At 43.6% G+C, this 144,179-nt stretch overlaps 1 protein-coding gene across 1 annotated transcript; it reads right to left on the bottom strand.

The window, feature by feature from the left end:
• Positions 1-49,169: 49,169 nt before the first annotated feature.
• Positions 49,170-114,807, bottom strand: TRPC6 (transient receptor potential cation channel subfamily C member 6). Its single transcript, XM_081197632.1, has 12 exons — positions 114,022-114,807; positions 72,236-73,010; positions 71,018-71,197; positions 69,660-69,824; positions 63,484-63,697; positions 60,809-61,042; positions 57,773-58,037; positions 55,891-56,086; positions 55,059-55,262; positions 51,692-51,775; positions 51,052-51,127; positions 49,170-50,632 (listed from the first exon to the last, which is right to left on the bottom strand). The coding sequence occupies exons 1-12, from the start codon at positions 114,165-114,167 to the stop codon at positions 50,478-50,480; spliced, it is 2,694 nt and encodes an 897-aa protein (XP_081053758.1). The 5' UTR covers positions 114,168-114,807; the 3' UTR covers positions 49,170-50,477.
• Between the last annotated feature and the right edge of the window lie 29,372 nt (positions 114,808-144,179).

Raw genomic sequence — 144,179 nt, 5'->3', positions numbered from 1 at the left:
ACCCTCCTCAACCCAGGAGTGTCAACGCCTAGAGGCTGAGCTCTTTTGCTCCCCCCCCCCCCAATGTTGAGAACAAGGGGGGAAAGGAGATTGAGCACAAAGCCAGGCATGGCGTGGCTTCAATGGCTGGCTCCTCCTGCTGCTGCATCCTTTGCTCACATGCACCTACCTGAACCTTAAGATCCTCATCAAAGGTCCTCTTCTAAGAGCTCCTGCCAAATGAAGCAAAGCAGGTAACCACAAGAGACTGGACTTTTCCCTAGTGACATCACATTATGGAATAGTCTTGCCAGAGAGGTTCAATTGGTATCACCCAAATGGTGTGGGGGTTTTATTTTGTTTTTGGCCTGTCTTGACCTTTTAAACCTTTGCGCATCGCATTCGGGGGCCCTCAGTTTTAAACAGGGTTTGTTTGTTTGTTTGTTTGTTTGTTTTAAAAAAACACTGTATTTTAATTGTGTTTGTTTAAAAATGTAATAAATCCTATTGTTTTATGCTGCACAGCCAATGCACGTTCAATTTGTGCGCAACTGTGAACCTGGAAGTGACCAAGGGCAGAAAAAGCCCTAAAAGAGCACAGAGGGGCAATCCCACAAGCCTTTGCAAGTGCAATCCCAGAAGCCCTTGCAACCAACCATTGTGGAAAGTTGGAGTTTGAGCAAGGAGATTTGGAGGGAGTGATTGTGGTGTTTGCAGGCTTTTTTGCTGGGGTTCCCAATATACATGATTTAACTTAAATGCATGGTGCCTCAGAACGTAAATGAGGAATATATCTTGTTATTATGAATCACTGTTGTTATTTAGCTTTGTGAGCACACCAGAACTGTCGAAGAGGCTTATGTCTGGGCAGGGCTCATATATCTCTCCAGTCTTGCAGTTTCATTCCTTGATGCAGCTAATCCATTTGCTTAGCTTGGTGCAAGCTGAGGAGTTATCTTTGTTTAACCGCCAGAGAGATAAGCACCACAACAATGTCAAAAGTACTTGAAACGCAGAACACTGGCATTCATACTATAGAGACTGTAGCAACTAGCCAAATCCTACATCATCCACAAGAGAGATAGTTTATCAATAGATCAGGGTAATAATAATAATAATAATAATAATAATAATAATAATAATAATAATTTATTATTTATACCCCGCCCATCTGGCTGAGTTTCCCCAGCCACTCTGGGCAGCTCCCAATCAGTGTTAAAAACAGTACAGCGTTACATATTAAAAACTTCCCTGAACAGGGCTGCCTTAAGATGTCTTCTGAATGTCAGGTAATTATTTATCTCTTTGACATCTGATGGGAGGGCGTTCCACAGGGCGGGCGCCACTACCGAGAAGGCCCTCTGTCTGGTTCCCTGTAGCCTCACTTCTTGCAATGAGGGAACCGCCAGAAGGCCCTTGGCGCTGGATCTCAGTGTCCAGGCTGAACGATGGGGGTGGAGACGCTCCTTCAGGTATACAGGACCGAGGCCGTTTAGGGCTTTAAAGGTCAGCACCAACACTTTGAATCGTACTCGGAAACGTACTGGGAGCCAATGCAGATCTCTCAGAACCGGTGTTATGTGGTCCCGGCCACTCCCAGTCACCAGTCTAGCTGCCGCATTCTGAATTAATTGCAGCTTCCGGGTCACCTTCAAAGGTAGCCCCACGCAGAGCGCGTTGCAGTAGTCCAAGCATGAGATAACTAGAGCATGCACCACTCTGGCAAGACAGTCCGCGGGCAGGTAGGGTCTTAGCCTGCGTACCAGGTGGAGCTGGTAGACAGCTGCCCTGGACACAGAGTTAACCTGCGCCTCCATGGACAGCTGTGAGTCCAAAATGACTCCCAGGCTGCGCACCTGGTCCTTCAGGGGCACAGTTACCCCATTCAAGACCAGGGAATCCCCCACACCAACCCGCTCCCTGTCCCCCAAAAACAGTACTTCTGTCTTGTCAGGATTCAACCTCAATCTGTAAGCACCAATCACCATTATGCAATATCATCATGCATGAGCAACACTCTTCCTTACCTATCCCTTCTAGACCATTGTCTCAGACTTCCTGTCTCAGCAGGAAGTAAACATATGATTGTTTTTTGAAAAGTAAATAGCAGCTATGGAAGGGGTGAGTTTGATCTGCAACAGGGAGTGATTTAATCCTTTTGCTCCTGCTTCACTCCTGATCCAAATCACTTCACCTTGCAGCTGCTGTCTACTTTATTTGAAAGAACAGCACAACTGCTAACTGGGTGATGACCACCATCTACTTTTGCCTCCACCCTTGCTTATATGCGTGTTCTAAAACTACAGTGGTTTTAGTTCATACCTTCTTATAATAGTTTTTTTTATTTGCTTTTTTCCAGGGTATAAATACAACATCAGTAGCACAACAAAAGCGGTTTTACAGAAAAGAAAAGAAATTATAGAGAAAAAGAAGAAATTCACTTTTTCAGATCAATTTTCATAATCAACCAGACTTCCCCACGTCCTCCATCCCCTGCTTTCTTTACAATAAAAAATAAACAGCAAATTAATACCTTATTTCAGTTGTTTTTGTGTTTTCTTTTAGTTATATAATCCATAATTTATACGTTTCAAAATCTTAAAGCTTAGTTTCAATCATTTACCAATTTCAATACTGAAGCGTGTTTTTCCAAAGCACTTAGCAAACTCTCAACATTCATATAACTTATAGTGTTTTTGTAAATAGTCCTTAAATTTTTTCCAGTCCTCTTCCACTGCATCTTCTCCCAGGTCTCGGATTCTGCCTGTCATTTCGGCTAATTCCATATAGTCAATCAGCTGCGAATGCCATTCTTCCAGCGTGGGTAGTTCCTGTGCTTTCCAGTATTTAGCTATAAGAATCCTTGCTGCTGTGGTCGCATATAAGAAGAAAGTTCTATCTTTTTTTAACACTCTCTGGCCCACAATGCCCAGGAGGAAGGCCTCTGGTTTCTTGCAAAAGGTGTATTTAAACACCTTTTTCAACTCGTTATAAATCATTTCCCAAAAAGCCTTCACCCTCGGGCATGTCCACCAGAGGTGAAAAAAAGTTCCTTCAGCCTCCTTGCATTTCCAACATTTATTATCAGACAAATGATAAATCTTTGCAAGTTTGACTGGGGTCATGTACCACCTGTATACCATTTTCATAATGTTTTCCTTTAAGGCACTACATGCCGTAAATTTCATACCGGTGGTCCACAACCTTTCCCAGTCTTCAGACATAATGTTGTACCCAATGTCTTGTGCCCATTTTATCATTGCTGATTTAACTATCTCGTCTTGGGTATTCCATTCAAGCAACAAGTTATACATTCTTGAAAGCACTTTCGTCTTAGGTTCAAGTAGTTCTGTCTCTAATTTTGATTTCTCCACCTGGAAACCAATTTTTTTGTCCTTTTTAAAAATCTCTAGAATTTGGGCATAATGAAACCAGTCTCGCACCTTTCCTTTCAATTTTTCAAAACTCTGCAACCTCCAAGTATCACCATCTCTCTCAATTATATCACAATATCTCAACCAGCCACTCCCCATATTACGTAGTTTTATGGCCTTGGCCTCCGTCGGTGATAACCACCTCGGGGTCTTGCTTTCAAGTAAGTCCTTGTATTTAGTCCAGACAATAAGTAAGGCTTTCCTGACAATATGGCTTTTAAACAATTTGTGAGACTTTGCCTTGTCGTACCACAGATATGCATGCCACCCATACACATTACTGTGCCCTTCTAGATCTAGGACATCAGTGTTTTCCAACAGAAACCAGTCTTTCATCCAGCAGAGAGATGCAGCTTCATAATACAGTCTTAAGTCCGGCAGGGCAAACCCCCCTCTTTCCTTTGCGTCTGTTAATATCTTAAATTTTATTCGGGGCTTTTTGCCCTGCCAGACAAATTTCGTAATATCTCTCTGCCACTTTCCAAAACATTCCACTCTGTCCACGATCTGAAGGGTTTGAAACAAGAACAACATTCTTGGCAATACATTCATCTTTACCGCAGCAATTCTTCCCGACAAGGTAAGTTTCAATCTTGACCAAGTTTCCAAGTCCTTTTTAATTTCTGACCAGCATTTTTCATAGTTATCCTTAAATAAATTCAAATTTCTCCCAGTCAAATTAACCCCCAGGTATTTCACTTTTGTAACCACATTTAATTCTGTTTCCTTCTGAAACCCATCTATTTCTGCAGATGTCAAGTTTTTTGCCAGAACCTTAGTTTTTTGTTTGTTCAACTTGAATCCCGCCACCCGACCAAACTCAGAAATTAGTTCAAGAGCTCTTTTTGTACTGGTTTCTGGCTCCTGTAGTGTCAAAACCAAATCGTCTGCAAAGGCCTTAAGTTTGTATTGCTTTTCTCCGACCTGTATTCCCTCCACCAGCTGATCCCTCCTAATCCAGTTCAGTAAAACCTCCAGGACAGAAATAAATAACAAGGGTGATAGGGGGCACCCCTGTCGTGTCCCTTTTTCAATTTTAAACTCCTCCGTCACCACACTGTTTACTATCAATTTAGCCTTTTGTTCTGAATAGATTGCTTCAATACTATTTTGAAACGCCCTTCCCACTCCCATCCCTTCCAAATTTTTCTTCATAAATTTCCAAGATATGTTGTCGAAGGCCTTCTCCGCATCTATAAAAATCAAGACTGCTTTTGTGTTCATATTTGTCTGAAGTAACTCCAAAACATCAATAATATTCCTAGTATTATCAGACAAATGCCTACCAGGGAGAAAGCCTGCTTGGTCCTTATGAATTACTTCATTCAAAACTTTTTTCAGTCTGTTTGCTAAAATATCAGCAAAGATTTTGTAATCCACGTTTAGGAGTGAGATGGGACGATAATTCCTGAGTTGAGTCTTTTCAGATTCCAATTTTGGTATCAGAGTGATGAATGCTTCTTTCCACGATTCTGGTGCCCCCTTCCCTTCCATGATCTGGTTGCATACCTCCATTAATGGTTGTGTCAAATATTCCATCAGAGTCTTGTAGTATTTGGAGGTAAGCCCATCTGGGCCCGGGGATTTGCCTATTTGCAGATTCTGAATGGCTCTTTCAATTTCCTGTTGTGTTATTCTACAGTTCAGGGTTGTTTGTTTGTCTTGTGCTAGCTTTTGCAGGCCATGACCTTTTAAGAAATTATTTATTTCAATCTCTGCTTGTGGTCCTTGGGTGTACAGCTTTTTAAAGTATCTCTGGAAACACTTTCTAATTTCTTCTGGTTTCTGAATACATTCTCCTTCAACCTCCAGATTGGTGACAAAGTTCAATTTTTGTCTCTTCTTCAGCTGCCATGCCAGCAGCTTCCCACATTTATTCGCCGACTCAAAAGATCTTTGTTTCATCTGTTTAATTTTCCATTCGATTTCTTGGTTTATAAATTTTATATATTGTACTTGATAAAATTTTATTTCTCTTAAGACCTCTTTTGATTTTGGATTTAATCTCAATTTTCTTTCTCCCTCTCTTATTCTTTCCAAAATCTTGTCCTTTTTACCATTCCAGAGCTTCTTTTTGATAGTGTTCTGTTGTATCAGGAACCCTCTCATAACGGCTTTACTCGCGTCCCAGATTGTCTTCTTTTCCACCGAAGTATTCAAGTTTATTTCAAAATAATCTTTCAGCGTTTTTTGGGCCTTCTTCACAATCTCCTGGTCTCTAAACAAGTAGTCATTCATTCTCCATCTGAAGGATCCAGCTGGTGTAAGTCTCAAGTCCATTTTCAAAGCATTATGGTCGGAGCAGGTTTTAGGACAGGTCTCTATTTTTTTTGTCTTAGGTGCCAGTCCTCTTGATATCCAGATTTGGTCGATTCTTGTCCATGATAGATGGGCCTCAGAGAAGAAAGTTCCCTCCATGCCTAGAGGGTTCTTTGTCCTCCAAATGTCAATCAGATCCATATTGTCTGTAAGTTCAAAGAAGGTCTTTGGAAGTCTGCCATCCTTGTTCAGGTTTTGGTTTTGTGACTTATCCATGTAGGTAGAGACTACCCCATTCATATCTCCCATCAAAATGATGTTGGTGTAGTCAATATGATCCAGCATTGTCTCATGCAGTCTCTTGTAGAATTCCGATTTCCCATCATTTGGTGCATATATTCCAACTATCAAAAATTTTTCTCCTTGTGATTGTATTTCAATCGCCAAAATTCTTCCTTGTTCATCTTTAAATACCAATTTTGGTGCCAGGTTCTCCTTTGCATAAATCACTATTCCTCTTTTTTTAACCTTGTCTGATGAAATAAACTCTTGGCCTAGTTTCTTGTTAATTAACACTCTCCTGTGGAGCCTGGTCACATGCGTTTCTTGAAGACAGATGACGTCCAATTGCTCTTTTCTTAAAATGTGAAAAATCTTCTTCCTTTTTTCGGGAGAATTCGCGCCATTTATGTTCCAACTAAGTAACTGCAGAGACATCCTGGATCAATTTATTTGTCAGTAGGGGTGTCTCCTTTGTCTTCTTCACCTGAAGGTGGAACCGGGTTGAAACCAAACGGAGGAGGTGGCCAGGCTCCTGCTACTCCTTTCCGAAGGTCCTCCCCGTGATCGTTTAGGAACTTTTCCCGCTCCTCCGCTGTTCTAATTCTTACCTTCCTCTCTTTCAAGGTAAAAGATAGTCCTTGAGGGAATTCCCACCTATAAGGGATTTTATTGTTTCTCAGTAGGCTTGCTAGGTCTTTATACGTGGTTCTTAAATCCAAAAGCTGTTTAGTTCATACCTTCTTGACCTTGCCATCCATTACTTCTCAAGGCCACATCACATGTTACACATTTCCTATGCAAGAAAGCACTCCCATGTAGAAAACAAAGTGTAATTATGTGTGGGTTGCAAGATATGAGAATAGCACATCCATGTACGTTGCACATCTGTGTGCACTGTGAAACATTACAAAGCACCACATTTTAAGAATGGCATAGAGTGAGTACAGAGGCAACTTACCAGGATGGTGGAGCATCTGAGAACCTAGACCTATGAAGGATAGTTGAAAGAGCTGGCCTGAAGTTTGTCCCAGAGAAGAGGAAACTAAGGGGAGCATGACAGCTGACTTAAAATATCTAAAGGATTCCCCATGCAGAAAGTGCAGCAGGCTCGTTCTCAGTTGCTCCCAGAGAGCAGGAAATTGCAGGAAGCAGATTTTGGCTAAAGATTACAGGGAACTGCCTGGTGGGAAGAGATGTCTGGCAGCAGAACAGATTGCCTTCGGAAGTGATGGACTGTTTTCATGGGAGATATTTAAGCAGAGTATGGAAGCCCAGCTGCCAGCAATGCTACATGGTTGCATCTTGCATTGAAGAATGGTTGAGATTGATGACCACCAGGGTGGCTCCCTGCCAACTTTACAATTCTATGAAATACAGGCAGTTACAAGAGTCACAAGAGCAGGAAATGTGTAACTTGTGAAATCAGCCATGGGTCCCTTATTGTACACCATGGAGTAGGCTGGTGCTCTACAGAAATTGCTGGAATGTGGGGCTGCCATACGTCCGGATTTCCCTGGACATTACCAGGACTTCAAAGGTGGAATTGATGTCAAGCGGGGAATTTCCGAAAGCTAGCGCTTCATCCTGGAGCAACTTTTGAGGTGCCCTGGTTTTTACTTTTTGAAATATGGCAACCCTCTGAATGTGGCTACCATCATCCCTGACTATTGACCACCCTGGAGGGGGCTGATGGGAGTTGGTCCCAATAACATCTGGAGAACATAAGAATATAAGACAAGCCTGCTGGGTCAGGACCATCTAATCCAGAATCCTCGTCCAACCAACCAGATTCCTGCAGGAAACCTGCAAGGTGTACATAAGGACAACAGCACTCTGTTTACCCATGATTCCCAGCAGCTGGAATTCGGAGGCATAATGCCTCTCACCATGGAGACAGAGCCTAACCATCATGGCTAGTAACCTTCAATAGCCCTCTCCTCCAAGAACTTGCCTAATTCTCTTTTAAGGCCATCCAAGTTGGTGGCCATCAATGCCTCCTTGGGGAGCAAGTTCCATAGTTTAAGTATGAAGAGGTGCAACCTTCATTGCCCCTGGGCTAGTGCCTGCTAAGGCCACAGCATGACAGTGAATTTCTAAGATACCTCTACATATTGTTACAGAAGTTGGGTGTTGACCCACACTTTCTGCCAAGTGGTAGCAAAATTCCAGGGGATTCCAGGCGCTCACCCGGGGTTTCTGCTCCTTGGGAGAATGGAAGATGCAGTTGTTATGGCTTGGCTTTCTAAATATGGCCAAATGTGGCCTCCCATTCCAAACTAGGCTTGAGTTGCAAGCAGGCTCCAATACTGCCTCACATCATGTATCAGAGGAGGTGGCCGTCCATGGAAGAATAGGGCAGGAGACCCAGCAGCTGGACCTGCATTTCCAGAAGGCAGTGCGACGTTTTTATACTGCAGCATATTGACCCCACGTACTCATATTTGCAAGTCAGTTTAATAAGTGTTTCTCAATAGCTCGTGTTTGTGCTGCAAGGCAAATGGGTTAACAAGACTATAACATTTAAAGTGGGACAGCTATAAAAATGATGAGGTATTCTTTGGATGGTTCTTAAGAACAATGAAAAGAAAGAAGCACAAGGAGAGCCCTCCCGGATCATCAGACTAAGGCTACACCCATCCCAGAATCCTGCTTCCTGCGTTGGCCAATCAGAGGCCTCTGGCAAGCAGGTTGTGAAGGCAATAACCATCCCCTGCCGTCCACAGCAGCTGGTATTCAGCGGTATTATTCAGCCTCTGAAACGGGAAGCTCCATACAGTCTTCATGACTACTAGCCTTTTGTCTGATCACCACTGTTAAGGCATCAGAGGAGTCCATGGCTCGTGCCATCTCCTCCAGTGAATTACCATCAGTGGTGCAGAAATCAAGCTAACGGTTTACATGGTAACACTTCTTGAACATATAGTTTGCATTTCCTATTAGAGGCCAAAGGTGTTGGCTTTTTGCAGTATGGTAGCGCTGCAGAGAGCTTGCTGGGGAGACCATGCATTAAAAAGGGACTCAAAAATAACTTAAACAAGGTTTTAATAAGAAAAACAAAACCTCCATTTACACTAAATACATCAACAAACCAGACCCAACCACCAACCCATCCCCCAGGGAAATGGGAGAGCTAGATGCTGCTCCTTATATACTACACCCAATTGCTGACACAGTTTAATCAGTACAACTCAGCAGCACCTGCTATGTTTCACAGCTGTAAAGCTGGGTCTCGTTAGTTTGCTCTGGCCCTTGCTCCGGCCCCTTAAAGACATACACATCAGGTGGAACAATGATGAACCTTTACATGTAAAGAAACCATTCAACAAAAGGCTGCATTTCAGATCAGTGTGTTTTACAACTCAAATGTTTGCAGCCAGAAGTAAGAACCACTGGCTTAAATGAAACTTACTCCCAGCAAACCATGCCTAGGTTTGCAGTTACAGTGGAATCTCGGTTTTCGAACGTAATTCGTTCCAGACGTCTGTCCGACTTCTGAAATGTTCGAAAACCAGAAATCAAAGGGCTGTTGTCAAAGTGAATGGTAAAAATGGAAAAACGTGCAGTGGAAGCCGTTCAACTTCCGAGGCACATTCGAAAACGGAAGCATTCACTTCCCAGTTTTTGGCATTCAGCTTCCGAATCGTTCGGCAGCCAAGGCATTCAAAAACTGAGGTTCCACTGTATGCTGATCCTAATGAATGAGGCATTGTGCTATGTGCTATTTCCAGGGCTTTTTTCAGCCGGAACTCAGTTCCAGCACCTCTCAGGTGGGCGCCATTGCCATTATAAGAGAACAAGGTAGTTCTTGGTGAATTCTGACTCTTCTTTTTCTAGAAAAATAACATTGGCTTTCTCTCTCCCCCCCTCTCTCTCTTGGTACATAACTGGGGGTGGGGTGTCCCCCTAAACACAAAAATTTATAAATTCTAGGATTTGGGGTTATTTGTGATATGAAGGGAGAATATAAGCTGCAAAGGAATTCCTGGGTAGTTTGGCCAAACTAAGGCCATTAAGAGAGCCATTGTGGGTCGTTAACAAGACAATGGAAATTCTTGTCCCAGGCATGACCAAAGCCTGGAGAATTGAAAGGTTGACAGGATAACTGCTCTGGGCGAGAGCATGGGGCTTCTGGGAAGAAGAAAGGGGAAGAAAGGCCGAGAAGGCAAGGGAGAAGGAAAGACTGCCTTGCAATGTTTTGGGCCATGCTGCAAGATCTAGACCCCCTCCGTGGTGTAAATAGGCAAGTAAACCCTATTTCTTAAAGCACGACAGCCTCCGCCATGACTTCTATTCTCAAAAGGGACACAGATCCTGTGTGGGCTCCTGAGATCCTATGTGCTCTTGCCATGGCTTGGCAGAGAGAGGGACAGGTGTCGGGCTTTTGTAACAGTATTATAATTTCTCAACACATCTGTCTGTATCTTTCGACTTGCCTTAATGGGGGCTGCCATGATTAGTCCCCACACTTCCAAAGTGAATGTTTATGCACACCACTTTGTGAATATTTTCCCCCGCCCCTTGAGTAGCAGTGTAGAAATGTGTGGATAAATAAATAAAATAAAAATTTGCCACGACACCCCTGCACTCATATTTAATTTAATTAAGCATAGAGCTGCATACGTCAGCAACCCTGACGGCAGTCACCTTTGCGTTATTTGTACAAGATGTGCTGTTCTTATCGTGGAAAACAAGGTGTTTGGATGACGATGATCTGCTTTTCTTTCTCATAGGCCTTGAGAATTAATCCCCATTTGCTGACCTTGCTTCCGCGGGGAGCTGAGATCATCCCAAATGCATTGACTTTTATATTCCACTCATTTGGCAACTGGATTGTATTGCTTGGAAACTGTTATCTCCAGGGTTAGACTACTCAACACCCACACAGAAGGGTTGAGGAAGGGGCACCCCTTGGCTGTTCACTGCCAGCCAATTTTTGCTCTTTTCTGCAGCACTTAAGAGAGGAAATTCCTTCAATTGCAAGGAAGTCTTTTTATAACTCCGGCTCAAATTATTTAATGCTGGAAACTCTGGCCGAATTGCTATTGTCCTCTGGTCTTCCACCAATATAAATTCCAGAAGGGCTGCGATTTTTAACTACTGGAGCCAAAATATAGATATCTACTCAGAAGGAGATTTAGGTAGGTAGCCGTGTTGGTCTGACGCAGTCGAACCAAGTGTAAAGAAGCATGCATTTCGTGCATGCACACGAAAGCTTATACCAAGAACAAACTTAGTTGGTCTCTAAGGATGCGGGTGGCTCTGTGGGTTAAACCACAGAGCCTAGGACTTGCCGATCAGAAGGTCGACGGTTCGAATCCCCACGACGGGGTGAGCTCCCGCTGCTCGGTCCCTGATCCTGCCAACCTAGCAGTTCAAAAGCACGTCAAAGTGCAAGTAGATAAATAGGTACCACTCCGGCGGGAAGGTAAATGGCGTTTCCATGCGCTGCTCTGGTTCGCCAGAAGCGGCTTAGTCATTCTGGCCACATGACCCGGAAGCTGTATGCCGGCTCCCTCGGCCAATAAAGCGAGATGAGCGCTGCAACCCCAGAGTCGGCCACAACTGGACCTAATGGTCAGGGGTCCCTTTACCTAAGGTCTACTGGACAATATTTTTTATTTTTATATATATTTCTACTCAGAAATAATTATGTTGAGAAGTAATTCTATTGAATTCAATGAGACTTACTCCTAGATAAATGTGCCTTAAAGGCTAACCTAGACAGGGGCATTACTCAGAAGGGTGGTGGGAATGGGTGATTGGCGACTGTTAACAACTGCAATTGTTCATACAGGAAAAAGCAAGGGGTGAGATGGCTAAAATATTTTTTCCTGTAAGACCAATTGCAGTTGTTAACAGTCGTCAACAGGTTTACCACCCTCTCACTATATATAAGGGTCTGGTGACTTCTGTTTCAGTGTATCTGAAGAAGTGTGCATGCACACGAAAGCTCATACCAAGAACTAACTCAGTTGGTCTCTAAGGTGCTACTTGAAGGATTTTTTTTTAAATTTTGTTTTGCCTTCTGGAGGGTCACTCTTGTCCTATAGCAGAATAAAATCAGGACCCCCCACACACACAAAAAAGAAAAAGAAAGACCCAGTACGTTTGGATATAAAAAGGTACAGGATTTCAGCAGGAAACTATAGGACATGGGGCAAATGGAAACAAATCACCCCAAAACTCTTGCAGGCATAAAAAGCATCGAAAGCGAAATGGAAACAAGAGGAAATACCGACAATAGAAGAATGGAGACTGAAGCTGATTGACTATGCAGAATTGGACAGATTAACCGGGAAAATTAGATATCTTCAAGACCAAAAGTTCATCGAGGACTGGGGGAAATTTGTTGAGTATCTGAAAAGAACATGTGATGTGCAAACATCACTGGTGGGATTTCAAGAAGCACTGTGAAAGTTGAGATATATTGTTAAAAAGAAATAGGAGTGGGAGGGAAGTTTAATGGCAATATAAACAGAGGAATGCGTAAACTGAGAGGTAAATATGGATGATTGTCAGAGAAGCCGAAGGAAGTCTAAAAAGAAACAATTTTGTGAAAACCTGATAGAATTGTATATTTGTGTTGGAAAATAATAAAAATTATTTATAAAAAAAATAAAAAGCATCGAAAGCTTCCCCGATACCATCATGAGCACAAATTGTCACGAATGCACGATAAAAAAAAACATTGTAGGGGGCCCTTTGACTATGTATTATTTCAATACATTAATGCATATTTTATTATTGCATTTGTGGAATGCTCTCGGGGGGTCGGGGGGTCGGATGGCGCCTCCGTTGTGCATCTTTATGTGCCATGCAAAAACATTCCTCTTTAACCAGGCCTTTGGCCGATTGACGTCTAATGCCCTTTTAAATTGTGTTACGGAAGGAGGGATTATCGGCTTGTCTTCGTTTTTGTTTTTATTGTGCATTTTGTATGTGTGTGTGGGGGGGGTTTTCTATTGTAATTTTATATTGTGAACCGCCCTGAGATCAATAGATATAGGGCAGTATACAAATGTAATTAATTAATTAGTTAATTAATATAGTACTGTAATCTGCCTATTGAAGGGCATTTTAAACAAAATAAGCATGTTTTTGCTCCAAAGATATAATAATAATAATAATAATAATAATAATAATAATAATAATAATAATAATTTATTTATACCCTACCTGGGTTTCCACTCTGGGCGGCTTCCAACAAAATATTAAAATACAATAGTCCGTCAAACATGAAAAGCTTCCCTAAACAGTGTTTCTGATGAAGGATTTCGAAAGCCCCGAAGACTCGCAGATTGCTTTACATTTGCATTTTCCCAATGAAAAGATACCGTGTTTGCTAGTTCTATTTTCTGCACCCTGAGAAAGTGGCATGTCAAACGTGTGTGTGTCCGCACACATACACACACGTCTGAGAACGGAAGAGACGCGGGAAGAGTTCCCTGCAAAACGCTCATAAAAGTTGCAGGAATAGGATCCGATCCAGATTGTTTATCTATAAGCAGCAGCCAATGTTTTATTGCTGGGAGGGGAAAGTTATAGTGGCAGTGGCAGTCTATTTACAATACAGGGAATTTGTACCTGATTTTATTGCTAACTGAATTATGGCTATAAACTTCTAAGGTCATGTTGTTCCATGGGTTTCCTCTGGGAATCACATGCTTGTCATTTGTAGCCAGCTCTTCATATAGCTTCCTAAAAACACATGCTCATTTTTAGGAACCAACAGAGAACCTCCTTAAAACTCCAGTCTTTTGCATTTTGAAACTTGCTCTGTTCAATCCATTCCACAGAATTTAAAACGAACAGTGGAAGGACAGACAATACATGCATTTTTTTTTTAAAAAAATAAAGGATAATTTTTATGTTGTGAACTGCCCTAAGATCTATGGATTTAAATCCATAGAAGTTTAAATTCATAGAATCACAGAACTGTAGAGTTGAAAGGGGACCCCAAAGGTTCTCTAGTCCAACCCCCTGCAATGCAGGAATTTCAGCAGGCAAACTCCCATCCTATTTTAAACCATATCGGACCCTGTTTCGCTTTGCAAATTACATTAGTTATTTCCGATTTTGCATCTATACATATAAACTACCGGATGAAAGTTCTGTGTGTGTTCTGATTTTGCTTTACTGACACAATTCCTTCTTTCTTTTTGGGTTGGGTGGGTGAGGTATAAACTGTCATCCTCAGGCTAGCTTAGGAGACACTGGCCAGGCCACAAGGCAAACAAACACTTCTTGCTCCCAAAACCTTCACAGCCAGGCTTGTTGTTCCCACAAGTTCTACTCATGCAGCTGCCGGGAGTCCAGAGGTCTGCTAGGGCTCATCGCAGATATCTTCCCAGGTAAGAATGGACAGAGCTGTCAATCTCAGCTCCTTGCAGTTTCTCATTTTTCCAATCTTATGTTAAGTGCCCTGAATTTCTACAGCCGTTTGCAATTTAGTGGTCTGTTCCACCATGCCCTATTTTCCCAGTACAGTGGTACATTGGGTTACAGACACTTCAGGTTACAGACTCCGCTAACCCAGAAATAGTACCTTGGGTTAAGAACTTTGTTTCAGGATAAGAACAGAAACCGCGTGGCAACAGCGGGAGGCCCCATTAGCTAAAGTGGTACCTCATGTTAAGAGGTTTCAGGTTAAGAATGGACCTCCATAACGAATTAAGTTCTTAACCTGAGGTACCACTGTACAGCTTCTGATTTGATCCTGGAATGTCCGGGGGGGGGGAGCCACCTGCCCAGATGTTTGCAGTGGTGCAGCAGGGAGCTGACTCGTGTGGCACCAAAAGATGCACGTCTTGCCTTTCATCAGGGGAATGTTGGAGGGCATGGTTCCAGGTCGGATGGACTGCAGGGGGAGGGGCAGCACTGACATGATTGAACATTCCTACCTGGAATGATCTCTGGCAGGCAAGCAAGCCCTGATAAGAAGTAATGACTCTCCGGGAATTTATGTAGGTTTATAAAAAGACACATCCAGAGCCCGGCTTCTCACTTGCTCGCATTTACGTTTGTTGGTCAGTCTGAAGTTTCACCCTTCTCACAGCAGGAAGGACACCAGACTCCCGCCTTTCCCCTCCTGCCCTTCCGTTGGCCCCTGATTTTACCCAGATGCCTAGAATGGGGACTGAGAGGCTGACCTCCCCCCTCCTCCTCATTCTCACTCGACCCAGACTCAGACCTCTGCTTATCTGCTGATTGCCTAGCAACGCTCTGGCTGCCTTCCAGCTCTTCCTCTCTTGAAAGCTAATAGAGTCTTCCCTGGGGAGGGGGGGTTGAACTGCCGTTTCCTGATTCTGTCAGCCAATTCTCATCTGCAGAGTCGGTTCAATCTCTGAGTCTAACTCATCGCCTGAGCTCTGGGGAGCCACATTCCTGACACTACCTTTAAAAGAGATGCAAGTCCCTGGACTGTATATAGTCCAGTGCTCAAATCACAGGGCAGGTCAGACAGTTGGATTTGATGGCCTGTAAGTCTCCCTAAAATTGCATTATTCTGCATGCCCAGCATTATTAACTGATTGATTGATTTGACTGATTGAAAGGATTTATCAAATTTGCATTCTGCCCTCCTTCCAAAGTAGTCCAGGTCAGCAAACACATGCACATTTTAAAAAAAACCAACACCATTCTTTTTCAAATGAATAATGCTTATTCATTTTAGTATAGCTATGTAATACTAAAATGGAGAGGGGGAAATGAGTAGCAAAGTCGTATTAGGAAGAGAGGGGAAAGACCAGATAGAAATACATTGCAATAGAAAATTAAATGCATGTAAATATGTTATATGAAGCTATATAGAATAGATATTTATTACGGCCATAGGCCCATACAGATAAAAACAAGACATAAATAACAGCTTGTGCACGTGGGAAAAAACAGCCGCTAAAACATCACTATAACAATAAAATACTGTAAGATGGAATGACATACTGCGCCTTAATTAGCTTGTAGTGCTCCTTGGCAGCGCTTTTGGGTAAGGACAGCGACCAGAAACCTAGCCACTTTCAGGGTCGTATGGATATCCTTATCCTGCAGGATTTGGGCAAGGTGGAATTTTGGTGGGGTACCCTCTAGCTTCTGTATGATTGATCCCAACAAATTTGCCCGTGGCACATTGAACAAGGGGCAAGTGAACATAATGTGCTGAAGCGACTCCGGCGTCTCCCTATCACATTCGCACATGGCGGAGGCTTGTCCCTTTGAGAATCTATGTCTCAGGACATTGGAGGGAAAAACGTTAAACCTCGCTTTGGTGAAGGCCAGCCTATGGGCAACAGACGAAAGGGAGGAGAGGTATGATGGAACGCAGTAAGTTAAAGTGATACCAATGTTCTGGGGCGAGCAAACACCTCCCCCCAGCGTATAGTTTCGCTATATCATCTGCCACTTTGTTGTTCCAGAATTGTCTGGGCACAGACCTTCTGGTAAATTTGTTTTGATTTTTTTAATATATATATATTCCTGTTTTATGTTTGCTTTATCTGCAAGACCGTTACCCTGATTTTCTTCAGCCGTTCTGTAATTGTTGAGGGATTTGTACATTTTGAAGAATAGGCAATACAGAATGTTGCTGTCGTCATTAGAGTTTGCATTTGTCATAATACAAAAAGGCATGCTAAAACAGTTAAAATATTATACAAAGTGTTGCATATAAAATACATTATTTCAGCCAGTTGACACCACTGTTCATTCATAGACATCAGCGCCCCGTGGTCTCAGAGCAATGGTGTTTTGCTCCATTAATAACCAGCCCTTGTGGATGAGGAAAATTGTGCAAAGTGCAAAATACAGGCAGGTAAGCCAGAAAATGATCTTAGACACAATGCTTCTGAGGGTCAGGTTTAAATACGAGACTGTTGTGTTCCATTTCTGACATTAAAGCCTGTTTTAATGACATCGTTAATGTTATAGGGTTCATTTGTTTTCACAGTGGCGTCCCATTTATCTGGTTTATCAGGGACATAAAAAGCAGGAAAAGAGTGTCTAGTAAACAGGTTCCTCTGTATGTAGTGAGGATGCCATCTGCAATCAACAATTTCCCATTGCAGCAACAATCTGATAATGATTCATCTTGCAGGAAAGGATGTCCTTGATATTGCCAATCTCTCTCTCTCTAAGCCAGAGGTGGGGGTGGGGGTTTCAGCCTGAGGGCCACATTCTATCATGGCCAACCTTCCAGGGGCCACATGTCAATGGTGGATGTGATCAGAGGTACAATTGGTGCCATGGACTGGTTGGACGCAGCGGAATAGTGGGAGGAACCAGCTGGGGAACTACCAAGGGAAGAAGAAGCCCAGGGAGTGGTGGTGGAACAGTGAGTGGTCAGAGGGAGAAGAGGGAGAAGGCAGAGAAGAGGAGGTGTCGGAAGCTGAGGGGGTAATAGGGCCTAGTGTGCTGGGAGAGTCTGTGGTAGAGAGAAGTCCAGAATCGGAGGCAGAAGCTGAAGCACGAAGGTGGAAGAAGGGAAGCCAAGAGGCAGAGATGAGTCAGGCTGGTGGAGACTCACCTGAGTCTCCCCCTCCTACTGCGACAAGTTCTGCTCCCCATTTGTCTCCCAGAACCAGGAGAGCCATGAAAAGGATGGAGGGGAGATGGGTGACGTGCAGATGCAGCCTCCAATTGCTGGGGGACGACGACCCTGGAGAAGCTGAGACATAGACAGCTGTGGGAAGGCAGGGACCATCAGATTCAGCAACTCCTTCATGGGGGCAAGACGTACCAGGGATGAGTTGCTGCGCTCATTAGCTCCTGTGCAGCTTGTGTTTTTGCTAGTAACGAGTTAACTCCAGCTTGCATGTTGTGATTTACTGCTGCTCGTTTCTGCCAAATGGTGAGAGGAACAGGTGTGGCTTTTCTCTTTGTACTTTAGGCTACATTCCAGCCATTCAAAAGTCAGAGGATTCTACACACTCACACCCAAATCTCCATCAGCCTTCAGCCAAGCAAGCAACACACAATGTAACACTTCAAACACACATTCCAACAGGGCAGAAGCACTTAAGGTTGTGGAGCAAGATCAGTGAGGAGTGTGACCTAAGGAAGGAGGTGTGGCCTGGGGAGGGCCCTGGGGGCCAGAGAGAAGGCTTGGGGGCCACATTTTAGCCCCAAGCCTGAGGATCTCCACTCCTGGTCGAAAAAGAGATTCTGCAGAAGGAGGGAGAGAAACAAAACATAGAAACCAGTAGGAGAACACTTCAATCTCCCAGGACATTCTATACAAGATCTCAAAGTAGCTGTTTTACTACAAAGGAATTTCAGAAATAGACTGGAAAGAGAAGCTGCTGAATTGCAACTCATTACCAAACTTAAAACCATGGAGAGACCTGGTTTGAACAAAGACATTGGATTCTTATCTCATTATACATGACTAAGCCATTTTTCACCTTCTCACCCCTTGCCTTTTCCTGTAAGACCTATTGCAGTCGTTAAGAGTCGTCAACAGGCTCATCTCAGCTATCTGCCAATCTCCCATTCCCACCACCCTTCTGAGTAATACCCCTCCCCACCTTCTCACTATATAGAAGGATCTGGCAACTTCTGTTTCAGTGTATCTGAAGAAGTGTGCATGCACACGAAAGCTCATACCAAGAACTAACTTAGTTGGTCTTTAAGGTGCTACTGGAAGGAATTTTTTTATTTTGACTATGGCAGACCAACACGGGTACCTATCTGTAACTGTGTAAGAAGGAGGGAGAGTTATAGAATCACACCAAATCATTCTAAGCTTATCCCTTTGCTCATCAGCCAATAACTTTGATCTAGTAATACTTGACTCTCATTCCCTAATTCCCTGGCAATCCCCAGCATGACATTGCATTGGCATGATAACCAGACTTTCAATGGCCTGTGTGCTGGGCACTTGGCCTGATCAACTGGCAATTCAAAGGCTGGGTACATATAAACTATTATCCCAAGAGCAGGTTGGTGCATAGCCTGGACCTCTCTTTCCTGCAGCAATAAATGTGCACAAGATGACATTGGCATCACCCTCTTTGGCTGAGTGATGGCTATAAACTTCTCTTGCACGAGACTTCCAATCCAGTCATTCGTCAGCTTGTGAGCATTACATAACACAAAGAGTCTTACTAGTCTTCACGGAAGAAACACTTCGTTTCTGCAAAGCCCAAGAAAGCATTTCCAAGAAACCGAAGGCACATTGCTATCATTCTTCTTAAGGCTGAACAATACAGTCTCCTGGAACAAGTAGCATCCTCCCCCCACCAACCAGCAGAGGTTTTCAAATCACTAGAGCAAGGCTACCTAAAAAGCAGTAGGGAAAATAAAGCCAAACTCAAGACAATAGAGTAGACCAGCTGCTAACATACCCTGTCTGGAGATTGCTTCAGGAGGCAAAACAAGACACGAGAAAAACTTAGTATGCTCAGATGCTGTTAATCTTTAGAATTTACACACAGGTCCTGCTTTACAGAAGTTCGCCATGCGAAAATTCACTTACCCAAACATGAGCCAATTCATCTAATTCACAACTTCTGCGGATTGAAACAAAGCCGTCTTTTGAAAATCACACTCCACCAGATTTTGGAATACAGTTCCCCAGCCAAGCAGAAAAATGCATGTTATTGGGTAAGTGTGCCTAAGAATGAATATATGAAAATAACATGCAAAAGTGCATTATACCAAGTGGAAATTGCTTTGCCAAAATGTGTGCATTAGGCAAAATTGCGTATTGAATTATGTATATTATGAGAAAACTGCACTAACATGCTGATAAATTTTTATGAGGAATTTTTTTAAAAAGGCAAAGTGAGATGGAAATGTGGAGACCTGCATTTAAGACTGGGGAATTGAGAAACTTAGAGAAACTGAAACGGACAGATTTGCCCATCCGTTCCTGGTGATTAATTTCCCTTCCCCCTTTTCTCTGTAGCAACACATAAGTGGCCACTCAAGCCCCTGACCCCTCGTTTCCTATGTGTTGGCAAGGCATTGCTCTGTTGCCCTGCCAATGAAGTATTTTGAAGAGGTCAAAACTGAAAGAGGGCAAAAGCTATAACATTCCAACAGATTTCTGCAGGGTGATTCATGCAGGCAAGGAGTGTGGAAAGTGGAAGAGAGTGGAAAGGAAGAGCAGGGTGGGAAATCTTAATGTTCGCCACTAGACACCACCTCTCTTGCAGACGAGGGTGCAGTCGAGAGACCTTGTTTAATGAGGGCAGAAGAGTGTTGGACTTCTGTTTCTTAAAAAGCAGGGTCTTCCCTTCCCCACATGCCCAACTGCTTTTGAAATGGTGGGGAACTTCAAGAGCAGTTTGTGATGCTGTGAGAGAGAGGAGGAAGCTAGACAGAGCGTAAGAAAAATGTGACTTCCTGCAGGATGCTCGGAAAATCATTTGGGAGCACAGGGAATAATCATTCCATAGCCCACCCAAATGGAAGGAGTCAATAAGCAGTGGGAAAGAATAAGCATGAATGGGAGACAGAGTTTCATAAAGGGTGTGCGCAATCAATACCAATCCTTTCCACAAGGAAAGCAGGACTGCAGGGCAGGGAGAGTTGCTTCAATTGCTACAACATGTGACAAGATAATATTAGATGACTTTGCCATGTGAGAGCCAGGACATGTGTGTGTGTATCTGAAGAGGAGGAGGGTGGAATAGCTTTAACATAAAGTAGGGGGAGGAGGGGACACCAACCCTATCCCAGAAAGCCCAACAAGTGCAGACATTTTTTGCAGGGTGTGTCCATTTTCCTACCTGTAGCCAATTTCCAATGATTTTGGGGAAATAAAATGTCCCGTGTCGTGTCCAGAAGCAGGGCACTTAAGTCTGCTTCCCTGGTTTAGCATTTAATTTTAAGAACCCCTGGGACAAATCTTTATCCCAATACTTTACACTGACTGGGAATAAAAAGGATATCTAGGATATTTTATGTCAGAGACATTTGTTTGCTTTTTTTACAGACAGAAAACTGTAGTTGGAGCCAAACTACATGTGACCTTAGCCACGGAGTTCTTTCCTTGAGTGCAAGAAATTTTTCTGCCGTCTACTCCCCACAAATTGTCAATGTGGGGCCCTCTATTCCAAATTCGGACCCTAGTGTTTCGGGGGAGGGGTGTATCTTTACAGCTGTATCAGCCCCCACTGAGCTTGCCATCTGAATTTAAAAAAATAAAAGTATGCCATTAATTTCAGGCTCTAAACTTGACTTCAGTTCCCACATTTCCACATCCGTATGTGAGCTGTTTATTTATTCCTCTATTTATTAAAATGCCTCCTGGAAATTCATTTGCATTTTGGTGTGAATTTCTCCTAACACAGACGTAGCGCTCGAGTTCTGAATCCTCTTTAGAATCTCTAACGGCTAATAAAAAGCGAACTGATAAAACTGCAGAAATGTAAACACTCTCCTTTGCCTTAGTAGCTGATGACGACTTGGAAGACAGCTTGATGCAAGCCAAGTATTTCATCACCCTGGTTACAAGCCACTGTTGAGACAGGGAGAGGGGAGAAGCAGCGATAAGTGCTGAAAGTCTCGTTCGTAAATCTGAACCCTTGGCAAAGAAGGTAATCCCAGATGTTTTTCTTTAAGATAAGATTCCCTTCACTTAACTTGGAGCAGGGGCGGGGAGCGGATATACTGCAATGCAAATTCTTACGATTGAATTGCATCACGCAAATCTGACATCTGAAATGACAGTATCTGTACACCAGACAGCGGACATTTCTAGCTACCAGACTGCTTTGTCAGTGATCTTAAGATCTCCATATTTGAACAGAGGAATTTAAATGTGCAGCTCCGGTGTGCAAGTCACAATTAGTCAAGACGTTCAACGCAATTTATAGAGATAATGTAGTCCTTTCCCACTACAAATGTTACTTGTTTGTGCTGGCTAACCGAGAGGCGAGGTCCGAGTCCAGTCTGAGGTCGAGGGTGCAGTATGGAGGCAGTCCATAAAAGTTGAAGCTGGATGCAGGGCAGGGAGTCGGGTGAGGTCAGGAGCTCCGGCAGGAAAGCAGGATAGGATTCAGGCAGGAACTGTCAACCAACAATGTTGCTCCCGCAACTTGGGACTGGGGCTGGCTGGCTTTTATCAGCTCCGAGGCACAGGGCAGCCCCGATCCTCAGGTGACTCGCCTCTCCTGGCCAGGAGGTGAGCACTCCTCCTGCAGGAACTTAGTTCCCTCCATCTCTCTCTGCCCTGAGCCTCTGCAGCTCAGGAGAGGCTGGAGGGTTACCAGACCCAGAGGCAACCTCAGCTTCCCCTGACGGGGCTGAGAGTGGAGCACCTGCAGGCAATGGGTCCTCCATCACCTCAGGGGCCAGAGCAGACTCAGCTGGTGCCTGCACCTGAGGATCCAGCACAGGTGAGGACGCTTCAGGCTCAAGCCCCAGCCCCAGCTCAGCTGGTTCTGGAGGCGGGGAATCCTCTGCAGGCTGGGATTCCTCAGGTTCAGCATCGGAATCTGAATCCCAGGCCATCACATTGTTTACAAAAGATGCACAGTACCTGGGGCTGTGTCCTGCTCCCATTGCTCACTGACCCCCCCCCACCCTCTTAGATCTCACCATTTCTCCCTTGACAAAAAACCCCCACCCCTTACAACTCACCCCAACCCCCTCCCACTGCATTTCACAAACTCCTACTCTTACAACTTGCAAGAAACCTTGCCCTTAGGTTTCTGCTCTGCCCCCTGCTTAAACTGCCAACCTCACACCAACAACACCATTTTGGCCTCAGCAGTGAGGAGGAGAGAAGCAGCAGGTGGAGGCAGAGCAGGCCAGTTGCTAAGGAGATGCCACAGCCTATTGTGGCTATTTGTTTACAGCTCACCTGGGCTGCCTGGCCATGTGCCTACCTGCCTGCATCTCTGCCTTCCTCTCCCTCTTCCTTTCTGCATGCCAAGCAGATGAGCTATCTTTTTTTGGTACTGGTTCCCACATTTCTGCTTTAATGCTATTGCTCCAAACCAGAAGTTTGTGGAATTCCTTGCAGGGGTATGTCCTGGTCAATGGAATCCTATGAGTGTACAGCTTGAGAGAAGGTCCGTAGCTCAGTGATAGAGTATCTGCTTTGTGTGCAGAAGGTCCCAGGTCAATGCCAAGCATCCCCAGGCAGGGCTGGGAATGCCCCTTGTCTTGAACTCCAAAGAGCCTCTGCCAGTCAGTGTAGATCAGGCATGTCCAAAGTCCATTTTGGGGGCCTCAACAACTTTGGTCGGCCCTCAAGCATGTTCACTTCATCAAATCCAGTCCTCTTTGAAAATTGTTTGAGCTAGGTGGACCAAGGGTCATCTACCAAAGTTCAAGATGATGTATTCAAGAAAAGAATTAATTTCACACCACGGGGACTACCATAGTAGTATCTCTTTATCTCATGCTGAACACAAGGAGAACTATGGTACGTAGACTTCATCAAAGTGCCAGGTAAGTAAAGTGATTGATGTTCCTCCTGGATTGATTCTGCTAGAACAGGGGTAGCCACTGTGGTCTCCTTCAGATACAGCTCCCATCATCCCTGACCTTTGGCTATGTTGGCTGGGTCTGTTGGGGGTTGTAGTCCAAAACCAGCTTAGTTAATGAATACTTGTGTTGAATTCTATTTGATTTTCTTCCCCTTCATAAATATTTACAGCGTTTCCCAGATGTTGGCTTTCCACATAGATTACAGCGATCTGGTGTGCATCTGGCACATTGATTCAGGATGCTGGATGCTGCAAATCAGAGAGATACTGTGGCAATATCCATGTTGATCATTGCTCAACTAAATTTTCTGGCACTGTGGAAAGTCTCCCATCCAAGTACTAGCCAGGCCTGATCCTGCTTAGCTTCCAAGATCAGATGAGATCAGGTATGTTCTGGGTAGTAATGCCATACACTGGCACAGTGGTAGGTAATGTTCTTAGTCAAGAAGCCCTCTGTAGTTATTGCACAAGTGGTTTCTTTGCAAATCGATCTCATTAGGCCTAATGGAAAATTACTTGTCCACCAACCAAAGTTCAGCTCACCACCTTTGAAGAAGACATTCCCAGTCCAGAACAGTGGTGCTGGCAACATTTCCTTTGTATTTATTCACTCAGCCTGTGGGAAAAGTTTGTAGTTGGCAGCTCCCAGCTGATTGCAAGCAGGCGTGAACTATATCCCCATCTCTCATGAGATGCTATCTTGGCTGATATAGCACCTTGTCACAGTGGAATGGCCAGCTGGATGAAAGCAGTTGTGAATGTAAGACTGAATGGAGGAGGGATCATGGCCACCTTTGTGAAGGCAGTTATTAGACCACTCCTAAAGAAACTCCTTGGACCACATTTGGCTGCAATGACAGCTAACTAGTTACTGATCTCCATTTTCTGGCCAAGGTGCTCAAGTGGGAGGTGGTGGCCTGACGCCAAACATTCCAGGTTGACGCAGAAAATCTGGATTCATTTCAATCCAGCTTCTGAGCTGGTTTCGACTAGAGCTCTACGTAAATATAGCAAACCGAACTTCTCTTACTGGAAGATTTCCTCTTGACATGAAGAGATGCTGGCCAAACTGAGAACTGAGTTTGGTGGCCATAGCATGTTGATTGATGGTTGTCGTTTAAATTTTTATTATTTTCCATGAAAGAGAAAAAAGACAAAGAAGAAAAAGGCAAATGAAGAATAAACAAAATTAAATAAAAAAGATATAAACGTAAAATTACACCTGTGTGTCTTCCCTCCACCTCAGTTTGACATTCTTTATATTATAAAACCTTGTTATCACTGCGTCCTATATATGATGGTTCATCCCAACCTAAGATTAATTTCCCCAGTTATACCTTAGAGTCAACTTTACATATTTAGTTGACTGTTGTTGCTGTTGGAGAAGTAATGGAATGGAAAGGAATATCCTGGGAAGGGTTATGACTGGCTGGCTTGAAATCTGAACACGAAATCACTCCATATGGCAATATTCTTTTGCAGGGCTTTTGCATTCTGTTCCATACGTACAGCTGTTTTATGATTAAACTGTTGCAAGTGGTTTTTGGGGAGGGAACATACTTTTAGGATAAATATCTCTATAAATAAAGGCTTGACATTTAATCCACATTTATGTATATTGTTTGCAATTTTACTTTTTTTATTTATGGAAGCCAAAGAGAGAGAGAAGGACAGAAAATCTATTCGGTTTGATTCATTAATCCGAAAGGGTGTGTTGCTTTTCATTTTCATAATTCAACAGGAATTTTAGTCCAATATCTTTATACATCATAAATACATATCTCTCAGGAAAATAGCTGCAGCCATCACTTTTAGACTTTATAGCTCCAGAGGGCAAAATGTAATTCCATTTGTGATAGACTTGCATCTCACACAGATACATCCTAATGAACCTTGCTGGATTTGATGGTGAGCCATTCAAAGTTAGTTCTATCACTCACAAAGTTTTATTCTAAACACAAATGAAAGCCACCTTTAAACAAAACATCTTAAACTCACATTTAATTGTCATTTTATTAACAGTTTCAAAGTACAGTGGTACCTCGGGTTACATACGCTTCAGGTTACATACGCTTCAGGTTAGACTCCACTAACCCAGAAATGGTGCTTCAGGTTAAGAACTTTGCTTCAGAATGAGAACAGAAATTGTGCTCTGGCGGCGCGACAGCAGCAGGAGGCCCCATTAGCTAAAGTGCTGCTTCAGGCTAAGAACAGTTTCAGGTTAAGAACAGACCTCTGGAACAAATTAAGTACTTAACCCGAGGTACCACTGTAGTTCTATAGCAACAACAGTAACAATAAATACAAACAGTGCTATTTTTCTAGAGAAAGGGGTTCTGGAACTCATTCTCTTACCACAGCAATGTTGCCCACCTGAGAGGTGCCGGAACTGAGTTCTGGTGAGTTCCAGCTGGGGGGGGGGGAAGCCCTAGATACAAACATATTAACAACATTCTTCAACCTCAACCAGCATGGTCAATGGTCAGGGATGATAGGACCTGCAGTCTGGCAACATCTGGAGGGCTAAAGTAGTAGAAGAAATGTGGAAATATATTGTGTTGAACACAGATGTAGAAAGCCTTTGAAGCAAATAAGTGTTAGTTACTTAGTAACATTTTGTTCCTTCTGGAATGACTGCCATGTGCAAATTGAAATTCTAGCAGCCATGTACAGTGGAGCTTTCTCTCAGGCTTTGTATCCTAAAATGCTCCGTATATGTTACCTTGATGCTGCTTCAGTGAGGCCCTCTAAAATTAAACTAGCTCTGAATGGTTACCTGTATTCAGATGGAAAAGCAAAGTCTAGGAACTAAGAGGAACTCATGAAGGCAGAGATGTGATCATGGTTCCACCTGCTGATGTGCTAAATACAACCCAGCACCTCGCAGGACAGAGTGAATCTCGAAGAAGATGGAGGGTCAGATGTAGAGAGTCCACATTTTTCACCTTGGGAAATCAAGCCACGAGCTTTGCGGAAGGAAAGGGAGATAAGAATTTTAAGCATTCCGTAGTAACTCACCTCGTTTCCTCGAAAAGGTTGACATTGAGAGAAGCCCAGCAGGGTTAGAAGGAGGAGGTAGAAACAGAGGTAATCAACATGGTTGTTCAGATGCTGCTGGGCCCCATCTCCCATCAGCCCCAGTTGGCCCAGCCAATGGTGAAAGTTGATGGCAGTTGCAATCCAACAACATATGGATGACACCATGCTGGGTACCTAAGCTGGAAGGAGACGGCACAGGTATCTTGGTTGGGAGTTCGGTAGGGCGGCTAGCCATTTTGGCTCACCCTCAGGGGGGGGGGGGTTCACATGTTGGTGGGGTCTTGGGAAGACCAGAAAAAAATGCTTGTGGGGAGCCAGGGTGTGTAGCCGCCCCTGATGAAAAGTGAGAAGGGAGGGGTGGAATTAATGACCTAAAAGGAGGAGAATTCTGGACCAGAAATGGAAGCAAGAAGAAATTCCGACGAAAGAAGAATGGCAGACAAAATTAATGGACTACGCAGAACTGGATAAAATGACAGGAAGGATTCGAAACCTGCGGGACCAGAGATTTACAGAAGATTGGAAGAAATATACGAGCTATTTGAAGAGCAAGTGTAACCAACAAATTACGCTAGTAGGACTGCAAGAAGTTTTGTAAGGAGAAATATATGAAATATTGCAAAGAAGAGAAAGAAGAGAGACATTAGTTATGATATTTAAATGTACAGTGGTACCTCGGGTTAAGTACTTACTGTAATCCGTTCCGGAGGTCCGTACTTAACCTGAAACTGTTCTTAACCTGAAGCACCACTTTAGCTAATGGGGCCTGCTGCTGCCGCCGCACTGCCGGAGCACCATTTCTGTTCTCATCCTGAGGTAAAGTTCTTAACCTGAAGCACTATTTCTGGGTTAGCGGAGTCTGTAACCTGAAGCATATGTAACCTGAGGTACCACTTTAATAGTGAAAGTAAGAAATGTAAATTAAGTGAAAAGATTGGAAAATTTTCAGATGTGATTGATGGAAGTAAAAAAAAATTGTATAAGATATTAAAGTATGTTTAATAATTGTTGAAAATATGTTAAAAAACTAATAAAAATATATATTTAAAAAATAAATAAAAGGAGGAGAATTCAGATATTAACTATTTCAACCCAGTCCTGTGGACTGAATTCAGAAAGGGCTGCCTAAAGTCAAGGGGCATGCTTAAAATGGCAGTGAAGCTAAACTCCTGGCTAAGCAGTGTAAGTATCCATTTCCTTATAGTACATCCCATGCCAATAAGGTATGTGTGTATAAATATATCAACCACATGAGCCAGGGAAATCGCACAAGCCTGGCTCAGTTGTTGCCCAACCAAGAGGAAGTACTACAATTGGGCTGGAAAAACAGACATAAACACACACACACACACACACACACACACACACACACTGCCTGTGTAGGTACTTTACTCATAGATTTGACCAGGGGAGAGTTGCTCCCATACCAATGAATGTGAAAGGCACCACAATCCCTCTGGGTCCAGATTCTTCTCTTGTCCTATAATTGTACCACAGTAGGTAAATCAGTCAGGTGCTCATTGGTTCTGTGCAATCTCCCTGCTTTCTGTGGTGTGAGCTTAGCTCATCAGGACATCATCTAATTGCTACAATGGCACATTGGGGAGGGGGGGTTGCCGTCTGCCTCCGCCCCAACTATGCAGTATGACTTGCCTGGTGGGGATGGCAGAGAAACTTGATTCAGTTCACCTTTAAAGGTGAACCTAACCCAATTCACACTTTCTGAAACAAGTTGCAAACCAAAACACAGCAGTCTTGCAAAATTCGCACTTCTCTGAATTTTTGCAGTGCCATTCTCCGGCTGAGTAATGTGTACAAAAATGCATTTGCAAGGGAAATGTGTGCATGTGAATGCATATACAAGTGCAAAAATGCATCTCACCAGGAAAAGCTTTTAAGTCCCATTTGAATAAATAACCACCTAGAATAGCTTCAAGAAACTTGTCTTGCTGATTTCAGCAGGACATACATGGCTGTGTGGATTGAAAAGGACAACTCTCTAACTTAGGAGACTTTGCAGCAGCTTGCATTAAGTCTCATCCTCCTGGCCTATTACCCTTCGTTTTCTAAATATATCTCGTGAGGAATTTGTACTCTGGAACCTGTCCTAGCGCCATTCTTGGCAGGGTCAAATTACTAAGATCAGTCATTCTTGTTCTGAGAAGAAGAAGAAAAACCGCAAAGCAACTTGCAGTGGCTAGAACAGCCCTCACCCACTGGGTCCGCCCCTCCTACAGCACAGGAAGTGGTAGCTGGGGCTGATGGGAATTGTAGTCCAAAGCATCTCAAAGGACACCAGGTGAGTGGAAGCTGTGCTAGAGACATGCATCTCTCTTCCCAACTACTGTGCATGAAATACTTGTTGCAGAACAGGCAGCAAGGGAGTAATAATAAATAATAATAATAATAATAAATTTTATTTATACCCCGCCCTCCCCAGCCAAGACCAGGCTCAGGGCGGCTAACACCAGGTATAAAAATAATTGATTAAGATACAACTTAAAAACAAGATTAAAATACAACATTAAAATGCAGCCTCGTTTCAGTCGAAACTCAAATCAAAAACTTTTTGGGGGTGAAAACGCCAAATCTTCACCAAGGCCAGCTATCCAGACTGGTCCTACATGGGCTAGAAAAAAGCCAGGGAAGTCCCCAAATAGGAGTTCCATCACAGAAGGAGAAAGGAAAAAGGAAAGGGGGGGAGGGGATCAAGTTGATTCCAGTAGAAGTTGAGTAGAAGAGAAGAGTTTGGATTTTGATATCCCGCTTTATCACTACCTGAAGGAGTCTCAAAGCGGCTAACATTCTCCTTTCCCTTCCTCCCCCACAACAAACACTCTGTGAGGTGAGTGGGGCTGAGAGACTTCAGAGAAGTGTGACCAGCCCAAGGTCACCCAGCAGCTGCATGTGGAGGAGCGAGGACGCGAACCCGGTTCACCAGATTACGACTCCACCACTCTTAACCACTATACCACGCTGGAGTAATCTGGATATATTGTAATATAATCCCTGCATTACATTAACATCACATTCTCATAGCTCATTTGATGGTTTCTTTGACAAAGCTGCAGAACACCTGGCCAATTTCCCCAGCACAAGTGGGGTAGGCCAGGGACCACAACCTGGTGCCTCCAGATGTTGTTGGACTCTAACTCGCATCAGCCCCAGCTGGGGATGGGAAAGCAGTTTGTTTGCTTCACCTTTTTTATGCAAGCCTACATAATCTGCACTTCCCAAACCAACAGGTTGACTGACACAACCTATTCTTTGAAATTCACACCTCTGAATTTTGCGCTGCAGTTGTCCAACCCAGAAATGGGTTCAAGATGCATCTATAATAAGGAAGGTGTGCCCCCAAATTGTTCATATGGATTTGGGCCATTTAAAACACTGCGAGCCCTTGTGGGGAAAAAACAGAGGCTTTTTCGTTAGGCATTTTAGGTACAGAAATTCAGAAAGAGCAGAAAAGACTTTTTATGTATGTGACAACAGCAGCAAGAATACTATTCGCCCAGAGATGGAAAGAAGACAGTTCCTTCTAGAGAGGAATGGCTGATAAAGATGATGGGCTATGCAAAAATGGCAAAGCTAACTGGGAGACTCAGGGATCAGGATGAGAAGAAGTTTAAGAAAGATTGAGAAAAACTTGTAAGTTGTTTAAAAGAACACTGTAAATAATTAAAATCTTTGGCAGGATTAGAGCACTTTTCCCTTTTCTTGCGAGGAATCCTATTCGGAATAAGGGAATTTCCCTTTTAAAAAGGGAAAGGTTGACAGCTATGGATTAGAGTAATACTTGTAATATAAAAAAATATAAAGGAAAAGGTAACAACATTACTAACAAATTAGAAAAATTGGATAAGCAGAATGAAAATAGGAGTGACAATGGAAACCGAAAGAGGATGGTGGGAAGTCAGTGGATCCAGAGAATCCTGTATGTAATGGTGAATGATATGTTTTAATGGGAATTTTATCAGCAAAACATAATAAAAATATTTATGAAATAAAACACTTCGAGCCCATACAAAACCATATTTAAGATTTTGAAAATGTGACTTTTTTGTTTTTTTATGAACTGACTATGAGTCATGGGAGTGGGTAGAGTGTGTATGTGAATTCAGCAGTGCTTAGTTTGTTTTTTGCTTTGTTAGTTTGTTAATAATGTTTTGTGGTTTATGAGTGCTGGAATGCTTTGTGAACTTTATCATATGACTTTTGTAGTTGTGCTGTTTAATCGATTTTTGTTTAGTTAATAGTGTTTTATAGAAGGTGGTTATTTAATTTGATCAATTATTTTATACAACGTACGTTGCAATTAGGGATGCGGATGGCACTGTGGGTTAAACCATAGAGCCTAGGACTTGCCGATCAGAAGGTCGGCGGTTCGAATCCCCGCGACGGGGTGAGCTCCCGTTGCTCGGTCCCTGCTCCTGCCAACCTAGCAGTTTGAAAGCACGTCAGAGTGCAAGTAGATAAATAGGTACCGCTCTGGCGGGAAGGTAAACGGCGTTTCCGTACGCTGCTCTGGTTCACCAGAAGTGGCTTAGTCACGCTGGCCACATGTACACCGGCTCCCTTGGCCAATAAAGCGAGATGAGCGCAGCAACCCCAGAGTCGGTCACGACTGGACCTAATGGTCAGGGGTCCCTTTACCTTTACCTTATGTTGCAGTTATGATGATTGACCATGTTATTACTTATTTATGTAAGCCGCTTTGGGACTCATGGAGGGAAAAGCAGAATAGAAATATAGTAAATGAAAATGGAGAGAAACCCAAACTGACAGATACCTGACGGATTGACCAGCATGGACAAAAACCAGGTTTGGTGGAAGCTGTAGTGCACAACAGCTGGAGGGCATATTCCTTGGTTCCGCTGAGAGGAAATGGGGGGTGAATCTCAATTGAATTTCCTCCCAGGAAGGTCAGGAAAGAAACCAGACACCAAAAAGACTTCTAATGAGAAACCAAAGAAACCAAAAAGACTTCTAATAAAATCTGCAGCACTGTTCCTTCAGAGTTTACAGTTTCATAGTTCTGACTTCAACGTGGCCAAGAAATGAAGAAGGAAAAAAGCCCAGTACACCAGGTTAATAATATCACATATTTTTAAAAAACCTGGACCTGGTGTTAAGCAGGTAACTGTTTGCTTTTTGCACCTCTCAATGTTAGCTGAATAAATAATCCAAAGGAAGAACACGTTATTGTATATTATGATTTTAGAGCTGTTTCTAGATTCTGCTGCACAAAGACACCCACTGTAATACGCCAGCTGTTCTCTGCCTAGAGCGAGGTCAGCAGGATCCGGTTACCCATGACTTGAAATCTGTCCGCTGGCTGTTTCATATAGATTTAAAGCTCACTTTGGTTTGTTTACAAGTTCTTCATCAACATCGCTCCAAAAGAAGTATGGTTTCAAAGCGAGGAACTTAAGCAATGTTGTAATAAAATTATCCTGCTGGAATATAAGAGGCTTTACAATGCTGACTTGGCAAGATTGCACCATAAGTATATATAACAGCCTTTCTGAACCTGATGCCCTCAAGATGTTTTGGATGACAACTTTCCCCTACCTTTGTGACATGTTGCTTTCCCCTGCTTAAGGAATCGAATTGATACGCTTGTGACATCAGCAACCAAATCTCGAATTGCCACTTGCACCTCAGGCCTATTTGCACACCAAGCAACCAACATCATTTTCACCAGAGGTGGGGAATCTGTAGCTCTCCAGAGGTTGCTGGACTCCAACTCCCATCAGCCCATGGCCAGTGGTCAGAGAAAGTGGGAACTTTAGTTCAGAACATCTGGAAGGCACTGGGAGACTGATGTATAACCGTCTGGATGGTGGCTAACAGATTGAGGTTGGATCCTGACAAGACAGAAGTAGTATTTTTGGAGGACAGGAGGTGGGCAGATGTGAAGGACCAGGTGCACAGCCTGGGAGTCATTCTGGACTCACAGCTGTCCATGGAGGTGCAGGTAAATTCTGTGTCCAGAGCAGCTGTTTACCAGCTCCATCTGGTACGCAGGCTGAGACCCTACCTGTCCGTGGACTGTCTTGCCAGAGTGGTGCATGCTCTAGTTATCTCCCACTTAGACTACTGCAATGTGACCCGGAAACTACAACTAATCCAGATGCAGCAGCTAGACTGGTGACTGGGAGCGGCTGCCGAGACCACATAACACCAGTCTTGAAAGACCTACATTGGCTCCCAGTATATTTCTGAGCACAGTTCAAAGTGTTGGTGCTGACCTTTAAAGCCCTAAACGGCCTCGGTCCAGTATACCTGAAGGAGTGTCTCCACCCCCATTGTTCTGCCCGGACACTGAGATCCAGCTCCAAGGGCCTTCTGGCGGTTCCCTCCCTGCAAGAAGCCAAGTTACAGGGAACCAGGCAGAGGGCCTTCTTGGTGGTGGCACCCGCCCTGTGGAACGCCCTCCCACCAGATGTCAAAGAGAAAAACAACTACCAGACTTTTAGAAGACATTTGAAGGCAGCCCTGTTTTGGGAAGTTTTTAATGTTTAATAGACTATTGTATTTTAATATTCTGTTGGAAGCCTCCCAGAGCAGCTGGGCAAACCCAGCCAGATGGGCAGGGTATAAATAATAAATAATAAATTATTATTGTTGTTGTTGTTACATTCACAGTAAGTGCTAGAAGGATGTAAATGTCAGATGGAGAACCTTTTTGTACTCCTGTCCTAAACATGCTTACCCAGAAGTAAGCTGCAAGTGTGCAAAGCCTGCAGCTTTCATGGTGCATATCTACAAGGCAGAGGGCCTTCTCAGTAGTGGTGCCCGCCCTGTGAAACACCCTCCCATCAGATGTCAAGGAAATAAACAACTCTCTGACTTTTAGAAGACATCTGAAGGCAGCCCTGTTTCGGGAAGTTTTTAATGTTTGAGGTTTTATCTTGTTTTTAATACTCTGTTGGGAGCCACCCAGAGTGGCTGGGGAAATCCAGCCAGTTGGGCGGGGTATAAATAAATTATTATTATTATTATTATTATTATTATTATTATTATTATTATACAACCATCGTGGCAGTTTGACAGAAATGACTGCTTCCTGATAATTCTGGGAACTGTAGTTTAGTAATGGTGTTAAGAATTTCCTGACCTCCCTCACACGCCTCACAAAAAATAGACTCTGGGAAATTACTGTTAGAGCAGTTTAGTAAATCATTATAGAGTACCACAGAAAGAGCTTTCAAAAACGGTGTGGACATTATTGTTTCCTGCTCTAACTGGGGTTGGACTAGAGGACTTCTGAGGTCCCTTCCAACTCTTTGGGAAGTAGGTTTTACTCGCGGTTGACCCAGTGAAATTAATGAGCATGACAATGCCCCCATCTACACTATGCATATAAATCATTTCAATTTAAGCAGCCTTGGCTCCACCCCACCCCCACCCCGTAGTAGTAGTAATCATCATCATCACCATCATCATCATCATTCTGGATTTGTTAAGGGTGTTGTGCAGTGCTATTTTTATAGAAAAAGAGTTGCCAGAACTCACCACGAACACCTCCCTTGTTCTCTTAGAATGGCAGTGGCGCCCACCTGAGAGATGCCCGAACTTTCGGGAGAATTCTGGTTGGAAAAAAGCCCTGGTACTGAGAGTTGTTACGAGGCCTCAATTCCCCTCACACAGCTGTAATTCTCTGAGTGGTTTAGGAGCCAATCACTCTTCCCAGAGAACTCTGGGAATTGTAGCTGTGTGAGGGGCAATGGGGTCTCCTAACAGCTCTCAGTTCCCTTAACTAACTACACTTCCCAGAATCCTTTGGGGGAAGCCATAGCCATGACTGTCTAAAGTGGTATCATACTGCTTTAAATGTATAATGCAGATGTGGCGTAAGTTAGGTCCATTAACGTCAATAGGTCTACTCTTAGTAAAACATACCATCATATGATTTTATTATCAAAAATGCACTTATGCATAGATATTTGGGGGGAATCAGCTCTCCCATAAGGCAGTTTTGCTTTCTAAATGCTACGTTTCAGATCCTTAAGTAAGAAAAATCCAACCTGGTGAGAGTCCATGTTGGCGCCTTCCATCTTTATCTAGTACACATTTACAGGATGCAGAAGTTCTTTGCCATTGTTCCCAGGAGTCAAATATGTTGCGGTTTACTTATTTATTTAAAAACATTCATATGCCACTGACTTGACAGAAGACCTGTAAGCAGTTTCCAAAGAAAGAATTTAAATATTCATTAAAAAAAAAGATAAAAGCAAACGTGAAAAACAAGCAATTAAAAAAACCCACATACCTAATTATTTATGTATATTACAAGGCAGCAGCTGTGATCTGCATACAGTTATTCATCCAAGAGGCACGGGATCTGGGGTCCAGAAAACTATATGAAAAGATTCTAAGCCAGGAAATCCTTTGAGGACCAGGGCTTTTGGCTGCTATTGGAAAGGAAAGTGAGGCAGGACTGCCCCCGTGTGGTGCGTTCAATTCCTTGACTTGTTAAAGTTTCAGGGGGATAAGAGGCCTTATGAGAATGTTTCCAAATGAACAAGAAAACTCTTACTGCTGAAATATGAAATATTTTGTCTCTGTTCATGAGGATGGATGAGCCTCACTAGTTGCAATCCGGAAGCCAAATCAGACATACCCAAATTATCTTTCCAGACGTCCACTGGAAGTCTGCTTCAGAGTCCAAATTGTTCCCTACTATGCAAGCCGCTGTGGTCTGTTATTTAGCATGCCAGTGTTACACAGCAGTGCAAAATCTCAGCCCTGGCCTAAAGAGACAGGCACACCCATTACCTGTCACACAGTCCCGCCGTTGTATCAGGTGCCGAGAATTAAGTATTGTGTCTATTAAATGCATTACTTCTCTGTTTCTATCACATCCTTGAGGAGTCAGGAAACAGAGCTATTCCATGTGGTCCGGAGGCTTCCTACCTCAGATTCAGGAGGGGGTGTGCCCCTGTAGCAACCTCTGTGAGAGGCTGCAAATGTACATTTTGAGGATAAAATCACCCAGCTTGGTAATGACTTCACCAAGGATTATTTTTCAGCCAGAACTCGGCAGAACTCAGTTCTGGCACCTCTCTGGTGAGCACCATAGCCATTCTAAGAGAAGAAGTAGAAGAGTTTGGATTTGATATCCCGTTTTATCACTACCCTAAGGAGTCTCAAAGCGGCTAACAATCTCCATTCCCTTCCTCCCCCACAACAAACACTCTGTGAGGTGAGTGGGGCTGAGAGACTTCAGAGAAGTGTGACTGGCCCAAGGTCACCCAGCAGCTGCATGTGGAGCAGCGGAGACCCAAACCTGATTCACCAGATTAGGAGTCTACCACTCTTAACCACTACACCACACTGGCTGTGTTCATAGTAAGTTCTGGTAGGGTTGCCATATTTCAAAAAGTAAAAACCAGGAAGGAAACCCCGAAAGTTGTTGAGCTTTTATTAGAAAGACCCCAAAATGGTTGAGCTGTTGTTGTTGTTGTTGTTTTTACAAAAACACCAAAGAAACATGAATTTATGATTGACTTGCCTAAGATCCAGGACACTCCCCCCCCCCCGACATCAATTCTGGCTGCTTTTGAAATCCTGGTAATGTATGGACGAATAGCAGCCTGAGTTCTGGCACCTCTTTTTCTAGAAAAATAGCACTGGACTTCGCTGTCTCAGGCAGTTCCTCCTTAAAAAGCCAACCATGCACCTAATGGTGTATAACCAGAGGTTTTTTTCTTTAAAAAAATGTTTAGGGGTTCTCTCGTTTTCCTATTTGTATTGAAATACTGCCCCTCAATGAGGCCAAACTTAGATTCACAAAACATTTAGGGGTAGGCGTACCCCTGCATCCCCCCCCCAGAAAAAAGCACTGTTCATAACTATTTGCTAGCCACTAGTACCCCTCTTTTTTGGGGGGTGGGGGAGAGGTAGTAGGGAGAGTAGTGGCAGAAAAACTTGAAGAGTTCGTAGATTATACTGGTTACAGCATGCTGATAACATGAAGCTTTATTTCTGCATAACATCTGAATCTGGAAAGGCTGCACAAGCTCTGGATCTGTGCCTGATTGCAGTGGTGGACTGGAAAAGGGCCAAGAAACTCGAGTTTGAATCCTGGGAAGGTGGAAGCTCTCTGATTTGGTGGTTCCTAGACAGCATCTTAAAAAGTAGAGACATCACCTTGCCAACAAAGGTCCGTATAGTTAAAGCTATGGTTTTCCCAGTAGTGATGTATGGAAGTGAGAGCTGGACCATAAAGAAGGCCGATCGCCGAAGAATTGATGCTTTTGAACTATGGCGCTGGAGGAGACTCTTGAGAGTCCCATGGACTGCAAGAAGATCCAACCTCTCCATTCTTAAGGAAATCAGCCCTGAGTGTTCACTGGAAGGACAGATCGTGAAGCTGAGGCTCCAATACTTTGGCCACCTCATGAGAAAAAGACCCTGGAAAAGACCCTGATGTTGGGAAAGGTGGAGGGCACAAGGAGAAGGGGACGACAGAGGACGAGATGGTTGGACAGTGTTGTCGAAGCTACCAGCATGAGTTTGAGAATACTGCGGGAGGCAGTGGAAGACACGAGTGCCTGGCGTGCTCTGGTCCATGGGGTCACGAAGAGTCGAACACGACTAAACGACTAAACAACAAATATCTAGAAAATAGACTAAAAGGGAGCAAGTGTGTAGCTTGAGGACACTCCTGAAGACATCTTTGCCATTAGAGGGTCAAGTGGCTAGTAGTACCTTTTACCAGCCTTGCCTGACACACCACCAGTGTGGTCCATGCACTGGTCACCTTGAGGCCGGATTATGGCAGTGTGCTCTCTATGTGGGGCTGCCCTTGGGTGTAAAGGTAAAAAGGTAAAGGACCCCTGGACAGTACACATTATACGGTTAGAAAGTTGCACTGGAAAAATCTGGAGAAGTGTGAATGTCAAAAGATGGCTGTGTTTCAGTTTGCGCACTGTTTTAGGAATTGCAAATGAGGTGGATCCATCTTTAAATGAGAACCGAATCATATTTGTTCTCCATCCTTAGCTCTGAGCAATTTTGCTCTGGAGGCTGCATCTTCATTCCCAGAAACACACGGGCCTTTTCTGTAGCTCAGAATTTCCAGGAAGGCTATCTAAAAGAGAGAGGGTCAGCACACTTTTGTTTATTTTCATACCTGCCCATCTCGATAGGCTTGGCCAAATGTTTGTTCTGGCAATGCCTAGCTGTAATATGTCACATTGTCCCTTCTCCGCACACATAGAGCCTGTATGGTAATTTTACAGATCCGCCTAGGAAATGGCTCCATTACAAAGAAAGCATTAGTCAAAACAAACAGCAAACCTATAGGTCTCTTCCATGTAAGAAGTGTTCAGGTCCTGACCAGACCAACAAATTGCTAATATGCAAATAAATACCACATTAGTTCTTCTATGGATTGTGGCATTTTATGTTTCTACTAGGAAGTTTTTCCAAGTCTGCGGTTTCCATGCTTTCCAGCTTCAGGAAATGCTTTCCACACTAACTCGCCTACTGAGAAGATCCACTGCCCTTGCAACAGAACTGCTATGCATTGCAAAGGATTCTGGGAAGTGTTCTAGAGGACTTGGGCCCTGCAGAGGACCAAACCAGGCCTATATGGCCTCCCCTCCCCTCTCTTATGAACTGAGGTAAAAGGTAAAAAAGGTGAAGGACCCCTGGATGGTTTGTTGTTGTTGTTGTTGTTGTTGTTGTTGTGTTGTTGTTGTTGTTGTTTAGTCGTGTCCAACTCTTCGTGACCCCATGGACCAGAGCACGCCAGGCACTCCTGTCTTCCACTGCCTCCCGCAGTTTGGTCAAACTCATGCTGGTAGCTTCAGGAACACTGTCCAACCATCTCGTCTTCTGTCGTCCCCTTCTCCTTGTGCCCTCCATCTTTCCCAATAAGAATGGAGAGGTTTGATCTTCTTGCAGTCCATGGGACTCTCAAGAGTCTCCTCCAGCACCATAATTCAAAAGCATCAATTCTTCGGCGATCAGCCTTCTTTATGGCCCAGCTCTCACTTCCATACATCACTACTGGGAAAACCATAGCTTTTACTATACGAACCTTTGTTGGCAAGGTGATGTCTCTCTGCTTTTTAAGATGCTGTATAAGTTTGTCATTGCTTTTCTCCCAAGATGCAGGCGTATTTTAATTTCGTGACTGCTGTCACCATCTGCAGTGATCATGGAGCCCAAGAAAGTAAAATCTCTCACTGCCTCCATTTCTTCCCCTTCTATTTGCCAGGAGGTGATGGGCCCAGTGGCCATGATCTTCGTTTTTTTATGTTGAGCTTCAGACCATATTTTGTGCTCTCCTCTTGCACCCTCATTAAAAGGTTCTTTAATTCCTCCTCACTTTCTGCCATCAATGTTGTGTCATCTGCATATCTGAGGTTGTTGATATTTGTTGATTAAGTCTAGTCAAAGGTGACTATGGGGTTGTGCCACTCATCTCGCTTTCAGCCCAAGAGAGCCGGCGTTTGTCCACAGACAGCTTTCTGGGTCATGTGGCCAGCATGACTAAACTGCTTCTGGAGCAACAGAACACTGTGACGGAAACCAGAGCGCACGGAAACGTCATTTACCATCCCGTTGCAGTGGTGCCTATTTATCTACTTGCACTGGCATGCTTTCAAACTGGAGCTCACCCTGTCACAGGGATCCAATCCGCCAACCTTCTGATCGGCAAGCCCAAGAGGCTCAGTGGTTTAGACCACAGTGCCATCTGCGTCCCTTGGGTGTAGGTAACCAGCAGCATGTGATAGCTCTGCTAAAACAGCTGTACCAGCTGCCTATATGCAACTAGCCTGGGTTCAAGTCTTCTGAGCAACATGGATACCTCACCGTTGACTTTGGGTTGACTCCTGAAGACCTTTTTATGGTGACAGGCTTATGCAGCTGCTCAAAACATTTTTTAAAAAAAATAGCCAGTCATTTTAATGACTACTTTGTACCACTTTTAATAGTTTTCCATTTTTTTATTGTATACAATCTGTCACACCCCACCCTGATGTTTTACAAGATGGCGGTATGAATACAATGCAAATGCAAGGGTGATGCAGAAGATAAAGCTTTCACTTTCTTATCAGCCCTTCATGACAAGCTACCTCTAATTGCACAATTTCAAAACTGGCCGTTGACAGAGTAATCATCCCATTTCACAGATGCTCAAGTGCATTAGACAGTTAAAGGCATCATATAACTTTAAGCAGACACGGCTTCCCTCCAATGCATCTTGGGAACTGTTGAAGTTTGCTAAGGTGCTGAGAATTATTAGGAGAGTGACAATTCCCAGAGTTCCCTGCAAAGAGGGATTGATGGTTAGACTGTTCCCTTTACTCTCCCACCAATCCTCCAGAAAGCCCATTTTTCAGGGCTTATGCTGGTGTAAGATCTGCTGGTGCTGGCTCAGCCAGTTGAGCCCCTGCTCAGCTGCAATGAGAACAGGGCTTTGCTTCAGCCGGAACTGACCAGAACTCAGTTCCAACACCTCTCAAATGGGTGCCATTGCCATTCTAAGAGAATGAGGGCGATGTTCATGGCACAGCAGCCAGTTCTGATGGGCCGAGATTCCCTTCGCCCCAATAAAATATTTGAGGGGGTTGCCCCCCCCCAAAGCTGATGTGTGTTGCCATTCAAATGATGTGTGTGCGTCATGTGATTAATTATGTCGGGTGAGGATTACTCCCCCCCCCCCAATATTTTATTCAAGTTGGCACTCCTGGTTCATGGTGAGTTCTGGCACATCGTTTTCTATAAAAGTAGCACTGAATGAGGGGGTTACGCCAGCATAAGCTGCATGCGATGGGAATCATGCATTTGATCTGGAGATCTGCTAGATCCAATCTCACTCATCCCAGTGGATCTCTGGTTTGGATGACCCCGTCACTCATTAATATGACATCTTTCCTTGTTCCTCATGCAGAGGAAAGGACTAGAAATTTCTAGCTGAGGTTTTAGTGCCATCTAAACAATGACTTGAAATGACCCTTGAAAAGATTTGCCCCTGGCAACAAGTTTGCCCCTAGCAACAGGTATCCCCCAGCAACAAGGTTTCCCTTAGCAACAGGCTTCTTTATAAGGCAGGTTTTGGAGGAGAGGTTTGCATGTTGTGTTGTGTGAAGGCTGTCACTCTGGCCAAATGGCTGAAGAGTCATGAGACAGAATGATTCTCTGTATACAGTTCTACTTTATTTTCATTTGACCAGTAGTTATAAAAGCTGTAGTGTCAATTCTACAATAGATACTTTAAGAAGAAATGAAAGGGGTGAGGTGTTTATTACCACATGGGAGCTCCCCAAGAGATGAGCTGAACTGAGAAAGGAGATTCCTTAAGACTTTCTGGGTGACTCTGCTGACTGAAAAAGGAACGCCAAACAATTGGCAGATCGGGTCCTCCCTTAAAGAGGGCACGTATTGTGGTGAGACCTGGCAAACTGACACCCTGTGTTGTGGGTGGGTACAACTGGTCAGCCACAGCACCCGATTGGTAGGTCCCTCAAAGTTGGGTACAATCTGGCCAATGGGACACAGTCCAAATGGTTCAAGGGACCTATTTATGCCCATGAACGTGACCCAGAGCTTTCTCTTTTGGCACATGCATTCGGAACACCCGCCCACCTCTCCCTACTTTTAGGGATTTGCGCTTGACCTTGCTATGCCGTCGTGTGTCGTCTGTCGTTGGGACAGGGGCACGGCAGGAATTTCCCCCACTTGGCTGATTGGCTGGTGCCATTTGGGTTTCCCCTGCCGCGTAGCAAATCATCACAACTTGTAAGGTTGCGGATGTGCTCTGGTTCAGGTGATAGGGATGGGAGAACGCTCTCGCCATCCCTATGTGAAGGGTATTCTGTTAAAGGAATCCAGGGACTCGATGGTTTGGTGAACCCTTGAGAGGGGGTTGTGCCCGTGCCTGAGTCCAGGGGGACATTTGGGTGGCAGAGTTAGCCCGTGCCCGGCTTTCCACTTATCCAGGTGTTCACCCTTGGCTGACCTATGCTGGAACTCTGGGTCAGTGCTACCTGCATGGAAGGGAGCTAGTCGAACCAGAGCCCATGCAACCAGTCACTTTCTGTAATCAATAAAGTTGTGGCCAAAAATTCTGTCAAAAACCAAACCAAAATTTTGAGTCATGTGTGGATTTATTTAGGGGGCAGGTTTCGGGGTCTGAACACGCAAACTGCACTAACATAAGAAAAATGCAAAACAAAAGTGCAAGCAAGAGGGACCAACATTGAACAAGGACTTTTCCTTGCAGGGATGTTAAAGCCTGCTTGCAGGCTCAAGAGAATGAGGAGTTTGAAGGGAGTTCCAAAACCTGATGTCCATGGATCAGTCACACTTGGCAGAAGTCGTGACTCGGTTGGGCACTGCAGTTTTAGAAGAAACAAGCGGTACCTGCAACAAAAGGTTGTAGCATATCGTGCTCCTCCCTTCCCTATAGTCAGTCAACATGATGTGGTCACTGAGCACTGGGATGTCTTAGAAGAATTTTCTCTCTTAAGAGTCCCCACCCTGCCCAGAAGACCTCTGCACATCGTCAAATCTCAGGTTTCCCCCAAATCTGCTGATACTTCTCTCCTATGTATATGTAATGCTGTTACGACTACATATAGCACTTGAAGAATTGTGGTATTTATTTCCTTTTTATTAAAGAAAAAAAAAGCATTTTTAAAAGTTATAACACAACAAAGAAAATATTAAAAAAAATTAAAAGAGACTTGGATAATTATTATCATTTTGTTTCATTTATGAATCACTTCCCTTGTAGCATCCTGAAGTGGTTTCACAATGCAAACAGATACTGTATAAAAATGACTGCATATATAAACACTGAGTTTGTTATTGGTATATATGACCAGGAAAAGCTCACCTATCTTTTGACCAGGCAGACGGTGGCAATTGTGATTAAGCACTGCCTATAATAATAATAATAATAGCAGTGTCTCCAGAATAGGGAGGGATTGCCCAGGTGAACAAATACCTGAAATACGTATCCAAATTTGTCTTTGAACCCGTGTGTTTCTCTGTCTGCATAACCGCTCTCTTTTTTTGCAGCTACGTCACGGGGTTAAATGCATTCAAGTACCGAGCAGGGAAATCTCTGTTCGAAAGGTCAAAACTTAAAATACACTGCTGAATAATCTGCCCAGTGCTTGCTCTGGGTGTGAGTCACCAGAGCATGATTCATCCAGGGAGAAAAACAGCTGCTGGTGGAGATGAAAAGTTTATGAGAAGGCCTGGGCTCTTGAATCAGATGGTTATTGGCTGCTACAGTTACTACCTGTTTTCCCTCGGCCGGTTGCTAGGCCTTTAACTGCAACCTGACACCCACAACTGAGGTTTCTCCTGAGAAGGAGGTTGTTATACGCCACCTCCCAAGCTCCACAGTAGTGTGAGATTCCAGCGGGTTCCAAACACAGTAAATATGTCTCTATGATACATGGTGTCTCTATGATATATGGTTTATTTACAAATATATACAACCTGAACCTGCCATGGAGGGGTTCGGACCAACAGCATTCCTCTGCTTCCCCCAGAGCCAGAATAGCATCCTTGCGTTGCAGCTCCCCTTGCTCCCTCAAGGCACTTCCCAGCTTCCTCTTAACTGATGTCCTGAGCTCTAACCTTCCCTAAAACACTGGTGTTGCCTTTTTAAACTAAACTCCTGGTTGAGTGAGAGAGGAAACTCACCCATGGGCAAACGAGATTTGCCCTTTCATCCTCTGTCTCGCTCATGAGGGAGGCTAGTCCTGATTTTGTTGGCTTTTGCCACTTGGCTTAGCAAGGTCTAGCACATGGTTCAAATATGCATTGAGTCTATCCTGAGTACATATGAGTCTGGCTATTTCCTGGTTTTACTACGCTAAGCCTTAATTAAATTCTAGCACCTACAAACCTCTATCTATATCTATCTACAGTGGTACCTCAGGTTACATACCCTTCAGGTTACATACACTTCAGGTTACAGACTCCGCTAACCCAGAAATAGTACCTCAGGTTAAGAACTTTGCTTCAAGATGAGAACAGAAATCATGCTCCGGCGGCGTGGCGGCAGCAGGAGGCCCCATTAGCTAAAGTGGTGCTTCAGGTTAAGAACAGTTTCAGGTTAAGAACGGACCTCCAGAACGAATTATCTATCTATCTATCTATCATCTATCTATCTATCTATCTATCTATCTATCTATCTATCTATCTATCTATCATCTATCTATCTATCATCTATCTCTCTATCATCTGTCTCTCTATCATCTATCTATCTACAGTGGTACCTCTGGATGTGAACGGGATCCATTCCAGAGCCCTGTTCGCATCATGAGCAGAATGCAACCTGTGTCTGCACATCTGCACGTGCGCGGGTCGCCATTCGCCACGCCTGTGCATGCATGTGATGTCATTCTGAGCGTCTGCGCATGCGCAAGCAGTGAAACCCGAAAGTAACCCGTTCCGTTACTTCCGGGTCGCCGTGGGACGCAACCTGAAAAGATTTAACCCAAAGCGACTTTAACCCGTGGTATGCCTGTATCTATATCATCTATCTATCTATCATGATATATATTATATACAAGATATAGTCTTCATTTGGCTAGCAGTGTCCCCAGAGGCCAACAATCTTGCTGCTGTGTCGGTCACCAACCTTTGCAGAGGCCAGAAGGCACAGGTATAATTTTGAGGTGCTTGCGGGTGCCAGTCACAAAAATGGCTGCCATGGCATAACACACGAGCGGCTGCATTTAAAAAGGCGGGAAAGGTGACATGAACATAAAATGAAGAGGCTGGGCTGGTGTAAAGAAGGACTGAGCAGGAAAAGCAAATGGTCTCTCTGCCCATACACAGAATATGCACCCCTTGTTCCCATACCTGTTAGAAAGAAGCAAGACACCAGTAGTAACTTTATTTGAATATACAAAAGGAGATCTGCAGTACTCTAGTTGTGCCAGAATTGCTGGAGCTGCTTATGTCTATTTGAAAGGCTGAACCTATCCTGCCCTGGGCTTTGGGTGGTATGTTACTTGCCTCCTTCCAAAGCCAAGGCCTTTATGAGCAGGGAAGGAGGCTCTCCCAACTCACTGCCTCCCAGGGCCGTCTTAGCCATAGGTGCTAGGGGTGTGGGGCACCTGGATGCCAGGCTCTCAGGGGCGCCAGGCCGAGAGTCCAGGGCCCAAGAGTTGAGTCCAGGGAAGAGCCCGCCTGTCGGTCGGAGCGCCATGGCAGGCTCTTCTGCTGCGGGCGGCTCTGTGCCGCAAGTTTGGGGGCGACCTAGCCAGAGAGACCCTGAGGCAGCCAGCCAGCTCCACCCTCCTGTGTGCCTGGGACTGGGCAACCGGGCAGCCCAGCGCCGCATATGCTTAAGACAGCCCTGCTACCTCCCCAAGTCCCACGGCTTTAGGCGTGTGCACTGGTTAAACCCCAAAGGGAGTCCTTTCCCTTCCCCCAAGGGCCCCACAGTCCTTGGGAATCGTCTAGGGTTGAGCCCAGGGGGCACATTCTCTTCTGTTCAGCCTTCCAGGAACCACATGGCAGTGGTGGGCAGGGTCAAGAGGCAGAAGCTCCCAGCAGGAGCTGCCACTAGTGACAGGCACAGGAAAAAGACACACCACAGATTTTCTTGCTGGGGCTTTTGATATTGAACTACATGCCCCATTATGTGAGGTGACATTCGGGAATGCCATTTCTAGCCAGTGAGCTGCAGGGCTGCAGAGAATGCCTGTGGCATCAAGCAATGCTTATAGGGATGCAATTTCTTTTGCCCAATGATTTGCTGACAAAAAGGATCTAAGGCTGTGGCTACCAAACTTTCTATCACTAGGGAACACTTTCCAGACTGACTTGTTTGCTGAATAAGAAAAAGAAAACCTGAACAGCATCTGCCATGAGAAATTTCTGTTTCTTCGTTTTTCCAGTCTTCAATTCAGTTCCTCACATTTCCACACCAGTTTGCAATTTTATTTTATTCAAAAAGGCCTCATAAAAATTCACCAGTATTTTAGTGCAAATTTATCCTTATACACATTTTTTTTGTATGCAGTTTTGCCTTATACACACTTTTTGCAAAGCTGTTTTCCCTAATGCATTTTCGTATGTACATTTATATGCAGTTTAGTGCACGCTTTAGCCTGGTGTATGCATTTTTGCACACTCTGCTTGGCTAGAGAACTGCACTGCAAAGAATTTGGAGAAGTGCTCATTTTGAAGGATGCTTTGCTTTGTGTGTTGCTCGGGAAAGTGCAGATTTAAATGCCAACTGAATGCAACCTCTCCTCCTTCACTATTAGGGGCTGTGCACAGAGTTCTCTTAGGCTTCAGCCTCATGCCCTATGTTCCCTTTGCAGCAGGCTCCATCTGATTATTGGTTGTACAATTTCTTCCTCGCAGGTTTTTTTCTTTTTTCTTAATGGAAAATTTCATCAGAGATTCTAATCAAGAGCACAAGAGAAGTGTGCTCTTCCAACTGCTCTGTTGCCCCCAGATAAAGGAACAACTGATATGAGGCAAGTTTTTTTTATTTAGGATGGCCATAAAGGTAAAGGTACCCCTGCCCGTACGGGCCAGTCTTGCCAGACTCTAGGGTTGTGCGCTCATCTCACTCTATAGGCCGGGAGCCAGCGCTGTCCGCAGACACTTCCGGGTCACGTGGCCAGCGTGACAAGCTGCACCTGGTGAACCAGCACAGCACACGGAAACGCCGTTTACCTTCCCGCTAGTAAGTGGTCCCTATTTATCTACTTGCACCCGGGGGTGCTTTCGAACTGCTAGGTTGGCAGGCACTGGCCATAACTCAGATCAATTTTGCAAGTTTTACAACTGTCCTTTCATATATTTTACAAAATAAGATATATATTCTGTGGGCTTCCTCTGCCTTAGAGAGGCCTTTAAAGCTTCTATACACCCTGAGTTCAGTGATCTTAAGGCTCACAGTAGATGAGTCCGTTTCTCCTATTAATTGACTGAGGTGAGGCGAATGCATTTAAGTACAGAATGCTTCTTGACTTGAGAATCCACAAGACGACTAGCTCCAAAACACTGTGACCTCTATGATGTTTATATTATCGCAAGTGGGGCAGAGAGACCAAATGTAGCCTTACCACATATTAAAACTATGCACTGCTTGTTAAAAACATGTTCAGAAAAGCAACCGGCTCTTCACCAGGAAAATTGTCCTTTAGCCAGTGGGCCAAACTAGACAGGATCCTAAATTTGTCTTTGCATTTAATGTGCACATTTTAAAAAAGTGCAGCCATTGGAGGCAGGGTGAGGACTGATAAGTAGTTATTTAGTTATTTATTTCCCATCTTTCACCCTAAAGTCCCAGGCACAGCAGGAGCCAAAGACAATTTAACTCTTTCTTCCTCTGCTACAGTTGTGACCAACCCCCCCCCCCCAACTCCTCTGAAGCTGCTATTTGCATTGGAGGGAAACTCCCACTGGTGCCAATGCAACTTTCAAGGGTAATGGCGCCTTCGAAGGAGTAATTTTCATGGGGAGTTGCAGGGGGGAAAAGGGCAAAATTGTCCCTCTGCACCTCCTTGAGATCCTGATAATTGTCTGCCACACTCCAATGGTTTTTATGTGCGTTTTTATAATGTGCATCAGTCGTGAAGATGCATTTAATGTCGTGTCTTTCTTGGTTCTGTTTATTTAACAGCTTAAAGGCCACTAGAGCAGCTTTTAATCGTTTTTTTTTAAAGCCCAGCTCAAGCCTTGGTTTATGCAAGCTGTTTATACAAGGTAAGCTTCTCCGAGTATGCTGCTTATTCTTAAACCGCAAAAAGCAGTAAAATCCCAAGTACATCGACTTGCAGGTTGAACTAGGACTTGACCAAGTTAATAAAACGGTCGTGTTGATGTTAATAGCTTCCTGGTATGCATTAGGTCATATGCGTGGATATGTATAAAAAACACAGCACTTCGTTAATGGCCTTTGTTTAAACCTCCAGTATCAAATCAGAGAAATGGAAGCAGTACCTGTAAACTGTGGGTACAATGTATTCTAAACAGAGAAGGCAACTGGTCAAGGAAGGTTCAACCGAATGCTTCATTTCTCCAAAGAACTGCTGCTTTCTTAAAACTCTGTTTGTTGGTGGTTATTCATACAAGATGGGAGTGGGATGATTGTACAAATGGATGATCGCTAAGGAAAAAGGTAAACATTCTTCATCTTCCCCATTGCATCCTGGAAGCAAAAGGGGAATGTTTTGGACTTCTTATGGAAATGTTTGTATCAGGGATTGCGAACATGGCATTCACAGCTGCAGTAGCCCTCTTGAGGGCTTCCCCCCGGCTGCTACAAAGCCTCTGAGCACCCCCCCATTGCCCCCTTGAGGCGGTGGGGGTGGCTACCATTTTGCTCCCTTGAAAAGTACATAGAGCTGAAGGAGGAAGTTGGAAAAGTGACAGTCTTCCCCACTTCCTCTTTCAGCTCTATGCCCTTTTCAAGGCTCAGATTAATTGTACTCAAACCAGCTTTCATCTGGATCCCTTAGAAAAGCAAGTTTTGCGTGTGCCTTCTCTTTTTGTGGGGCTGGGCTGATCTGGGGGAATAGGGAAAGACGTGACCAAGACTTATGGCCTTCACTGAAAACTACAAATGTGGCCACAGACCTACTCTCTGCTTTCTATTGTTTCCGTAATTCCCACCTTCTGCTAATTAACTCAGGTCAGCATTAAACTGCTGCGATTCTACACCGATGGATGGATGATTGTGTCATCAGAGAATACCCCTGGATGCCCTTGCAGGACATAAGCGGGGGTTGTTGTTGTTGTTTTTGCTCCATAGCAGACTGAATAGGGTTTCCTGGGGAGAATAATCTACCTAGTGCTGTGGGAAAAGGGGGGAAAGTTCATAGAATCATGGAAGGGACCCTAGAGTCATTTAGTCCAACCCCCTGCAATGCAGGAATCTCAGCTAAAGCATCCAGGACAGTGCTTGTTATCCATTTGCCCACATACCACTAATTGTAAAGCAGAGGTTTTTTATTTGTGGTGCCTGGTTTAAAGGGAGACTTGCATGGGCACTTGCATGATTAGGTCAACCCATACTAATCTGCAGATTAGGCAGATATAAGAGAACAGGGATACAGGAGTGGGTGGTATTGCCCGAGGTCCTGCCTTCAAGGCTTGGATGCCAGTTAAAATGATCAAACAACCCCAAGATAAATCTGCCAAGTAGGAATTTTGCCTCCTTCATGGATCACTGCCTTGCCATGTCAAAGGGGCTTGAATAACTCAGAGAAGCTATGAACTATGCCATGCAGGGCCACCCAAGATGGACAGGTCATAGTGGAGAGTTTTGACCAAACGTGATCCACCTGGAGCAGGAACCAGCAAGCCACTCCAGTATCCCTGCCAAGAAAACTCCATGGACAAAGAGTGCCTGGCATGCTCTGGTCCATGGGGTCACAAAGAGTTGGACACGACTAAACAAAAACAAGAGGAATTTTGCACATACTTTGGGTGCAGGTATAGGGCAAGGTCCTCCAGGTATTGCTAGACTACAACTCCCATCATTCCTGACTTTTGGACATGCTAGCTGAGGTTGATGGGAGTTAGAACCCAACAACATCTCGAAGGGCCACACTGGGCAAAAGGGTTATCTGTATCCAACTTGTGTAGACCTGAAGTGCAACCACCATCAAATACCTGGCTGTGACTAATGGAAGGTTTGGTTGTGGATGGTTCTTTCAGTGGTGCTGAGGTTACTAGATGAAAGGCGGTAGCAATACAAACATGTGAAATGAGACAAGGTAGGGCTGGCTTTTGGTTTCAGTTATTTATCATAGGGCTGCACAACGGATCAGGGCCAAGAAGGGAGTAAGGCAGTCATAGACCAGGCATACAGCGTACCTCCCTAAGAACACTTATGGTTCCAGTCATTTGCTCCTAGACACAAGAGCTTTAAATATATTGGGTTGCATCCCATTGCATTATTCTCAGAGTAAACCCAATGAAACAAATGGACTGATTTTTTTTTCTTTCAGAGTAGACCCACTGAAATAAATGCCCACTGATTGTGGTGTATCAACTCTATGACTTAGTCCGATGCAACTCATATTGTATATCTCAACATATAAACATTCGCCAAGGAAAAATTCTAAACGTTGACAAGGCAGATAGTAGGAATTGCTGCTTGGCAGTGGAACGCCTTTCGTGGGATGGATTATCAAGACTCCTGGCACCTCAGTCCTTGGACAGACATATCTGCAATAGAGACTTAAAGCATTTTAACATTTATCCCCAATGATTGCTGGGGATTGTAGTTCTCTGAAGAGGAAGGGGGCTACTGATCTTAGCACCCTCACCTAGGATTCTTTGGAGAAACCCAAAGCCAATATGGGTTCGTATTGTAGATGCACTCCCAAAGAAATGTACCAGAACACCTTCTTGCAATGGAGGGATTTGAAGAAAACACTGTAATGTCAAGGTAACATCATGGCTTTCGGATGTGTTCTCTTGAGCCTTCCTCTTGTCCATCCCAAGCGCTTAGTTAACGGAACAGAAATTATTTCTTTTCACTGTAATTAAAGCAATGTAATTGTATTTTTGTTGTTGTTTATTTAAAGAAAGACCAGTTCATTTTTTAGAAAAAGAAAAAGAAAGTGATCAGAACCTTATTCCTAAAAGCTTAATTTGTAAACCTCATTCATCTCAGTGGAATATACTTCTAAGTGTGCATACGTCTGAAGTGTCAAAATATGTGTGCACGTTAGTGGGAGTGTGAAAGACAGTGAGAGAACAAGAGAGCTCCCTGGCACCAATAGAACCAGTAATTAAAGTCTTTAATTGTGCGACTTCTCAAACCATATTTTACGTCTTTTCCTTTCAATGGCTGAGTTGGCCTCCGTGGATGGGGTTAAATAACATCTGCTCAAAATGCCGGTTTTCCCCAGTTAACCAAAAATAAAAAGAATGGTCAAGATGTATCTACTTTAGTAGCTGCTGCAAAAGTGTCAATTATGATTGAAGAAGAATTGCGGGGGGAGAGGGAGGTGAGGTGTAGATAGAACTGATATGGCTTTCACTGGACTGCCAGCTTGGAGGAGGAGTGTCTCCCTCCCTTTCTTTTTCAGAGAGAAGTCCTTTGTTCCTGTTTTGGCTCAATGCACAGTTTCTCCCCAAGTTTCCGGATGAGTTCTGCCAGGTCTTCTGTGTTCTGTGATTTTTCTTCAAGGAGCTCGTAACGGAGGCTTGAGATGTCCTGTTTAATTTCTTTCAGCTCACCTATAAGAGAGAGAGAAGATCAAGGGCTTACGAGAAGAAAAAGGGAAAGCCGGGGATGGGGAGGGGGACAACATTACGAAGAGCCCTGATGAATCAGACCCAAAGGCTCATTTGGTCCGGCAAATAAAACCTTACAACCCACTGGAGCATAGGGAACTGGGTGGCCTCAAACAGGGTTCTGCCACCATTACCTCTAGCTCCCCGTCAGCACACCAATGATCATTTATATATATTTGTTCTTGGGAGAGTTATAACCCAGAAGCCACGGCAGCTGTTATGCTGCATATCAAAACAGAAGCATTGTTAAAGGTGCCATTAAAAGTGCCATTTAAGTATGGGGTGGGCAAACCCAACAACTTTGGCTAGCCTTTTAATTCTGCTACCCGATATTCCAAACAACATCCATTTTGGAAGCCTACCTTCATTGACTTCATCACTTTCTTTGTCCACCTGAGCTTTCAGTACGTATCGCTTGATAAGACGTTTCATAATTTTCTGGGGAAGAGAAGCAGAAAAGCCTTTCAGATACAGTATTGGCTTGTGCATCCTGATCCTAGACAGCAGTAGCGGCACATGGGGTGAGGCACAGTTGTGTCTGACATAGACCCATAGGGTGGCCGTATTTTGAAGAGCAAAGAAGAGGACACATTTGCTGACTTGCGTGGGGGATCTCTAGGATGACTCTCATTTCACAAAGCCATGAAAAAGAGGACATGTCCTGGAAAAAGAGGACGTATGGCAGCCTTGTCGCTGGCACTGAGGCAGCTTAACCAGGTGAGGGCAGAACAGGGGAGGCAGCACAACTAGAGAATCCTCTAGGGAAGTCTCAGAAGAGGAAGGCTCAGAGCCAGGGGAGTGATGGTGAGAGACAGGACGCAGGTCAGAGGATGAAAGGAGGGAGCAGAATGGTTGGATGCTGAACAAGCAACAGGCGAGAGAGAGAGAGAGAGAGAGAGAGAGAGAGAGAGAGAGAGGAAGAGGAGGGCTGTGGATAATCCTTCTCTGTTTGGCTCTCAGTTTCTTTACAGTTACTGTATTCTGTTAGCATCTAGATCCTACCTGATACTTCCTTTGAGGGTTCCTTAAGCTGTTTAAGTTGAAGTCATCTGAGCTTCTTATACTTGATTCCTTACTTTGACCTAGCTGAAAAACAGAAGAAAAAAGTACTAAGTAAGGATTGCTTAATAAATCTCTTCTTCCTCTTCCCCTTCTTACCACATTTCATTAGAATACTGTACTCCTTAAGCATCACTCCTATGCACAAGAGAGAGGTTTTGGAGATATTTCAGATAAAATATCTCTTAATGAGGGAAGCTGCTGGGGAGAAAATGAAATGTAAATGTTTGCTGAAGAAATGAATGTCTTCAATGAATGTTTAAGGCCACATTCACACCATCTTCTTGAGACACTATAAACAATCATGGCTTGCCCCAAAGAATTCTGGGAGCTATGGTTTGTTAAAGGTGCTGAGAGTTGTTTTCCTCACAGAGCTACGAATTCCAGAGTGGTTTAAACAACCAATCTGTCTCCACAGGGAACTACAGCCCCCATAATTCTTTGGAGGAAGCCCTGAGTGGCCTCATAGTGATTTAAATGCGTGGTGTGAACGGGGCCCAACTGCGTGCTTCAACAGCAAGCATTGCAGAAATCCCATTACTCCAAGACCAACATGGAAATCCAAAGGACTGGTTAAGGGGGAACAGACAGGATTGCTCAACCCCTCCGCCACCAATTAACTGGAAGAAAGCTTTTAAATTTTATAAGTAGCCTACAATGAAGATGGAATCCTGCAGGTCATGGAGGGCAGGGGCATCCTTTCTTCTGCAGCATCCCAGAAACACAGATCCCTTGGAGCAAAGTTACCTAGTAAAATGTGTTTTTTTGAGGGCTAGCAACTTTTGTGGGTTTATTTACAAGGCTGCCTTGAGATTTTTGCAGTGCAGCTTTCAGGAAGCCAAGTGCCTGTGGGGCCAAATGCAAAAATTCATTTCTTCTAATTGTGGAAAATCTTCTTTTTAATTACACTACTAACATGAGCAGACAGTTCTCACAAAACATTTGCTTGGACCGGTTAAGACTTGTTACAGCAATGTCTGGACCGATTCCTGGATTTCAGTTGTGTAAGCAAGCCATACCAAGATAGCGTTATGTTGCATTTCAGAATGTGACCACTTGGTGGCAAGCGATGCTCGGCTTCTAAAGAAGCCTTTTATTCTCACAGCAGCTGGAAGGCTGCAGCGAAGGTTTATATCAGCAGAACTGGACGGGTAAGTAATAGCCATTCATTTTACCCGCAGGAGTGAATCATCGGATTTGGGGAGCTGATAAACATTCTCTGTGAAGATGCAGAAACGCTCAGGCTGAGCTCTTATTAGAACATCTACACATCCTAACTATTGACTTTAGCCTTTTTTCCTGAAAAGGTGAGGCGGGGGGGAGCTTATCTTCCTGGTTCTGGTTTATGGAGCTTATCTTCCTCTGGTTCTCATCCCCTGCCCTTCTCTATTACTTTGGGTTGTATGCATGAGCAGAATGACTTTCATGAGCGCAACAGAACTTCCCCTCCATCTCTTCCTCCTGTGCAACCCGCAAATCTGCTACAGGAGTTCCCCTAAGTCTCTGGAGCACATTTGAGGGAAGTGCTGATGGTCTTGGTGGTGGGAGGAGAAGTTCCACTGCGCTTGCAGAAGTTTGCAGGCGTTTTTCTGCTCATGCAATGACTTAGGGGGATTCAACCCTACGCCCCCTGGATGGTTAAGTCCAGTCAAATTCGACTATGGACTACGGAGTTTGACAGCAATACACTGCCCAAAGATTTTCCTGCTCACAGAATGTCCTTTTACTATGCCTATTTATAGGGTAGGCGTGTGTCCCAGCATTACAGAGTCCTCTTTTGGAAGAGCTGCCAGGGAGCAGTCATCTAGTTGAAGGGCTGTCCACCTCAATTCTGTTTCAAAGATGAAGAACCATCAGAACGTCTCTGGTGACACATTTTGCATTCTGTTTCCCTTATAGTCATTATTTCCCAAATTGCATGTATACACATAAATTAGCAAATGCAAATTCTACGCAAACTGATACCACCTTCTGATTTCTGTGTTTTTGGTGATGCATACATGGCCACCCTACCTAATTAGGAGTTTCCTCCCAATTGTATAAGTTGCAGGTAGATAGATATATGTTAACATGGGCAATAGATATATGTTAGATAGATATATGTTAACATGGGCAAAAAGGATGCCCTGGTCACTCGATCTAAGATTTTCTTAGCAGAAATTGCTATCCTGCCGATGTGGACAATAATCCTGAACCTTCAGTATTCAACATAATTTTACTTTCCACTTAGCAGCAGAAATGATGGAAAGTTGCACAGATAAACTCTTCAAGTTAGTTGGGGGGAGGGATCTAGAGGTCAAATGCATATGTCCATACAGATATGAATGCATGTTGTCAAGTGCAGATCTCCTGCCAGCCCTGCAATATGGGTGGCGCTGTGGTCTAAACCACTGAGCCTCTTGAGCTTGCCAATCGGAAGGTCAGTGGTTCGAATCCCAGCGACGGGGTGAGCTCCCTTTGCTCAGTCCCAGTTCCTGCCAACCTAGCAGTTTGAAAGCATGCCAGTGCAAGTAAATAAATAGGTACCGCAGCAGCGGGAAGGTACATGGTGTTTCCGTGCACTTTGGCACTCGTCACGGTCCTCCGTGTGCCAGTAGTGGTTTAGTCATGCTGGGCACATGACCCAGAAAGCTGCCTGTGGACAAACACCAGCTCCCTCGGCCTGAAAGGGAGACAAGCGCCGGAACCCCATAGTTGCCTTTGACTGGACTTAACCATCCAGGGGTCCTTTACCTTTACCTTACTCTTGGGTAATATGCACATTCCAATCCATAACTAGTAAAATGAGTCAGCAGGCAGTACTGCTCTCTGGGATATCTGTGTGTTCAAAGCTAAGCCCACGGACATTCCTTCCTGCACATATGACCATTGGTTTAGGTTCCACATTTCCACCACAATGGACACTGAATCAGAGGCAATTCACCCTCCAGACTTCAAAACTGTAATCGAGAGAAATGAAGGATGCTTTTCTCTCTACCAAGAACCCCCCTGGCAGCATTTGCTAACTCAAGACTACATTTAGAAACCCTGCGGCCAGCAGAGCCAGGCTGGGCTAGGCATTTGGACACCTCCACACTCCCTCCAGCATAGCAGATCCAGAATTTGGATTGCTCTGCGTGTTTCTAAAATTGCAGCCATCAAATTAACTTTGTAGGTTAGGGAATTTCTACCAGAAACCCTTGAAAGAAAACAACCATTTTATTTAGTGGTGCAGGTCTGGCACGAATTGCCCTCCTCCAGTGGAGTCATGCGTTGCATAAAGTTGTTCACAATTCCAGAATGCGGCAGGTTTACTCCATTGCGAAGTTACCTTATTCATCTCAGCGTCTTCCTGGAAACCTTTTCTATTGCAAAACAACAACTTAAAAATCCACTTCTTTATTCTGAGCGAGAAGTAAATCAGAGATTTGGGGCTAGGCACTAGGTTGAACGGCACCGGAAGCGTTCTGCCCTCCTCAAAATAGGAGAACCACAGTTTTGCTCTTGCAAACTTCCATTCCACATCAGCATCATCCTGGAAGGCAGAGAAAAGAGTTAAGCAGTGGTCATTTGAAATGATACGCAAAAGTTGTTTTGCTGGATGCTCAGACTCCAGCTAGACTCCTGCGCTGAACTAAACTGCAGGAAATAACAGTAACACTTCTTCATAGGAAGACCTCGCCTGGATCAGATAACGGGTGGATTGAGGTTCTACTTGTGTTCAGCCCATTTCTGACTGTGATCAGCTAGGTGGTTGGAAGAAGCTCACTGGCAGGTCATGATTCTAAGGAATTTGACTTGGACGCAGTCTAATGTAGTTGAACTTAGGTTCCATTGAAATCCGTAGGACAAATTAATACTGACTTAGCTCAAGTCCTGTTGAAATAATGGCACATTTAAGCAACTCGGGGTTGTAACCAGTGCTAGTCCTACTGAGAGTTTGTTTTTTGATCATGAATTTCTATTTGTTCTGAAAAAGTGTACTGATTTAATAAAGCAGGGATGGAATACCTGTGGCCCTTCAGATGCCACTGGACTATAATTCCTGATATACTTTGACCACTGCCCATCCTGGCTGGGGCGGAGGGGAGCTGGGAGCCTGACCACATCATTACTCAATGATGACTGAGTAAGCTAAAGGTAGTTCAAAAGAGCATTATTACCTCAATCTCTTGGAATGAGCTGTTGATCATCGCGATAAGCATGTTCAACAGAACAATAACCATGGTGACGTTATAAACCCCATAAAGGACATAACCAATGTTCTCAATAAATTTGTGCCTATAGTTTATGACAACTGATTTCACTTCTGAGAGTCCAAATATTGCCCAGAACAAAGTCTTGAAGCTTTCTTCCACTCTGAAAGAAAGAAAAATAAATCCCAGAAAGATGAGCATAACAGTGGAGTAAAAGATCTGTAAAAGCTGAGTATGGGACCATCCAGGCTTGCCCTTGCCCCACTTTCCCCCCCCCCCCCCCCCCGGGGAAACCTGACTACAGTGGTACCTCGAGTTAAGTACATAATTCGTTCCGGAGGTCCGTTGTTAACCTGAAACTGTTCTTAACCTGAAGCACTACTTTAGCTAATGGGGCCTCCTGCTGCTGCCACGCCGCGGCTGCGCGATTTCTGTTCTCATCCTGAGGCAAAGTTCTCAACCCGAGGTACTATTTCTGGGTTACTGGAGTCTCTAACCTAAAGCATATGTAACCTGAAGCATATGTAACCCGAGGTACCACTGTATTACCGCTGAATCAGAGCAAACGTCAATCAGGTTTTCTCCAGATTGCTGTTTGCTCTGATATATCACTTAAGACCGGGTTTTCCTGAAGAAAGAGGCAAGGCAAGGGCAAAACCACTCAGACCCATGTCTAGAAAGCGCAAGAGAAGCGGAAAACCTCAGACCCATGCGTTCTAGGCATGGGACAAGCCCTATGTCGGCACCAACTCCAATTCATGATCATAGAATCAAAGTTGGAAGGACCCTCAAGGGTCATCTAGTCCAACCCCCTGCAATGCAGGAATCTCAGCTAGAGCATCCATGGCAGGTGGCCATCCAACCTCTGCTTAAAAACCTCCAAGGAAGGAGAGCCCACAACCTCCCGATGGAGACTGTTCCACTGTCAAACAGCTCTTACTGTCAGAAAATTCTTCCTGATGCTTAGTTGGAATCTCCTTTCTTGTAACTTGAATCCATTGGTATGGATCCTACCCTCCAGAGCAAGAGAAAAGAAGTTTGTTCCAACATCCATGTGACAGCCCTTGAAGATGGCTATGATATCTCCTCTCACTCTCCTCTTTTCCTGGCTAAACACACCAGCTCCATCAACAGTTCCTTGTTAGGCTTGGTTACTAGACCCTTGATCATCTTGGTTGCCCTCCTCTGCACATGTTAATGGCACAGGAAAATCAGGCATGTCATAATAATGTTTAAAGTGTCCACATTTTAAATGTTCAAACAGGCATGATCAATCTCTGCTTTTGCACAATGGAAAAACATGCAATGGAAGTAGCTTCTGTTGATAGATACTTTAGCATGCACAAGCATAATTTAAATTTTAATGGACCTAGTGACATATATGGACACTAGCAACTAAACTATGCAGCATTGACTAAAGATGTCTACAACACACTCTTGTTATGCACAAACAGACCTTGTCCTAATACATCTCGCATAGGAGGAGTGCATTATGTATTTATGCAAACTAAATAATATAAAAGAGGACCTAATCTATAATGCAAAGCAGGTGCTTCTATCTGCTGGTTGTTGCGGCTGTTCAGAGCTACCATAGCAGCTGCTTCTGGGGGTGACATCTGAACTGATCCTGGTAGTCCATCTGGACTAGTAGAAATTGAAGGATTGCCCCAAAGGGATAACCAGCACTTTTATTGAATGCACCAATCACCATGAATCCATTAACATGGAAGTGCCTTTAGAATTACTTTATAGTAAATGCGCTTGGCATTTAGATGCATCAGTACTGCTAGCCTTCCAACAAAATCATCTACACTTACTACAGCAAAAGCAGATTTCAACATTTACTTACGTAGTGAAGGCTTCATTTTGCTTTGCCCCCAGGTAGTAAGAGTAGAGATTAAACATTCCTATCATGAAGGCCACAAAAACCATGATAAATATGACCATGAACTTGAAAATGTCTTTCACAGTTCTGCCAAGCGATATCTGTAGAGGTCCAAAGCTTTCATTGGCGGGCAGAATATAGGCGATTCTTGAGAAGCTTAAGACCACAGCGATTGCATATAGGCCTTCAGATATGATTTGAGGGTCAGATGGATCCCAGTCTATTCTTGCTGTAAAAAAAGCGAAAGAAAACCCACAAGAACATCTGTTTAATGTTTTGATATATGTTCCACATTTAGCTGCCCAAGCATTAAGCCAATGTCTGGAGATCTTGCTGTGCATCCCCTTGCGATCAGAAGTAAAGAGCTTGTGAACAAGGGAAGCACCTTTCAGAGGGATGTCAGGACAGAGAGAGACAACAGCAAAATGGCTGCTGCTTCTCAGGCAAATTTGTGACATTACCCACATGCTGTTTCTGTGGCTATTAATGTATGAACTGCAGCCCCTAGTTAGGGCTGGGTAATATCAGCTTTTCAACATTGCAATGTATCACCAGTCGAACATCGCATTGCGATGTTGAAAAGTGGAGGGAGGAACAAGCTGTATCGGGCCTGGTCCTCTGGGGTGAAATCACCTCAGCTCCCTCAGTGGGAGTGGCAGTGGATTCACCCTGGCCAGATTGAAAGCCAGCTCGTTCCTCCATGTGCTGGAGGGAGTTCCTCTGCTTTCAGTGCCTGGCGCACTGAGGGGAAAGCAAGACTCGGGAGAAGGCGTCATCATGCTCTAGCCTTCAAACAGGTCCTAGGCAATGTATTGATACATCATTGCCCAGGCTCACTCCTAGTAATGGTTTTGCATACAGTTGCATCTTCCCCTCTGGTTTTTGATATTTCAGTGTCTCCTTCTTCTTATTTTTTTTTTTAAAGTTATTTCATTTAATTTTATGAATATGCAGTTACCTGGCTTTACATTAAGACTAATAAAAAAAGGAGAGAGATGAAATAAACAAATGAACAATTCTGCCCACAGTTATCCTTTTATTAATCATCCTTTCTTCATTTTGAAATACAGGTAACTTGCCAAAATAAGAATAAATAAATCAAAAGGGAGTGGAAAGGGGGTGGTCATCTAGGAAACAAGACTTTGGGGATCCCACTCGTAATTGAACACAATGCGTTTTGAGTATATGTAAATTTGGCTTATGTGCCTAGAACATAACCCCTGTGTAAGTTGAGAGTCACCTCCATTACAAAACAACAACAACAACATACAAACTGCATTGTGAAAGATAGAATCATAGAACTGTAGAATAGGGAGGGACCCTGAGGGCCATCTAGTCCAAGCCCCTGCAATGCAGGAATCTCAACTGAAGCATCCATGACAGGTGGCCATCCAACCTCTGCTTAAAAGCCTCCAATGAAACTAAAAACCTAACAGCTCTCAAACTCATCCATTGCAACTGCAGTGGGTTCAGAATTATATTGCTTAGGAAGTGAACAGCAGATCATCCACTGTTATAAATTGCCATTGCTTCCTAGAAACTGGTGGTGGAGCCTGAAATCCTATACAGTGGTACCTCGGGTTACATACGCTTCAGGTTACATATGCTTCAGGTTACAGACTCTGCTAACCCAGAAATAGTGCTTCAGGTTAAGAACTTTGCTTCAGGATGAGAACAGAAATCATGCTCCGGCGGCGTGGCAACAGCCCCATTAGCTAAAGTGGTGCTTCAGGTTAAGAACAGTTTCAGGTTAAGTACGGACCTCAGGAACGAATTCAGTACTTAACCCGAGGTACCACTGTACACGCTTATCTGAAAGAAAGTCCTGCTGAAACCTGTGAGGCTTACTTCTGAGTAGACATGCAGAGGACTGCGCTGGCTATTGCTTTTCTGTCCAGCACACATCACTTTATCTCACTGTAACTTCTGATTGTTCATAACCTCTCGATTTTACGTGAAGAAACTAGTTATACAGTAAGGGGGAGTGTATAAACTGCAGCTAAAAATGAAGATTCCTATTTCTTCGTTTGAATTACAACCTGCTCTATAAGCCCAGGGCAACTTACAGCACTCTTTCTACATATTAATAGTTATGTTCCCAAAGGGGTTCACAATATAAGGAAACCAAATGGTTTAAGGATAAAAAATAAGCTAAATAATTTTAAAAATATTTTTTAATAAAAATAATAATAATGATGTTGTAAACATAAAAAACTGATGTGTTTATGTATATCTATATAACATCACAACTACATCAGTCCTTAAAGCCATCCAAAGGATAGCGTCATTCCCATCGGGGCATTTTCTTCAAGCAGAAGAAAATTATTTTTATAGGATATTTTAGGAAAGAAAATGAATATGAAACTTGCTGCTGCCTTGCCAGGCAGGAGTTGTAAGCTCACTGAAAGTCACTGAAAATCTCCACTGCTTGCATGGGTTGTGAAAAGAAGAGGACATGCAGCTCAGTAGTGATGAGTTCCTTATAATCTCTTGATGAAAACATTTTATCCCACAATGGCCTTACATGTGAAAAGGATCATGGGGTCTTAGTAGACCACAAACTTCACATGAGTCAACGGTGTGGTGCAGTAGCAAAAAGAGGTAATGCTATTCTTGGCTGCATCAAGAGAAGTCTAGGGAAGTAATCAAGGGAAGTAATAGTACCACTCTATTCTGCCCTGGTCAGATAACACCTAGAGTTCTGTGTCCAGTTCTGGGTGCCACCATTTCAGAAGGATATTGACGAGTTGGAACGTGCGCAGAAGAAGGTGACCAAAATGGTCAAGGGTGGGAACCCAAGCCTTATGAGGAATGGTTGAGGGGGTTGCCTGGATAAGAGGAGACATGAGAGCAGATATGGCAGCCATCTTCAAATATCTCAAGGCCTGTCACATGGAAGATGGAGCAAGCCAGTTTTCTCCTGATCGGGAGGGTAGAACCCGAACTGGAGCAGTTCTCCTTTGCTCAGCCAACACAAATCTCAATGCTTCATAAACTCACCCAAAGTGTAGTATTTTATACTGGGAGGCAATGTCACCGTTTTCAAGTTCTTCATATCCACACCTGCATCGACCATGCTCTGGGCTCTGGAAGCATGCCAAAATGCCATGAACCTCGCAATGAACGAAGCTGCAAAAATAGCTAGCATCCCGAAATCTAGCATATTCCACAACTCAAACAGGTATTCCTTGGGACCTTGGGACCAAATCTCTTTACACTCGGACCATATCATACCTAGAGGAGGAAAGAAGAGAGCACACACAGCATTAGCTTTCCACAAAATGTAATAGAAAATATCAAATATATCTGTTTGAGTCCCATGTCTTGAGAAGTAGGGATACAGGCTTTGAAAAATGAAACTAAGCTCTTATTTTATTTATACAAGAAATATTCCATCCATTGCTTTGTGGGACATCACTGGGCCTAAGGACTAAACCCTACGCAAATCTTGGGTGGAGTCCCTAAGATGGTTGGATGGTGCCTTGTATGCCTCCTTCAGGCAACTTCTGCAGCTAAGCTGGTACCAAACACATTGCTCTGCTTTCCTTTGGACCACAATAGCAAGGCTGAAGAGTGGGGTGTTGTCATCTGGGCAGCCCAGGACTTCCATACACACTGCCTAGGCTTCTGCGCAGGGAGGTCAGTTCAGTGCTGCTAACGCAGTAAAAACAATGCAGGAGGCAGCAGTTATGAGTTCCCAGTTGCTGCAGCCACAGCAGGCGCTGTGATCCTGCAGCTCTTTGACTTCACCCCCCCACAGAGGTTCGTTCCATTGTCTCTCAAGATGGATACCAACAAATTCTATTAGATTCCCTATTCATTATGTAAAAATGGTAGGGTGGCAATTGGCTTTGTGGAGAGTTGTCAAATTGCAAGGTGGATATCGGCACTCTAGCTTTGAATTTACCAGCGCAGCAGGAGATGTATGTGGCGGCTATGGGTTTTCATACACCAACAGCTTTTATCAGTGCCCCTTCTATAGCAAACACTGGTGAGAGAGGCCAGTTTGCTAGCAATCTTGGAATGGCAGAAGGTGTCTCAGTCTCCCTCCCTGCTAGATTTGCCAAGGTGAGCTGTGGCTCCCCAGGGATAATCATTCAAATAAGGTTTCTGGTGTAATGAATTCGTAAAGAAGCGATGTTTAGAGCCTAGCAACTGACCACGCCATTTCTGACTGCTGTGACTTGGGAGCAGAGCTTTGCTGCAGAAGCAGAAGCTGATATGAGCTGAGAGATAGTGTGTGGAGAGGGAGGGAGGGAGGGAGGGAGGGAGGGAGAGAGAGAGAGAGAGAGAATTGAGCATAGAGGCCAGCCTCTGAACAATGAGCTTCTCATTCTTCTACCACCCTACACTACTTAAGAATAGTAAATGTTTCATGCAGCTGGGATCCCTTTTGAATTTAATATTTAACTCAAGACTGGGCCACCTTGAGCAACTGCACCCTAAAAGCATCCCCTGCTGTTAGCAGGCAGCAAAACAGAAAGATATCTTAACCAAAGTTGAAAAAGATTTGGGATGAGTTGCATCCGCCTTCTCCTGCAGCTGGAAGTGTAAAGGTACTGCACAGATCTTCAACTAGCTATGAGTTTTAGATGGCATTTCAAATGAATGAATGTGTGTTATAATTATTATCCTATGTATGTGATTGTGTGTGTTTCTCCTTCACAATTTATACAGCTTTCAGATATCTACTTGCTCCTTCATGTCTCTCACAGTTCTCGGTTCATTAACTTTTTATTACATTTTATAGTAGCTTCTAATGCATAACACCTAATCAACCAGAAACGCTATCTCCTACCAATTTGGATTTCTCTGATGTTGCATGTTAGTAATCTCCAGTGCTCACTGACAATATCTGAATACACTCATTAGCATCAAGTTTCTGTCTTGCCTGCTAACTATCAACTTTCTTTTTAAAAATTGGCTTTAGAAGATTTAATTCATATTTTAGATAATGCAGCCAGAAATGATTGGTTTCATTTGATGTAACATGCTGTTCTTCTTCTATAGAACAGTTCCCTGAATTTTCGGCACTTTCAAAATAACATGCCACCTCTTTTTTCTGCATAAGGCTTAGAAGAATGAAACAGAAGGCGTATTCCTTTTCTTTCTTTCTTTTAGCTATAACAAGAGTAAAATGTGTACACATTGAAACTTGCACCCCTTTTTCTAGGCTTCTGAAATGTAAATTTTAAATGAATTAATAACAACATGTCATCTGTACGGTGCTGGGTGCTTTAAGATGTGACAATCAACTGTGTTTTCTGGGGTGAACTGTCTTCTCTATAACCAAGAAAGTAGGAGCTGGGTTTTGGAACCAGGTTAATTGGCAGAGACTTAACAGATCTGATTCAGAATGTGTTTGCTTGTATGAATAAGTAGATCATCTAATATAATCGGAGCATTCTGAAAATGCACCTCAAATGTTCCTTGTTTGGTGTGCTAACACATAAATGCATGTGCTTCGTGAAAAGCACCGAAGAGGAAAGGAAGGAAGAACGCTGTGGCATTTCTCACTCACAACCTATGCAAGGGATACACATGAATGAATGTGGAATTCAGCAAGACCCTTCACTTTGTGTCTCGTACTTCACCACTATAAGAGAAAAGAGGCTTAACAGACACACAGTCCTCTGCTATGGTTGCAAGACACAGCTTTGCGATATGTTTTTTACCTATTACCCATGAGATAATCAGCAACTCCATCCACGAGAAGCACGAAGTTTTCATCCTGAACAGCTGTTTTCCATCCGTTCTGCTTTCATTGGGCTTCAGTTTGGTGCCATCAAACCTGTCTGCCGCATTCATGACCAGCAAACCAAGGAAAATGGTGAAAGAGGCTGCATGTGCCACAAATTTCATAAAGGGTCCGCGCATTATTCTACCCAACTGCAAAAATTTAAAAAGAGAGAGATTTTAAAGATTGCATCACTCCCCCACCAAAATAAATTTATCTTGAGAAGGCTGCTGTCAAAAAGAAACAACAGCCAGGCACAGCAAAGAAACAGGAGAGAATGCTTTGCATAAAATAATTACCCCTTAATGCTATTTCTAATCAGCCTTTTGCAGTTTTCTGTACTTCCATATACCCTGTATGTTGCTCAAATTCCCCAGGGACTTCAGGATTACAGCAGTGCAGGGGACAGAGGAGTAGAAATGCCAGGTGATGCTATGACACAATGGTTGCTGCCAACTTCGAGGTGGGAACCACAGATTGAAGAAACACAGCTGGAGAAGGGGCATAACTGAGAGGTAAAGCACATGAGTCCCATGCGAGAGTCCCGAAGTGCAATCTCTGGCATCTTCAGGGATGGCTGGCAAAGACTTCTGTCTGTAAGCATGGAGACCTGCTGCCAACCAGCATGGACAATACTGGTTTAGATAAGCCAGAGTTTTGACTTGGTATAAAAGCAGTTTCCTATGTTTCAATGTGCTTTTGCTGGAAGAGACTCTTGAGAGTCCCATGGACTGCAAGAAGATCAAACCTCTCCATTCTGAAGGGAATGAGCCCTGAGTGCACAGTGGAAGGACAGATCGTGAAGCTGAGGCTCCAGTACTTTGGCCACCTCATGAGAAAAGACTCCCTGGAAAAGACCCTGATGTTGGGAAAGATGGAGGGCACAAGGAGAAGGGGACGACAGAGGATGAGATGGTTGGACAGTGTTCTCGAAGCTACCAGCATGATTATGACCAAACTGCGGGAAGCAGTGGAAGACAGAAGTGCCTGGCGTGCTCTGGTCCATGGGGTCAAAAAGAGTCGGACACAACTAAACAACTAAACAACAACAGCATGTTTCAATGACCACAGCGTGGTCAGGCAGTGGTCCACTTACAGGGCATCCCTCTCCAACTCACGTTAAGGATCATGGTTTAAATTCCTGAAAAGGGAATGTTTACTTATGTTAAATTACTGTGTACATGGGGGATTTCCTTTGGCAGTAGCTCTCAAGTGATTGGCTGACTGTGAGTCACATGAGAGAGGCATTCCATTCTGTTGTGACTGTTATTCCAGTAACTGTCGTTTTTAACTGCTCTCCCTGTTTTCTCTCTGTGTGTGAGGGAGAATGGCTGCTGAGAGAAACTTCTCAGGAATCTGCTGTAGATAGTGTGTGTCTCTGAGATATATCTGAAGTGAAACAAACAGAGGAAGATCCCTAAACATTAATAGGGAGAAACCCATGCAGGAGCTCTCTGAAAGGAACAAAGAGAATACTGTTGAGGTGAAAGTAAAAACATTTCATAAAAAAGTCAAAGACTTCCATCTACAGTTCAAGTGAGAACATACCTATGTTTGACTAAGCATGTGATTGTAAATATATTCTCAGTTATATGTTTATGAAAGTAAAGTTCTTTTGAACTGGACATTGTCTTTATAAAGAAGCTATCAATCACCTAGAAGAGTTATTTAGCTTCCTAGCTGCAAGCTACTCTGTTACTTTTCATATCATCAAAATTAATTTTTTATATACACACAACAACCCAGGAGAGTGCCAGGCTGTGGCACTTGTGTGTGACAGGTTTGCATCATGGGAAAACTGCTTCCCTTACCCTCTGCCTCAGACAGAGTCCAGACCAGCCTTTCTCAACCTTGGGTCCCCAGGTGTTGCTGAACTACAACTCCCATCATCCCTAGCTAGCAAGGCCAGAGCTCAGGGATGATGGGAGTTGTAGTCCAACAACATCTGGGGACCCAAGGTTGAGAAACACTGGTCTAGACCAACAATAACTCCAGGAGGATCTCAGCCCAAGAAGTGGAATGGAACCCTGCATAGACCTTCAGCACCAAAAACACCCAGCCCCCCAAAAACGCTGTCTGCCCCTGATGATGCCACACACACCAGACCCCCACCTGGACCCCTGACTACCTTCCTTCGCCTGCAGCCCTCCCAGGAACAGAGATGTCATTGCTGGCCTGGCAAGAAGTCCAGAGCTGGCACAGATTTACTTGGCTGGCAATCAGAGGCCTTCACTTCCTGGGCTGTACTCAGGAGGAGCCAGAGAAGGACCTGATGCCCATTGGGATGTGGCAGATGTCCAGGAAGGGGGAAGAGCTGCCTGAGAAGATCTATACATCCCAGTCTTTTCTGAACCTTTTCTGGGATTACAGCTCCCCACCAGGCTCTGGGGAACTGAAGGCAGACAGCTTCTTGGGTAAGAAGGGTGTCAGGGCATGGCTTAAAAATGACAAATGTAGATCAATGTGTGTGAAGTGATTCACAGAACAGCAAAAAGGTCCTAACTCCAAATGTATGCTAATGGAGTCTGAAGTGACAGAGACTTAGGGTCGGGATGGATAGCCGAGCGAAAATGTCGAGCCGGTGTGCGTCAGCAGTGGAAAGGTCAAACTCCACGCTAGGTTTGTAACGAAAGGGATTGTAAACAAAACTACCAAAACATAAAGCTGTTTTATGAATCTATGGCAAGGCCACACTTGGAATTCTGGAGATCTGGTTGCCTCACCTTAGAAAGGATATGGTAGAGCTGGGAAAGTTCATAATAGGACAGCAAAATTATTCAGTGGGCTACAACAACATCTCTGTGAGTACAGGTTAAAACGTTTAGGGCTAGGGGCTTTTTAGTTTGGGGGAGAAAGCAAGTAAAAGGGAACAAGATAGAGATGTATAAAAATTGTGCATGGAAGCAGATAGAGAGATGTTTTTCTCCCTTTTTCATGATACTAGAACCCAGGGTCATTCATAAAGCTGAATGCTAGAAGCTTCAGGACAGACAAAAAGCACACAGTTCATATTTAAACTGTGGCATTCACTTCTATAAGATACAGCAATGACCAGAAACTTGGACAGCTTTAGAATGGGATTAGATGATAAATTAACATGTGCTATTAAGGTAAGATGGGGTATGCAGGAGAAATTATTTTGAGGAAATATGGAAGGTGTTTGTATAATTTGTACTGTTAAAACGGAAAGGGGTCAAACCATCGCAAGAGGTTTTGAAATTCTGGGAGGTTGGATAGTTACAGTGGAATAGTCACTTGGGTGGGGTGCACATTTTTATTCAAATTATTTATTTTTTATTATTACTTTGTCAAAATAAAATTATTTTTGAAAAAACAAAAGCTGGAAATAGCAAAAAAAAAACCTGTAAGATGTGTATAATAAATTTGGAAAATGTAAAAAGAAAAAAAGAATGGGACTAGACAAATTCATGGACAATAAGGCTATATCAATGGCTATTAGCTTACAAACTTTTTTTGCGAAGTCTACAGGGAAAATGCGTGATGAAATTTAAGTGGAATTACTAGGAATTAAATCTATGCCTCTTTCTATGGGAAACAGTTTTGTACGTATACTTGACTGTATGATGGTGTATGTCCCTGTATGTTAAGGGTGTGTCGGTCAGGTGTGCGGTTGAATGTGGCCCTGCCCACTATTCAAATATGGCTCCTGCCACTTTCTACTGGGTAATGCGGCCTTCAGCCTGAAGAAGACTTCTCACCCAAGGATTAGAGGGTCAGCTCAGTATTCTGAGTGCATCTGTGACTGTCTCCCTCCTCTTGCCAAACCTATTCAACGGAAGCAAATCCCAGGTAAGTGTGCATAGGACTGCAGGTTTAGAAATTGGTTCCCTAGCCACTAAAAAATGTGGAAAAGATGGGGAAGAGCCAGAATTCTGTGTAAGGCCTATGGAAAACGTGAACCACCCTGTTTGCTCAGTTCTATAGGAGGGTAGCAAATTATCTTTTAGAAAGCAAATAAATATAACCATTAGAGACTGTTAGAAATAGTAGGCATTGGAATTTCCCATAAGTTTTAAAATACTTTCATAGTCATCACACCAAAGCCAAATTAATTTGAGAGGCATGCAGGCTCTGGTCAGTTTACACGGGGAAAGGGGCATGACATGTTGGAACACAAGACGTCAAAAGCATCAGGCAGGATGTGTGCGGAGAAACTTTCCAGGATGTGGTGAGTTGGCTGCTCACAGCTCATGGGAAAAGGTTTGGGAAGACAAGGAAGCAAACATAATATCTCACTGAATGAGGGAAACTGTATTTGCAATAACTATGGTTGATATGTAAAGGGAGGTTAAATGGTTTTCATTTTTCAAAACAGAGTCAACCACAAATACTCCCAATTTTTTATTTTTCCAGCGACTATTTAATAGGCATCATCACGAAGAGTCTCGAGCTACTTTCTTTCTTTCCTTAAGCTTGTTTAAGCTAGGGAGGAGTGAAAGGCCAGTGGAAAATGGCCAAAGATAAATAAACTGTTTACGAAACGTTAAGTATGGCTGAATCTAATATTAATAAAGGTTGGTAAAGCCAAATGCTAGGCACACTAATCTGCTAAATTCTTTAGGAAATCTTCATTCCACCCTCATCCTCCAACCAAATAAATAAGTAGTAACACGCACTTTAACTCAGAAGCAAGTCTAATTCATTGAGACTAATGCTCCAGTAAGTTTGTTTAGGGCGGCAGCCTAAAAATAGTTTTGTTTTTCTTTTGCAAAACAGTCTGTCAGTCCCCTCAGAGGCTAAATGACTATTCCCTCCCCCTAATAAAGCTTGTTGTTTATACTGACAAGCTCCTTTTTAAAGCTTCCAAGGGGATGGTTAAAGACAGCAATGATTAAAACACACTTTGTAAATGATAAATAAAATACCTTGGCAGTGTCCTTTCAAATTGATTACCTGCCTGCATTCACAAGTGAGGATGAGGCTGGGAAATAGCGTCACTTGAAGGTGCCAGGAAAGCGGGTCAGAGCGGGCAGAAGACAGATGTGGGACGTAATAAGCAGCAGGGGGAAAAAATCCAGTATGGCTGGCAGTGGCTCTCCAGAGTTTCAGTTGCCTGGGAACATTTATGCCACAATGGCCTGGTCCACATGCAATGCTAAGCCAAGCCGTGACATAAACAAGCAAGTGAATGGAGTAAAAATCACAGCCGTTTAGCTCCACCCAGCACTGCTGCTGCCATGCTGCACAGCGCTAAGCCATGATTTGGTTCAGCATTGCTTCTGAACCCAGGCTACTGGCTTGTTTTATTCTAGACAAACCACAAGGTTTGGTACTCATGGTTTGTCTTAGGGAGCCTGGGTTTGGACATAACACTAATCCAACCCATGACTTAGCTCCAGCCAGCAGCAAAGTAGCCATGTTTTTCAGTCTGTGGGCACTTGCTCATTTGTGCTCAGCCATAGTTTGGCTTAGTGTACTGGGCCATTGGAAAGCATGTCACAAATCTCTTTATCTTCTTACTGCCCTGGGCCTGCTCCCCTGGGTCTTCAATTTAAAGGCAATTGCACAGCAATGTAAACATTTAGCTACTCTGCTCGTGTAACTGGACTGCAGCACCAGCATGGCGTCTTGTTTTGTGTTGATGCTGTCATTGCTGTTGATATTTCATAATGTAATGTTGATATTGGATGTTGGTATTTCATAATGCAATCAGATTTTTTGTTAGCTTCAAGCTGTCCCATTTTCAGTACCAGTACACTAGTTTAAAAGGCTTAGGGCTTCAAGTGATAAAATACACACACAGAGAGAGAGAAAGAGAGATTATATGCATGTGTGTTGCTAACAAACAGAACAGGCACAAATACAAAAGATATAAATGATGCCTTTCAGTCACTGTTTTCTCCCCCATTCCTGCCACCTTCACAAATGAAAAGCAAATTAAGTTGAACATAATGCTTTCGCTGCTTTTTATTGAGAACAAGGCGTGTGATCCTGCCTTCACACCATTACAATAAATAACTTGCTACTAAAGCATTGCTAAGTGCCTCTTTTGTTTATTGTGCATGCTTCACTTTAGCCCACTTTCAAATCTGCATGCAAACGAAGTACAGAAACTCTTTTAAAAGGCTGATGCAACCTTGCACCAACTAGTACCTTACTGCATGGAGCAATCCAATAAGCCATCGACAGGAATGGCAGCCCAACAGCAACAGCAAGAACCACTAAAAACTTCACCGCCATCGTCTGTTGTCGTAAACCTGACAGATTCTCATACCAGATAGAGAGGAGCTGCTGCTGGCAGTTTGGATGTGCTACAAACTAAACGACAAAGGAAAGGAGTACAAGAGAACATTACCACCACTCATTTCATAATTAGCCGCTAGCGAAGGTATTAAAACAGAAACAATGCAGGTAATCTTCATGTGATTATCACAAAGGGAAGAGCAGCGGTGTGGATGAAAGAAGCTTCTGTGTGCAATACATGCCTATATAAGGCAGGAAGTTTCCTTGTCAAGACAACACACTGGGTTTTACGTTTTCTGCAATTTCATCCTTTAATTTTTTTCCCCCTCCAGGTTTCCCTAGAAGATTCTTACTGCAAATAAAAACTGCCAGGTTGGGTCAAGCAGATGGTGTAAATTGTGTTCAGACATGGCTTGAAAGATGCCTCTGGGAATTTTTTCAATCTAGGCACGGTGGTAGCATCCATCCCCTTTTATTGGATCACAGCATTTTGTAGGAGAGGCCTTGTGCCTCTGAAAATGTGAAGGGCACTTTAGCTACATTTAAATAAAATCTGCACAGCAGGCACCTCATGGAAGCTATAGAGCAACTTTCTCCAAAGTTGGGTGTCCCCCACCCATGTAGTTGATACTCACATGGACCTCTCCACACCTTGAAAGGCTTCCATTTCATTGAAATTGGGTTTTTTGGGGGAAGGGACTGTAATGCAATTGGGCTATATTATAATTTTGACTGGTGCGGCCCAGGTTTATGCAGATCATGCCAATTTTGAAAGCACTTCAGTGGCAGTCTGTTAGCATTTAGGACTACTTCCAATTATTGATATTTGCCTTTAAGCTGTCTTGCACTAAGTCACAACACTGCTCTGTTGGACTGGAAGTAGCTCTCCAAGGTTTCAGAAAGGGACCTTTCCCACTCCTACCTGGAGATATCAGGGATTGAACCTGGGATTTGCTGGGTGTTAAACATGTGCTCTACCAGTTAGCTATAGCCCTGAAACATGTACTGCATGTGGGCTGTATGTCCTGTAGGTTTCCGCTTATGTACTGCAGGATATATAAATGCTAAATTGAATGTCAAAAGCACTTCCAAATTATCCAGAAAGTTCAGGAAGGTTTATCTTCACATGCTGATTCATTGGGACAAGGACAAATGTTCATGGAACTCTGTGTGTTATTTGGATACTTGGTACTTGGATAGGAAGATAAATGGGAAGGAAATTAATAGAAACATCTCTGACCCAATCAGCTGCTTAAACCAGAGCTTACCTTTTTGACTTCATACTTTATGGCAAGTTTTAGGCGGCTAAGGCTAGGGCGTCCGTGTTCCCCATGGTGCAGCTCAACATCTCCGTTTAGAATAGCTTCTACTTCTTCTGTGTTTCTGCATAAATCAAGAAGTCCAACCACAAAGTCTTTGCACTGCATAGACAATTTTTTGTAATCATTCTGTGAAGGAAAAGAAGCCACAGAAATCGGCCATTTTTTAAAATAAGCAACAAGCATAACATTAACTTGTGACCCATCTAGCTTTATTCAAAGGTGACTGGCACAAGTCCTGCCTGCTCCAAGTCCATTTTAGGAGGAGGAGAGGGAGGTGGGGTTTGCATTTTCCCAATCAGCAGCAGTGCACAGCAGCAAACCAAGCAGTCACACAGGTCACCAGGCTGCAGTCTCCCCCACTATGGTGAAATGCATGGTTAAAATTAAAGTAATTATTTATAAATTTGCACCTGTACATGCAAATTAGCATGCACATGTTCTGTGCAAACTGGCACCCTCTTTTGTCCTCATCTTTGGCAATGTGAAAGCGATCTAAAGGTGGTTCATTAGATTCCCCTTAAACTGGCATGACTATATTTTTTCCACTGTAGGCTGAGTAATCAATAACAGTCTTAGCTGTGCCTGGCTTCTTACCCTGTGGGGCCAAACAATGACAGCTCCACATTTTCATAACTAAATTGACCCCCCCCCATGCTCTGGGGGGCAGTATACCTCAGAATGCCGGACACTGGGGAGACAAAACTTCAATCCCTCTTTGTGGACTTCCTAGAGACATTTGGAGGATAAGGCTATAGCGGAAAGAGCAAAGCAGTTATTCTCTACCACAAAGTCACATGGCTAGAGTGGCCCGTGTGTCATTGAAAGGAGGAAAAAGAAGCTCTAGCCACCCCACTTTGTAGTAGACAAGCTTTGGCCTCTGGCGGGATTGGAATGGCGGCAGAGACGGCAGCAGCCAAATACTCCCTCAAAAAAAAATAATATCCTGGCAGGAGGGAAGAGTGTTCTTCTGTTTGGGTCCTACTTGCAGGTTCCCCATGGTGGTAGACCAGATGGGGCATTGCCCAGAACCATCAGGATCTTCTTATGCTTTTATGTTAACCAATGGGAACAGGAGGCTAAAGAAGATGGCTTGATCCAGCAGTGGCCTCCTGTTATAAAACTAACTCCTAACCCCAGGAGAAAAAAAACCCCAAAACAACTTACCTTGAATTCTTTTTCAATGTTAGCAAGCACAGCCAGCTCATTGCTTAGTTCTAAGGCAATCATTACGGGGTCCTCGCTAGACAAGGAAAGGTAAGCAGGGCTGGCCAAGCCTTTGTAGGCATTGATCCTGGACCTGGAATGGCTGAAGGAATCGTGCTTTTGCTTCTCGTTGCATTCGCTGCATTTGCAGAAGTAGTCGTGAGGCCTCTCGATGCGAGCGCCTTTCCTCAGCAAGGTGTGCACGATTTCGTACTCGTGGCAGTGAGCAGCTAGGATGATGGGGGTCACATCGTGAGAGAAGCGGGTGCCGTCCTCGTCGTAGGCATAAAAGTCATCGTGCTGCACCTCCGATTGGCTGGGGCTCGTGGCCAGTCTCTTGCCTTCAGCGAACGCAGGGTGACCCAAGATGGCTTCTACTATCCGGACATAACCTTTGCTAATGGCCAAGAGCAGGGCGTCCCCGACCCGTGACAGGTTCTCCTTATTAAGCAAGAGCTCGGTGATTTCCAGGTGCTCGTTTGCGACGGCAAGCTGCAGAGCATTCTGCCCCATGTAGTCCACGCAGTTCACGTTGAGCGAGGTACATTCCTCCAGCATCTTGCGGACCACAGGAATGTTGCCATATTCTGCCGCTTCCAAAAAACGCTCCTCTTCAATAGAAAGGCTGGTTGAGTGGTCATTAAACATATATGCCGGTCCACGATTGGCAAGCCTCCTACCTTTCTCTCGGGCAATAGTCTGCTGTCGGAGGGCATGTCTGTTCTCAGCACCTCTACTGTAGGGAAAGAGAGAAATAATTAAGTCTTCAGCTTTGCTTTGCTTTCTTTTTAATGCATTTCTTAGACCTGTGTAAGGGGAGATTCTTTGAGCCAAGGCTGAGGACTCCTTATCTCCACTCACATCCATGGGCTGAATTCGATAGACAGATGGGGCCAACCCAAGTGATGCCAAGTGACCTATTTTTGCCTGTGCAGGTAGAAAGCAGCAAAGCACTTGCAAAGCCCCTTCGCACAATGCTTCCCTTTTTTAAAAAAAATAAATGATATTTATTAAAATTTCAGAGAAAAGAATTACATAAAAACAAGAAATAAAAAATAAAAAACAAATATAAAAATACAAGAAGAATATAAAATACAAAATACAGAATAAAAAAATAAAAACACTTACAAAGGAAAAGAAAAAAGAAAAAAATGAATCAATCTTTCCATGCCTTACATTCATATCCTTGTTTCCCTGACCTCCTCATACCTCCCTTTTTTGTATTCCAATTCAATTAGTTAATTCAGCAATTTCTTTCCCTCTTTATTTTCTCCTAATCCTTTAACTTAATATAGTATAACTTTAAATTTTCACCTGTTATCAATCCATTTTTACATACACCTTTATAGCCTTACTGCTTAAACCACTTAACTTCATTCTAACATCATTCTAACATTCATTAATTTTACAATATTTCTGTAGATAATCTTTAAATTTCTTCCAATCTTCTTTCACCAACTCTTCTCCCTGGTCTCGGATTCTGCCAGTCATTTCCGCCAATTCCACGTAGTCCATCACCTTCATCTGCCATTCTTCCAGAGTGGGTAGGTCTTGTGTCTTCCAATACTTTGAAATAAGTATTCTTGCTGCAGTTGTGGCATACATAAAGAAAGTTCTACGCACAATGCTTCCCAAGCACCCATTATCAGCTGTCAATGCTTCAGAATCTGTGTGCAAGGGGCTTTACAGGCACTACTAATAAGCTGGTCAGTGGTTTCTGCAAAGACCCTTTCATCCAAGCCCCAGCTGTACCTGGCATCAGGTGTGGGGTAGGTGGGTGCAGCTTGGACAAGATGCATAGCCTTCAAGTGTCCCGATTTTCCCAGGACAATCCTGGAATTACAGAAGCCGTCCTGGCTTCTGATTTGATACCAGAATGTCCCAGTTCCCCACTCCACTAACACTGTGCTCGGGGAAGAAGATAAGCCAACACTTGCAGCTGGCACTTAGAGTGGTGCTGTGCTTTCATGTGTGTCAGCTGGCTCCAACAAGAGCATGGCTCCAAAACACACGTGCCCTGATTTTCATCAGAGGAATGGTGGAGGTTATGAAAATGGCTTCACAAGCCAAATGGGCAGGCTTGCCATCTGTGGCTTTCCCACCCCTGCTTTGAGCCTTACCTCCAGTTATAGACTGACAGAACCAAATTAACTTAACATTAAAAACAAACTGTGGAAAGAACAGGTGAAAGCAGCACCCAATGTGGCTAACAACTATAATAAAATAGCAAAAATGGGTACAATGGACAGCTAAGTGGCATGGCACATTCACAGGAACTCATAGAAAGCCGCCTTATAGTCAATCAGACCATTGGGCTCAGTATTATCTACACTGATTGGCAGTGTAGTGATAGGGTTCCGGACAGAACCTCCCAGTCCTACCTGGAGATGCCAGGGACTGAAACTGGGACCTTCTGCATGCAAAGCAGATGCTCTACCTCTAAGCTATGGGCCCTTCTCCTTCCCTGCTTCCCCCTTGTGCAACAAGGCACCATCTCTACGCTAACCTTCCCAACTTAAGTGCCAACGTTACAGAGCTGACCTGGTTGCGGAGGATAGGTCCCAGCAACCAGCAGATTGATCATTACATAACACCCGTATTGTTTTGTTGGGTTGCTCATCGCTGTGTTTGGGTGCCAATGCCAGTCCACCACAGCCCACCTCTCCATGTGGCTCCCTAAAGTGAAAGTGGTAAGATCACTTGCCAACTACTTGATAGAACTGACGGAGCCCAATTTGAGAAGAGCGTTTACCATGGCCTGTTTCCATTCTATACCCACGGCCTTCCTTCAGGGGATTTACTCTAAGACCCCTATTACTCAGCGTCTATGTCCATGCACAATGAACGAAGTAGAAAACTTCATACATTTCTTTTTCTACTGCCCTATTTATGAGCCAATAAGATCTAAGCTCCTCCTCTTGATCCCGTCCTCCATTACGTCTAAGGAAGACTGTTTGAAATCGCTTCTTGTGGACGCAAATCCCCAAATTTCACGTGGGGTGGCAATCTTCATAGTGCAGGCTCTGAAACTCAGGGCTACTCTGACAGGGTAGTGTGTCCTAGACCTGGACCTGTTTTAATTATTTTTATTACATTCTTTTTAACTCAATGCCCCGAGCTTATTCTGGGGCCATTTTATGCTTTATATATATCCGCATATTAGATTTCTGGCACTGGCAACTAAATCTTTGCATTATTGTCTTAGGGTAATTTAAATATCATTACGCCAGCAATATCGCCTTGAATCTTGCTTGGTTGCTGGTCTCTAGCATTTTTGTATTGTCTTATTTTGCTATGGCTGTATGCTAATGCAATAAAAGTTTGATACTTGGGTGCCAATGCACAAAATATAACTGTGCAACAAGTGATTCCCTGTATACCACTCCATTATAACAGCCCCAACGTGGTTGCTGCTGCAGTTAACCGCATGAAGAAGCTTCGACATCTCACTACTGCAGTGTAGGTTAATCACATGCATTTTGCGAACTATAATTTAAACAACCTGCTCTCCAAATGATAGAAGAAATGGGTACACCCTGCTTTGTGAGTAGACACAGGCCAACGTCACCCCACCCACCTCATGATTTCATCCAGCTCAGAGAAAACGGGAAATCTGTAAGAAAATCGGCTGTCTTCTCACTCTCTGCTTGTTCTCTGTTTATTCTCAAAGAACCTCTCTCAACAGCACTTTCACTTCCAGATCCTCAGAAACGTTTAAGGAAGGAAATTCCAATGCGGAAGAGCAGGGCCGGTGGCATTTGAAAAGTTACTTGCACCACAGTAAGCTATAATCTGTCAGAAATGTTTCCACTGGCCTTACCTTTATCCCAGCAGCATAACGGTAGCTAATCTCGACTCACACCTGCTCTTCCGTCCTCATCCCCAATCTGAATTAAGACCAAATCCATATAGCTTCACTTTCTCCCCTTCTCTCTCCTTTGCATAAGTCATCACAAATTACAAGCAAATCATATGTATCCTTTGCATTGCATTTGGCAAAACTCATAACAACTTGATCATCTGAAACAATAGCTGAAATTGGCTTTTGTTTTTTAAAGAGAATTTTGTTGATCTTTTTTGTAGAAGTACATTAGAAGATTCCACAAAACAAATGTGCATAAAAAACCACAAACAAACAAAAAATGTATGAAAAGAGCAACATGTCTGCTGAATGAAATAACTTGTCAATAAACATAAAAAGAGTTCTACAGTAGTACATTGGGTTAAGAAGTTAATTCGTTCTGGAGGTCCGTTCTTAACCTGAAACTGTTCTTAACCTAAGGTACCACTTTAGCTAATGGGGCCTCCCGCTGCGGCTGCACGATTTCTGTTCTCATCCTGAAGCAAAGTGCTTAACCTGAGGTACTATTTCTGGGTTAGCAGAGTCTGTAACCTGAAGCGTCTGTAACCTGAAGCGTCTGTAACCCGAGGTACCACTGTATTGTTGTTATCCTCATTACTGGAGTGCTGTTTGGTATGCTGGTGGTCCATGACGTTTATTGATATAAGTGGAATCCATGCAACATCTAAATTATCCTGTTTCATTTTACCCTCAATGACTCGCCTGTGTTGGGTCAAATGTTGAGATAATGCTAAGATTTGTTTATGTGAAGCTTTTTTCATCCTTCTCCTCAGCCCAAAAAAAGCTCCCCAGAGAAGCTTATGTATAAAAGCATGACAGTTCATAAAATGGAAAAGAAGTAGAACCACAGCTAGAGGTTGTGTCCAGCCTATGACAATAACCAAGCCAGGTCACCTATGAGAAGCTTCTGAGACTTTTGTCTGTGCTATCTATGAACCACCCTCACTGGGCACTCACAGGAAACTGTTCCAAAACTTAGTTCCATGCCCAGCTGATAATACCTATTAAACACTTCATATTATTATTCTTTTTTTCTTTTTTAGGTTTAGGACTTTTCTAGTTGCAGAGGCATAGTTGACCTCAGCCATCAACCAATTTTCAAACTGAGCAAGACCTCTCCGCAGCAGATGAAAACACACATTTAAAACGTTTACCAACAAGTGGCAGTGAGCAGATTCCAGAGCGACTCCTTACAAAACTCACTAGCAGAGAATTCAATCCAAGACCATTGGCTGTACTGCTGGATAAGTGCTTAATGGTTATTGTATTTGTATTTATTTATAAACCAATAAAAAATATTGTTGTTGTTTTTTTAAAAAAAACAGTTCTTGGATTCATTGGTTCATTTATTCATGTTTGGTGGGAACGTTAAAAACTTCTGGAGAATCATGTATTCTCCATTATAATCTGCAGTTACAGGTCAAGCCCTTTCTCCAAATTCTGCCTTAGCCCTGCTATCTTTGGATATATACTTAGACTTCAAAGCAGCACAGTTTATAAAATGGGAACTAAAATTAGATGCATGAAATCATAAAACTTCTTCCTTCCCAATAACCCAGCAGAAAAGAGGAAGCGAAGAAGGAGAAGGAGAAGGAGAAGTCAATTCTGTGGATCACCTGAGTAAGTTTGAAAGGACTTGCTTTTGATGCTCTCAAAATAATAATAATAATAATAATAATAATAATAATAATAATAATAATAGTATTTATATTCCACCCTCCCCAGCCGAAGCCAGGCTCAGAGGGGCTAGCAAAAATAAAAGGGACACAGCATTCTAAAATCAATTCATTTTAAAATCAATTCAAAATCAAATTAAGGCAACCATTGGGCTAGAGTTCTGTGAGGATTATCAAAGGAGGGGGTCAGACTGCGCCAAAATGACCCTGGCAGGCTAAGAAGCAGGACCAGATTCTGACTGGGCACGGGGCATGTAGCCATGTGCCCTTTGCTGGGTCCCCTCTAGCTGCATTCCATTGATTTGGGGGTCCCCATGACAGGCACCAGTGGTTGGCCCCACTGGGTCTCCACCAACTCCCCAAGGATGCCCTTATGCTTCCCCCAGGACTGGGAAGGACACATGTGCTCATCTTAACATCTGTTTGCATGAGAGGCCTCTTTTCACATGGTGAGAACCATCGATTTCTCTCATGACTCAGCACACTCGGGTCACGAAGGGTGCTACTTCACCTACTATCACTCCCCGAATCTTTCTAATACCGCAATGTGTGCAGCGTAAAGTATACTTGCAAGACAGCCTTTCGAAACACTTTCCTGCCAGAGCACTCTGCAGAAAATCCTCGGTAGAAGGAAAACCATTAAACCGAACAATGCTGCTTGCTTTTAAAGAAAAACCCTGAAAGACCTTCAGAGAGATTGCAAAGGCTTTTCAACAATAAAGACACCAACACCCAACACCACCAATACACACACATGCATACCCTGGATAAAATCTGATAGAATTCACTATCTGTTGTCCAAATCTCCTAAGGAAATAAGGGACAAACCTGGGGTGTATAGATTGGCGATGACTGAAGAATAAAAGGACCTCAACCAAATGAAAGGGGGCACTGCATTCGATTTATTTTCATTCTTGAACAGGAATGCCAATTCAGCATCCAAGGATTTCAACACAGAAACACCAAAAAGCAACTCCAAAAAAGCAGTAAAACAACAAAATTAAGGCCGCTGAACCAGTAGAAAAAGCAGCAACAGCTAAGAACCCTGAAATAATATCAAATCAAACCAGCTTTGGAGTCTGCGATGCTTCACTACACTGCAGTTAGGCAGAGCTTTTTCTCTTTCTGGCACAGTCCAGTGATCCCATGCTCACGTTTATTTACAAACCATAAAATGGTTTCTTCTAAGATTTGCCCATAAAAACGAAACCGAGTATTTTTCACAAAGTTCCACATCCTCAGGAACATAAACAAGGTATTTGATATTTTAAAAGCGGAAATAAATTTTACTGATAAAGAGTCAAGTCATTTGATAATTTCAGTTAGATTTCCTGTGAAATAAATATGTTACAAGTCCAAATCTATTCCCATATTTCAGACATCTCAGTCTTGCAGTATCAAGGGTTTAATTAGGGTTGTCAAGCAATTACAAAATTGGGAAAGATTAATCATCCGCCTATTAATGGTTTAAATTTAAATAAATCTGCATACTGTCAAATCCTCAATATAGATGCCTAAAGGAAGTGTGAGGCAACATATAGCTTTAATAAATAATAGCTGTCATTAATAATGAATATCATTTTAATATTCTATTTTTCACTCTATGCTACAGCAACACACCACAATCAAAGTAGCATACTGAGTCACAGCAGCCACTATGGAAAAATAATCTTAATGCTTCAGACTGAAGTATATTATTATTATTAATTAGATTTATATACCGCCTTTCCTCACAAGAACTCAGGGCTACTTGTGTTTTTACTTTTTGTCTCAACACTAAAACTACAAAGTAAAAACACAAGTAAATAGTTGAAACAAGGACAACAAAATATTATTATTGATTTGATTCATAAGTATACACTGTGGATGTGATCTTAATCTGCAATGTAAAGGATTTTCCAGGTTTGTTTTGATGCCATGTGGATGACTGTATACGACAGCCATTTGTGGCTGGACAGGGGGGGAGTGAGATTCAAAACCAATCACCACCACAGATCAATATAAGAAATAGGAATACTAGTATATTAAACTGCAATGAATCTGTTTTGTTATTTCTTGTGTAATGAACATGCTTGAAAAGTGGATGAGAGCTGCTTCTGCTTTAGAAGTTTCCCAGAGTTTAAACTTGCTTCTGGCAGCAGCTATTAATCTTTGGTAGACTCTGCTGGAATTCGAGCTTTTATGTTGAGCTTCCAGACTTTCGGCATCTTTCAGAATATCAGTTCTCAATCTGTTTTTCCTCTTACTGACTGCTTTTCTTAACAACCACCTCCTGCTAAAAGTCTTTTAAAGTGTCCCATACAGTCAAGATGGAATACCAGAATTAGTTTTTATATAAAGAGAGGAAGAAAAGGGGGGGGAAATGTTTTAATTATTCTTCCAAGTTTTTAGGCAATAAATGCAGTAAGTAGGAACAGCTTAGTTCCTGGATCTAGGTTCAACATCTTCAGGTTTAATGCAACTTTCTGCTATATGCACAGTCTGGCCTTGCAATGGGACCAACATTAAGAGATTAATTCTATTCATGCATCCTTCAGCAGCCAGGTGCCCTTTGGACCAATGCTTTGGACTACAACTCCCATCAGGCCCAGCTACCATACTTGCTGGGGAAGACGGAAATCATAATCCAAATCACCTAGAAAGCACCAGGTTGGCAAAGACTACATTAGAGAATGAAGAAGAAGAAGAAGAAGAGTAGTAGTAGTAGTAGTAGTAGTAGTAGTAGTAGTAGTAGTATGGACCTGATATCCTGCCTTTCAGTCCCCTTAAGGAGTCTCAAAGCGGCTACCAATCTCCTTTCCCTTCCTCCCGCACAACAAACACTTTGTGAGGTGAGTGAGGTTGAGAGACTTCAGAGAAGTATGACTAGCCCAAGGTCACCCAGCAGCTGCATGTGGAGGAGCGGAGTAGCGAACCCAGTTCACCAGATTACGAGTCCACCACTCTTAACCACTACCCCACACTGGCTCTCAATGAATGAAGTGGCAGTGAAGAGACCAAATCACATCAATTCACTTGGTTCTTGAGAAGCCATGCTTCTTTGGAAGTCCAAGCTACTTCATCCAGATGCTGGTTTGTTTTTAAGGCCATAAAAATGTGATGTAGGGAACAAGTGTAGGATCTGGAAATCAAAGCCACCTTCTGATCCATGTCCCGCAACTCACCCACAGCCAATTTATTAAATTCAGGGCAGTCATGGGCCAATATCCAAAAAGCTACTTTTGGTTCCCCAAGACTTGAGTGTGCCTGTTAAGATTTCTTTGGCTTGCTTACTTTGAACATCAGACATACACACCCCATGTCACTACAACACAACCTGCTTTTGAATCTCCCCCATGTTTCAAAGCAAATTTGCTATGTGGTGGTGTGAACTTTCAGCTCAAGGAATGCAAGCAAGTCCTTGGGGTATGTGGAACTGATGAGTTGGGTTTTTGGGTCCCAGTCATCAATTTGCTTTTGCCTTCTAAGCAATACAGTCTTACATTATATTAATAAAATGAATTTGTTTTTAGGAGTTGAGCTTAATAGGCTAGCATTGGTCTGACTCTACGCTTAACTGGTTTGCATTGTATGAAATCAATTAAAGAAAATGAGTCATTTAACAACATTTAACATTTAACAACAATATTTAACAACATTTATATACTGCTTAATTGTAAATAACATTTGTAAGTATATGCAGAATGTATGATCCATTACAAACAGAGCTAGTTGTGCACCAAATCTCTTGTCTCATTTTCCTATTCCTTTCACTCTTGGTGAAACAGTGCAACTCTGACGCTGCACAGCAAAACATGCCAGGGTAGTATGAAATGAAACCATCCATCTCCATTTGAAATGTCAGCAATGCAATTTAACTTCTGGGTGGAATAAATTGGGTGCTCTGCTTTGAGCAGCCAAAGTAAATGGATCCAACAACTTGAGATTCCCTTTAACTGGATGTGTTTCCACACAATGCGGTAAACAGGAAGCTTGACACATTCCAGCTAAAACATTAAACACTCATTCCCTTTGCTTTGTGTGAAATTATATAATGGACACTACCATGGCTTTCTCACCCAGTTAGAAAGAATAATTACATTAGGCAGTATCCGACGAAATACTTCCACTTGTGCGATGGAACTGTCCCTTCCTACCCTCTTCCTATGCATCTCCTTGCCCTCCCCAAATCTTCTCTGAAGGGCTTGGGGGAACCCTGGAACAGATTCAAGGGGTGCACAGAGAAATGAGAAGGAGGGAAAGTTCCATTATGCAGCCCAAAGTATTGTGCTATCAGATCTACTTTGTTGAGTAGCACCCATTTTAAAACTCTCATAAAGATAATGGAGAGAGAGAGGAAGGAAGGAAGGAAGGAAGGAAGGAAGGAAGGAAGGAAGGAAGGAAGGAAGGAAGGAAGGAAGGAAGGAAGCTCCAATATAGCTACCATATAAAAAATGAGTACCATTTTCTCCTGGCTCTACTAAGGATTCAATGGGGCATAGACAAAGTATGGATGGTTGGAGCCAGTCTACATTAGTTGAACTTAGTTGCTATTTAAATCAATGGGACTTAAGTCATTAATAAATTATCCAATGGATTTCAATGGGACTGAAGATCAACTAACTTGCAGCACAACTCTTATCTGTATCTCATTGACTTGAATGAGGCATACGTCCCAGGCAATTTATATGTTTGCAGCCTAGGTTTGTATCCAACCATGAGCCACGAGTGGCGTGGCAGAGTTCAAAACACATAATTTAGGTAAAATCAATCCATGTAATTAGATTCATGTAATTAAACATTGTAAGGCATTTAAAATGTGTTTGGGGCGGCTATTGGTTTGCTTTTTATGATGATTATGTATTTTGTATTCTCATTTTGTATTTTTATGTTGTGAACTGCCCTGTGATCTTCAGATGGAGGGTGGTATACAAATTTATTAAATAAATAGATAAATAGATAAATAAATAAATAAATAAATAAATAAATAAATAAATAAAAATGTAACAGAAATGTGCTTGCCCTTGTCCTGTTTTATGATGCAATATTTTGTTTTACGTTTCCTAACTCACATCTCCGCTTCTTGAAGCAGAAAATGGCCGACATTTTTAATGGTAGCAAGGAAAATTAGCTATTATTTCTGCCTAATTGGGCATTTATAATAAATATTTATCTGATAGGATGTGTTTAGCTTAGAATTATTTAGAGGTCTGATGTTGATTGCTGTTTGTACTCAGAAGGAAGAGAAGAAGAAGAAATCCAGTGCTGGCTCCAGATATCAGGGGTAAACTCGCCATAAAAACAAAACCGAAGCACTCATCTATTTCATTTGTCTTTCAGACAAGATAGAGCAATTAACCCACTGCCAGAAAGAAACCATTGCTGCAGCAATTTATATTGCAATGCATTGAGGGATTTTGCGTTCATGATGCCTCTGAGTGATGTGATAGAAGGGCAGGGAAGGCAGAGAGAGGAATGGAAATGCAGAGAGCTCAAAGAAGTAGGGAGGTAGAAACCTGAAAACAAGAGAAGCAATCAACTGATGTAGTAAAGGAGGGTTGACACTGAAGTCATCGCTGACAGAAATGGAGATGGGAATTTTGAGCTAACAAAAAACAGGGTAACAGCAGATCCATGATGTTTTGTCCCACAGAGCAAATACAGTGGTACCTCTGGCTTAATTCTGAACTTAATTCGTTCCGGAGGTCCGTTCTTAACCTGAAATTGTTCTTAACCTGAAGCACCACTTTAGCTAATGGGGCCTCCCGCCGCCACTGCCGCCGTGCAATTTCTGTTCTTATCCTGAAGCAAAGTTCTTAACCCGAGGTACTATTTCTGGGTTAGCGGAGTCTGTAACCTGAAGCGTATGTAACCTGAAGCGTACATACAAGGTACATACAAGCTGAGGCTCCAATACTTTGGCCACCTCATGAGAAGAGAAGATTCCCTGGAAAAGACCCTGATGTTGGGAAAGATTGAGGGCACAAGGGGACAACAGAGGACGAGATGGTTGGACAGTGTTCTCGAAGCAACTAATATGAGTTTGACCAAACTGCGGGAGGCAGTGGAAGACAGGAGTGCCTGGCATGCTCTGGTCCATTGGGTCACGACAAGTCGGACACGACTTAACGACTAAACAACAACAACAAAATGAAAAGTTCTGGAAATCTCAAAGTTTGCACACTATTTTGTGATGCTTTGGTTGGCCTAATAAAGGTATTGGCCCAGTATTGATTTGGAATGTAACCCAGGAGTAAGTTCCATTGAATTCAGAGGGCTTACCTCTGAGGTTACATGCACAGAATTGCCCTGCTAGTGTTGTTATTGACAAAATACTGAATCTGAAATTTTATGGACAATCCTCAAGAAGGAATGGGACCGTTGTCTAGAGTAAGCTGTCACTGACTTCAACTGCACCAATATCTGAGTCTGAAAATAGAAGAAAACTATCAAAAATTCATTAGCACCAGCTTCATGTTTACTCCAAACACTGCATCATCCACTATAAATCAGAACACAGCAGAGAACTCAAGAAGGCACAGAAGCATTAAAAAAATCACTGCCATGAAGGACTTTTAATTGCAAAGACTCCCACAGTGGCATTTGGAATTATTTTTCCAAGAAGACATTGAAGTCCAGAAGCAGAAGACCTCATTTTGATATATTTTCCTACTCCTAAGGCTCAGAAATGATTATTTGGAACCAAAATACTAAAATAATCTGCTTCTCCCATGTTTTTATATAAAAACAAGCATCTTACAATGGATGCAAACATTCCTAAGAGAGTTCCAGTTTCTCTTGAATGAGACGGATTTTCTAGATTCATTTCAATCAGGGTTTCAAGCTGGTTTTGGCGTGGAAACTCCTTTGGTTGTGACCATGTTGATTCTTCCCGAATGGGTGAGGGTTTGTTTGACAACAATGAGAAACCAAGCCATTAGTGTCATCGGCTGTCAGGGCTGGAGTCAGACACATGTCAGCAAGGAAAGAAGCAGATCTCCGTTGTCGGTGAATTTAACTCTCTATTCAAGGAAACAAACATACAACTCGGACTAGTGGTCTAAGCACACTTTCCAGTAGGTCTTGCCCCTATGGAGCAGTTGCCAGGACGGAAGGTACCGTATTTTTCGCTCTATAACATGCACCTGACCATAACACGCACATCGTTTTTAGAGGAAAACAAGGCGAAAAAACATTCTGAATGAAACAGTGGATGTATCATTTTTGTGCTTCATGCTGTGGCCACAGACATGTGATCTGATGGTGAATTTTGGGTGACCCAATGCAAAAATCCTGAGAATTCCTGTGGATCCATGCTTTGTAACCATGTTTTTGCACCATTGCAGCCCCAGGCAACAGTGGGTGCGTGATTTTTTTGGTGCAGGCTGTAGCCATGGACATGCTATGTGATCTGATGGTGAATTTGGGGTGACCCAATGCAAAGATCCTGAGAATCCCTGTGGATCCATGCCTTGTAACCACATTTTTGCACCATTGCAGCCCCAGGCAACAGTGGGTGCATGATTTTTTTGGTGCAGGCTGTAGCCATGGACATGCTATGTGATCTGATGCTGAATTTGGGGTGACCCAATGCAAAGATCCTGAGGATCCATATGGATCTATGCTTTGTAACCACATTTTAAGTGGGGAGCGAAGGAAAAACAAAGAAGGGACATGAGAGGGGTGTGCAGAGAAGCAGCTGGCTAAGAATGCAGGAGAGGGATTTAACGGGAGGGAGGAAAGAAAGGCAAAAGTTTCTCCCCAAGCCAGCCATCTCTCTCTCTCTCTCTCTCTCCCTCCCCCTCTCTCTCCCTCCCGCCCCTCTCTCTCTCTCTCCCTCCCCCTCTCCCCCAGCAGCACCAGAGCACAGAGAGGAATTAGAATGAACGACACTCTGCTTTCCCCTCTGCTTGCCTGGAGGGGAGGGGCTTTCCCTGCTCTTTGTTCCGTTTCAGCAAACACAGCAAGGAAACAGAGAAGGGTGGGCAGTAAGACCCTGAGGCAGAAGGCAGGAAAGCAGCCGCTTCCTCTTTTCAGGTTTCCCTTCTCCGTGAAGCGCGATTTGATTTTTGCCTGATTTTTCGGCTCCAGGGACCACACATTCGCTCAATAACACGCACAGACATTTCCCCTTCCTTTTTAGGAGAAAAAATCTGCGTGTTATAGAGGGGAAAATACGGTATCTACCATCCACCCTTTCTAAGGATCCTCCTCCCCTGGATGTTTCCCAACCAGTCTCAAACTGCATCTGCACACCTCTGGCCTCCGTTCTGCTCTCCTCATAATTCTGCATGTTCTTGGAGACCAGGGTGGAGAGGAGCTTGTTGCAGCAGGAGAGGGAGACTCTCTGGATTCTTCTGCAGCCTCTTGACTCCCCTCCTCTGCTTCAGCCTCAGAGTCTGAACTGCTCCCTGTCACAGACTCTTCCTGCTCACTAAACCCTGTTGCCCCTTCAGCATCTGGCACCTCCTCCCCACTCTTCTCCCTCTGACCTCTCCTCAGAGTCCTGCCACCAGTCTCCTGGCTCTGAGCCTTCCTGCTCTGGGGTTTCCCTTGGGGGTTTCCCTTCTGGTGCCTCCTACCACCCTTCTTCATCCAGCCAGTCCCTGACATCGGCCAGTCCTGTGGAACACCCTGCCAATAGAGATTCAACAGGCACCTTCTGTGCCAGCTTTTAAATGCCTCCTGAAAACTTTTCTATTCCACCAGAGTATATCCCCTACAATGGTTTGTTAATGTTTGCTTGTAATTTCTTTTTAACTTTTTGTGCTTTTATTGTCTGGTTTTACATTTTTATATTGTTGTAAACTGCTGCGATATATTTTTATGATACAGCAGTGTGTGTGTACACACACACACACTGCTAAACATCTGGAGGGAACCACATTGGCTACCCTGGCAAGTAACCTGACACATCAGTATCAAAACCCAAAAAAACCCACACTACAAATACGTTACTGCAGCCAGCCACCAACAACAACCGAAGCAGAAAGGCATTTGGATCAATGATTTTGGTTTTTTGTTTCCATCGGGCAAGTTTCATGGGGATGAAAAACCCATTCCTAGAATTACATCAAAGACTGATGCTGGTAGATTAAGGTTGAATCCATAAGGCCACATAATATCTAATTAGCAACAAACCCCCTTCAGTTCAATGGGAATTCATACCAGCTAAGTGAGTACATGACTGCAGTCTTAGTGGGGATTTGTAAAATCTTATCCTTAAATGCTTATTGTGTTCTCATGATCACATTGACTCAAAAAATCAATATTTACATTTTTCTTTTCTTCTGAAGTGCATTTAAACGGGTAAGTGGTGTTAATCTCCAACACTGTTTGTCAGAATATGTTAATTGATGTGAGGTAAGGCACAAACTCCAACAAGTTTGTCAACCGGCCCCTTTTGTATAATCAAGTCCCTCTTACTCTTCAACAAGCACCTATAACGCTACTCAGAGTACACCCATTGAAATTAGAGTGAAAAGTGAAAGAAATATAGTAGATCAACAGAGTATTTCAGCTTGCATCTTTAAGGGGAATCTGGAGGGGAAGGTTCTGTTTAGTGTTTCAGGGGCGTCTTATTTCACTCTGCACTTCATGCCTCAGGAACCCCCTATATCTATGATTATGAAGCATAAAAAGTAAAAGCAGCAAGTGGTCTCAAAAGTCCACTACATTTTGCAATCCAATCTAGAATAAACCCAAAATCTTTGTGAATCACTTCCAGCTTTCTTTGCCCCTGGTTCAACTTTGTGGGTTGCAAGTTGTATGGCTTTGGTCTAACCCAAACTTTGGTCTCCAGCTGTTTTGGGGCTGCTATTCCATCATCCCTGACCAGCTATGGATGATGGGAATTGTAGCCCCAAAATAACTGGGAAACACTGGTCTAACCTAACTGACAGTTATTATGTGGCTAAACATGCTTCTCTGATCTCCTTGGTGAAAAAGAAAGCTATCCGTGCAAGAAACAAATAAATTTAGTGCCGCCCTACGACCATTAGCAAGCATATTGGTGTTAACCCAAGACATCTCTTAACTAGTTCCCTAGTGACAGACATCCACAGAGACAAATGGGCATTAAGGCTTTCCATTTAAGACGAGACAGCATTATCACTGGCACAGAAATTGTTTTCATGGTAGAAATATGACGGAATTGGATGTGGAGAGGATCTATGCTAAAAGCCTTTATGTTATTAACTTTATTTTGAAGACATTAGTAAATCCCAATGAGGGAAAACTATGGATCTGCCACTAAACCCACTGGTGGGGTGTAAAGTGAGCTTCCCTGAGCATATCTGCTTGCATGTTTCAGCCTCGATAACACCTGCAGCTGATAATAATAAAGAACCTGGAGAAAAGTCAGGAGCTTATATGTGCTATTTAGCCACAATTTCCCACAATCCTTCCATTTTTCTTTTGAGGTGGATAGTAGAAAATAAACCATGAAAGGCATTGTGTGCATGGATGTCAGCAAAGATACATGTCATGATTTAAGTACGAAGGTGAGTGTCCTGAGTGACCCCAGTTATAAGCAGTAAACTAAACAGAGACGCAGAGTAAAAGGTTGCGGTAGCCAGGGATGCAGGTTTGCAGAAAGGAATTCAGGCCCAATTAGAACTAAGGAACAAATCATCTCTTTTTGTGATCTGTCCAGGGTGCTGAAAGACCTGCTGCCCCTGACCACCTTTGCTCTCTGCTCCATGATTCCCAACCTCGCCCAGGACATTCAGACCCCTGTGTATCAACAACCCACTGACATCGGCTCAAGATAACTTGCTGAACCTCGCTTTTCCCAACCCTTCTATGGGCTCTGCCTCAACAGAATTGGGCATTGTACGTGCACTAACCCAACGTTGCTGGATGAACCAGCATGAGAAGCAGACCCAAATTCTCACATGTACTACTATTATCACTTGGATAACTGCAACATCAAGGCATGAATTAGACAGTGTGAAAGTGTAATTACAAAGGGCACTTCACATCTCAGGAATAACTTCATATCACCTTGTCTGGGCAGGCACACCTTCAAAAGCTGGGTGAGTTGGTACCAACCTGAGGGATGCTTCCATGACTTTGGCCCAACAATGGGCAGCAAAAGAGTTAAACAAACAAAGTCTGGCAAAACCCATTTAGAGATGTATGCTCCCTTCTTCCTGTGTGCTCTAAAGGACTGTCACGTGGAAGAAGGAGCGAGCTGGTTTTCTCCTGTTCTGGAGCATAGGACTCAAACCAATGGCTTCAAGTTACAAGAAAGGAGATTCCAACTAAACATCAGGAAGAACTTTCTGAGAGTAAGAGCTGTTCAACAATGGAACAGACGACTCCAGGAGGTGGTGGGCTCTCCGTTAGAGGTTTTTAAGCAGAGGTAGGATGGTCATCTGCCATAGATGCTTTAGTTGAGATTCCTGCATTGCAGGGGGTTGGACTACTAGATGATCCTTGAGGTCCCTCCTTCCAACTCCATAATTCTTTGATCTGACGAGCAGGCAAAGGCATCCTTGACAGCAAACTAGCACTATGTACAAGGAAAGGAAGGGAATATTGGAAGGCCGGGTAGCTTTCTGCCAGTGCTTAGCTAAGGGACACCTGATTAATTCAGAAGCCACCCTGTTTTATTACGCTGTGCCCATTCAATATAAACCTAGTAAAGTGCTAATAGAAATGATCCCACTTTGTTGGCAGGAAAAATACAAGTCATGCTCTGCTTAAAGCACTATTTGATTCACAGGAAACAAAGCCTAAGGTGTTTGCTCAAGCAGGACACGTTTTATTAGTCGTATGGAAAATGTTCATAACTTATACCGCCTAGGATGCTCTGCAAGCTTCAATCCTTAGAAAAGTATCAGAGGGAACCTAAATGACTTTTCACATTGCAGTATATACTGTAGATCAGGAGCGCTGTCAGGCTTGGGCAGGGTGCCTTTTTGCAAGGTGAGGACTGCATCACCTCACTCCCTGCTGATCTGTCCCCACCCATATAAGCAGTAGTTGGATGGCCATCTGTCATGGATGCTTTAGTTGAGATTCCTGCACTGCAGGGGCTGGGGTCCTTTCCAACTCTAACAGTTCTATGATTATATGATTTTACATAGTCCTGGATTGGCTGCTTTGCTCTCTCTTTGCCTGCCATCCCTAATAAGCTTACTAGATGGGAAAGGATGGCTTTTAAAGGGTCCTTCCCCTATATGCTTAACAAGCAGGAAAGAGTTTAGATGGGGAGGCTGGGTCACAAAGAGCTCACTGCAAGGAGTTTCCTACCGGCAGATGCTCCTCCAGCTCCCTGTCATCTTCGTTTGCTCACAATGTCTCTGAGCCTCATGGCTCAAAGGCAATCCATGCAAGAGAGGATGATGGCTGGCTGGAGGCACATTGACTGCCACTTCTGCTTTGCTCTGAGGCCTCCTGCCAATGTCCTCATTATTTGCCATCATTCACTCTGGGAGCACCTTCATCTGTAAGGTCCTGGACTTCTGCCCTGAAGCCCATTCGCAACAACACCACCGTCTGTAAACTCAACCTCCGAAGTAAAAGAATGCTATATAAGATAGATGCGCATTTCATCCTTATCCCAATCGCCTTCTAAATCCAGCCTGCAGACAGTTCGGGAATCAGCGTGTTTTTACATGAGCAGAATGTGTCCTTTTATTTAAAATGCATCTCTGGGTTATTTGTGGGGAATAGGAATTCGTTCATTAACACCCCCCCCCATACCCCCATATAGTCTGGCCCCCCACAAGGTCTGAGGGACAGCGAACCAGCCGCCTGCTTTAAAAGTTTGCTGACTCCTGCTTAAAAGGGAGGAGAGATTAAATCAAGAAAGAAAGATAAATAAATAAAATAAATAAAGTTGCTGTAATAGTATCTAGGGTTTAACGTAAAATCTCTTGCTGGCCCATGAAAAGTTGCAGGTATTGCCTTGGATTAAATTAGGGGTGGTGAACATTTTATTAGCTGTTAAGACTTATATAACAGTGCATGAATAAAGAAAGTGACTGAATGTGACTGAATAAAGAAAATGACTGAAGTCATCAGAGTCTCCAAAGAGAAACTATTACGGTCAATATTAAATGTATCGATCTATGTTTCTGCCCAGTTATGTATATTCAAGTGTTTTGCTGCTGCCTTGCTTCCAACCTCTCCACAACAAAAGGAATTATCTATATTAGGTAAGGAGAAAGGTAGAAGAGTGAAAATGAAGATGGATACAACCCTCTGAGAAAAACAAACAAAGCAAGCCACTGAGTCATTGGCAGTCACTGGTGGGGACAAGGAAACTTTTGATGTCAGCAAATAACACATTGAGTTATGCTGGTATTATGGTTGCAAGGTAGAGCTAAATCACAAGGGGTGCCAATTTCCATGAAAAGTGTAGTATGTGAACAAGGCCACTGTCGAGGAGTTTATTTCTTTTATATCTAATATATAAACAAGTAGTGAATGCAGTCCATGCCTTTCCCCAGTTCTCAGCAGTTCTGAAGTCTCCTGTATCTCAATCACTGCAACTCTCCCCTGTGTAGCTAGGATGCTGTTTTCGTCATTAGTGTTGAATTATTTGGTGTCTGTAGCCGTGCATTACACATTCTGCAGTGATCTGTGTAGCCTTTGATCATCTGAATCTGACACAAGCGCCAATAAAAAGGAGGAGAGGCCTTTTACTTTTCTTAATGATCAGGCTGCCCAAATTTCTCGAAGCCCTGGGTTGCTGACATTTACACCATAAATTTATCAACAGTTGCAGCTTACCGCAAGTCAAATGTCTATCGCACTGATCCTCATAGCTTGAACTAACATTTGTCTGTTCTGCAAGTTGCTGTTTATAAGCTGAACAGCCTGCTTACGCAGTTATGAGCTTCCCATGCCTCAAAGACTGTCTTCAACCTTTGTCAGAATTGATTTTACCCACCACATTACTGTCTTGTTTGCCACCTTTGTTCATGTTTGTGATGAGTTTTAATCTTACAGTACAATTGTGCAGAACATAGATGTGGAACCTCCAGGCATTCCTGCCGTCCCCCATTTCCCCTGCCTCCCAGCTGTTTCCCGTGGACCAGATGAGGCAGGAGATGGTGAGAAGAGGAGGCTTCAACCTCCCACCTCTACTATCTTTCCCACATGATCTACATGAAGCACCTACATGAAGAAACCTCACTGAGTTACAGTGCCAAGCTGGCAAGGGAGCAAGATTTGTCTCTTCCTGCATCAACAGCTTGCTGTGTTTCCTCAATGTTCACACACCATCTTAAGATGGACTAGCCTGCTAGCAACTGAACTAGCGAATATTTACAGAGGTTTTACTGATGTTTCTACAGGTGTTTTTACTCATAATGTTGCATGTTGTATACTGCCTTAATATACTTTTATTGAAAGTGCGGGTTAAATATATTTCAATAAATAAAACAAAATAGAATTTGCCCAACTCCCTTTTAAAAGCATCTGTGTTATTGGTCATCGCCATATCCCGTAGCAGCAAATTCCGGTTTAATTATGTGCTGAGTGAAGGAGGACTTCTACCCTGCATTTCCCATCTTTCAGCTTCTGCTGAAAACTGGAAGGCTTGGGTTTCCCAGGACCTGACCCTGGAGAGAGAATTGTGAGATGTTTCATACATCATATGTCAGGAACAAACTGTGAGGAGCCACAGACTGCATACAAGGAGAGAGGTGAATCTACATGTTGAGGCTCCTCACTGCTCATTCACCAGACCATGGTGTTTGCTGTCTTGTCTGAACTGGCAAACAATGCTCTGTGCTTGCTATGCAACCCAGGACAGGAGACTACCCAGTTGGGCTTCCGTGTGCCTCTAATATCAGAAAGAAGCACAGTGATATTTTCCTAAGCTTTAGAGAAGTACAGGACTTCATCCCTTACATGCTAGGCTTTGGACCTAGAGCCTGAGAGAAGGGCAAGGAGTTGTCCCTGATAAGGTGCGTGCTTTGGGGAGCCTCCTTGCTTCCACGTGCCTCCAAAATGACTCAGGGAGCTCTGACTGACAGTAGGTGACCTACCAAGGCTGGTCTTAGCAGGTGCCCAATCACATAGACCACTAGTGCTGGACTTGGATGGGGAGTGAGACCCAGGAGTGGAGAATCTTTGTCCTCCAGTTGTACACCATTTTCCATAGCCATTGGCTATGATGACTGGGGCTGATGGAAGCTGGAGTCCAGCCAGATCTTGAGGTTCCCTATCCATGTTTTAACCCTTTCCCCACAGGGAAAGAGGAAAGAGGGAAAACATACATTTAGGGCAAAGCCGTTGGGGAAAATATGTGGGAACAGAAGCCAACTCCCACCCGCTTTTTGCTAAATGTATATTATCACTTCTCACATAACGTGTACTTTGTCCCTAAGAGGGGAAGGAAAACTGAGAGCGAAAATGGACACAGAGAGGTGCAGTTGGAACCGCAGATGTGAGAAAAGCTGAAGTTCACATATAGTTTTCAAATAACCAGCCAAAATATTTGGCTGCAGGCTTCTTAACTCCATGCAGCAGGGATCCAAAGGGCAGGGAAATGTCGTGGCATGTTCTCACCCCAGAAATGCTTAAGCTTATTCCAGAAAACCACAAGAAATTGAGTTTTCTATCCTTCTTCATAGCTACCTATCTATACATCAACTTGATAAAATTGTTTGATTTTCATTTTTTTCTCACATTTAAGAGCAGGCAAAATGAGCTGCGGTGAAGTGTAACTGAGAGGTCCAAACAGTGTAGCCAGCTTGAAAACTGGCAAACACCCAGTTGAGCAACCAATAGCCATAGAAGGAAATTTTTGCTATGGGAAGAAGGTCAGATTGTAGCAAGCCTGAAGTGAATGCGCTTAGGTATACACACAGCTTTTGTGGCGGAACAATTGCTTGAGTAGGCGGAAGACGACAGGGAGTGGTGGAGATTTAACAGGACAAGCAAAGGTCCAAAACAGGTGAGCATATGATGCCAAACCGGGTTTGCCTTTTGCTGGACTCTGGACAGGAAGAAAGCTACAAATGAAGCTGTCTTGGAGAACATGCTACCTTATCTTGTAGAAATGTCTTAGCATAAGGCAAGCAGCTTGAACATTCATTATCACTATTTGCATCAGGAACAAGTAATCTCTTATTTAATTGTTTTTGGAGGGGCACAGGTTTTGATGGGTGGGTGGGTGGGTGTATAATACCATTTTGAATCTTCATGTGTTAGTGCCAAAGCTACCACACACACACACACACACACACAAGAGACAGAGAGAGGGGGAGAGACAGAGATAGAGGCAGACAGAGAGAGAGAGAGATCTGCAAAGTACACCACAAGTGCAAAAAACCTGCAATAAATAATGCAATGGACAATAGCCCCCCAAAACATATTGATAAGAACTCAAAGCACAGAATACTGAATAACTTGCAGAGAGGAATGATAACTGGGTGGGATTAGGCTGGAGTGGCTGGAAGAGGAAGGCGCAGAAACAGTCATAAAGCCATAACTTTGTATGCATGCATGTTAGAAAGAACCATGGTCTGGCTAGGTCACTTCCTGGTTCACTATTTCTAAATGTCTCCAGGGATGGAATTGAGAATGTCCATATAAATCCATGGAGAAATCTAAGAAGTCCATGTAGCTGGGACTTCCTGGTTCACTATTTCTAAATGTCTCCAGGGATGGAATTGAGAATGTCCATATAAATCCATGGAGAAATCTAAGAAGTCCATGTAGCTGTGTCTTCATTTCATTTCACTTTTGTTTTGCATACTGGCTTTATACAAGGTGGTTTGCAAGCTGAAAAAACAACAAAACAGACCACAAGGATCACACACCTAATAACAATCAGGTCCAATACAAAAAAAAAGTCATAAGAAAAACATATCTTTAAAATAAACAGCTTATTTCAAATAAAGAATATTCAAAAACCCATTAGAATATATTAGTAAACAGTAAAATTAAATATAATCAAATAATAACTAAACAGTTTACACTTAACAATTACAATAAATAATTGCTAAACAATAATCAATAAAAATAACGGAAATTCACAGTGCATGAAATACCAAAAAAAAACCCATGTAAAAGGATCCAGTTGTGAAAACAAGGACACACAACTTATAAAATTATTTTTAAAATATTTAAATCATGTCTTCCAACCCACCAGGGGCAAGAACAACCTCAAAGAGAACACAGGACTTGTCATATGCCTAGTGTGGAGAAACTGAAGAAAGAGAAATCCTTCTCATAATATTAAGGTAAAAGGTAAGGTAAAGGACCCCTGGATGGTTAAGCCCAGTCAAAGACAACTATGGGGTGTGGCGCTCATCTCACTTTCAGGCCGAGGGAGCCAGCGTTTGTCCACAGACAGTTTTCCGGGTCATGTGGTCAGCAGGACTAAACCACTTCTGGTGCAACGGGACACCGTGACGGAAACCAGAGTGCACAGAAACACTGTTTACCTTCCTGCCACAGCAGTACCTATTTACACCTACAGTGGTGCCCCGCAAGACGAATGCCTCGCAAGACGGAAAACTCGCTAGACGAAAGAGTTTTCCGTTTTGGAGGTGCTTCGCAAAACGAATCTCCTATGGGCTTGCTTCGCAAGACGACAATGTCTTGCGAGTTCCTGCGGGGTTTTTTTCCTTTCCATCCCCTTTTTCTAAGCCGCTAAGCCGCTTATCAGCTGATCCGATCAGCAGATAAGCCGCTAATAGCGCTAATAGCGCTAAGCCGCTTATCAGCTCATCCGATCAGCAGATAAGCAGCTAAAAGCCTCTAAAAGCCTCTAATAGCGCTAATCCGCTAATCCTTCAATGGGCTTGCTTCGCAAGACGAAAAAAACCGCTAGACGAAGAGAATCACAGAACGGATTCTTTTCGTCTTGCGAGGCACCACTGTATTTATACCACACTGCCATGCTTTCGAACTGATAGGCTGGCAAAAGCTGGTACAGAGCAATGGGAGCTCACCCCATCACACTGATTCAAACCACCAACCTTCCAATTGGCAAGCCCAAGAGGCTCAGTGGTTTAGACCACAGCGCCACCTGTGTCTCTCATAATACTAGAACTCAAGAGCAACCAATGAACCTGAACGATGGACTATCCAGAATGGACAAAAGGAAGTACTTACTCACACATCACACAGTTAAACTATGGAATCTGCTACCACCATGGGGTCTCTATGCCTGGTTTACCTTTGAACTCTGATGGGGCAAGGGGAGTTTACGTGCAATCCTATCCCTGTTCAACAAGAATAAATCAAGATTAGGATGGCACTGTTCCTGGAGTGCAGAAATATAAGCAACAAGTCAAAACCCACACCCCACAATTTCCAAACCATTAACTATAATCAATTCGATATGAATCAGTTCACATACCCATAAGAACCAAGAGCTCAGGGACCAATAGGTTGTGGACTTGCCTGGAAAGGGGAAAAAAATGAAGCTCCTCAGGAGTCATTAGCCCCTGTTTCTTGCTTCCCTGTCGCCAGACTAATGCAATTATCATACTCAAAATGCCAAAGTTTGCATAAGTAGGAACAAAAATGAACTTTATTGGTTTAAGTAATACTGTTCTAATGTGCACACTGCATTACAAGGCATGACTTATTTTCGAAATGACCGAAGCAGTGTTTTCTGTGGGGACAGTGGAAACTGGTTTTACGAGCAATTAAAACAAATAAATAAAAACCCTTCCAGTTCATTGTGACGGCAGGACTACAGTGTAAAATGTGGTTTCTAAAGTTTTATGTGGACCTTTCTGATACAAAAGCAGTGGAAGAACACTTGCAGTTTATGCCAGACCTGTTCTGCTCTAAAAGCATTGGGAGATCTAAGTAGCAAGAAACAATCCTATGATGTGGCTACCACGTCCATATTTCCAACTTTAACCTTGATATAGCTGTCTATGGCATGTTGGTGGCAAGGAAAAAAATAGATATATAAAAGATGAATTCCTGGATGCCAGAATTCAAGTTTGGGGCAAGTACTCTTTGGTGAGAGTCACAAAATCACAAGCATGCAGCAAAGTAAAGCATGGAAATATAGGCTGTTAGACCTTTAAAATATGCTCTTCTAAGTTCCTTCCAAGGTTCCCCACTTCCCTTAGCATAGAAAAAGACACATATTTGGTAAGTTAAAAATAGCTTTACTTACAAACTCTTCAAGGGTCCAGTTCATGTGCATTTCCTGGGGGGGAGTCACTGTTTTGTTTTTCTTCTTGTTTATATTATGTATTTTTTGTTTTTGTTTTGCTTTTTTATCTTGTGAAATCTATGGATGAAGGGCACCATACAAATTTAACAAATAATAAATAAATAACTTTCCATATAGCCATCAGAACACACAGGCAGTGAAACCTGGCTTAGTTACAGTGATGGAAGTTCCTAAATTATTGGTATAGGAACAGAAGAAAGGCTTGTTAGAGCCATGTGGCTAAATTGCAGCAACCAGCTTAGCCTCTTCACACGCTGAACTTCTCTGGTAGACTGAGGTGAACAAAGGCCTTGATTGCCTTCCTCCCAAGGTGAGGGGGAGTAGCCTAGCTAAGCCTAGCAGGACAGCTTACTCTATGACATTAACCTCTTCGTGAACTAATTAGACTTAAGCATGTTGGTTATATGAAGCTGGATATCCCACAGCTTGGTGGTGTTGTGGTGACATTACTAGAATGTACTTTATGTGGGGATAGTTGCGAAGACTCTTTCAAGGCTGCAGTAAGTTCCAAACACAAGTGCTTGGCTATTAATCGCTACTCACCCTGTTAAGTCATATTTCCAATCCCCAGTGTTAAAAGATCATCACTAGATTAAGTATCATCACAACCGAAAGCACTGGTTTTAACCTGTAAAGCCCCAAACAAAGGACCATCTTCTCCTTTATGAACCTGCTCTTTGTAAATTTATCCTTTGGCAGTGAGACAGGTTTCTTTCAAGGAAGGAAAGGCTGTGTGCATTGTTTTCCATTCAGGCACTTCAGAGTCTCGAGTCTGCTTTGCTTCAGAAAGGCTGCCAAATCCTAGACTTTCAATGATTAAGTGTACGGGATTCTTATCCAGCACTGAATATTGCAAGAAGGGTATATGGATCACTGCTCATAATATTTTCTTGTAACAGGGTGTTTTTTCCTAAAATCCATGTTTTCCTTCTTCACAACTGAAACTGTCCGTTTTAACAATGCCACAAACAGTTTTCTGATGAGGTCTCTAAAGACTTCTTCCACAGACTGGAATGTTTCTGGAAATGCTTTTACCCTGTGAACACATTTTCCTCCAAACTAGTTTTAGAATGCTGTTTGAAAGAGATGAAAGAACAATTAGGGGTAGGGGGGGTGGGGAAAGCAACGTTATTGAAACTAGTTCATTCAAGAAATGCATATACTGTACTGGGGAAAGAACAGAATGCCTCAGTCAACAATCTAGAATAATGCAGGGGAAAGTGCTCTCCGTCACTGCTTCCACTAGTGATGGAACAAGCGATCAGTGCTGTGGCATTAATAGCAAGCAGATGCTCAGCGGCAGGAGCCTCACTGTGAAAACAGCATGCAAGCATTTGCAGATCGGAGGAAGCTAACTGCAAGGCTTGGCAGCTTATAAAGTGCATCCACAAGAGCAGAGAGGGAGGGAAAGGTACTGAAATGTAAAGGGCAGGAGCTCAGAGCCAATCACAATGGGAGTGCGCCTTTAACAGCAGTGCAGGATTTTAGCAAATGTTGGTATTTAATAATTTTTTATAGTTCACTTTTCCTCCAAGGAGCTCAAAGTAGTGTACACAGTTCTTCACAGCTACCATTTCATCTTCACAACCCTGTGAGGGTGGTTGGGCTTAGAGAAAGTGGCAAGCCAGTCTAAGGTCACCCAGTAAGCGTCATGCATAGAATGGTAGAACTGTCAAGTTGGAAGAGACCGTGAGGACCATCTAGTTCAAACATCTGCAGTGCAGGAATATGCAGCTGCCCCATACGGGGATCGTACCTGTGACCTTGATTTTATCAGTACCATGCTCTAACCATCCTGTGTATATTTGAACCCTGGTCTCCCAGATCCTAGGGTGGATCTATACACGGGTTGTGTGTGTGCTATAAATAAGTCATAAATTCAATCGTTATAGCAAAAGGGGAGGAAACTGTATGTAAAATCGAATAGAAAAGTTTTGTGCTTTACAGTGCCATCTGGTGTTGCAAGTGTATAATGCATTTAAAACGCTGTTGTTGTTTTTTTACTAATGTAGCTGAGACCCTAGTCCAAAACCCTCACAACACTGCACTGGTTCTCACCTGTATTCAGCTGCCAAAATCCTCTTGTCTGCAGAAGAGTTTGAAAAGTAAGCATAACTCTGCACAATAGACACTGAAGGCAACCAACAGCCTCTGCCTGGCACTACTGGAAAGCAGCAGTATTACTCTTAGATTCCTCCTTTGCACCCAATTCCCCTTAGGCAGACATGAAATACAGTAATGAGAACTATGGATATGCATTACAACAAGCAAGGTTTATTGTAACGTGTCATTTCATCGTTCATTACAATTACTGTGTAAAACTATTAAAAACTCCTCTAACAGGCTTGCTAAATTTGCCATAATGGCCTTGCCAGATTTATTAAATTCTATTAGGGTGGGTGGTCACCCAAACAACTTGTGACACCGAAAGCCAGCATCAGCACCCAGCTCCCTGAAGAATTATTATCTCGGGCATGCTCTTTCAATAAGGTCTCCTGCACCAAACCCTTTCGAAATGAATGGGGTCTGTGCAAGATTCAAGTATTGCAGGCTTGAGTGAAAATGTCAAGCAAAATATACAGAGACAGAGGCCACTGTGTGATAACTGAAAAGGAACACTGTCCATATTTTCTGAACAAGCTAATTACATTTTCTGCTCAAAGTTGATTCATTATTTTAGCATTTATGAGGAAATGAAAGTCAGCCATGCAGAAATATGACTACAAATTACTGTTGCTCCAGACAAGTTTTTCAAGTTGTGCTATAAACCATTTGTGCATTAATGTTCCACAGAGTTTAGCAGGGCACTATTCAGAGAATGGAACTGCAATTAGCGCCACGCTTTCAAAATATTTGAGATTCAAAATATTGCAGCATTTTTTTGGATGAACTATCAATCTCCTCCTTATCTTGTATTGTACAATTGAGGGCTTGTTTTATAGGTAAAGAAGCCAAACAGTTAGAAACAGCTGTCCCATATAGCTAAATACTCCAATCTTGATCGTTTTCTCACTCTCTTAGGTATTCACAAGCAGGTTTCAGGTAGTTTCCATGTTAAGAATAACATGAACCTGTAAGGTGGTCCTTAGCAGAGTTTCGGATTAATAGCTGGATCCATTCCTGACACTTACATACACAGCTGAGGATCTCCAGGGACCACTAAGCCTTCTGCCCCTTTCTTGACAGCACTTGGATAGGCATACTACTAGCACAGGTAATGAAGGTGCAGCTCTAAGGAGGGATGGGACGTCTGGAGTTGTCGCTGAACCTAAAAAGATGCCTTTTATGAGGACCATTGGCCAGTGGCGTAGCGTGGGTTGTCAGCACCCGGGGCAAGGCAAGTAATTTGCGCCCCCTAACCCGTGGATTTGCGCCCCCTAACCCTAACCCCCAGATGTTGCGCCCGGTGCGGCCGGCCCCCCCTGCACCCCCCCCACGCTACGCCATTGCCATTGGCCACATAGCCCAGTATTGTTGATGCTGATAGGTACCAGCTTAGTTCTCACAGCAACCTTTGTGTGAGTTATGTCAGGTGGAGAAACAGCTAGATGTCCAAGGCCACTCAGTTTGTTGAGAGGTCCTCCTGATGAAGTTTGCTGTGCCCTCCAGATATTGTTGGGACTACAACTCCCATCTTACATGGACAACGGATGATGGGAGTCATAGTCTAACAACATCTGCAGGACACCATTTTGGCTATTTCTGCTCTAGGCAGACCAATAGCTATTGAGGGGTGAAACCTGCAATGTGGGAGGTTGGACTGCTGAGATCTGGGTTCAAAGCCTCACCAGAAAGGCTTTCTGGACAAACGACTTCCAGCACATGGTAAAACAGTTCTCAAACTATACCATAAACTAGAACAGGATGGCGGAATATACTCCTAAGAGCATATAGTGCTTAGTGCTGCAAAAATCTGCAATCAGCCAATGGCAGAAGGTGTGGCATTATTGTGGAGTTTTTGAGCATCTGTTTCATGGCAAAGTCCTACCCATTAGTTTGGGATTATATGCACACATATCCATTATATATGTTAGCAATCATTAGCCTATGGAATTGCCCCATTACGTACAGACATAGAGAGAGAGATTTATTTCATTCCCAACTGAGGCTATAGTGTAATTTCAGTATTGGAAGATAATATAATACAGCTGTTGGCCAGTAAGTCACTTATAGGTTTTTCTAGTCCTTGGGAATTTATGCAATTTAGTGAAATGATGCACTGAGAGAGGATACTGGGATTGTATGACAGGCAGTTTTCATCATCAAAATAAGTACTGGATTGTTTACATCTTTCTGTTTACATTTTTCTGCTACATTTTTGTATCACCTTGGCTCCAAGCATTCATTTGAAACCCCAGCTGTACTACTGTAGAAGCCAAAGTGTTTAATAAAAAATGTTAAACCAACCTCAGCTGGGACCTTTACTTATTTTCCTATATGAATTGAAGCTTCTGTTTGTCAAGAAAATGAAGAAGAAATGGAGTAAGAAAATAAAGACAATTTATGGAATTATTTAAAGAAAGGCAGTGGTGTCACTTCTCTCTCCTGATTTGTTAATTGCAATTAATAGAGGGCTGATGCTGACATGTCACAATCCAGCCAAAGTTAAACATTGGGACTGATGGACATTGAATGAATGAATGAATGAATGAATGAATGAATGAATGATTATAGGATTGCAGCGTAAAGATGGTTCCTGTTTGAAGGCCTGTACTCTGATTGTTTTGTATTGCAAACTAGGCTAATTCTTTAAATCGTCATAGCAGGCAACAGTGAATGATGGGAATTGTTGTGGCTGGCATCCATCTGTCTTGAGAGACAATGGAGTAAGCTTCCAAGGGTGAAGTCAAACCGCTGCATTAGCAGCACCAAAGTGACACACACACACATCCGGGCGCGAGCCTGGGCAGTGTGTTTGGAGGTCCTGAACTGCCCAGACAACAAGACCTCCCTCTCGGCCTCACTAATGTGGTCCAAAGGAAAGCAGATCAACATGTTTGGCACCAGCTTGGCTGCAGGAGTTGCCAGAAGGAGGCATGCAGGCATCTAACCATCTTAGGGATTCCACCCCAGATTTGTCTGGGGTTTACTCCTGAGCTTTTTTTTCTCCCTAAGATATCTCACAAAGCAGCGGAGGTTTTGCTTCTCCTAGATGGGCTACCTTCCCAGGCTGACAGGCCCCATCTGCCCTTCACTTCCCTCTGTTAGATTTCTGTTATGCCACTGTGCAGTTTTTGGAGTCACAAGACTCTGTTTACATTCCAGACTGTTGAAGTCTCACGGGAGACGGATGTTGATGTTACTGGTTTTCTGTTTCTTTCTCCCAGTTGTTCACTGACTCTCACAGAGAGCAGATGTCTATTATTTTCTGTCTTGTGTAGATAGAAATAAACCTAGCGATGTAGCATATATTTCTCGCTCTTCTGCTGCTGTTTGGATACTCTGAAGCCTCATTAAAGGCTTAGGTCATTAATCACCGTTGGAAGAGAGCCTTGATGGATTCTGACGTACGGCGTGGGGGAGAGCCGTTTCAGCTCGGTCGTACGGAATCTCCGACACCCTCTACACAGCATGTGCAGAAACCGCCTTCTTGACTGCTGGATCCACCATTGGTCCCATCCGCTCAGTCCAAAACTGACTGGTTGAGCAAAGCTATGCTAAAGTATGGTTTACTGACATGAGAATTTAGCCTCTGTATGCTGAAAACAAATCCCAACAGCAAATGAAAATTTATTTCTCGGAATGAAAGATTTCAGTATCTTTGAATGCAGCGACTGTAGCATTCATGGATCCCACCTTTTAGCATGGCTTATTTTGAATTAGCTGTAAAAATGGCAGAGTTAATGGGAAGCTCCCCCCCCCCCAACAAATTTTATGTTGTGGCTGAATGTGATTGCAGAATGCACTCATCTGTGCTGTTACCATAAATTACAGCATCCATTCTATTTTTTTTCTTTTCTTTTTGGAAAAAAAAACACCAAAACACCAAGATTAAAGCTGAGTCTCAGCATTAAACAGATGGCGAAGCTGCAAACGCTAGCAGCTCTAATCACCTGCTGGAATGTGGGTGTGGCTGCAAACAACCTCCCTGACTCCAAACAGCTGATTAGGGTACAATCACTATTTTTCTCTCTCATTATGGATGTGCAGATGTCTCTGGCAGCCCCTGAATAGCTCTATACAGCATCACAAATGGAACCAATCTGCTCCATTTGCACCCCTGTCACTTGGGTAGCTTCATTTTCTTTCATAATGTTTTTGGGGAGGGTGTGTTTTCTGGGTGGGTTTGTTTGCTAAATCAGGCACAACGCCTTTGCTGTATTTCCTAGCTTCACTGGATGTGAATTGCTGCAACGTGCAGCTCATTCAGCAATACGATCTTCTAAAAAGCAGCCGGAGAAGGACTCATGGGAAACATTGGCTCATCTAGCTCAGCACTGTCTAATTCTGTACACAACACAGAATTACAGAACTGTAGATTTGGAAGAGACCACAAGGGTCATCTAATGCAACCCCCTGCAACGCAGGAATCTTTTGCCCAAGGTGGGGCTCAAACCACCATCACCCTGAGATTAAGAGTCTTATGCAGTGGCTCTCCGGGGTTCCAGACAGAAGGTCTTTCCTACTATCTGGTGATCTTGGGACGTGAACCTGGGAACTTATGTGTTCGAGGTCTTCCCCAACATTTAAGATTGGCACTTAAAATTTAAGAAAGGAAGATGCTTCTGTAAAGGTTGGTGACCACTGGAATATGCACCTTCCTGTCCAGTTGTTTTTGGGGGTGAGGGTGCATAGCAATTTTTTTCAAGCACCAAAGCAACATTTCATCCTTCCCAAAAAGGCAAGCACATAACCTCTTGCCATGCAGCAATCTCTACAGAGCTCCTTTCCGCACATGATGCTCTCCATAATCATAAGCAGCCCTCTGTAATGTGGAGGCTGGCTATAACACTGTCCTGGATTTAAAGAACCGGTGGCGCAGTGGTCTAAACCACTGAGCCTCTTGGGCTTGCCAATCAGAAGGTCGGCGGTTCGAATCCCCGCAACAGGGTGAGCTCCTGTTGCTAAGTCCCAGCTCCTGCCAACATAGCAGTTCGAAAGCACGCCAAAAAGTGCAAGTAGATAAACAGGTACCGCTCCGGTGGGAAGGTAAACGGCATTTTCATGCGCTGCTCTGGTTCGACAGAAGCGGCTTAGTCATGCTGGCCACATGACCTCGGCCAATAAAGCGAGATGAGCGCCGCAACCCCAGAGTCGGCCACAACTGGACCTAATGGTCAGGGGTCCCTTTACCTTTACCTATGTTTGGCATTGCAAGTGTAATCTAGGTTTCATGGTATCGTGCCGGAGAAGTTAGGAAAAAATGGCACATTTAGTACAACTGGGACATTTGGCCCAACTCATTTGCTACCTATGCCTCCTAGCTGTTATTCCTCTTCAGGGACTGTTCCATTTGTATGAATTTGAATTTCTCCATTTTCTTGCTTCATGCAGTATTTAAAAGTACTACCATTCACCAGGTTGCCATCAAGCAAGGGATTATATATGTTTGGCCTTAATAAAGCATAGAATTGCAGTCTGCAAACACAGGTAAAATTGTATGCTTGGTGGGCGTAATTAAATACAAAGGCCAGCTGGCTCTCTGGGCTCTTAAATAAAAAGGAATTTAATCTTAGTTTAACAAGATATAAAGGAAACACATTTGTATAAGAAAGCCTCGGGATTTGCCCTCCTCTAATTACTACTTCACCCTCAAATCCTTTCATCCTCCCTCCCCAGTGCCTGGGGCACTGGAAGTATGTTTTGCAGGCAAACAGCACCCTGTTTATCATTCGTTGCAGAATGAAGCTGCAGTGTAGAAGTGTCTGTAAAGGTGAATGTAGCCAGGAACTTAAGTCTGAAAATGGGGAAAGCTGCACTTGCATGGGGATTCCATCTTTGCGCACTTTGACAATCCTTGGATTGTGCAAACAAGCATTTGTGTGTGGTGTGTGGCAGCCAGAAACATTTTTGTCTTGCAGAACTGCAGGCTACTGTATATTTACTGGGACACATGTCTGTACCTATAGAAATAAACATACCTTCCACATTCACGCAGATTGCTTACTGGTGCACAGCATAATAAAATGTGACTTTCTGGTGTTAACTAGGGAAGTCTTAAGACAGCTTAATAGAAGCACTAATGGTAAATGAATGTACAGGTGATAAAGTTTTTCCCTTGATCCCTCCAAAGGGTTGTGTAACTAAATAATTGTCCCATTGACAGGATCGGCAGCAACAGGAGCTGATATGTTCTATGCTTAAGTAATATTATTTTAGGGTCATTTGGTAGTCAATATCCATCTAAGCGAGGATTTGGGCTTTGGGAAGGAGATGCAAGACTCTGGCAGGGTCCTCAAACCCTCCAGCCTTTTCCCCAAAGCTGGGAATGTGCTAACTAGGCTTTGGGAAGAAGGAAAGGGAACTCTAGGACCTCACGCATTCCTTCCCAGTCCAGTGCCTTGCTTCCCCAGCAGAGTGAGAACTGGGGGCAGGGCCTCAGATGTTGCAGAGGGCCGCTAAAAAAGACCTTGAGGGCCACATGTGGTCTGTAAGGAATGAGGCAACTTTTCAGTATGGCCAGTGAGTCTGGGGTGATTGGAGTTGGAGCCCAACCACATCTCTGCCTGAGACGTGTGCACAAACTTATAAGCAGTTATTTTAGACTTAATAAGAAAACTATAATGGATTTATGTGGAAACATATGGTTATGTAGGAAGTCTGCAGAAGAGAGAAAATGTACATTTGTATGCCATGTGAGTTTGATCAAACTGCGGGAGGCAGTGGAGGACAGAAGTGCCTGGCGTGCTCTGGTCCATGGGGTCACGAAGAGTCGGACACGACTAAACGACTAAACAACAACAACATGCCATGTGATAAATTGGGGTGGAGGAATGACCCAGTAATCTTTTACTTCTGATTAACTTGGTTGCTTTACACATTTAAAGTGCTAATCATTCGACACCCACAAACTTTTATTATTCCTACAACTTTGGTGAGAAGTCGTTAAGATTCTGCGTCTGAGAAATGATGAGCATTTGGGTCAAACCTAAATTTATTTTCATCTCACTCTGAAAATAACATATTATTATTATTACTATTATTATTTCAAAACAGGCATAATAATTTCACTACACATTAAAGGTATATTGCCTCTGAGAACCAGGCCCTAGGATGGATGGATCTTTTCCCTCTTGAAGGCTGTTCTCCCAGATTAGGAAAAAAGAAAGGATATGAAGTGAGGCAGGTCATTTTGACTCAGGTTTTCTCTAAGCAATCACACACAGCAACCTCCTGTTAGCAATAGACAATGATCAATGGCGCTCACCTAGAGACTCTAGTAAAAAATGTGTTCTGTCAACTTTTGCTCAGTTTTACAATCTAAGAAGGTGTGTTGCAAATCACAGTGATCTTGTGGCCCGAGAGTTGATTTTGTTGAGTTCAAGTCACATCCTTGCGGTGAATTAATTTATTGGCTACTGAAGGCCATTTATTTCACAGCAGTTGCCTACAATTCCCAAACTGTGGGACATGTGTCTGATAGACAAGTGCCTACACCTTATTGTTTCCAATAAGTGCAAAAAAAACCCAACCCTTTTTTATTCCTGCAAAATCATCTACCAGTGCCTATTTTATTTTATTTATTAGATTTATATACCACCCTCCGCAATAATCTCAAGGTTTGTGGGTTCGAGCCCCACATTGGGCAAAAAAATTCCTGCATTGCTGGGGGTTAGTCTAGAAGACACTTGTGGTCCCTTCCAATAATAAAGCTCACCAAAAACCAACAGGCTACCATTATAAGTGCTTATGCACCAACACTGGATGCCGATGAAGACATTAAAGAAAAAATTTACTCTCAGCTGGATACTGTCCTATCTGAGACGCCTAAGGAAGATAAAATTATCCTCCAGGGTGATTTTAATGCAAGAGTTGGGCGAGATTTTGATCTGTGGCCTGGGACTATTCAGAAAGAAGGAGTTGGCAACAGCAACCAGAACGGAATCTTACTTTTGATGATATGTGCAGCTTTGTTATTACCAACACACTCTTTTGACAGAAAAATAAATTTAAAACTTCATGAAGGCATCCTTGGTCAAACCACTGTCACCTCTTGTTGTTGTTTAGTCGTTTAGTCATGTCCAACTCTTCGTGACCCCATGGACCAGAGCACACCAGGCACTCCTGTCTTCCACTGCCTCCCGCAGATTGGTCAAACTCATATCACCTCTTAGACTATGTCATTGTCCATGCTAAAGATCGCCATGATCTTAGCAAATCGTCTCTTAACAATATCCGAGGTGACCCTTCCTGAATCCCAAAATGCTTTTCTGCCTTCTAGGGGGACAGTGGACATGATTTTCACCACTCAGCAGCTTCAAGAAAAATGCAGAGAGCAAAACCAATCCCTGTATATGGCGTTTATTGACCTGACTAAGGCTTTCGACACTGTAAATCGTAATGCCCTGCCCAGATAAGTTTGTAGACATCATTCGGCTCCTCCATGATATGATGCAACAATCGCAGATAACAATGTCTCTGAAAGTGAACCATTCACAGTGGGATTAGGTGTTAAACAGGGTTGTGTTATTGTCCCAACTCTATTCATTATTTTCATTTCCATGATCCTACACCGGAGTAGAAATCATATATCGAACAGATGGAAAGCTCTTCAGTCTGAGCAGGCTGAAAGCAAAGAGTAGGGTTACCATAACTTCTGTCATAGAGCTTCAGTATGCTGATGACAACATAGTGTGTGTACACTCAGAGGATGACCTCCAAACCATCCTAAATATCTTTGCAGAAGCTTACGAATAGCTTGGCCTATCACTTAATATCCAAAAAACCAAAGTGCTGCACCAACAAGTACAAAATAACCCCTCTGCAGCGCCACAAATCCAACTCAATGGTGTAACATTGGAAAATGCCGATCACTTCTCCTACCTAGGCAGTTATATTTCCACAAGGGCCAACACTGATGCCAAAATCGAACATCGCCTGAGCTCTGTGAGTGTGGCTTTCTCCCAACTGAAGTGCAGAGTGTTTGAGGACCGGGACATTTGCAGAGAAACCAAAATGCTTGTTTACAAAGCTATTGTACTACCAACCTTACTATATGCTTGTGAAACATGGACCACTTATAAACGCCATCTCCAACTCCTCGAAAGATTCCATCAATGGTGTCTCTGAAAATTTTTACACATCACTTGGGAAGACAGGCGAACTAATATCAGTGTACTGGAAGAACAAAAGATCACCAGTGTTGAAGCAATGATTCTTCAACATCAACTTCGTTGGACTGGTCATGTTGTGCAGATGCCTGATGGTCGTCTTCCAAAGCAACAACTCTATTCCGAACTTAAAAATGGAAAGCATAATGCTGGTGGTCAACAAAAGAGGTTTAAAGACTGTCTCAAGGCAAATCTTAAAAAATGTAGTATAAACACTGACAACTGGGAAACACTGGCCTGCGAGCACTCCTTTGGTAAAGGGAGTACAGCCTTTACCAAAGGTGTCATGGGCTTTGAGGACACTCAAACTCTGGAAGCAAGGGAGAAACGTGCTAGGAGGAAGGCATGCTTGGCAAATCCACACCGTGATCAACTCCCACCCGGAAACCTATGTCCCCACTGTGGAAGGATGTGTGTATCCAAAATTAGCCTCCACAGTCACTTACAGACTCGTTGTTAAAACCGTGTTTGTGGAAGACAATCTTACTCGGCTACGATTGCCACAGAAGAAGAAAATCTATGATTCTGTTTTTATTGTTGGTGTCTTTATTGTTAGTCGCACCAATTTTTTTGTTAAGAGTTTGTTTTCATATTCGTCAAGTTTCTTTTATGCTAAGTACTGTATGTATGACCATCTTGGCTGTCTCTTAGTGAAGACCCAGGTCATTGAGCCTGAGCTTCCACAGCCGCCAGCCGCCACGAACCACCATTGGTAGGACTGGCAGCGGCAGCAGCAGATACGTTCAGTGTTTATAATATTTCATCCTCTTGCTAATTATGCTATTTTAAATGTGCATTTTGTATTTGACTTCCTTTAGCCATGTTTTCTTTTGAAATGCTTAAGTTAAAAAAAATGCTAGCCATGTTAAATGTGTATTCCGTACTTGACCTCCTTTGCAAAGTTTTATTTTGAAATCTTCAAGATAATATTTTAGTTCCCTGTTACCTATGTTGTTTTGAATGTATACTTCATATTTGACTTTATTCAGAAATGTTTTATTGATTTTTTTTTATGTAGGCTGCAAACTTTCCCCCCCTTAAAAATATAAAGTAGTATAGAAATGAAATGAATAATAGTGATAATAATATGTAGACTTATAGCCCCTGAACTCCTTAATCTTAATCCTTTCCTATTACTGCTGCCTCCTACCAACAGTCCTATTCTGTGCCAGGCTGTGTTAATAGGTTTTGGCAAGTTTAAGTGGTATAAATCAGAGGAGGTGGATAACAAAATGACTCATGTTAAGTAGTTAAGATACAAAGGGAAAGCATTAGTGAGGAAGAAACTATGCCTCTTACAGCCATCACTGAATGTTTCAGATTCTTGTCATGTTACATAGTGTAATCAGTTCTTATTCTGCACGGAGGAATGACTGTACCTCTCAAACGCATTAACAAGTTAAAGTTGTCACCATCAAATCAAGAAACAGAAAAACAGGAAGCACAGCATGTAAAGTTCATGTAATTTCTCAGAAACCCTATTCCTTTAAACATCTGTATACATTTCTATGCATTATTTTAAATGTATATATTCTGGATTTTTTTAAAAAAAAAAATAGGTAACCAAACACAAATGCACCATTCAAGATAGCTTCATTAATTTATTTCTAATTTGGCTACACTGAAAGGTGCTTTCAGATTTACTCATCCAGAGGCAAAATTGATGAAATCTGATTTTCCTGGCTAACGCAGAATGTACCAGGTTTGGCAGCTCAGGAGGCGTGGAAAAGTGAGATGCTGTGCTCGGTTTCTTTCACACAAAAATTTGTGAGAAGATGTGACCTAAATCCCAAACTAAGTGTCAACATTTCCAAGGAATTTTGCATATTGAGCTGCAGTCTGCAACAGCTTGATGTCAGCAGTCTTTAACCTATGTGGAGATTATTCTGTTTGGAAATACCAGTGTGTATGTCTTGCTAACTAGAGTGTTGTTAGGATGGATAGCCAACTAAAATCATCACACTAGGGTGAGGGAATATGCCATATAGATTAGCAAAATAAAATTACTGTTGCAGATGGCAGTGGTTCATGGCCAACTTTCCCTTATATTCACAAGGCATGCACAACTGGTTCTGACCCATTCATGTATGGCATGGACTCCTGATGTTACCCCCTACTCCTATGGGGGAAAAGAGTTGACATGTTGGTTGGGAAGGGGAAGGGAGCAAAAACATCTGTCGCATAACTGGATTATGCTTCAGGGGATGTTAATAATGGTCTGCTGAAATGAGAACTCTCTGGCAAGGACCTACACAGATATTCCATGCCAGAAAGCGCTCATCTCTCCTTCTCAGCAGACCCTTATTAACATTCCCTGAAGGATAATTCACTTACCTGACAGATGCTTTTGGTTCCCTTCTCTTCCCCACCCCCATTCCCCCCAAAATACACATTTCTGCTCCATTTACACACACACACACAACGCCTTCCTACACGTATGTCGAGTCCAAGATGGACTAGCGTTACTCAGCAACTCCTAGTTCTGACACTTGAAAAGAGATGCCTCTTTTTTCCCTTTTGCATCTATCATTTCCTTTTTCCTCTCCACTTCCTGCACTGGGCTGTAGGCAGGAGATAGCATTACTCACTGCATCTGGAGAGAATTTGTCAGTTCTTCAAATCTTTTTCAAGTATGTGTACTGCAGTAGAGTGGGAGGCCAAAGACTCAGGTTGGCTGTGCCTAAAAGTGCCTCTCAAGAATACAGTACAGTGGTACCTCGGGTTACATACGCTTCACGTTACAGACTCTGCTAACCCAGAAATAGTACCTCGGGTTAAGAACTTTGCTTCAGGATGAGAACAGAAATCAAGGCCCCATTAGCTAAAGTGGTGCTTCAGGTTAAGAACAGTTTCAGGTTAAGAACGGACCTCCGGAACGAATTAAGTACTTAACCCTAGGTACCACTGTAACTGAAAATACAGAGTTCTCAATAAAGGTACTTCTGGGCACCCTCCCTTTCTTTTTCACCTTCCTGGTGGTGCCCCCCCCCCCATTTTTCCCTTTGGAAGAAACCACTGAGTGTCAACCTGGGGGGAAAGAGGTCTCTGCAATCATTACCAGCAGACATAATGGGGTGGGAGGAGGGGAAGCAGATAGTTTGAGGTTTCAGAGAGGCATCTGGGTGACCACAATGCCAGCTGAGAGATCTCTCTTCCAGCTTCCCTTGGCCAGAGTGCAGGCTTCCCCCAGGTCACCACGAAGCAGCAATGGTCTCTTTTCTCACCACCCCTCTGTGAGCCATTAATTCTTCATACTGCTGGCAAAAAAGCAACCCAATCACACACTCCTGGTGCCTTGCAGCCTTCCTCCAGCATGCAGCAAGTAGATCAGCTCACATCTTTGAATCTGAAGAAGTGTGCATGCACACGAAAGCTCATACCAAGAACTAACTTAGTTGGTCTTTAAGGTGCTACTGGAAGGAATTTTTTTATTTTGACTATGGCAGACCAACACGGCTACCTATCTGTATCTTTGAATCCTGTTCCCTTAGTTTGTACTCGCAATCATTTGTGGACGTTAGGAGTCTCGCTCCATGTGAAAATGAACTGGGAGAGAGAGAGAGAAAAATCTGTCCCACCCCCACACACCCTCCCTTATTTGTAACTGCCCTAGTTAGAAGGAAACTGTTATTCATTTCATTCCACTGGAATCTTTTCTAGCCTACAAAGGACCTCAGGATGTTTAACGCTAGTACAGGGGTACCTCGGGTTGAGAACTTAATTCGTTCTGAAGGTCCGTTCTTAACCTGTAACTATTCTTAACCTAAGGTACCACTTTAGCTAATGGGGTCTCCCGCTACCGCCGCACAATTTCTGTTCTCATCCTGAAGCAAAGTTCTTAACCTGAGGTACTATTTCTGGGTTAGCGGAGTCTGTAACCTGAAGCGTCTGTAACCCGAAGTACCACTGTAATGGAACTGCACCGTAGGATCTCTAGAGTAGCTACACACTCCCTCTGACAGCAGCCCCTGACAAACACCCTGCCATACGAGTTCCCCACATTCACCTTATTTCCCCCTCTTCCAAACACACCTTTAACTGTAACAAAAAGCTCACGGCCAATCCTGTGTAAGAACTGTCTTCTTTATGCACCCTGCCTTCTTAAGAGCAGGGATGGGGGAACCCGCGGCTCTCCAGATGTTTCTGAACCAGAAACCTCACCCTCCCTGACCATTGCCCATGCTGGCAGAGCCTGGTGGGAGTTGGAGTCCGCCAACACCTAGAGGGCCATAAAGGCTTCCTCATCACAAGAGAGAAAGCACCTGCATCCCTGTGTGTCACCTCCCTCCTTCGACATACACTTTATATACATTCTCTTCATCACATTCCACTTCCCACACAAATACGCTGCTCACTTACAGCCCTCACCAAAATACTCCCCACAGACACACATCCCTAAACCTACAGTGGTACCTAACCCTAAACCTGAGCAGGAAGGCGCATGCTCAAATGGTTGCCAACCTCGACGGAAGCAGCAGCAGCACTCAGAACCTCAAATCTTAACATGTTAAAGAAGAGCTGTGGGAGTGCGCATGCTTTGCAGGGGAAAGCTCCCCGTCATCTCTGCGCAGGGCTGGGAAAGCCCCCAGCCTGAAATCCCAGACAACTGCTGCCAGCCAGTGTAGGCAATAGTGAGCCAGGTGGAACCCATGATCGGATGCAGGATAAGGAGCTTCCTAATCTTGTAAATAGGCACTACATAAGTGTGTTGGTGTGGGTTTTCCCTTTGCCTGTTCATTCAACCGGGCTGGGAAGCAGGCAGCAGCTAACAGGTCTGGGGTGCCCGTGCCACATCCAGCCCACAGGGGCCTCCATTCTTATGAGTGGGGTGCCCCAAATTCTCCGCTGCTAGTGGACAACAGGTGGGCTGCCTCTGCCCCTTGGGCATGCCATTGGCTACCTTCTACATCCCACCATTCCCTCAGTTCCCACACCTAGAGAGCTGGGCAGCGAGCAGCCCACACCTTTAATTCTTAGCTGTAGATAACACCACCCTCAATCTCCCACACCACCCTGTGATGGAAAGAGGGGCTGCCTCCCCCCCCCCCCATCAATCAACATCAATACAAATCTGAGATTCTGCACCCACCCCCACAAAAATCCTGGCTGCACCCATGGGGATGCCTCTCTGAAAGAGAAAAACACACAGACTCCATTGCACTCTTATACGAGAGAAACCACCAGCGCCTGCCCTATCTTCCCTCCACGGGTGCCGATTTGAATAAAATATTGAGGGCGGGGGCGGCGCAGGTAATCCCCGCCCCGCATGATCACATGATATGGCACACCATTCGAATGGCAATGCTCCTCAACTTGGGGGGGGGCTCAGATATTTTATTGTGGGGGTCGAAGGGGGCCTCGCCCCCTAGAAGTTGGCTCCTAGGCTTCCTTCAAGCCCCACAGCGGAAAGGCTCCCTAGATAAGGATCGCCCCCCCCCTCCAGCCCTCCCACATCTTCCCGCGCTTTCCCCCTTTCCCAACGGGGGAGGCTGGAAGCCACAGGTGCAGCTCCGTGAGGGGAAAAGCTCCGCGCGCCAAGAGGAGCTCCCTGAAGGAAGCTCTCTGGATCCGGGAAGCGAGTCAGCCCAACCTCATAGCAACCCCGCTACTGTTTCACACGACCCCCTTTGAACTCTTGTGTTTCGAAAATGAGAAGAGCGCGCAGCTGGCTTCTCTCTGCCCTATTCCCACACCGTCGTCGTCGTCGTGAGGGAAAGAGACGTGCCTGACTTTCCACCCCTCTCCCAAAAGCGGCGCCCACCCCCTCGCTTTGGCGGGAAAAAGCCACTCACGCGGGGTAGTAAGCGTAGGGCGCCGTGCAGTTCTCCTCACACGCCTCCGAGTCCATCAGCAGGTAGTCGCGGCTGTCGTTCCTCCGCGCCCCGCTCGCCGCCGGGGAGCAGCTCGGCCCGAAGGGCGGCTGGCCAATTTGGCTCATGGCGCTGCTGCTGCTTCTTCACCCCGCTCTTGGTTGGGGTCGTCCCTGAGAAAGCCCCTCGTTTCCTTCTCGAATTATTATTTAAAGGATGACCCCCCCCCCAAAAAAAAAAACCTGACACACACAAAGGGGGGGAGAGTGGGGCGCTCCTCGCACTCGGGGCTGCTGCCTTTCCTTCAGAAATAAGGAGGAAAAGTGGCCCCGGGGTTCCCGCCGCCGAGGAGGAGATTCGCCTGCTTGGCGCGCCCGCCGCTCGCATCTACGGGCAGCGCGGCGTCCCCATGGCGAAGGAGGAGCCGGGGTCGCCGGAGCTCCAGCGGAGGCAGCGAAGCCCCGAGCAGCCCTTCGCCTTCGCTTTGCTGCCGGGGTCGCTCGCTGCAGTCCATGAAGGTAGCGGTGGCGGCGGCGGCGGCAGACACCGACTGAGGCGAGCAGAGAGAGGAGTTACTATGTCAACCAGCGAGATCCGCCGCCGCCACCCCTCCGAAAGTCGTCACTGCCCGCAGCCTTTGCCAAAAAAAGGAGGGGGCTTTAAAAGTTTGCGCGGCTCCCGCTGTCGAGGAAGAAAGAAGGGGGAAAGGGGTGGAGAAGAGAGAGAGAGGGGAAATCACATGGCGCAAGAGGAAAAGTTCTGGCGCGCCCGGCCGAGATGCGAGGCGCACCATCCTCGGCAGCCACGCCCCTCGGTTCCTGCCCGCCCCCTCGACGTTCCCTTGCTTTCCCCCTTGTAGTAGCGCAGGCACGTCCAACAGGTAGATCGTGATCTACTTCTAGATGACTGGACGTCTGTGGTAGATCACCGGCTCCTCCCATAGAAGCTCAACAACTTTGGCTCGCCTAAAAAAAAGCTCATCATTTTCTCCCTGCACCCCCAAAAACGGGGCTTTCCTCCTCCCTAAAAAAAGTGCCCAACAACTCTTTCACTGAAACCCCAAAAACAGGGCCTTTGTTCCTTAAAAAAAGCTCAAGAACTTTGACCTGAACCCCAAAAAAGGGGGCAGATCACTGCCAGTTTTTAACTCTGTGAATAGAGCGCAGTCATTTGGGAGTTGGCCACCCCTGTAGTAGCGCATCAGAAGGAAGCATCCTGTTTACAAGCTGCCTCCCGAGGGAGCAGCTCTTCGGAGGGTCTCCTCCTCCTCCTCCTGCGCGCAATGCTATGCGAAGGCATCGAGGCGGTTCAAGAGCTAGCATGGTCCCGCTCCTGGTTTAGACTCGCCACCTCTCTCCATCGCCAAGCATCGTGGAAAGGTGTAGCTCCGTCAGTAGAGCACGAAGCTATTAATCTCGGGGTCCTTGGTTCATGGCCAGGGCCTTGCAGAGGCAGGCAGAGGCCCCGGCCAGGTAGATAATGTGCCCCCCCTTTTTTTTTACCCTGGGGATAACTGAAGTCTTATAAATAAGTAAGTATATAAATAATTTTCACAAAAGTTATGCTGGCAAATAATTTTATTTCAAGGCTTGAACCGTATCTGCATATAAAGACAAAATGGAAAATATAGCTATACAATAGTGCTTTTTAAAATTACATAGCGAAAAGGATTATTTTAAGTATTTACATTTAAAAATGCTTTCCTAGCTTTCTTTTCTGTGAATTACACAGGAAAAATCAAGCAACTTCGCCTTATTGTGGCATCCCCTGTGATTGTGAATACGCTGACCGAGGCTCCCTTTGGAATCGGAGACCAAGTGGCCCATATGGGCCTGTCTGGGCCTGTTCATGCTCCACGTTGGGCAAAAAGATTCCTGTGCTGCAGTAGGTTGAACTAGATCAGTGGTTCCCAAACTTTTTTTTTTTTTTTTGCCATGCCCCACCTGAGCATCTCTAAAATCCTGGTGGTTTCCCCCACCCCCAATATAATTCTTATTATTCAAAAAGTGAACTACTCACATGGAGGAAGCCTAAATGTCATTCACTGTTAATAACTCATTCTCGAATTGCCCCTCTTAAAAATCAAATTGCCTCCCTGTAGGGCGTGTGCCCCACGTTGGGAACCACGGGACTAGATGATCCTTAAGGTTCCTTCAAAGTTCCAGCACTATGATTCTATGATAGGTAAAGGTAAAGGTATGCGGACGACTCTGGAGTTGCGGCAGTCATCTTGCTCTATAGGCCGAGGGAGCCGGCATTTGTCCAGAGACAGCTTCTGGGTCATGTGGCCAGCATGACTAAGCCGCTTCTGGCGAACCAGAGCAGTGCACGGAAACGCCAGTTACCTTCCCGTCGGAGAGGTACCTATTTATCTACTTGCACTTGTGTGCTTTCGAACAGCTAGGTGGGCAGGAGCTGGGACCGAACAACCCTGTCATGGGGATTCGAACCGCTGACCTTCTGATCAGCAAGCCCTAGGCTCAGTGGTTTAGACCACAGCGCCACCCGTGTCCCAATGATTCTGATACCCTCAGCCAAAGAAGGTGAAGCTGCTCCAGTGTTTGCCTTCCTCTTACCCTCTCATTGCTTTTTTTTTTTTTAATCCAGTATTGCGATGGTTAGATAATGAGCCTGTGGCAGAGACTGCCTTATCCTTTTAATATCTGCACAGCGCTTAGGAAAGTTTTGACACACTTTATAAGTGTGCCATCCATCTCTTCTTCACTTTGGCACAATAGCTGGCCATTAATCTGTCTTTTCAGGAAATACATTTGATAAATATGTTCTACTCATCTTTTATTTTTATTATTTCAAATAATAATAATAATCCACAATGGCCTGTAGTCTTTTCTTTTCTTTTTTAAGCGGGAGGGAAGAGGCATAAAGGATAACAAGGGCTTGTTACAGGATGACTTTCATGTAAATAAAATGGATGGCTTGCATTACCAAAATGTATTTCAGCCCCATGACAGGCGGCTGACTGGAAATTGTGTTATTCTGACACAGATGCATCCATCTTCATACTTGGCATGGTGCATGCCTTGCAATTAGGCATCTGGTTGTCTATTCTGGACAAATATCTAATTCACCAATTTCGCATAAGGGCCACAGAAGAGCCTGCTGGATCAGGCCAGTGGCCCAGTCCAGTATCCAGCTCCCATAGCGGCCGGCCAGATGCCTGTGGGAAGCAGGCAAGGCAAGGCACAAGAAGGTTCTGGCTGAATGGTTATTGGAAGCAACACAGCTCTGCTGAGTGCAGAGTTAAAAGGGTAAAGGGAGGAGAGCTTCAGTGCCTGAAAAGCTAGGAGGAAGGGGGGAAAGCAAAGAAACTCAAATCACACATCTACCACAGATCCAGTGAGAGCTGGACCATAAAGAAGGCTGATCGCCGAAGAATTGATGCTTTTGAATTACGGTGCTGGAGGAGACTCTTGAGAGTCCCATGGACTGCAAGAAGATCAAACCGATCCATTCTTAAGGAAATCTGCCCTGAGTGCTCACTGGAAGGACAGGTCATGAAGCTGAGGCTCCAGTACTTTGGTCACCTCATGAGAAGAGAAGACTCTCTGGAAAAGACCCTGATGCTGGGAAAGATGGAGGGCACAAGGAGAAGGGGACGACAGAGGACGAGATGGTTGGACAGTATTCTCGAAGCTACCAGCATGAGTTTGACCAAACTGCGGGAGGCAGTGGAAGACAGGAGTGCCTGGCGTGCTCTGGTCCATGGGGTCACAAAGAGTCGGACACGACTAAACAACAACAACAAAATGTCACGTCCAGTTCATTAGACACCACATTTAAGGTTCACAAGTAATTGCAGTCATACTTGAAAACGATACAGCATTTTCCAAACTCACTTGCTGTTGCAAAGAAATACTAATTGGATTGAATTTATTCCACCTAGGCTTGCATTCCTTATTGTAAAATTCCCATCTTTCAATAAGATTTTTAGGCAAGTATGCTCCAATTTGTAGGGATTTCAGTTTCTTTTACTAGCTGATATCAGTGCACCAAGTTAAGGCTATTGTGCTGAATAGCAAAGGCTAGGAGTACTTAGTGGTTGTGTTTACTTGCTTCGGGGCTCAAAAAAGACAGAAACGTAGGATTAAAAAACCCAACCGAAATACTCTGTAGTTGCTTCTCCCTGAATTATAGCTATTGAACATGTTGAAAATGCTGCTATGGACTGACCACAGTTTTGTGTGTGATGGTTATTTTTAATTCTCCCCGCAATTCAAAACATTGTGATTGTTCCTCTATTGCTTAAAGAAGGGGGTAATCAAAACATTATTCAGCCTACTGACACAGTACTTATAAACAAGCTTCAGATTTTTGCTGCTTCGTTGCCCTCCAAAATTTATAAACAACTCATTGAAGAGAATGGAGGAACAAAAGAAGCGCATTTGGTTTCTGTTGCAAAATGACGTTGTAACCCAGGCTCAGTTGTGGTAAAATTATTAATCTGTAATATTAATTATGAATTTGGTTAGTCATTTTGTACAATAAAAGCTCAAAGTGTCCTAACAAAAATAAATACCAAATATAAAATAATTTTCACTTTTAACTATTAAGTTTACTCACTTTGTTTTTTATAAACTTGTCTTTAACCTTGATTTTTATTTACAGTGTTAATATATATTGTATATCCTTTGTAAACCATTTGGAGGTTTTATGTAAATTTAAGAGGCATATACGTTTTGTTAAATATAATAATTTTTATTAAATATTAAACAACAATAATAATCATAGAATCATAGAATCATAGAGTTGGAAGAGACCACAACGGCCATCGAGTCCAACCCCCTGCCAAGCAGGAAACACCATCAGAGCACTCCTGACATATGGTTGTCAAGCCTCTGCTTAAAGACCTCCAAAGTAGGAGACTCCACCACACTCCTTGGCAGCAAATTCCACTGTCGAACAGCTCTTACTGTCAGGAAGTTCTTCCTAATGTTTAGGTGGAATCTTCTTTCTTGTAGTTTGGATCCATTGCTCCGTGTCCGCTTCTCTGGAGCAGCAGAAAACAACCTTTCTCCCTCCTCTATGTGACATCCTTTTATATATTTGAACATGGCTATCATATCACCCCTTAACCTCCTCTTCTCCAGGCTAATAATAACAACAACCAATAAAATTAGTATTGTATGAATATCATTGGTTCCAATCTAAGTCTGTGGCTTTAAATACTGTAAAATAGTATTCTGGAGTAAAGGAACAGCTGAACTGCTGTTAAAGAATCCTTTTCAACATGGCTAAAGAGTTGACCATGTTGCCACCACATAGTGATGCTTCCAGAAGGACAAGGCATTCTCCACCCCCAACCTGGCTGAATGCCACACCATCCTAGACATGGCTCCCTTAACCAACTACATTCTTTCTGCGGCCCCCCTGTGGGGCTCAGGAGCCCAGTTATGTCACCCCTTGCCTGCAGAGCTGGCAGCCTCTCACCCTTTTTTGAACACCCTCCCTTGTGGAGCGTTCCCTCAGCCTCTTCTCCTCTCCCACCTCTTTATAGCTAGGGCTTCTGCAATAAACAGCTGTGCAAGCCTTTTGGAGGCAGAGACGCAAGAGGGCATCAGAGGAGGGAGGAAAGAGGGACAGGGGCCAGTGTTGCCCGCAGCACCCTTGACCATCATTCAAGGCACCCCGGGCTGCCATGGCACACTAGTTGAAAACCACTGTCCTAGGGGTAGAAGAATATTAGACCAGGGACTAGTTAGAGCTAATTTAATCTGAAGATGGGAAGACCCAGAGACTTGACTATGCTGGAACCCAATGTGATGTCTTTGGGAACTCCCATAGAAACCTAAGTGGGGAGTAAGATCTGTTGGAATGTTAATACTATATGAGCCCTGCTCTCTTATGTTCAGCATATAGGCTCAGTCAATTTGAGAACAGGATGGTGATGGACCACTGACATGCTCCAGCAAGTTTTCCTTATGTTATATATGTGATACCATACATCACAAAGTCACTGCAGTCAATCTTAGCAAAAAAGATGAAGGGTAGAAATCTCTTTGTTAACTCCCCCCCTTCAACCATGTGAATCCAACCAGGGAGGATGTGTGAGCTGATCAGTCCAAGTCCTAACTGTGTGCATAGAAATGTTTTTACCAAGTTCTGTAACTGCGTTTTTCTTGCTGCTGCATGGGAAAGCACATGAATCTGGCCTTTGACGTTTGTAAGTAAAACCATTATTTTAAACTTACCAAATTGTGTGGTCTTTGCCGTGATGAAGGGGAAGAAAGGGGAAGCTCTTAAAGAAATTTATAAAGAGGATATTTTAAAGCTCTAACAGTGTGCATTCCACACTTTACTGCATGTTTTGTGTTTTAAAACCTCCGCTGGGGCTTTCTCTCACCGGAGAGCATTCTGCCCCATGTTTGGATCTAGGGATCCAGAAAATTCTTATTTATGAACTAAAACAATCATAAACTGACACAGACCATGATGATTATTATTTTTCATTTTCAAACTACGGTATTTGAGAAATTTAGGCAGCTTGTAATCAGAATGTTAAGAAAGATGTCAAGGTGTCACCAAATCTGGAATAGATGAGGGGATTCAGATTTAATGTGTAACTTTACACCAGCTTAATTCACACTGGTTTGCTTTATGCCAACTTTCTGTAAATAGGGTTGCTCCCTGTGGCAGCATGCTAAAATCCTGGGATCCACTAAGAGTTATGTTGCAGATTTTAAATTTTATAATGAAATATAAAGGCCAGGGACTGCTAAAAAAGGAACTCTTAGTGGTCTCATAATTTACCCAGTTTGAATGCTAAAAGTTTCTCCATTAGCACTCATATTTCATAATGGAAGATCTAATAAGGTAAATATACTTGGAAGCTTTGTCTTATGGGAGGACTGTGGTTTTATTAAAATGATGGGTTTCTCTTTTAATGGAACTGTGATAAATACAGTTAGATTTGTATGAAAATGAAAGCTCTGAGAATTTTGTTGTATAAGGTTTATTTCATATCAGGCATTGTGTAAAAGGTCATAATATTCCTCAGAATTTGACTACATGTGAAATATTACTCTGTGGTTTGAAGGAAACCAGAAGCCTGTTAATGAATCTTTATAACGTCTTGCAGGAATCAGAAAATGTAGAATTAGGTTTTGAGATACAATGGCAGCAGAATATCAAGTGCAATGTTTCGAGGAGGAGATTGTGTTGCCTTTTTCCCCAGCCAGGATTTCAAAACACCATTTATTGACACTTAAAGGGGGGGGGGGACCCTTCAAGCTTTTATATGACAAATCTCTGGTGTTCTGTCCTCCCCACTCCACATCCACACATCTGTCTGGTATGCAGAATGGGAAGCTGGAATCCTTTTCCTCCTTTACTAGGTCAAGGAATGAGAAACTTGGAGCTCACATTCCTTGGCCAAGCGAAGGGGGATGGCGAAGGAGAGATACGGGGAGAAGACACTGGACTGCATGTTAAGATTCCTGCATTGCAGGCGATTGGACTAGATGGCTGTTGTTGTCCATTCCAACTCTATGATTCCATAAAGTCTTCGTAGAGTCAACAAACCAATAAGTAGTGTGCTAAATCTTTAGGTACATTACTATCCCACCCCATTGGGCAAACTCTCTTCATAGGGGTTCCAGCAATAGCATCCTTCAACGATGGCATAGTGCATGCACTGGAGCCACAGAGGTATAAGGGCTTTTCTCCATCTGATATTTTTGTCACTGGTTACATAGTGAGGGCGAGGAGTCTGGCATCGCTTCTCAGCCTTTGGGCTAAGACCTAGAGTACTGTGAGCAAGTGTGTGCTAACATGCTCACAATCCTGCTTCCCATAAGTATCTGGCTGGCCACTGTGAGAACAAAATGCCGGGTGACACAGACCTTTGGTCTGATCCAGAAGCTCTCTTCTTAGGTCCCATCACCCCTGACTGTTAGCTATGGCTGTTAGCTGGGACCGGTGGGAGATGGAGTCCATCAGCATCTGGAGAACAACTTGCCTGCCATCCATATATACCCTGTAAATCATAGGTAGGCAAACTAAGGCCCAGGGGCCAGATGTGGCCCAATTGCCTTCTAAATCTGGCCCATGGATGGTCTGGGAATCAGCGTGTTTTTACATGAGTAGAATGTGTCCTTTTATTTAAAATGCATCTCTGGGTTATTTGTGGGGCATAGGAATTTGTTCATTTCCCCATATAGTCCAGCCCCCCACATGGTCTGAGGGACAGTGGACTGGCCCCCTGCTGAAAAATTTTGCTGACCCCTGCTGTAAATGGATCCCTGCATTGCAGGGGGTTGAACTAGATCTCCCTTGGGGTCCCTTCCAACACTACGATTCGATGATTCTATGGAATTAGTAAATTCAGGATTCAAAGAACTGTATAACTACTTCTGTACACAAGCAGGTTTGTGATTCTCAAATTGCAGCCCCTGCGCAATATGGCAACCCTCCTTTGAAATTGAGGATGCATTAATTTCTAACTCCTGTTCTAAGCCAAAAGCCACGGGGCATGCCTGGAATAGCGAACTGGAGCCAGACCTGTGTCAAAGTGAGAAGCATTAACTGTTTCACAACATGCCTAGAAGAAAATATTTTACAACCCTCCTCCTATGTACTAACAGTTAATTCATTCTCTGAGTGACAGCCTTATGGAGCTGAAACAGCACGGACCATGTGCAAGGGATTGGCACTGGCAGAGTTGGAGGAACCCCAATGTTTGCAGCTGCCCATGCATGCTGCTATTGCAATGCCTTGGTGGTGCTATACTACAGTAAAGTGAGGAGATCTATTTATGCAAAAGGAGAGAGAGAGGCTTGCATAAGTCCAAAAGTATGCAAAACATCAATTAATAAATTCAGGCTGGAATCCAGGGTAAGATTGGATTCATATTGCCATAGCATACACACACAAACACACACACACAAACACACACACAAACACAATGACTGCAACAATAATCTGACACGGGTCATCTGAAGCCTGGAAGAAATGGCTGGGGCAGTTTGCACGGTAAGAGACAAATAACATTCAGATGCCTTGTTTATCTAGCCATATAAAATCAACTTAAGATCTCTAAACATGACAGCACTGGCATTTAAGGATGTCCCTATAAGGCCACAACCCTACGCTCATTTGCTTGGGAATATAAATCCCACTGAAAAGAGAGGGCCTTACCTCTGCATGAGCTGCGAAGGCAATCTCTTTGGTTTCACAACTCAGCTAGATGAATGCATGAAAATGCCGAATGTCAATTCATTTGGCTGCAGGCAGGGGCGCAGGAAGGGGGGTGCGGTGGGTGCAGGCCGCCCCAGGGGTCACCACTGAGGGGGTTGACAAAATGCCGGGCAGTACTCACCGCAGGGCCTGCAGCACGCCCAAGCCACACGTCTCTCCTGGGAGAGATGTGGTGGCTTGGGCACATGCAGAAGAAGAGTTTGGATTTGATATCCCACTTTATCACTACCCGAAGGAGTCTCAAAGCGGCTAACATTCTCCTTTCCCTTCCTCCCCCACAATAAACACTCTGTGAGGTGAGTGAGGCTGAGAGACTTCAGAGAAGTGTGACTAGCCCAAGGTCACCCAGCAGCTGCATGTGGAGGAGCGGGGAAGCGAACCTGGTTCACCAGATTATGAGACTACCGCTCTTAACCACTACACCACACTGGCTCACAAATGGTCCACCCGCTGCCTCCCCCCAGCTCGTGGCTCGCCCCATCCATGGGGTGCCACCCCAGGCTCCCAAGCGGCTTCCTCCACCACTGACTGCAGGTCAGTGGGATCAAAAAGGAGCCATGTCCATCCATGTTTGCAAAGCTCTTCCGTTCCTCCATTACTCCCAATGTGCATTTCCACTTCTTTTAGAGTGGAAGGGATTTCCTTCCCTACTGCAGCATTGGAAGGGTTGTTTGAAGGTAGAAGGTGGAACCCTGCCCAGTAGCAGATCTTTCCCCACCTAAGCATACCCTTCAACATTTCAGGAGGGAAAATCTGGACACACACCCTGCCCGCTCACTCACCACTGCTGTCACCCACCCACTCCTTCGCAACTTCGCCACAGCTGCCTCCTCCTTCTCCAACAACACCACAGACATACCGTACTTCCAGAAGCTGGCAGGAGAAGGAGGAAGGAGGGTGGTGGCATGCAGGAACAAAGTAAGTTTTACTTCCATTTTTTGGTCCTGCGCTCTGGCGTGAGCCAACTGACTTGGGCCACAAGGTGGGACAAAAACCGGCCAGAGCACAGGAGCCAAAGCAGGACACCCAGGATTAGGACCAGAAGTCGAGGCAGCTTCTGTCAATCTGGGATATCCTGCTCAAAATGAGACACTTGTGTGGTATGCATATGTTCAGGGATGGACGAGGGTTTGATTAGTGTTTTAAACACACAGTCAGGAGAGGGTACTCTCGTGTATCCTTCTCCTCCCTCCTGTTGAACAGAGGGGCAATCCTGAGGGTTTCCTAAAGTAAAGCTGCTAGCGGAGCATCACCTGTACTTTGCAGGATCGTGCCCTCTGATCCACAGCTGTTGAGTGGAGGTAGGGATCCAGGGAATCACCCATCCCTTGCAGGATCGCCCCCTGACATTTTCATTTCTTCTTTTTTTTCCCCATTTCACTTTTAATTTGCATACTGCCTTTCTATATTACTATACATAAGTTGAAGAAATGACAAAGATCACACACCTTATAACAATCTGATGCAACACACACACACACAAAATAGTCATAATAAAACAAATCACAGTAACAGGGATAGAGTGGGACCTGATGATGTGTATCTCAGATGCCAAAGGCCAAGATAAAGAAACTACGTAATGCTGGGAACTGTGTGATGAAGGTTTCAGCTTTCAGTCATGATTGCAATCGTATGGGTGGTCACACTGCAGAAGCAAGCCCTTAGGAAGAGCAACTGACAGAGTGAAGCATCTAGAAAGAGACAGAATCGCATTAAAGTGGTGCATGCCCTTTCAGTGAAACGGAGGAGAAGCGAAAACTCACCTGGAATAAAAGAGAAGAGAAAGGGTAGAAAACACTATGGAAAGGGGGATATCAGAGTGGTTTAAGGGAGTCACCGAGTGTTCCTAGGATTGCCTGGGTAAATCTGAGCCGTGTTTTGAGACAGTGGTGCTGCTTCGCTGCAGGGGGAATGGCAGGACAAAGACAAGACCAGCCAAATGGATGTAGCCCCAAGTCCTAAGTGGCCAAGGAACTGAAAAGGTTCAAGATGACCAACAGAGCAGAGGCAGGGTGCGGGAACTCTCAACATCTCAAAAAAAAATATCAAAGCTTTGGGGAAGTGGGAAGGAACGCTTAATTCTCTGTAGCCAACGTTTTTATGGCTCCAATAAATTGAGAGGGTTTAATCAACAGCATGTTTTCCCTCGTAGCAGATTTATGTTTTTGCGGCATCTCACAACTGTGAAATGGCAACTGAGCAACTGCTGTAAATTCTGACAAGGGCTAACTTAACGGCTCAAGTTTTACAGGGGATTTTGGAGTGAGTAAGAAAGCCTCCTCGTACTTTAGGAACAAGTCATAAGAGTGGGGGACCTGCAGTCATCCAAATGCTGCTGGACTACAACTCCCATCAGCCCCATAGCCAATGGAGTACCTGGAGTACCCACATTCCTGGAGTACCGAGATTTAGGCTGAAATTCTAACTGTGTCTACTCGGGGAGAAGTTGAATGATGTTTGCTCCCAGGTAAGTAGGGTTAGGATTGTGGCCTAAAGTGCTGTGTGTGAGAGTGAGGGAGAGGGAGAGGGAGAGGCAAGATCACTGGGCACCTACAGAGGTACACATCTTGCCGGGTGAGACATATAGCATTAGTAACAATAACAATAATAATGTTCTTGTAACTAGAGTGGATTTCAACAGTTTAAACTGCATCATTAAAAGCAGTTTTAAAAGCTGGCAGCTGCAAAAAAAAAAAAAATGCCATCATGAAAATTAACTTGTCGATACGACGCGGGTGGCGCTGTGGGTTAAACCACAGAGCCTAGAACTTGCCGATCAGAAGGTTGGTGGTTCAAATCCCCGCGACGGGGTGAGCTCCCGTTGCTTGGTCCCTGCTCCTGCCAACCTAGCAGTTCAAAAGCACATCAAAGTGCAAGTAGATAAATAGGTACCGCTCCGGCGGGAAGGTAAACGGCGTTTCCGTGCGCTGCTCTGGTTCGCCAGAAGCGGCTTAGTCATGCTGGCCACATGACCCGGAAGCTATACATCGGCTCCCTTGGCCAATAAAGTGAGATGAACGCCGCAACCCCAGAGTCGTCCATGACTGGACCTAATGGTCAGGGGTCCCTTTACCTTTACATACAAGTTGAAAGCAAACTGAGGTCCGATTTCCATCTTTGTGCACAGAACTCTCTTTTTTAAAAGAGATTGTTCATGGTGATGGGATTGGCACTGGAATGGAAAACATTCTCTCATGAGTTTACCCATCCCACATATTTTTCCCTGGGTGGTTAAAAGGCTTAAGAACTTTTCCAGTAAGCATCTTCAATAGACATGTATTTCACATGCACACAGAGTTGTTTATTGCACACACAGAGAATACAAATATGCACATTTAACACTTCAGTGGGGAATAGCTCTGCAAACAATGCATTTCTATTGTTATACACCACCTCAACCTCTGAGTGGGGCAAGATTCCAGGGGTTCCAAGCTTATCCAAGGTTCAGTTTCCTCGGAATGAGGGACAGCAGAGGCTGTGGTGTATTGGGATATGTGGTTTGTTTACATATATATAGAACCTGAGACCATGGAGGGACTCACACCATTAACAACCCAAGTGGGTCTTGCTTCTTCCATAGCTGCAGCCTTGGATTTCATCAGAAATCAGGCATGGTTCCCTCTCCCTCCCCCCCCCCCAGCCTTGCTTCTGGCTTGCAGACACAACTCTCCACTCTGGCCTTTGTCTTTCTAACTACCAGCAAGTTGAGGGTAGGAGGCCCATATCTTTTTTTCATCTGGCACAGAACCATTTCCTTTGTTACCTTAATGGCCCATACTTAAGAGAGTAATTACGTCACCAGGAAGCTAGCCTGGCTAACTGGATCCAGGAAGGGGCTCAGGCATACAGCCTACCACCCCTCCCCAACCCTCTGAACAAATGTGCCTGGGGCCATCGCCCCAGCAGCCCCCTCATGCTACGCCTATATATATATATATATATATGCTTTCGTAGATTTTCACGGGTACAGGAATGCAGGTTTTGGTGTCTTCGGGTGTCTTCCCGTGTAAGAGTTGGGGTGTCTAGGCGACGTTTCGACGAGGTCTCACTCGTCATCTTCAGGCTGGTGCTTTCGGCTTCTTGTTACTGGAACAGAGCAGGATCTCAGGAACTTCCTCTCTGCCCAGAACGTTGGAGGCTATACACCACACCCCCTCAACAGTATTTATAGGAACTCAATCACTGAGATCCTGCTCTGTTCCAGTAACAAGAAGCCGAAAGCACCAGCCTGAAGATGACGAGTGAGACCTCGTCGAAACGTCGCCTAGACACCCCAACTCTTACACGGGAAGACACCCGAAGACACCAAAACCTGCATATATATATATGCACATACACACTCACGCACACATATAAACACACATTTATTTATTCACAAGATGTAGGATGTATCATCAATCGTCTATGAGTCACCTGTTCATTTCAAGCTGGCAAGATACAGGAATCGTCAAGAAAATATAAACACAATGCTTACGCCATTCCTTGAAAAGGACCTTATAATGTGATCTCTATAGTCGACTCATCCGATTGTGGCTGCCGGTTGAGCAAAGGATGTGCTCGTGAGGACACCGGGCCTTTTATCACACAAAACAAGCTTGTGTTCAACAGAGAGTGTATCCAGTTAGCATTGCTGGATCTCAGGAAAGATGATTGATAAGTCTTGCAGACAGTGTTTCTCAGTACCTGAAATATTTCGCAACTGGTAACTCCACATTTTTGGTCAAAATTGAAGATTTGTAGTTTCTAAAATGTGTGCGCGGGTCAGCTGTTTACTTACATACTGAATATTACATCATTTTTGCACTCAATGATATGGATAATATTACAGGACCTGATGATATACATATGTAGATATTTAAAGTGTGGTTTTAATCCTGCATCATTCCATCATCTGTCGTATAGATTAAATCGTTTCTAGGAAGATTGAAAAATTTCTGTTTATATGCCATTAAGAGATGAACAATAACATTTTCACTCTGTATGATAATCTGACAGTAGCATGATAGACGTTTCCTATTAGGGGTGACAAACAATATATGGAAGGAGACAAACACATATATTGCATATAGAAATGTACTTTAAAAAAACATTTCTGTGACAACTGAAGCCACAACAAAGTATTAATTTCTAGTATGAAATATTGGGTTTTATTAATTTGTTGGTAGCTGTTGGGACGCGGGTGGCGCTGTGGTCTAAACCACTGAGCCTCTTGGGCTTGCCGATCAGAAGGTTGGTGGTTCGAATCCCTGCAACAGGGTGAGCTCCCGTTGCTCAGTCCCTGCTCCTGCCAACCTAGCAGTTTGAAAGCACATCAAAGTGCAAGTAGATAAATAGGTACCACTCCGGTGGGAAGGTAAACGGTGTTTCTGTGCGCTTCTCTGGTTTCACCAGAAGCGGCTTAGTCATGTCCCGGAAAAACTGTCTGTGGACAAACGCCGGCTCCGTCGTCCAGTAAAGCAAGATGAGCGCCGCAACCCCAGAGTCATTTGTGACTGGACTTAACTGTCAGGGGTCCTTTACCTTTTTTTAGCTGCCCAGAGTGGCTGAGGCAATCCAGTCAGATGAGTGACATATAAATAATACTATTACTATTATTATTCAGAATAATCCATATAAAAATCCAAGCATTTTTTATCTTCGATTTTTTGATCTGGGTCACTGAAGAAGATCTTTATCAAACAGTTCATCCCTCCTGGATGAAACACAAATTATTCAGTATGGCGTGTGCTCATGTCTTGGCACGTCTAAGAGCCTCAGAGTGGGGTGTCATGGGCTGAAAGGTGAGGGGGGGGACTATTGAGAGCCTGAGTTGTGGAGCACATTGAAGATGCTCATGCAAGGTTACTTCTCCTCAGTGCTTTTTATCTAGAAAAAAAGGTGCCAGAACTCACCACGAAGTTGTTACAGTAAGTGCCACGCTATTAAGCAGCGCTTTCTTTCTAGAAAAAAACAAAACAAGGTGTTGAAACTGCACTCTGGCACGCTCTTGCGGGGGGGGGGAGAGACACTGCTTCTCCTGAGCTCGAGGCTAGGGGTGTAAGAAGGCATCATTGCTCATTGTTCATGTACACCACTGTTTTCATTCCACTGCCATCCATCCACCAAAAAGTATGTTACTCAGTGGTTCTAACTCCGAGTAGCACTTGTTGTTTAGTCATGACCGACCCTTCGTGACCCCATGGACCAGAGCATGCCAGGCCCTCCTGTCTTACACTGCCTCCCGCAGTTTGGTCAAACTCATGTTTGTAGCTTCGAGAACACTGTCCAACCATCGCATCCTCTGTCGTCCCCTTCTCCTTGTGCCCTCAACCTTTCCCAACATCAGGGTCTTTTCCAGGGAGTCTTCTCTTGTCATGAGGAGGCCAAAGTATTGGAGCCTCAGCTTCACGATCTGTCCTTCCAGTGAGCACTCAGGGCTGATTAGCATACTGGAAATAGTCCTAGGAATAGAAAACCTATCCATCTGATCAACACCTTCTTGGGTGAGTAGAAGGACTGGATGAAAAATTGTGTCTCCATGGTGCTATTTTCCACTGGCAGGTTTTTGCTAAATCGAGTCCTCCTCACAGAGGAGTTGTGGTGAGATCATTAGGACTGACCTCATTGTTGTGTGGGTGGGAGCGATCGGATAGCCACAACAACCTGATTGGAGGTCCCTTGGTTGTTGGGCAAATCTGGCCAATGGGAATTTTGTGTATTAACCGAGGGATCTTTATATACCACTGCATGTTGCGTTGAGCTTCCTCTTTTGTGCACCAGTTCACCCGCCCACTCTCCCTATATTTAGGGTCTTGCTATGACCTTGCTATGCCGTCGTGGGTCGTCTGCTTTTGGGGCAGGGGCCCGGTAGGAATTTTCCCATTTGGCTGATTGGCTGGTGCCACTTGGGTTTTGCCTGCCGCATAACAGATCATCACAACTTTGTTTTTTTTTTTAAAAAAAAATAATTTTTATTACATTTTTTCAGACATAGACAGAAGAAAGAAAAACAAGAAGATAAAAGACAAAAAGAAGAGAAAAAGAAACATAACTTTTCAACAGCTTACTTCATCTTTCTATCGAACTTCCCCACATCTCCCGCACAATGCATTCTTAACAATAAATTTATCAGCAAATTATAATCTTGTTTCATGTGTTTCCTTGTACTTTCAATTGCAATTTAAGCTTAAATCCCTTATTGTCCAATTACTCTAAAAGTAAAACATATTATTATATTTAACATTTAAACTTTGGTTCTTTCAATATTATTATCCAATTTCATATATATTTCGTTCTCATTGCTGGGGCTAGCATTTCAAATTATGCGTCTTTTTATAGTTCATATAACTTATAGAATTTTTGCAAATAGTTCTTAAATTTTTCCCAGTCCTCCTCCATTGCTTCTTCTCCCAGGTCTCGGATTCTGGCAGTCATTTCGGCCAACTCCATATAGTCCATCAGTTGCGTTTGCCACTCTTCCAGTGTGGGCAAATCTTGAGTCTTCCAATGTTTGGCGATCAAAATTCTTGCTGCTGTGGTAGCATACATAAAAAACGTTCTATCCTTCTTTAACACCTTTTGGCCGACAATACCCAAGAGGAAGGCTTCCGGTTTTTTAGGAAAGGTGTACTTAAACACCTTTTTTAATTCGTTGTAGATCATTTCCCAGAAGGCCTTCACTCTTGGGCAAGTCCACCAAAGGTGAAAGAATGTTCCTTCAGCCTCCTTGCACTTCCAACATTTATTATCAGACAAATGGTATATCTTAGCAAGCTTGACTGGGGTCATGTACCACCTGTATATCATTTTCATAATGTTTTCTTTCAAGGCATTACATGCCGTAAATTTCATACCGGTGGTCCATAACCTTTCCCAGTCTTCAAACATAATGTTGTACCCAATGTCTTGAGCCCACTTTATCATGGCTGATTTAACTGTCTCATCCTGAGTGTTCCATTTAAGCAACAAGTTATACATTCTCGATAATACCTTAGTCTTTGGTTCTAACAGCTCTGTCTCAAGTTTCGATTTTTCCACCTGGAATCCTATTTTTTTGTCCGATTTAACAACCTCGTTGATTTGGGCATAGTGAAACCAATCTTGCACCTTGTCCTTTAAATTTTCAAAGCTCCGCAACCTCCAATTGTCACCAATTTTTTCTACTAGTTCCCAATATCTCGGCCAGCCGGCCTCCATATTGGGTTTTTTCCACGCCTTAGCCTCCACTGGTGATAACCACCTCGGAGTCTTACTTTCAAGTAAGTCTTTGTATTTCATCCAGACCATAAAGATTGCTTTCCTGACAATATGGCTTTTGAACATTCCATGTGTTTTTGCCTTGCCGTACCACAGATACGCATGCCATCCTAACGAATTGTTAAAACCTTCCAGGTCTAGGACATCTGTATTCTCTAATAAAATCCAATCTTTCAACCAGCAGAAGGCTGCCGCTTCGTAGTATAACCTTAAGTCTGGCAGGGCAAACCCCCCTCTTTCTTTTGCATCGGTTAATATTTTAAACTTTATTCGGGGCTTTTTGCCCTGCCAGACAAACTTTGAGATGTCCCTCTGCCACTTTCCAAAACATTCCACTCTGTCCACGACCTGCAAGGTTTGAAATAAAAACAACATTTTTGGCAAAACATTCATCTTTACAGCAGCAATTCGGCCCAGCAAGGAAAGCTTCAATCTCGACCAAGTTTCCAAATCTTTCTTAACTTCTGACCAACATTTCTCATAATTGTCCTTAAACAAATTCAAATTTTTAGGCGTCAAGTTTACCCCCAGGTATTTCACTTTCTTAACCACAGTTAACTCTGTTTCCTTCTGAAACCCCTCTGTTTCTGAAGGCGTCAAGTTTTTCCCCAAAACTTTAGTTTTTTGTTTGTTCAACTTGAATCCTGCCACCCGACCAAATTCTTGTATCAGTTCCAAAACTCTTTTTGTACTAGATTCTGGCTCCTGTAGTGTTAAAACTAAGTCATCTGCAAATGCTTTCAGTTTATATTGTTTCACTCCGACCGTGATCCCCCGTATTTGCCGGTCCCTCCTAATCATGTTCAGCAAAACCTCCAGGACTGATATAAATAATAGGGGGGATAGGGGGCACCCCTGGCGTGTTCCTTTTTCAATATGGAACTCCTCTGTCACCACATTGTTCACTATCAACTTAGCTTTTTGTTCTGAATAGATTGCCTCTATACCATTTTCAAACCCCCGTCCCACTCCCATCCCTTCCAAGTTTTTCTTCATAAATTTCCAAGAAATATTGTCAAAGGCCTTCTCAGCATCAATAAAAATTAACACTGCTTTAGTGTTAATATTTGTTTGTAAAAGTTCCAGGATATCAATAATATTCCTAGTATTGTCACACAAATGCCTACCAGGAAGAAAGCCTGCTTGGTCCTTATGAATTACTTCATTTAAAACCTTTTTCAATCTACTTGCCAAAATGTCTGCAAATATTTTGTAATCCACATTTAGGAGTGAGATGGGACGGTAGTTCCTAAGTTGAGTCTTTTCAGTTTCCACCTTAGGTATCAATGTGATGAAAGCTTCTTTCCACGTTTCCGGTGCCCTTCCTCCCCCCATAATCTGATTGCAAACCTCCATTAGTGGTAAAGTCAAGTAGTCTTTTAGTGTCTTATAGTACTTGGAGGTAAGCCCATCTGGGCCTGGAGATTTGCCCAGCTGCATATTCTGAATGGCACCCTCAATTTCCTGTTGTGTTATTTTACAATTCAAGAGTGATCTCTTCTCCTGAGATAATTCCGGTAAGCCGTTGAGTTTCAAAAATCGTTCCATCTCAGGCACTTCCTCAGGCCCTTGTGTATACAACTTTTTGAAGTATTTCTGGAAACACTTTCTAATTTCCCCTGGTTTCTGAATGTTTTTCCCTTCCACCTCTAGATTGGTAACATAGTTAAGTTTCTGTCTTTTCTTCAACTGCCATGCCAGCAGTTTCCCACATTTGTTTGCTGACTCAAAAGATCTTTGTCTCATTTGTTTTATTTTCCATTCCACTTCTTGATTTATCAGTTTCAGATATTGTGCCTGATGGAATTTAATTTCTCGCAAGATCTCTTTAGATTTCGGTTTAGATCTCAGTCTTTTCTCTCCATCTCTTATCTTCTCTAGTATTTTATCCTTTTTCCCATTCCAGAGTTTTTTCTTAATTGTGTTTTGTTGTATCAGAAACCCCCTCATCACAGCTTTACTAGCGTCCCAGATTGTTCTTTTTTCCACTGAAGTGTTCAAGTTGATTTCAAAGTAGTCCTTTAAAGTTTTTTGGGCCTTCTTTACAATCTCTTGATCTCTAAAGAGGGTGTCATTCATTTTCCATCTGAAGGAGCCGGCTGGAGTAAGTCTCAATTCCATTTTCAGGGCGTTATGGTCGGAGCAAGTCTTTGGGCAGATTTCCACTCTTATAGTCTTTGGTGCCAGCCCTCTAGTTGTCCAAATTTGGTCGATTCTTGTCCATGACAGGTGGGCCTCAGAAAAGAAAGTTCCCTCTCTACCTAGAGGGTTCCTTGTCCGCCAAATGTCAATCAAATCCATATTGTCTGTCAGTTCAAAAAAAGTTTTCGGTAGTCTGCCATCCTTGGTTAAATTTTGGTTTTGAGACTTATCCATCAAGGTTGAGACCACCCCATTCATGTCTCCCATCATAATGATGTTCGAATAGTCCAGATAATCCAGTAATGTCTCATGTAGCTTCTTATAAAATTCTGCTTTCCCCTCATTTGGTGCATAAATTCCTAATATCAAAACTTTTTCTCCTTGAGATTGTATTTCAATTGCCAAGATTCTTCCTTGCTCATCTTTAAACAAAAATTTCGGTGCTAGGTTCTCCTTTACGTAAATCACCAGGCCTCTCTTTTTTACTTTGTCCGATGAAATAAATTCTTGGCCTAGTCTTTTGTTGATTAGTACTTTCCTATGGAGTCTAGTCACGTGCGTTTCTTGCAAGCAAATTATGTCCAAATGTTCCTTTTTCAGAATATGAAAAATCCTTCTTCGTTTTTCCGGGGAATTTGCGCCATTAATATTCCAACTATACAGCTGCAGAGACATCCTGTATCAATCTGTTGTTACTCTTTATGGGGTGTCTTCCTTTTTGTCGAGGTCCGAGGGAGATGGTGTTGGTTCCAATCCCGGCTGTGGCGGAGGCCAAGGAACTGCTGATCCCTTCTGTAGATCCTCTCCGTGGTCATGCAGGAACTTCTGGTTGTCCTCTTTTGTCTTAATTTTAACCTTCTTTTCTTTGTATTTAAATGATAGACCTTGTGGAAACTCCCACCTATAAGGTATCCCGTTACCTCTCAAAAGTCTTGCTAGGTCAGTATAGATAACTCTGAGATCCAGTAGTTGTTTTGGTATATCCTTATAAATCTGTGCTCTTCTATCCTGGATCTCAAGTGATTTATTAAAATGAAGGTCAAGTATTTTGTCTCTCTCCTGTTTGGTCCTTAGAATAATCAGGCAGTCTCTGGGTCTGTCCTTTCTGGCAACGCTTCCCAATCTAAATGCCGTTGTTATTTTAAAATCTTCGTCTTCCTTTATACCCCAGAATTTGGAAAATTCTGCTGACAAGTAACCAGTCAAATCTTCTCTCTCGAGCTCTGGGATAAAGCGTAATCTCAAATTATTTTCCCGATTTCTCAATTCCACCATAGACAGGTAGGCCTGCTGGTCGCCAATGTGCTTATGTAGTGGCCTTACCTCTCCTTTCAATTCCTCCACTTTCTGAATTGCTTGACCAGCTTTTTCGTTCGCAGCTTCGGCCAGTTTCCGATTCTCAGAGGTGGCGTCTTTTAAGTCCCCAATTGCTTGTGAATGCTGTGCCACTTGTTCAGATAGCTTTGTGATAGAGGATGTGGCTAAGTCAATTTTTGCAGTTTGGTCATCAACCTTCTTATTTAGGATTGCAAATTGTTGTAGCATTTCCTTCAGAAGTGTATCAGATCCACTTGCAGCCATATCCTCTGATGTTGGTTGTTCAGCTTCCTTTAGCTCAGCTGTTGTTAAAAATTTAGTTCCCTTCAATTCAGCTACTGTTGGAGGTTCAGTTCCCTTCAGTACAGCAGGAACTGATGATCTACGTGACTGAGAAGTCAAAGTTGTTTGCACAAGTTGGCCTTTCGCTGCTTTCGCTTTTGCAGATCTTGTTTTCGGTGGGCCACTCATTCCCCACCTGTCTATGAATCAAGGTCAAGCTGTCAAATGTTCCATGGGAAGAACAGACCTCAATGTAGATAACAACAGCAAAGAGTCAAAACAAAGTTAGTTCCCAGGAAATTGTAAGTCCCAATCTCCACTAGAGGGAGTACAGTTGAAGGGAGCACAGTTAGAGTTCAAGAAAGAAGGAGAAAAGTTTTGGTTGCCATTAAAGTTCCTGCTGTTAAATAGTTTTACAATAGTCCTTAAAACTTTTTTCCACTTGCAGAGCCCTTGCAAAGTTGTCAGAAAAGTCACCTCCCAAGGAGCAGGATACAGTTACTTAGTTGTATATTCCAGAGTTGCCTCTATGTATCTATTTCAATTTTATAGATTGTATCCGCGAAAGACACTCTTTTCCCCCGCCATCCCGAGGCTGGGTTTTAAACTTTAAAGTCCACCAAGAAGAAGGTTCCCAAATTACTTCAACACAGTAGGATAAATAGAAAAGAAAACTTGCTTTTCATTTCAACCACCAATTCTGTCAGACGCATAATACTTCCACTTTTAAAATCTCTTTCTGCTGCTTCCAGCCTGTCAGTTCCTTTGCCTTTGATCTGTAAGCCTTGCCGGAAGACGGACTTCCTCTTTTTCGTCTCCCGCTTTCAGCCGAATTTCAAAATTTGTAAATCCAAAATAGAGTAACACTTACTCACGAGTAGATGATTTGTAATCCAATGGTTAAGGAAGAAAGGTCGGCGCTCATCGGCAGCAGCCGCGCGGCTTCGCTCCCGCAGAAAGAGCGATGAACTCTCAGCACTGCTTCCCCTCCGCGCTTCCGGAGCCCCTTACGGGGTCCCTTCTTCGTTTTGGGGGTCGCTCCAGGTGCCCGCCGAGTCCCACGGCCACGAGCTCACTCTGCTCGTGGTTTTTCTTGATGGATCGTCGCTGAGCCGTAGCGAACGATCCTTTTCTGCGGAGCCCCTCTTTAGGAACTAAAGAGGACCGCCATTGCTTGGCAGGGGGTTGGACTCGATGGCCCTGGTGGTCTCTTCCAACTCTATGATTCTATGATTACCATTTCGCGCCGCCTCCGGAAGTCCATCACAACTTTGTAAGGTTTGGCAGTTAGGCAAGTAGTGTGGTAGGTAGTGTGGAGGTATTTATGGGGTAGCTCCTGGGGGTCTTCACGGGCAATAGGTCAGCTGCAGGCCAATGTGTAAGAGCACTGCTGCATATGGTGGCGAAAATGTTTTCAAAGTTATTCGTAACATTTTGACGGCATGAATTCACCTAGAGATTTCAACCAAAGATGAGGATTTATAAATATTGATACTGCACCTCCCCCACCGAGTTGTTTTTCTGTCTAAATTCTGCCTTGCTTCCTCCTGTCTTCCATTCCCTTTCACTCAATCCAAATAGGGCTATTTTAATAACAAGTGTCAAAATGAATCAGATAAAACATTTCTGAAGGATATGGAAATAAGATGGATATCCATTTTAAGCGTGAGGAATTAAGAACTGAAAGATAATATATAAATTAGAATTCCTGTGCAGGGAAAATACTGCAATAACTACCACTTTTGCAGAAATATTAGACCCTGTGGGCAATGTTCACTGAGTTTTTAACATTTATATTTGAAAACATTTTATATTGCTTTCTAATATGTTTATTTATGCTTGCGTGCATTTCTGAGCTGCCTCTCTATGGGAATACTCAGCGAGGCTTCCCAGTGTACACAACAGAATATCATTTTTGCTTATTATAGTTGCATTGCACCACCCTTCCAAACACAGGGTTTCCAAATCGTTGACCGTCCAAAATGCAGACCAGGTCCCGGCCTATTTAGCAAATGTTTTGCAGCACACAACTGTCAGGCCACACTCCAAGACACAGGAAATAAAACTGCAAAAGCCATGCAGTCTGAGCCCTTGAATGTTTATTCAGGAATCCCGCTATAGCAAATGCTGCTGACTCACAGCTGTATACGATTGCGCATACATTGAAAAGTACAAGCATTGAAATAAGCACCAATGTTCTAAAAGGTCACTGAAAGAGTACAGGATATCACAAAAAGGGGATAAGCATTTAGATATTTTTTTTAATAAAAAAAGCATCTGTCAGTGTAAGATTGACACTGATGTGACCTGACTTTTGTCTATGAGCAGAGTTCCACACTGCATGCATTACAATTGAAATGCCCTTTCTGGCATTGTTTGCTATCTTTGTGGGATTCTGGAACAGGTTTGGGTATCTTAATACAAATAATACTCTTCAAAAAATAATAATCAACCTCTTTGTCAGCACCTACCCACAAAATATTATGCTCCCCTACATTATCAAGTATCTTGGCTCTCTGGCCTGTTTATCTGGTTGTACCAAGTTCCCTGGGGCTTTCTAACTAGTCCCTAATCTAAGCCAGACAGAGAGACCAGAAGGCCATTTTGGACTTCTGCCCTAAGACAAGACAGGAATGAGTGGGATGAGGTGGACTGTATGATTTTTACCCAAAGGTTGATGGTCAAAGTCTTAGCATTGTTTTTTCCAATGTGTTGATTCATAGCCTCTCATAAATGGCCATTTCTGGGTGGCAGGGGCAGCGGGAGGAGGTGATGTATGTTTCTAGGGACATGGGTGGCACTGTGATCTAAACCACTGAGCCTCTGAGACTTGCCAACCAGAAGGTTGGCAGTTCAAATCTCTGCGACGGGGTGAGCTCCCGTTGCTCAGTCCCAGCTCCTGCCAACCTAGCAGTTCGAAAGCAGGCCAGTGCAAGTAGATAAATAGGTACCACTGTGGCAGGAAGGTAAACAGCATTTCCATGCGCTCTGGCTTCCGTCACGGTGTTCTGTTGTGCCAGAAGTGGTTTAGTCATGCTGGCCACATGACCCGGAAAGCTGTTTGTGGACAAACGCCGGCACCCTCGGCCTGAAAGCGAGATGAGCACCACAACCCCATAGTCGCCTTTGACTGGGCTTAACCATCCAGGGGTCCTTTACCTTTTACCTTTTTACCTTGTATGTTTCTAACCTTTTAAACCCTTTTTTAATTGTAGATTGCTCTGATACAATTGTATAGATGATGAATAGATCAACAACAACAACAACAATCCTTATATAATGTGGCTATTATATTATATTTCTACCACCACAACAATACAATCAACAACAACTCATGCTAATGAAACCATGTGACAGGAAGCAATGTGATATTGGTGAGCTATTCCTAAATATTCTCTTCTCTTACAAGTGGATTTTTAAAATACTTTTCTATCTCTTGGATGAATATCTCAAACTTTTTTTCAGTGCAACATCATCTAATATTGCAAGCTGTTATTTTATGGCATTATGAATATTGCCAAGCTGAATAATTTGTTGGTTTTTTAAAAACAACCAAAAACGTCAAAAAGAAGTTCCCTCTCCCATCCTGTTTTCAACACTGCAGCAAAGGCAATTTTTAGGGGGTGTAAATGTAACTAACACCTAATCTATAGTGCTACAAAATGACCTCAGTGCAAATAGATATCAAGACTATGGGGTGTAAGTACAGAACTCTGTAACTTTGTCTCTGCAAAAAAAAGAGGTGTTTTTTCCCCCCGATGTGTGGAGTTGCCATTATGAAAAATTCCTGCAAAAGCTGCAGTTTGCTGTCTGCAGGTTTCCAATTTGATTATAAGTCTGAGACAGTACCTTCTGAATCTTGAAAGGGAGGGAAGCCAGAGACCCTCCAGGTGTTGCTGGCCTTTCAACAAATTCCTACAATTACCATCTTATTGTTCTGTATAGGACAATGACAATAAAGATATTAGGGCGGGGAAAGATATTTGTCTTTGTAAGCTCATTTGTTCTTCAGTCGTGTCTGACTCTTTGTGACCCCATGGACCAGAGCACGCCAGGCACTCCTGTCTTCCACTGTCTCCCGCAGTTTGGTCAAGCTCATGTTGGTAGCTTCAAGAACACTGTCCAACCATCTCGTCCTCTGTCGTCCCCTTCTCCTTCTGCCCTCTATCTTTCCCAACATCAGGGTCTTTTCCAGGGAGTCTTCTCTTCTCATGAGGTGGCCAAAGTATTGGTGCCTCAGCTTCAGGATCTGTCCTTCCAGTGGGCACTCAGGGCTGATTTCCTTCAGAAGATAGGTTTGATCTTCCTGCAGTCCATGGGACTCTCAAGAGTCTCCTCCAGCACCATAATTCAAAAGCATCAATTCTTCGGCGATCAGCCTGCTTTATGGTCCAGCTCTCACTTCCATACATCGCTACCATAGCTTTAACTATACGGACATTTGTCGGCAAGGTGTTGTCTCTGCTTTTTAAGATGCTGTCTAGGTTTGTCAGTGCTTTTCTCCCAAGAAAATATAGAGGCTGGGTCTTAGGTGTTGTGGCACCAACTCTTTGGAATTCCCTCCCCTTGATTAATAATGATGATAATAATAATAATTTTATTATTTACACCCCGCCCATTTGGCTGGGTTTTCCCAGCCACTCTGGGCAACTTCTAGCACATCCAAAAATATAATCAAACATCAAACATTATAAACTTCCCTATACTGGGCTGCTTCTCTTGTCTTTTCTTGCCTGCTGAAGATCTTCCTCTCCCAACAAGTCTTTCAAGTTGAGATCTTTCTCATTCTGCATTTGCATCTGAATTGTATTAAAGATGTTTGTAATGATGTTTAAACTATTTGTCATTTGAGTTTTCTGCCCTGGGATATAAATTTAATAATTAAATAAATGGTGGTTACGGCTCATAGTAACAATACACACACAACGTAGCAGGCTGTTTTTGACTATGTAACTTCTGTTTCGAACACAATTCAACATCTAATATCTCACTATGTGTAATTCCATAGACCAACACATTGTGTAAACAGAACATATCCTGAGAAATTAAAGTCCAATGGATGGTCAGGAGTCCATTCAGTCCATTCAGTTCCTAAATTGGCATATTGGCAATAACCACAATATGGTATGCTTATCTTGTCGTGTTCCACGTGTCGCTGCTTTGAGGATTCTAATGTTTCTTATATGTAGATATTGCATCAGATGGAAAACTTGAAGGTATGGCATGATGTGTTGGTCTATGGAATTACACATAGTGAGATACAGTGGTGCCCCGCAAGACAAATGCCTCGCAAGACGGAAAACTTGCTAGACAAAAGAGTTTTCCATTTTGGAGGTGCTTCGCTAGACGAATTTCCTATGGGCTTGCTTCGCAAGACGACAATGTCTTGCGAGTTCCTGCGGGGGTTTTTTCCTCCCCCCCTTTTTCTAAGCCGCTAAGCCGCTTATCAGCTGATTCGATCAGCCGCTAAAAGCCGCTAAAAGCCGCTAATAGCACTAATCCGCTAATCTGTCAATGGGCTTGCTTCGCAAGACGAAAAAACTGCTAGACAAAGAGAATCACAGAACGGATTCTTTTCGTCTTGCGAGGCACCACTGCCTTATATGTTGAATTGTGTTCGAAATAGAAGTTGCATAGTCAAAAACAGCCTGCTACTTTGTGTGTGTTGTTACTAGGATTGTATTTACATAACCTAAGGTTTAGTAGTGTTTTGCTTTTGGTTACGACTCATAGTCTGGATTTGTAGTGTTTCAAAACATTGCAGTTTCAAAATATTAAATCCCCTTTCTTATACTATCTGTTTACTGCCACGCATGTACTCTTTTTCTTTCTTCTTTCTAAAGAACACGTCTCGTCACATCAGCTGCGTGAAATGAAGGCAATTTTTAATACATCTGCTAAATGGCTCAGAGATGTTTATGAAGGCTCTCGCAACCCGTAAGCAAAACTGTCTTCACAGGTTTCACTGCAGAACTTTGCTTTATGCGCCATGATAGTTTATAAGGCGTATCTCAGTATACTGCTTCCCACATCGACCCAAGAACTGGAGGTGTTCGGTCTGCCTTGAGCTACTTTTCAACAGCTTGCTCAAACACAACTTCGAAAAGCTTTTTGCAGGATTCGTCAGCGCTGCCAGAAGCCCTTAACAGCTTTCTGTAAAAAGAGCAAAACTTTAAACTTCTTATTAAATGTTCACTGTAATGCCCAACAGCCATAAGTTGGACCCAATCACTATCCTAGGTGAAACTCATAATAAAAACAGAGATCTCAGATGTGCTAACTTTTTATATGTTTCTTCAAGTTTCTCAAATGTTATTTACTTAAACTTCTGTCTGTTTTTTCTTAAACCAAAATCAATGGATTCAACCATCCCTTGGCAGAGGTGAGTCATGGAAGTAAACTTGAAGGTAAGGAAATAAGAAGAAATAATAATAGCCCCTTGCCCCTTTCCCAGCTTGGGATAATGTGTCTTCATAATTACAGGACAGATACAAGGTTTTCTATTTGGCCCCAAGACATCAATTGCCTATTGCTACAACCATTGGCTGTCTAGGATGCCTGTCTTAACAGCTGAGCCAATGGCAGTCTGAGGCTGTTCTGGCAAGGTTTTGTGTTGAAAAGTGCTCAGAAACATCAAGTGTCTCAAAGAGCTGCAGCCAGACTGTTGACCAGGGCTGGTTATAGAAAGCATATGACCCCCTTGTTAAAGCAGCTCCACTAGCTACGGTCTATTTCCAGGCACAATTCAAAGTACTATAAAGCACTTACAAAGTCCTAGAAAGCCCCATGCAGCTTAGGTCCAGGCTGTCTGAAAGACTGTATTCCCTCATACAAACCTGTCCAGCTTTTGAGATCTTCAAGGGAGGCCCTTCTCTCATTCCTCACCTGCAGGAGAGGGCCTTCTCGGTGGTTGCTCCCAGACTTTGGAACTCCTTTCCTAGGGAAGTTAGACTGGCTCCCTCCTTGTTATCTTTCCACGGGCAGGTGAAGACTTCCTTATTCCAACAGGCTTACAGGAACTGACTGCTTTCAATGAAAGGGCTGGTGCTGCGCTGTTTTTAATGTAATTATCCTTACGTTTTTAATGGATCACAAATAGAAAGAGAGGGAGATTTAATTCTATTAATGCTTAATTGTGTGTTTTTTAAAAACGTTTTTAGCTGTTCCTGTTTTATCTGTAAGCTTCCTTGAGTCCCTGTAAGAGGAAAAGGTGGGTTATAAATAAATATATAAAAGGTAAAGGGACCCCTGACCATTAGGTGCAGTCATGGCCGACTCTGGGGTTGCGGCGCTCATCTCGCTTTATTGGCTGAGGGAGCCGGCGTACAGCTTCCGGGTCATGGGGATAGCATGACTAAGCCGCTTCTGGCAAACCAGAGCAGCACACGGAAATGCCGTTTACCTTCCCTCCGGAGCGGTACCTATTTATCTACGTGCACTTTGACATGCCTATTTATCTACTTGCACTTTGACGTGCTTTTGAACTGCTAGGTTGGCAGGAGCTGGGACCGAGCAACGAGAGCTCACTCCATTGCAGGGATTCGAACCACCGACCTTCTGATTGGCAAGTCCTAGGCTCTGTGGTTTAACCCACAGCGCCACCCGCATCCTTTTTAATAAATATATAATAATATGATAATAACTCACATCGCTTCAAGTTTGCTCTAATGCACTTAGAATCTCCCTTCAGACTTCCACATTGAACTCAGGTCTGCATTGGAGCTGGCCTGCACTCGGACATTATGGGATAGGCTTGCATGCTCAGCTCACACCCTCCCTGCTTTGAACCCACATGCATTTACCTGAACACATGAATAGGGCTCATGACTGCCGTAGACTGCACTCCTATGTGAAAAATATCAGTATTTCTCCAGGTTCACAAAATTACTAAACATAATGCAGGATGCTGAAAACTCTTCTCATGAGATACCTTGGGGGAGTGCTAGATTTTATGTTTTGATATAAATAGCCCTTGCCACAAGAGTCTCAGAGAACTAGAAAAACAAAATGAGGAAGGTCACCGCATTCATTGGACAAATGCCCATTGCTGTAGGGGTGTGTTTGTCATTGAATTATATAGAAATATAATTCCAAAGGAGTCATCCTGTTATTCAGCTTCAGGTGAAACAACAAAGAGACTTGTGGCAATTTAAAGACTAGCAAATGGATTGTGGCATAAGTTTTCCGTTAAATGACTAGTGTGCATACTTCTACAACAATCGCTACTTCTCATTGTAATTCCGTGAGAAATGAGGTTACAAGGAACCAGGCAGAGGGCCTTCTCAGTAGTGGCACCCACCCTGTGGAACGCCCTTCCATCAGATGTCAAGGAAACAAACAACTATCTGGCTTTTAGAAGATATCTGTAGGCAGCCCTGTTTAGGGAAGTTTTTAATGTTTGATGTTTTATTGTGTTTTAAATATTCTGTTGGGAGCCGCCCAGGGTGGATGGGGAAACCCAGCTAGATGGGCGGGGGTAGAAATAAATTATTATTATTATTATTATTATTATTATTATTATTATTATTATGCAATATCTCCAGCAACTGAGGAAGTAGCTGGGGATCACAAACATAATGTTGTTGAACCCAGGCTTCCCATGGGCATCTGGTTGGCCACAGTTAGAATATATTCCCACTGTCCCCTTTCCAGTCTACCACCTAGTGAATGTCTTCCAGGTAACTACTGCTTATACACCTGCTCCATGCTCACTTTAATGCCATGCAGATCTAATTCATACATTAATTTATGGCCACATTCATGCCTTACATTTAAAGCACTAGGATACTGCTTTAAACAGTCGTGTGCCCTCACCCATAGAATTCTGGGAGCTGTAGCTTCTTAACCCATGTGGTTTTGCACTCCCAAGATTCCTGCAGAGTGAGTAAATCTCTCAAGTGAGTGTGCCACACCACTTCTTTAAAAGCATGTTGGGTGGGGTGTGGAAACTT

Source organism: Podarcis bocagei (assembly GCF_964188305.1).
Source record: "Podarcis bocagei genome assembly, chromosome: 6".
Lineage (NCBI taxonomy): Eukaryota > Metazoa > Chordata > Lepidosauria > Squamata > Lacertidae > Podarcis > Podarcis bocagei.
This window is presented reverse-complemented; position numbering and strand designations above follow the sequence as displayed.

Coding starts and splice junctions, on each gene's coding strand:
- TRPC6 (XM_081197632.1), bottom strand. CDS start 114,167: ATGAGCCAAATTGGCCAGCCGCCCTTCGGGCCGAGCTGCTCCCCGGCG. Junction 69,825..71,017: donor TAAAGTATGAAGTCAAAAAG/GTAAGCTCTGGT, acceptor TTTGTCGTTTAG/TTTGTAGCACATCCAAACTG. Junction 51,128..51,691: donor ACCCTCAAAGGAAGTATCAG/GTAGGATCTAGA, acceptor TCTCTTCCCCAG/AAAATTATGAAACGTCTTAT.